Source organism: Cebidichthys violaceus, unplaced genomic scaffold (assembly GCF_023349555.1).
Source record: "Cebidichthys violaceus isolate CVI_PGR_0920_01 unplaced genomic scaffold, fCebVio1.0.p SCAF_7, whole genome shotgun sequence".
Lineage (NCBI taxonomy): Eukaryota > Metazoa > Chordata > Actinopteri > Perciformes > Stichaeidae > Cebidichthys > Cebidichthys violaceus.
This window is the reverse complement of record NW_027176927.1, coordinates 2,628,182-2,734,603: the sequence shown is the minus strand read 5'-3', so window position 1 is coordinate 2,734,603 and position 106,422 is coordinate 2,628,182. Positions and strand designations below refer to the sequence as shown.

Here is a 106,422-nt window from a genome sequence, read left to right as displayed (position 1 = left end):
GATAGTTTTTTGCTGTGACCCTTAGGGGTTGTGTACAGAATTGCTTATTTTAGAAAGTACTCAAAAAGTATATTGTATACACAATGAAATTGCACTAACGAGAGTTACTAGGCATTCTAGCACCTACCGAAACATCTGTTCTGCAAAAGAAAGTTCTAGTCTAAGGAGCACGGTCACCACCAGCACCGCCAGTGAGTTTAGAGGTCAGTCTCCGTGAATGGCAAGGGTAACCCTCAGCCTGGTAATGAAACAACAATAGCAGGAATGTTCAGAATGTCCCAAGAGAACACAGACCCAGCCTATGTTATAGACTATTGAATGCTATCTCTGCCTTTAGCAAATGTATTGAAGCAGGAGGGGTGGCGTAGCATTGGGTAAGGCTGGATACAAGGCTAATTAACTATGATGGATTAACTGCTGAAATATGTTTGCACTTACTCATTCTTTTTCTAGCTAAGACATTTAGCAAAGACAGTTTTGCACACATTTCCAACATGTCGTCAGTAGATTTTGGGTAACTTGTACAATTGCTGGTTCAGTTTTTCAGAGTTCAGAAAGCAACACTATTTTGGTTACTTCACCAGTGTCTCGACTCAGCTGGGTCAGAGGTCTCCTGCACCTGTAGGGGGCCCGTAGATTCATATAATTTACGATTGTTTTGTCTTTTGTTTCCTGTAGTGTGATTTAATCACATGTCACACTGGAAAAATGTGTGTGTAAGCACAGACTGAGAGGTAGGGAGAGATGGAGTGTGGGAGCGTTCCCAGTTTCTTTGTGTTTCTCTCTAGGGTGCTGGGAAAAAAGCCCACTGTTTAGTCTGAAACATATGAATTTAGACTGCCTCTCATCTCTTGAGTTGGGATGTCTTGATGCATTGTAAGCCGTGTAACATCCAAGGGTCTTGTATTTAAGCAAAGGACTGAATGTTGAGACTTGCAGCTTCATTGTATTGATGTTGAACTAGGCTAGAATTCAATGTGAAGTCCTAGGTTTGAATCTTGTAAAGTAACTCTCATCCCACTTCTGTCTCTCTCTGTTGTAGCTATCAGAGTAAATGAGTCAAAAACAATTGGTGGACTCCAGCAATTTTGTACTGCACCTCCAAAAAGCTGGTGGATTTAGCGAGAGAAAAATAATAGTCAAAACAGCAGTGGTTAAGATATCCTGATTTTAAATCCTTTGTATGGGTCAAGCCCCCAAAAACACTCAATCCTATATTTTCCATGATGCAACCATACTGACATCATCAAGGTTATAGTTCAAACTTTAAAGAGCTCCCCCCAGTGCCAAAAAAGACATTATACGTTTTTTTTCTATTGGGTAGAACTCCCAGTGACACATAAACTGACGTCCTTGTGTAAAAACAGAGGAGTTTCCCTTATAAAAAACACCAGTCTCTTCAGCGTTACATCAAATAAAGAATGAGCGGTGAAAACCTGGAGTGTTCTAAATCACCTAAACTGCCAACTCAACATTGACAAGCATTTGGTGTGTCCAAGGTCAACTAATAAATAACAACTTAGTCTTTGTTCATGGATTTGTCAAGTCTATTTTTAAGGTAAATTACTTCAAACTGTTCTCCATATGGCATTCAATGCGGACGGTAATTAACACAGCCCACCACTGCTCCTAAACGCCTCACACACTGATAACAGTTTTTCCCGGCCTCTCCAACAACAGGTGGCATTACCAGGGGCCTATTTTGCCGTCTTCCATGAGGAATGTGATTCCGCAGCAGTATGTCTCAAACAGCGGAGAGCAGGCCATGACGTAATGGCCTAAAACGTGCTATCAGTTAGAAGCGGGGCCAAAACACGTGGAGTTGGCTCCTCTCTCCGCTCACCCCCAGGGCCCCTCTCTATTCTCCTTTTCCTCGTCTCTCTCTCTCTCTCTCCCTCACCCCCAGCCCCTCCACCTCCCTTCTGCTCCACCGCACTCTCTGTTTATGAGTGCATGAATCGCTCCATTTCACTATACCCAACTCCCAGCCCACTACCAATCCCACAACTGCTTCAATAATAGAACCCCCCCCCCCCCCCTGTGCTTTCATTTCCATGACAACCCACAATGAGGAGAGAGAGAGAGAGACAGAGTTGGAGGAAAATAGCAGAGGCAGGAAAAAACGTGAATGAGAGGGTGGGAGTGCCTTCGCTTGACCCCTGGTCCCATTTGTATAGAGGGAAACCTACAACAGCCTGAGTTTCAGTGAGGTTAAACTGGCCAATGGAGAAAGCACCAACAGCAGCACTGCTCAGTCATCACACAAGGTGCATCTTGAGTAAGCAAGCTGACTTCATTTTGTATAGTAGAATATATCACAGAATATAAAGATATGCAGTACTTTTTACTTTCAAAACATAGGCACAAATTCATTCATTTCCTATGTTACCTTTGGAAAGGTCTCATTAATACTAAAAGGTCAAAAGGTCAGTCCTCCGTGATAGAAATCATTGATGCGGTGTCATATGGATGGGTGGCCTTCAGAGTGACACGACCACAACAGAGATAAACAAAGGGTGAAAGGTCTTGAGTTCAAGCACCAGTGAGCCTTTGTCACACACACGTATACACACACATCTTACACACACGTATGCACATACACATACGATTAGTTGTTTTAATTCAACTCCCTGGATTACAGCCAGGATTAATTCTATATGCCTCAGCACTGGTGAGAGAACATTTCTGTCTAGCTGTAACCATCATAGCTGTGTACACACTGTGTCTGGCCTGTTCTTATACTATTCTTTTCCAAAATGGGCCTAAGTGGAACATGACACCATCGGCTTCCAGTTGATTGCCTGTAAAATAATTCCTTCCTCCTCCTGAGGGTCATGAAGATAACAAAATCCCGATTAAACGCTCCCGAGGGACACAAATACCGCAGCAGCAATTAACAGTTGCATGCAGTGCATGTGTCAAAAACATTCCCTAAAACAAAATGACAATTGCTGCGTATGTAAACAAGCACCTACCAGTCTCAAGTTTCAGTGAGGTAATCCAGAACTGCATCATACTATTTATTGTCAGGTGAAAATTCCAACACAGTGTCATCAACACTCAGGGGAGTGACAGCAATGCAAAGAATGTGCTCATTATTTGCTGCCATGTGATCATGTTGCACACTTCTACTGCACTGTAAAAAACAATAACTGTATGGCAGGAAGAGAGGCGTTCCAATTTAACAAGGAAGAAATGAGGAGAATGGCTCTGACCTGACCTGTGTGCATGCAGTAAACGTATGTGAGCACCTGCAGGCATGTGAGCATGTGGAGTGCACACTTTATACAGACCTCAGTTATAGAATCACAGCAGCCAGCTTGTTAGTGAGCTCTACTGTTAATGATACGTTAAAAAACTAAATAATGAATTGGTAATTAACAAGCTCTTGAAGTGGTAGTGAACTCAAGGCCAGAGACACGATTTGCTCATCGGAGCAGAAGTAAAATTCTGATTCATTCTTACAACCCCGCTGCTGCATTTTTAATCAAGTCATGCAAGAAATGGTCAAATTTAGCTTTCCCTGTGCGTGTTGGCACAAGTTGAGTCCAGGACAGTGGGGTGACATGTCCTACGGGAGCTGGCAAGGAAGAGGGTGAGCTCAGTAATCCCAGAGGTTATGGGCCTCCCAGTGTGGCGTCCTCAATCCCCCCAAGGCCCCGCCAAAATCCCCTTGACAGCAGTCCTCATTATTTGCATATCAGTGGCTTAGCCTCACCCCCAGACAGAACAGAGATAAAGGGATTTACTGTAGACTAGAGGAGGAAGAACAGAGAAACAGTGAAGACAATACAAACACGATTTACTAATATCCCCCAAATCTTCTGGCACATGTGGAAAATTGGAGAATGCGACTAGAAATGAAAGATCTATCATGATGATGACGAGAGGATAAATGAGAGTTTAAGGATTAAACTAGGATTTTTCAGTGTGAACAATGAGGAGACACTGACCTTGACTTGTGTCATCTCCATTGAATATAGATCAGTTGACACTGACTAAATGCACCATTACGTCTGATCAAAGCTAACAGTGTGCATTCTATTAGCCGGACAATCCTAAAGCTATTATGTTAGAAAGCTTATTAGAATAAAGGAGACTCAGAGGGTTGCACTCACATTACATTGAATTATCTGAAATAGGAAATGATTTTGAAGTGACAGCTACTGCCTGCATTGTAGCTGTAAGGCACAGTGACTCACAGTTAACGTAGCACATTAGAATTTGCATGCTAAACATAACAGCAGCCATGTTATGGCTGTTTTTAATAGAAGAAACCTGCTTTATCTATTAACTTTCAAAAAATCTGCATTCATGCAGCTCTCAGTGACACAGGTATTGGGCAGAGATGGGTATTTTGTAAAAGCAAATGGATGAGCACATCACCTTGAGTATAACATGATCAATTTATTACATACATAACTGGGAGGCAGGGGAGTGGAATGGGGAAACAGGATGATTCCAAATTGAATTATGTTGATAAGATCTGAGTATTAATTTCCTTTCTGACACCATCCAAGGACAGAGGAGACAGATGCCTGGCTTGATTTATTGACCCTGCACCTTGTGATTTGTTCAGTATTCTGGATTATTGCAGAGGTAAATCCTCTTCACTGTGAGAGGCCCAATCAGTATTTTGGCCAAAGGGGATTGGACAGGTTTACTTTGAACCTTGTGATGCGGAATGAATAAATAAATCTATGAAGACAGGAAAGGGAAATGCCACCTTAAATTTCAGTAGGTGTTGGAGATGTAAATGGGCTGAACACACAGCAGCTGATTTGAATTACTTTCTTGACAGCATGTAGGTAGAGAGATATTGAACATATATAAAAAATACTTATATATCATATATCACTCAAAACAGGAACACCGAGTCACATGAGGCCTTGTAAAAGGAATATGAACACACCCTTTAAAATGACTGGCACAGCCAGTTGAACAGACAATTCTGAATAAGTCATTACTAATATCTTTAGTGAGTGCCGTGGTTATTAGGAGCCAAGCCCAGTCTCTCAATGGAGTCACATCCCTGCAGCAGGAACTGACATGCATATGTCATTTCACAAGCCTCTGTTGAGCTTATCAAAAGAATGAACATCCTGTGATCTCACACAGGACCACTGAGGTCACTAGGCAATGACGACACACTGGAGAATACAAATCAGATATGTGCACAAATGTGTTATTTATACGTTTGAAATATTTTTGCCTACTCTATCTACTAACACTCTGATTCTTACCATTCCCTCCCTGCTTATTTCCATTCTATAACTCAAGCCCAACTTCTAAAGTCTAAACACTTAACTTGTACCTTGAGAAAAGTGAGGATGAGACTAAAAGACTTATTAGAAGAAAAGTTTGAAACTTAAATAGCAGACCTATACACAGAAGCACACAAATAAACAAAACACAGACATACCATAGACACAGGCAGACGAGCAGAGCCCATGTCGGCGTTTCTAAGGAGATGTCAACATTGTGAAAACAGATGAGGGAACACGTGTGGAATTTTAAGACTGTTCACCACTTCAACACTTCTTCCAGCCTACATCACTCTGTTACAAACAAATGGCTGCATGCAGATAACAGGCCACTCTGACGGATTTAAAGTTCTTGTTTATTATCATATACAGTACAAATGATCCGTGTTTTCCCTCAGAATAATAATAAAAAAATAACTTAGGTCCTGTTTTCTGTAAAACAGCGTCATCAGAAGGCTACATACATTTATATTTACCAAATATGTATTTATCGTGTCTGCTTGCAGATAAATCAATACTCTATGGGCAGTTTTTTATTAAGCCATAGCAGTTGTCCCGCTTGCTAAAGCCCTGAGAGAATCTAAAAAAATAAAATAAAATAGGCCTGCAAGATCTGACTTTGCAAGATCTGACTTTTAAGTTAAGATTTTTTGTATTCTACCTGAAACCGGAAGAAATTGTCGATATCTTTTAAGAAAAATACATTCACCGTCCGACAAGGCAACTGGAATCTATCCTGCTTTACTTCAGGGCCCTGCAGACACAGCCCTGAGCACCACTTCCTCCAGAGGACACAGGACCAGCCTGTCAATAATTCTGTCCTTTGATGTACAACATCAGCAGCCGTTAAAGAAGAGTGTCCTCGCTGCCCTCATTGTGTGTGCTGAGCTGCCTCTTCCTGCAAGTTGTGATGGCTGCCCAGATCCTACAAAGCATGCCACCTCTGAAACAGCAATTTTGGATAGATTGAAATACAGTGTTACAAAACGAGCCATCTCAAAACACAACTGAGGCTTTTTGATAAAAGTCAAATCTTTACTACACCACCGCCTTTGAGGGCAATCCCCCTCTCACATGTCTGCATGGACAAATGGTGTGAGGGTGATGTGTGGAGGCAGCTCACCTTATTCCACAGTACATCAAGTCTTCCCTGGAGGCAATGTAGAAGAGACAGTCCAAGGTGAACTCATGAAAGAGCAACTAGAAAACAGGATCACACAGGTTTGGATTAACAGTGGGTAGATGCGTGATACCAATCAGCCACTGGAGTAAAAAACAAAAACAAAGAAAAAGGCCTATCTTAAGTTGAGTTTACCTTATTGATAGTGTCTTGATCTACAGGGACAGACTTGAGCCAGCGCACCAAAGCCTTCACTTCTGGTTTAGAGCCTTTCTGTGTGGCCAATCCAGCATCTAATAATGCACAGAGATTACAAACATTCAGACTGGATGGTTCAAATAACAGACAAACTGCATCTCATGGCATTAATGTTACACACAACCAAAATGCGTATCGTGGTTTCCGCAGGCAGACTGCATAATCATTATCCAAACTGAAAAGTCAAGTTTGAGCACGTTAGCTGATGATCTACGCCTCCAACAAAAAACAGTCAGGAAGAAGTCCAGAGCCTGAAGCTGAGGCGTGGTTGGGATTGACTGGTACAATTGTTAGGAAACAGTAAGAAGCACGACTGAGTATATTGATAATCCAAAGAGGACTTGATCCCTTGATGCAATACTGGTCGTGCTGCAGCTTGTGCAGTTCATCATCGGACATCAGGCTGGGCTCTTACTGACTCTTAGATAATGGCTCAATCCTCAACGGGTTGGCAAACAAAGGTAGATGCGTGAAAAAAAGATTGTCTATCAACTTGGGCTGAATGTCCTCCATTCATTTGGTATATTTTCTTAACCAAATATTATAAATGGAGGGAATCCTAACAAACACATTTACTTTACCTGGATTCAGAGGTTTGATGATGACGCCTGACCCAATTAAAATAGAATATCCAAAGATTAAATGTTAGTTTTAAGGGAGTACTTGATGGATCAAAATGTCAATGTGATTATCCTGGCTAATTAAAAGGTTAAATAAAAACTTGTGAATATAAAGTAACATATTACATTAAAGATTCAATATTTATTCCAGCACTTTTTGCACTCCGTACCGTTGCAATATTGTATTCTCGTTTACAATTTACAGAAACACTTATTACAGACATTGTATGTTGTCGTTAATTGCTTTTCATAATATTTATATACGCATCTATTAATTCACCTACTTGTATGTACACAAAAATGATATGCTTATGTTTACCTAACTTCATAAAAAAAACATTTTCTATCTTCCCAGAAATTGTTCTCAGAATTGTGTGTGAAAGTTGAGAGCAACGAAAAAAACAAGACATAAATGCTTTAAATGTATTAACATACTATGGCAATGAAACTGATATCGATACGTGATGTGAGACATTCCATGTGTTTATTCCAAAATTGCAGTCTTTTTAGTATAAAATGCCCTATTTGTGTTTGTGGACAGCGTTTCCTCACTGAATTACAATGGAGGTATACGTCCTATTATGATCATTGATCATCAAAACGAAGATGGCGACTGTTTTTTCCCACAGAAAGATGTCGATGCATATTTCCTACAATGTAGTTGCGCTACCTCCGCTCCTTGACCCATAACTCTCTCAACAAACAAGTTAAACCTACAGCTTTTTTTTTTTTTTTTTACATACTCAAACTCACCTGGCAGTAATATGAAAGTTATTGAGCCATCTATGGATGTAACAAAGTGTGTGGTTAAAAAAAACAAAACATTACCTTCAGTGACTGCATCTTTTCTCAGTGCATCTATCTGTTCCTGCTTCCTCTGGACAGAGTTCCTCAGTAGCTCCTGATACTCTCTCTCCTTCTCATTCAGCTGACTCAGCAGTCTGAAACACAAACACCCATCATTACTCAGCAGAAAGCAGTGCAACAACATGCAAAAACATTTAATTGAACATCCAAACGTCAGTTTATGTAGCTTTGAAAACTAAACAGACACGACAATACTGCTGTTCATCACAAAAGCTCTCAAATTCATCAAAAGTAAAAGCAGCATGTATCACGACCATGAAAGCTTTGCGATGAAGAAAACGACTCAATGCTACCTGCTGGTCTCTAGTCGCAGGTCCCTCAGTTTCTCACTGAGGGGGCAGCTGCTGTTGAGGACGAAGTCTGTAGGGGAGTTGGGGCTTGCCGTGGGCAGGATCTCATATATGGACGCTGTCTGCTGTGTGTCTTCTGGCACAAACAGCTGCTCAGGGACAGAGACAATGGCTACGGGAGTGTCTGGGTCAGCAGACTGGTCCTCGGCAGTGCTGTCCTCTGTCTCAAATGAGGACTGCAGCTGGAGTTTCAGCTCTGAGTGTGTGTGTGTGTGTGTGTGTGTGTGTGTGTGTGTGTGTGTGTGGGAGAAGAATGGAAGAAGCATAGACAATTAATAAATAAATAAAAGGAACTCCAAAGTACTGAACTTTGACTGAATGAGAAGAAGCTGTACCTGGTAGGAGCACAGTGATAGCGTCCTGTACTGCCCGTCTCAGCAGATTGTCCAGAGCAAACATCCAGTGAGGTTTCACTTGCTGCTGCCTCAACACCTTCTTTACCTGCATACAGAGCAGACAGTTTAACATGATGGAGATCTCACGAAGCCTGGTGTCATCACCAGGAAAAATCTGTGTGTCGACTCTGTCGCAACGTACTGCGTCTTGGAAGCTAAAGAGCACCGCCTGCAGGCTGTTCGGTGACACTGCGGCAGTGAGCAGCGTGGCTCGGAGCTCCAGCAGGCTGCTGGTCAGCCGCTTCCTGTCAGGGGAGCGGATGTTGTCTCGCAGGCAGCTAATGAGCTCTGTGATGTTGTCTGCAGTTAGCGTTGTTCCTCTGTCATGCTTTTAAGAGAGAAATTATTGGAAAAATTAGGAAACACTACTTCTACATGGCTTTAATAACTGAGATCCGGGAGCGTTTTCTGTAAATCACAGAAAAACGGCGTTATCATTAAAATTGCGTCATTGTTTGCAGACAAACCCATAGTGCATCAGGCAGCTTTTATGAAGGCAGTACAGTACAGCTCTCATTCTGGAAGTACTTAAAGACTTATTTAATTAGTGCTCTTAGCTTGGACAGGAACAGTCTTTTTTCCAGCTCATTAGGGTTAGACCAATTCAAACAATATTATCAGTAATATCAAATTTCAAATCATCTTTGTTCCTCTATATTTTTTATAGTTATATTTTACATAATTTCTATAACCTGCATCATTGCAGTCTGACTTATAGACATTGTATTTGTTGTTCCTTGTTGTATTGTTACATATATAGACTTTTAATATTCATCTACATGTTTATGTTAACTCTTGTTTAGCTACGTTGTCCTTGTGTTGAGCTGTATTTCTGTATCCGTGTCTGTACAATAAGAGCAACCAAAGAAATACAGTCAAATTCCTGGTATGTGTACTCACACCAGGCCAATAAAGTTAATTCCAATATTGAACCTCTGAAGTAACAGCTGTGGTGCTGTATTGAAAACAGCTTAGTTTAATGTTTTTATGCATTACTCTTTGCTCAAAGCACTTAAGAAATAAGTGCACAAAAATATAAACAAATGTTATGTTTTACATTTTCATACAATTGTTCATCACACAAAGAAATACAATTTATAATTTTAAGGATTCCTGTTATGCGACATCATTTGCTGCATTTGTTCTCGGCGGAAAAGGCTTCCATGCGCAAGACATAACAGCTTTTAAGTGAAAAACGAATGCAAAACCCAGCATAAAAAAAAAGTGGCAGAAATGCCCTTAAGCACAAGATTATTAACTCACAAGCCAACTTTAATATAAACTTTGCGCTCACTGCAGACAGTCATGCCATGTGCATCACACAGAGGTTCATATTGTAAGGCTTTTGGAAATGCCAACAGTGCAACAACATGTCTGGACAATTTGTGTAATATCAAACTAAGAGGGAATCCAAACACTCGGGGCTCATTATGCGTGCATTGTCATTTACACATAATGTCTATAAAGCCCAGTAGCTGCCGAAACAGCATCTGTGGAATCTAATAATCTATTCTACTCAATGAATTGTTCTGCTATTTGTATTCTGAATCGCTCTTTGGAAATTGTTTATTTAATTGTTTAACCTGAATTTAAAAGCCTAACCAGAGAGAGGGACTGCTATTTAGCTTTATTAGATGCACTACATTTTAGAAAAAAAAAAATCTATGTACTGTACACGTTGTGTATGAAGTCATGTAGTTAATAGATTTCACAATGCTGTGACCTTTGTTGTTGTGCGTTTTCTTCACCCACCTGAGGCACAGATTCCAGTATATTAAAGACGACAAGGCTTATGTAGTCGGTGAGGACTCGGTGCAGCGTGGCTCTCCTTTCACTGTCCTTTCTCAGCATAAAAAGACCAACGTTCTCCTCTGCTGAGGCTGGACTGCTCATGTCTGATGAGGAGTCCTCTGGTATTCTGGACAGTAGGGGGCAACAAAGAGATCAATTATACCAGATCAACAACTAAAAAAAAATCAGTATCTACTAAAATGGAAATCCTTGAAAAAGAAATAAAAAAGCAGACATCAATAACTTATTATGTATGGGATATTTAATGCTGCAGTTTATTATTATTACTATTATTATTATTCTGCGCAGTCTTTGAGCGGGAAAAAAAAAGAGGTGCTTGGGCTACCTGAAAAATCAAAATGTTTGCATAAACGCCTGACTCTGCGAAAACAGTGAAACATTGTTGTCTGTAGATTGTGGCATTTGATAAAATGGCATTATACCCCTTTCATGCCTACACAGGATGTAACCTCAAAACACTATCAGACTGAAACCACAGTGTGGTTTTTCACTGAACTGTGTAGAACTGTGGCTGATGCAGAGATTATAAGGTTTGTATCTTCTGTTGAGCAATAATCTAACTCACGACAGAAAGCTGCTGGTGCTAGGTGGGCTCTCAGAGCTTTCATCTGCTATGAGGGTGGACTGGTGCCTCCTGAGGTCCAGGGAACAGGACAGGTCGATCGAACCAGAGTATGAATCGGTGTCCTCCACAAGGATGGAGACAGGTACAGACAGGCTGCGTTGGAAGTCGGCTGCAAACCCCGGCAAGATTGTGGTTAGATATGAGTGAATGTTCATAATTCCTGACATTACGTTTCATAAAAACACTTGCAACACCTGCAATAACAACCATTTAAAAGAAATGCAATGGCTGCAGAAATTGAAATGAAAGAGATAGTAACAGTGAGAATGAGGTAACTAAACTATAGAAGCTCTTGTGATGGGAACAGGAAGCAATTTAGATAAACTGATAACATATGTGAGAAAAGAAGAGCAGTATGTGATTTTGAAGTGTAGTGAAGCTTCACCAGCAGAAAGGCATTCTTTAGGTTCTGATTCCTGCAGAGCTTTGGCCCTCTTCCTGGGAGACGACCTGATGAAGGTGTCACTCAGCAGCTTTGTGGCTGTGGATCTGTCGTCGGGGTCCGGCACGAAACAGTTCATGATGAAGGCCTTTGCCCCGTCCGACATGCACTCTGGAACCTTGGGGTGGATCTTGAACATGCCCACCTTGATGGGATTGTTGAAAGGAAATAGTTAATGTTCATCTAAACAACTTCACTTTGGGATTGTGCATTTTAAAAAGAAAAAAGATGGAATATTTGTTCAACAAGAGTCTACAGCCATGCCCGCAGTTCTGTAATGATTTACTAATGCTGTGTTCATGTTATGGTAAATATGACTTTCCGACTTGTAAATAGCGCTCACATCAACATCCAATTTGTGGTTATGACTGGGAAACTCTGATTTTAGAAACTTCCATGTTATTCAGTGCCAAGCTGGATATATTGGAGCTTTGATGAGAATCAAACAAATATTTATCAAATGTTACATGAGACAAAGACTGTCATGTAGTGTAGTCAAACCCAAATTCAATGGATATGTTGGCAAAAGTTGTTAACATGGGCATCTTTCTCATTTCTACCAGCCATCCCATATGACATGAACGCAGGTTTTAGTCACAGTAGTGCTTTGAGTTAAAAGCTAACCACCATAGTAACATTCTCACAATAACAATGCCTTGGTCTCTTAGTTTAATGTGTTAGCATGCTAACAATTATCACTGAACACAGTAAAGGTGATGCTTCAAAAGTTTTGGACAATTTTGGATTTTGACCTGATGATGGCACTAGATGAAAAGAACACATTTATTATAATTCATCCTCTGGGAGACAGGACCGTATGTTCCAAATCTAATGGCAACCCATTGATATTTCAGTCCAAACCCATAAAGGAGGGACTTTTATGATTTTTTACCCACTAAAATGTAGAACTATGCTTTTATGAAAACACCACTATCTGCATGTATTAACTTTCCCTTAGTTACCTTGAACATGGCTGCCTGAGGACTTCCCAGCTCATGGAAGGGTGGTTTGCCTGTCGCCATTTCTATAATAGTGCACCCTAGGGACCAGATATCAGCCGGCTTCCCATAACCCCGAGGCCCTTGGTCTATTATCTCTGGGGCCATGTACTGGAGAGTTCCTTTAGAAAAGTAATCATAAGGCGATTAAAATGCAACTATTGTAATCAGTTCACAGACAAAAAAGAGAGTATATCCTTCTAATGTAGTTAAATCTGTAAATGTCATAAATGTTTTAAAATACACAGCATCTTACCAGCAAATGTCTCAGTACAGGGGTTGATCCCTGCTAATCGTTTAGAGGTTCCAAAGTCAGAGATCTTCAACACCCCACTATACGTGTTGATCAATACATTGTCACCCTGCAGCAAAGACACAGATGAGATGTTTCACAAACACTACCATCTTATACCATAAAGCTAAGATTTTCCTTGAAGCCATTTTTCCCCCCCAGGTCCCAATGTGCCTCACTCACCTTAATGTCTCTGTGGACTATCTGATTGTCATGAAGGTACTTGAGTCCATCGAGGATCTGTTTGGTGTAGAAGATGATGGTGGCCTCGTTGTCTTTCAGGGGACCCCATTTGGAGCGCAGGAGAGATGACAAACTTCCTACAAGCAGAAAATTGTAAAATTATGCAAGCGGATATATTTTTAAGAAAAGGAATCCTGCACATGTCCATTAAAGGCAGAGATGAGAAGACAACACTGTTTCTACTGTTTGTGTCACACTGGAAAAATGCAATTCTCTGTTTTTATAGAAAAATAAGTAATTTTCTAGCTGCATGTGGCAATATCAAACCAAGATTTGTTCTAACCATGTACGGGTTTTTTTTTTAACAATCACACCATTCTCTGAAGAGATTTTTCTTCCAATGAGCAGGATGTTGAAACCGCCCACTTTCTAGTGACTGGCTTCCAGTATACGTTACGCAATCACACATACACTGTCAAATCACATAAACACGAGACAAGACGCTCACTTCCTTGATGCTTAATTAAGGCATCATCCTGTACCAAGTCACACAGTAACTTGGGAAATGCAGACTTGAAAGCAGGGGCAGGGCTTCCTTTATGTCAGCCCTTCATAGAAAGCCGGGAATGACTTCTCTGGAAGTCTGTTTTCATTCCAGAGAATCATTCAAAGAACATTATTTCATCTGGTGACCTTTTACTAATGGACCTAGTAGTGGGATCCATACCTCCAGGTACTTCCTCCATGAAGATCTTAATGAAGCCATCCTGACTGAGGGAGCCCAGGTACTGGACAATATTTCTGTGTTGTAGCCTCTTGTGCAGAGCTATCTCCTCGTGAAGGGGCTGGGAGTACCTGGGAAAGACAGAGAAATAAAAGTGTGACTGTGATATTATATAAGGTTAACAATACGACATCCCATATGAATAGTAAAGTTCATTGTTTTAAAACCATGTCGGAAGGACAAACAAACACACACACACACACACAGTTATGGACATACTGTATACACAAACAAAACCTACACACTGTTATTGCAGGATAAAACACAGTGTTGATCAGTTTGATATTGGTCAGAAAGCACAAGAAAAGGTCTGGGAGAGGCATAACTAAAAGTCAAAAAACCTCCATTAGTATATAGTTGGTGGAGAAGAATGTAGCAGGTTTGAACAATGATCAGGTTTGGACTTTAAGTAAATAAATGAAATGGTCAAGGGGAGTTGAAGCTTGAAAAACACGTCACATGACAGCTGCTATTGCACCACATTAGACGTGTCTTTCCTCTTCCCCCTGTCTCGAGTACAGCTCGAAATAAATACAACAATAAATACTGCGCTGTTTCTTGGATGCTTAAAATGCTTAAAAAGCGATTTAAACTTCACATTTCCTTCGATGGAATTCTTTATTTCCACATGACATGGCCGACGTTCTTTGTGCACATTATAGTGTAACAAGCAAAGAATGAAAAGTGTAAACACTCATTAATCTCCCCCAAGATTCCTAAACAGCACTGGGGATTCAGAGCCTGCCAGTGAGTGGTATCTCTGCCAGATCATTTCCCATTAAGGATATTATGGAAAACATACATTCTTGGTGGAAACAGTGCGTCTCCCAGTAAGGGATGAAGAAAGGAAAAACAGTGGGAGTGTTGGTTTCTCATACGTGCTGTCCTTCTCAGGGATTTCCTTGATGGCGATGCGTACGTGGTTGCTCAGGTCCCTCCCAGCGTACACCACACCGTACGTCCCTTTACCCAGAACTACCTTGTCGCCATTCTCATTGGTCTCATAGATAAACTGCAGGGAGAAATGAAAACAGCGTGAACCAGGAAGTATGAGCATCAAAGTAACTGTGAGGAATTTCACATGCAGAAGAGAGAAATATGAGGAGTGGAGAGAACAGATGTTTCATTCAGGGAATCAACAAAGACCAGACTTTGGAGAATGAATATAAAAGCAATATGGACGTATACAAATAGATATTACACACAATGCCAAATGACATGGAAAACATGACACCATGTTTTGGAAATGTTTTTATGTTGTTGAGAATTTGATTTCCACCCAGCAATTGCAGCTGTTTTGTACTTGTTGAGGCAAGTGAGACCTAAAATAGAGCACACACTGCGTCAGCGGAATGGAGGACTGAGACTGACCTCTAGTATTCCCTCAGCTAGATGGTTCAAGTCCGTGGCAGGCTGTTCAGCCAGCTGAAGCAGAGAGTTTACCAGCTCGCAGAAACTAGTGAGAGAACAGCGTGAGGAGGCATTATTGGAGGTGAGAATATGCTCTTAATCGATCATGTGGTTGAATAAAGTTTCAGTGAATTTCCGTAAAAATGAAGAGAATACAAAGAACATCAAACATGCCTGTAGACTTTTGCCAAAAAAAGTTACCCATAAAAGGCAAATGCCCATCATGTGGAAGAAAGCGTCACCTCTGTGCATAGAATCAACATAGTTCACTGTGGAGGTTTTAATCACAGTGCAATGTCTTCACGACTAGTTCCCCCTTTTGTTTATATTTAACAGACAGGAAGAAGTTCATGTACAAGTGCCAGCATGCGGCCGACAAGATGCACCGCCCCTTCATGGTTTCACAGTATTCCCCGATCAACAGTTGCCGGTTGTAATGCACAAAGAAACATTATGTCAATATTCTTTTTTTTTCCTTTCTTTTTTTTTTTTTTTTATAAAAGGTGGCTTTGCAAATGTTTCACGGGAAAGGAAATGCACTCGGCACGTTTGTTGGACCTCAAGGATACACACAATGCGTATTGGTGAGAAACACTGAATGCAAACTTAACTTTTGTTTGTTTACAGGAAAACTCCAAAGGGATCAGTTTCAACAACATTTCCCTACTTTCTCCAAGTAGTATGCAGCGATGCTGACCGCTTCAGTATTAATTCCAGTTATATGGTAGGAAGTGCCAAGAAAAACTCTATATTGTATTGTATCAGGATTTAATGGGCCTCTCAAAACTGAATCTGCCTGCAGTGGCAGACACCACAAGAGGGTAGAAGGAAAGGTCTTTTGTGATTTGGGTCAACTGACTCTTAAAGTTACAGTGAAAAAAAATCTGTCCTCGGGTGATTTTCTAAAGGACACTAAAAAAAAATATGACTCATACAATACGATTGCAACACTCATTTCAGCAAAGCTAGCCTATAACTGCCCGATCACTGATTATCTTCCTGCACTCTATAATGGTGGTCTGTTTTTCTAGGTACTCATTCAGGCTGCCTCACACACAAAACACACAAACACTTTGTCCTGCTGTATCTTTGCCAATCTATTAGTCACTCACCCTTTACAGTGAAGCTCAGAGGGGAAGCAGAGCTGGAAGTCATCCGAGTTGTAGTGGACATACAGGAAGCAACTCCGCTCATCGATCTTTGAAGCACTTTTGTGGGAAAAAAAAGGCAAATTTAACTATTGAAATAGTCCTAATCCTAAATGTATTCGTTATGAAAACACATGGGCAGTGTCAAAAGCTGTATATAGAACTCTGCTGAACATAAAGGATGTTGACACTGATTAAAACAGACAGTGTATCCATCAACCCCTTTTCTGTTCCAGGGAACCAACGGCTGATGTTTGCATTACAAAAGGTATCAGCTTTGGGATTGATTAATTCAGTAAATGCTGATGAGCAAGGCCCGGCACCAAACTCCATACAAGCTGATAAAGTTGTGTGCTTGCTGTTTTTCAGTAGCCCAGCAGCTGACTGTTTTGGGGCTGAAAATTGCCCAAGTGGCAAATCGTCAGACACGGCAAGGCTAAAGTACACAGCCACACTGATCATTATGCAGAATCAACAAAAGTCTATATAACAAAGACGCCTGAATCCATATTGACAAAACAAAAATCTGCCTGACAGGCAAGGTTTCCCAGTAACCTGTATGTTTTGGGTCCTTTGACTCAACTGCAGGCTTGAACACACCCCAGACCTCACAGATATTTGAGAGACGTTAGCACATGATGTACTTCACTTTACCTCACTCCCCGAATTGCAGAGGCTGGGAAAGTCCACTGGTGTAAGCCTTTCTATGGAATCAAAGTGGAAAGTTAAAAACCCGGGACTAAGACAGTTGGACTGCTGAATAAACAGTGTGTCACACATGACCGAGCAGCTTTCATTCGCATTCACAGAGACATGCAAAATAAAGGAAGCAAACAGTCCTGAGGCATGAAGTCATGTTTTTCCACACACAGTGACGATCAAAGAACACATCCACCTGATACAAATTCACTGGAACATAAATTATTGTGACATGAACATTCCTGTTATTATGCACTCTGTGTGTATGGCAAGCAGTCAAAAATATGTATTCAGGAAAGAAGGAGGCTCTGTGGGGGGACAGAGGGTCTACATACCTTTAAGGGTGTGACGTGTTTCAACTGGACAGTGCGACTTTCGTCCTCCTCGCTCACACACACAATAGCTGGTTGGAGGACTTTACTGGGCTCCAGAATGAGCACCTGAAAAGCAGAACATTCATTTATTTGTAATGGGAGGTGAAAGCTTTCTTGCTTTCTCCATCATTTCCTGACCATATCCCTCAATATTGTTAACATAATAATTAACAGAGAAGTTTAATGTTTTCTGTATATTGTTAGGGTTAGTGTCAACGTTATCAGTGACGTCTTACTGGGCAGTGGCCTGTGGAGTCAGTGGGTTTACAGGCCTGCAAAAGCAGCTCCATCCAGAAGTCCATGGTGTCCTGTTTTTCAGATTTCACCTCAGGTAGCTTTGAAAATTGCCGGTACAGGATGTACGTCTCCATGATGGATGCCACATACCTGAGAGAAACACTAAACTCATTAATCCATGTGAAATGAATAAGTAAATAAGACTAAAATCCCTCTCAATGCTTTCTAGTCCAAAAAAAAAAAAGGTTTCTCATTTTTCAATCATATCAATTAACCATCCGGATGATGATGAAATATGTTGGTCTGCATGATAATGAAGAACTGCCTCACCAGACAGGGGCCTTGAGCCTGTAGAGCTTTTCAGAGGCCAAGATGACTTTCCGATGTTCGTTGGCAAGGATGTTCGCTCCGAGGTAGAAGCCGACGTCCCAGTAGTCCTTCATCATCTCCAAACTGCCTTTTCTACCGAGCAGGGTGCTTAGAGTCACACCTGAACACCGACATAACACAGAGCAAAAACAATTACAAAATTACAGATACATTTCACAAACTAATAGGCTCATATGTGCATCAACAGATGGATGATGGCCCTGTGCACAACTACAAGCTCATTCATCTCCAGGACGCTGAGCAGCAGCAATGTAGTAATATAAGGCCATCATGTATGTGCATTGCTAGCACAGAATTTGCCACTGGGGATGTAACACTACATTCATTCTAATTGATAAATAAATAATATATACAATTCTATATGTAGAATAACATGTATAAATACACTCTCCTACATCAATTAGCTGTAAAACGATTGGTTTTCTGCATATTGCAATGCATGCAAAAACCTTTAAACTGTAACAAGAACTGTGGCTTTGCTAATTCAAAATATGGGTTGTATCATATCAAAACCTATGGATTATACCCCTTAAACGTAAAGTGTAATTCATAGGTAGTATGAACTTTGACACACTAAACCTGTGGACCATAAACATGTATTCTTGCCAAATTATCAAAGCAGGTATTTGTCACCAATTCTCTCTGATCAATAAAGCAGACAGTAGAACGCACCTATTTTGCGCAGCTCAATAGAAGTGTCAAATTCATGTCCAGCAACCATCAGGAGGACCACGTTGTTGATGCCCGAGTGAAGAGTTGGCTCCAACTCAAAAGCTTTTCCATACCTGTCGAATAACACAAAAATAGAGCTGATGGATAATACCAGCACACTGACAGATAGGAGACATCGGTAACACCAGAACAATGATGCAACATAAACTGCAAAACACATACAAAAATCATAAAAAGTACAATTAAATAGGATCTGTAGTGACAAACTGTAGTGTAAATACAAAAGACAGAAAAATGTCACTTCTCATTAGGTTAAGACCAGATCTCAGAACACTAAGTGGTTGTACCAATAGCAGGCCTGTTCTCTGCTGCTGTGATCAGTGAAGCCAGAGCTCATGAACATGTCTTTGTAGATCCGTCCACACAGGCAGTAGACGTCTGACACCACCTTGACCCCCGACTCCACAATAGGCAGAATGGCCTCCAAAGCCTTAGCGCGATCTCCGGGGTGATTTCTCCTGGTGTGGCAAAATTTGACTGTGTCAGCAGTGAGAAGCTTTAACAAAACCCTTTATATCTTGTATAACCAAATGATGATAAAGGGCTACCAGCTGATAATGGCACAGAAACACTAAACTGAAACCAGAGAAGAGATTAAAACAATTTAATTGTGCTGACTTGTAAAACAAAACGTGGATGCAGGAGGAGCCATCTAGGTACCTGTTTAGAGCAAATATGTAGTTAAATTTGATGTTCTGATGTTTTGCTACCAGACACATGGGCAGGTCGTTCAGAGTCTCCACCAGTTTGATCATGGCATCGTAGTCCTGAGAAAAGACGGTGTAGAATTCCAATGTATTATTTACTATGCTTGCATCTAATGTCATCTTATAATTACCAGCTGCGACGGCGTGTGGCTGGCATTGTTTTCACTTTGTGAGTTTGTGAGTCTGTGTGTGTGTGTGTGTGTGTGTGTGTGTGTGTGTGTGTGTGTGTGTCATCATGGCATAATCTGGTCGTAAAGTAGGGGGCCAATCCCACACCTACTTCTGGTGCCATTGCTCAGACCACACCGTTCAAACTCACACCTTCATTTTGATCTCAACCACACACACACACACACACACACACACACACACACACACACACACACACACACACACACACACACGCACACACACGCACACACACGCACACACACGCACGCGCGCTGCCGTGGCCGTTATCAACCACTGGTTGTAGCCCATGACCTTTTACAGAGGCATTTACTCACATGCACAGGTAAACACACACACCTGAATGTCCCTGTAGGACAGCAGCAGGTTCATGACAATATCAGGGGTGAGCAGCTCGACACTGTCCAGGCGTTTCTGGATGCGGCTTAACTCCTCACTCAGGGCTTGGCCGCTGAACCGCTCCCGTGCCATACGAATCTCATGCCTGATTGACTCCCGGAAGTACTCGCTGTCAGCACAAAGAGCAGAGGAATTATAACACTCCACACTCTCACAATCTGCAACAAATCAGCCAATGGGGGAAGGCTGTGAGTTATAGTATCAGCAAATGAATGTGTTATCTGAGATGATAATGTTTTTTGGCTAACCACCCGATGGTGAACAAAGCCCTGCAGTTAATGCCTGACCTGGACTGAATTTGTACATTGTTCAGCAGATGCACCAGTCTCTCCACCAGCGGGGTTAGCAGGGACTCCAGCTGGAAACTAGGCTGCATCAACTCTTTGATGCCCGTCATCATGATCGTAGCGTCACAGGCAAACACTTTGCCCTGAGGTGACACCACGTAAGGGATGAATGTGTAAGTGCCACACTGCTCCTGAAGGAAGATAATACACACATCACACAGGGACAAGTGCACAGCAGGAGACCTTGCGTGGCCTCAATGGAGCGGAGGCGTCATTTGCAAGCTTTTGCTTTTAATGCTTAATTAAATATTTAATGTTAAACTCTTTCATAAATGCAATTGATTTGCTCCCGATTTCAAAATGATCTTTGGCCTTTACTATATCGGCTTCATCAAATCTCTCTTATCCTGTATGAATTGCATTTTTTTCTTTCAGAGCTTTTCTCTGTTTTACATAATTGTAAATTGACTATCTTTGGATTTTGTGGCAAATCAAAGCATTTGATGATGTCATATTTACATCTGGAAAATAGTGATGGAATTGTCATGGCAAAAATCGACTGTGAGCCTCTATTGGCTCCAACATTCCACTCCCATTACAGTTTAATTATGACATTCATTCATAACAATGACACAACGTAAGTTACCTTGAGAGCCTGTAGATCACTATCTTGCTTGTGACAGTATAGGATGATGTTATTGGTCATGCTGAAACTTTCTCTCACTCCCAAGTGATAGTAAAGGGAAGGCTGGCAGAAAGAGTCACTCATCTCAACCACCGCTACATCTGTGGGGGAAATGGTTTAGGGCTGGTTAGTTTGCGTAATTGGCATAGCACTGCGCATATGTATCATCCAAATTACCCCGCAGTCAGCATGACTGCACTTGCCTGCGTTGTAGAAACTATCCAAAATGTCTGTGGTGCCCAGGGATATTCTCTCATATGAAATTGTTTTGAAAACCGCGTGTGCGTCCGCGCAGGCTTCCTTCAGGCATTTCAGGGTTAGGTTCTCTTCAGTCTGCGGCACCGACGCGTCCTCGTTCACAATGTATGCCACGGATACAGCTCTGGTCCGGCTCCGTGGAGAAACGATCGATTTACCCGAGCCGCCGGCGCTCGGATCTACAGCCGAAGAGTCCTGCCACAAACTTCCAGCTGACACCCGAACGGGATCTTTCCTCCTCTGCTCGTGCAGGCTCATTCGCCTGCGCTCTGTCGTGTACATGTTTCTGCCTTATTCCGCAGCTGAAGCTCAATGCATGTCCTTCGTAGGGACAACTTCCATAAAAAAAACGCAAACAACACGGTTGCGTGTTCTTGTAATTCCCCAGGTGTGTCGACGCCCCTGCTCACAGTACATATCCACTGTCATTCCCGGTACTCCTCTCCACTCGACCCGCCCTCCCCTGCTCCGCTCCGCTCCGCCCGCTGACATTTTGAGAGTGAAACTGAAGGCCACTCTGCCTCGACTCTCGCACGACACCTGCTGTGAATAACTTTTATTCAGCTACTGGTGTTTGCTGTGACTATCGCAATGCCACCTTTTAAATACACTTGATATTTGTTTCCCAATTATGTCTTCTTGCGTATAATTAATGAATAAGCCCCATTCTTTAAATAAATAAGTCAGTTCAGAGATGTAGAAAAACAGGTGGACAGGCTGGGGCGAGAGGGCGATGAATTGTGTTTTGTCTCTTGCTTTGCTTGTAGCCATGTCTAGTTTTTTCAACTTAAATGAAAAGGAAAAAAAACGTAAAAGACCGAGCATACAGTTCTGTTAGTGCGCACTTAGTGATTTAGCTCAACAAGGATGATACTCATATTATACCTTGCATTTTATATCCACTGGTCATACTGTTTATACTGTCAATATTGTTGTATTACTCATATTGTTATTTTTCTTTTCATAATGTATTTGTATCTATACTGTTATGTATCTATCTGTTATTTAGCACATTCCACTGCACCTTACTGCTTCTTTTTGCATCTCTGGTCAGATGCTAAACTGCTTTTCGTTGTACTAGTACCTGTACTCTGTACAATGACAATAAAGTTGAATCTGAATCTGAAATTGCCAGACACGGGTGTACACCACACAGCGAGGCTCTGGTGCAGCATTCATGTCAAATAGGATGGATGGTAGAGATGTTTACAACTTGCAAGTGCCCCAATATTGATCTGTCAAAGTCCCATAACTTTATGGAAGATGGTAATAAATGGCTGAAGGGCCCCTTGATAGAACACATTGTGTCATGTTGGCCACAAAAACTTGGAAACAGATCTAAATGTCATTGTTTTGGCCAATTCATCTGTGAAAAATGGTGCATCTTGTTGGCAGCTGATGTTAATTACCTGTGGTAATGTCATGCCATATTCCTCTGACTGATATTCGTGCACCTGTGATGGTGTTTCCCTCCTCATCTTTAACGATTCCTTTGATACCTCCATGGGCCTGAGGAACAACACAAGACAGATATTTTCTGGCTGATATATTCTGCTGTTTCCCAACCCGCTAATATTCCCTAACCTTTAACTGCTGCTTACTGTTATCCTGCGCATGTTCTGTTTTGCATGTTTGTCTTACTGCTTGTAGTATACTTCTCTTGTTCTGTGGTTGTACTGCCTGATGCTGTTGTCTGCCACTGCCCGATGCTTGTGTGCTAGTCTGCATGTCTTCATGTAACGCTTGTCGTGAATATGTCATTAAAATTCAGTGGTGACACCTTTAATCTGCTGCGTCTGGTCATTTTTTTTGCCAGCAGGTGTCATTCTGTAATTCAAAGTGCATTCTCACAGGACAAGTCCCATTGTTAGGAGCTGACATCACTACATAGTAGCTCATAGCCTCCACTTACGCTGTAGTTAAGAAGTGATGTGTTTAGAAGTTGGGGGGGAAATAGATCCAAAACATTGGTACTGGATCGGAGCATGTCGAAGCCAAAGATCACAATATCAACAAAAACAAGAAGACTGAAAAACTGAACCATAATCATGTTCTTACCGCTTCCATAAATGTAATTAAAGCCTTGTGGTTTTCTTCCCAGACGGTAAACAATTCCTCTTCAGCGGGGAATTTATCACAACCCAGCTCCACAGTCACCTCAAAACAGTTGCTGTGAAGATGGTTGAAGTCTTGCATGCGTGATAGAGAGACAAAAACAAAACTGCTTTACCCAGAAGTCTATGAGAAGCCGTGCTGATCTTTCACCCTCCACCTCTCAGAGGTTCCTCCTCACTGCTTCCCTGATTTTCTATCGTGACTGGCCTTACAGCGACCCCTAGTGGCTTCATCTGACATCTCATTTATATTTCAGAGTCAGAAATCAACACTGAGACACTGTTACTGAGGAATAATGTTCAATTATTAAACTCACCACCTGCAATGCTGGACCACTGTGCTCCATTAACAGTTCCTTTCTGACTGTATGACTGGGTATTTTCATTGGACATTGTCTCATGTGTATTTGCATATGTTCTTGAAAGAAGCTTGAATACTTGAGAAATTAAAAACCTGAGGGTTATTTCTCTCCTTGAAGGACAGACTAGTAACTGTATGTGTCAGGGGTGTTCAGAAATATCGGTACACTTTAGCATCGCAAGTTTACTTTTGTATATAGCTTAGTGATACTGGATTGATTCTCAAAAATACTATATTTTTAAATTAATAGTTGACATGCAAAGATTCATGGCAGACAGCAGCTCAAAAGTAAAAGGTCCTTTGGAAAAGTAGCCAGATGTGTAAATGTAAACACATCAAAGGAAGTGGCCCTGAAGATCTTAAAAACAGAGAATAGCTTAGCCAATGAAAGAGAGGTAGGATCATTTCTTTATTTTTTGGTAATTATCTTTTTTCGACTCATTTTCTTACTTAGATTTTATGAAATGAGCTGGTGATACCATGTTGTGTAATTCGTCTTCTTTTCTCCACAGATAACAATGCTCAAAGCAGTGGCCGCTCTTGACCCAGTCAAGACCAACGTGGCCCAGTTCCTTCAGAAGTTTGAAGTCAAAGGTCAAACCTGTCTGGCCTTTGAGATGCTAGACCGGAGTCTTCATGAACTGTTGACTGAGAGACGCGGCAAGCCACTGTCTCTCAGTGAGATACAGCCGATTGCACAGCAGGTAAAGGCTCTGATATCTGTTAACAAGTACTGGCAATATGCTCAGTCAGAATTAGGGTTGGGTACCGAAAACCGGTGCCAATACGGTTCCTATACAACCGGTGCCTACCGGACCGAAACGCAACGCAGATTTTGGTGCTTCCTTTCGGTGCCTGAGCCGACTGGAATACGTTTGGTGCTTCCTTTCGGTGACTGAGCCGACTGAAATACGTTCGGTGCTTCCTTTCGGTGCCTGAGCCGACTGGAATACGTTCGGTGCTTCCTTTCGGTGCCTGAGTCGATTGAAATACGTTTGGTGCTTCCTTTCGGTGACTGAGCCGACTGAAATACGTTCGGTGCTTCCTTTCGGTGCCTGAGCCGACTGGAATGCGTTCGGTGCTTCCTTTCGGTGCCTGAGCCGACTGAAATACGTTCGGTGCTTCCTTTCGGTGCCTGAGCCGACTGGAATACGTTCGGTGCTTCCTTTCGGTGCCTGAGCCGACTGGAATACGTTCGGTGCTTCCTTTCGGTGCCTGAGTCGATTGGAATACGTTCGGTGCTTCCTTTCGGTGACTGAGCCGACTGGAATAATGTTCGGTGCTTCCTTTCGGTGCCTGAGCCGACTGGAATACGTTCGGTGCTTCCTTTCGGTGCCTGAGTCGATTGAAATACGTTCGGTGCTTCCTTTCGGTGCCTGAGCCGACTGGAATACGTTCGGTGCTTCCTTTCGGTGCCTGAGCCGACTGAAATAGGTTCGATGCTTCCTTTCGGGGCCTGAGCCGACTGAAATAACGTTCGGTGCTTCCTTTCGGTGCCCGAGTCGATTGAAATACGTTCGGTGCTTCCTTTCGGCGCCAAGGTAAATATGCTCATATTTCTGCAAAAGAATTGCTGAAGTTTATTTATATTTATTTAAGTATACTGTAAACTGTTGTTAACAGTTAATATATTGTTCATAGTTTGAAGTTAAAAAGTTTGAAGCTGTAGTTTGAAGCCAAGTGTTTTGTATTTATTTATATTTATAGTATACTTCAAACAGTTAATATATTGTTCAATTTGAAGAAAACAAATTGCCTTGGCAATAAAAAAAAGCCTTTCTTTGATGTCGTCAATCGTCGCTTTGTGTGTTTGTTTTTTAAAGTATCGGTTCAGGCACAGTTTAGGCACCGGTATCGTTTTAAAAGTATCGTTTTAGCACCGGTATCGGAAAAAACCCAAACGATACCCATCCCTAGTCAGAATAGGAAGAAGTTAGATATTTAAAACTTATATATTTAAACAGCATGATGCCTGTGCTCATAAACGTGTTTCTTCCGCACAATCGTCCACATTCCCTCCTCGGTCTCTGCAGTTGCTGACGGCCTTAGACGCCCTGAAAGGCATCGGTGTGGTTCACTCAGACCTGAAGTCAGACAATATAATGCTGGAAGATCACCTTGGAGAGCCCTTCAGGTTGAAACTAATAGACTTCGGCGTGTCGTTCTCCACCCCCGAGAATTTACGTGGGTGTTTAGTCCAACCTCTGGGTTACAGGTAGGTTCGATCTACAGAGCTCCTCTTTGAACATGTCTGCAGTTGTGTGTGCTTAAGATCAAACATGATCGATCAGAGGTTGCTGCCTTTGTGTTTAACAGCTCTTGTGATTCTTGTGCGCAAAACACAGGGCCCCCGAAGTCACCCTGGGTCTCCCCGTCTCCGAGGCCATAGACATGTGGGGTCTCAGCTGCTTGCTCCTGTGGATGTATCTCGCCAACCACCCGCTTGCAATACACTGCGAGTAACAGTCTGTAAGTAGCCAAATGTATCTGGATTTAAATGCACAGCCTGTTACAAACTATCCCAGACACATGTGATGTAGGATGTCGGCTGATGCGATTCTTTATATCCTCTCTCCAGATAAGAGACATTGTTGACACACTGGGCCAGCCAGCTGACACTTACAGCTACAACTACTTTAAGGTGAAGCAGCGCTTTGGCAGCCCAACATGGTGCCTAAAGGTATGTTAACCTGTTGTCTACCTATTAGACTACAGCTCTTTGAAATGGTTAGCACACTGAGGAAGAAGTATCTGACTCATATATTTGGTTCCTGCAGACCCAGAGGGAATACCAGTGTGAAACCGGCATTGAGTCTCGAATAAGGAAGAGGTCTTTTGAAAGCCTGGATGACCTGATAACGGTAAGTGCTCCATTTCATGAGGAAATGATTCCCATTTCATGAGGAAATGATTCATTAATACAAATTTGCTGTGTCGCTAAGAGGAAGCAGATTAACAGAATACTTTGTTTCAAATCCAGCTCGACACAGAGATGCAGGAATCCATTGAGCTGGAGGACCAAAGAGCGTTTGTGAGACTCCTGAAATCCCTTCTCCATATGAACCCTGAGAAGAGGATCACTCCAGAGAAGGCTCTCCAGAGGCCCTTCATCACAATGGCTCATCTGGTGGACGATCTGGACACCAGCTTGTAGTAAGTTACGTGTCCGGTAGCGGCGTGGTTGAATAGATTTGCACTCTGATGGACTGACTCACCCATTGATTGTCCTCTGTTATTCAGTGTGAACGAGTGCTTCCATAAAATGCTGGTCTGCCCAACGGATGAATCAGAAAAGGAACTTCTTTCTGATGATGAGGCTTCAGCCCCACCGTGTAGAAATGGCGCACGCTCAGCTGCTTTTTGCTCCTGTGATGATATTACAAATACTCCTCGCTCAATTGATGGAGCAGCAGCTGCTGGAGTCATAGAGGCTTTTGGCTCAGCTGAACCCTCGGTCAGCCATGGTGCAGCCAGTCCTGCTGAGGAGACGCCGGCCACTGATGGGTCACCTGCTAAAGTTAAGAAGAGCTGGCTGAAGAGAATCCGCAAGTTCTTTGTCAGGGCAATAAGGACATGTTTAAAAAGAAGAAATGAATGTTTAATATATAGCTTTGTTTGCACTAAGATATATATATATATATATTTAAATGTGTTTAAAAAAATAAAAAAATAAACACAACCCTTGCAGGTATTTCAAGCGTTCTCTTCTTAATGTAGCATTTTCCAAAATCGATTTGGAAATACTTTTGTTTATAGGATTTGGGACTTCACTGGACCCTGGGTGTGGCAACGATCTAGCTCACTTTACTCTTATTTGTACTACTTTTCATTGAGGCGATCTTGTGTCCACTTGGCTTTGTTGAGGTGGTCAAACTTTTTCTCCGTTTTTGGGCTCACTGACACTGTGACATCGTATACCAGTTTTTGTGAGGACATGTGTGTGTGCCGACTAAAACCTTCTGCACATACAACAATAAACCCTGGTTTACTGCAGGACTCAGGCAGCTTCGTCAGGCTAAGGAGGAGGCCTACAGACATGGGGACAGGATCCGGTACAACCAGGCCAGGAACTATAAAGGTGGTTAACCTCACCTTGCCTCTGGCTCTGATGTTGTTTGAGCAACGAAGTCACGCCAAAAAGTCAGCTGGATCCGGTTTACAATAAAACAGTATTTAATAATTCACAGAAGCTAAAAGACAGTCACAAACTGAATTACACTATCAATAGTAAGGATTTGCGAAGCCGAGTTCAAACACTCTCCTCCAACAGGCCGACAAAACGCCAGTTAACTGTAGAAAAGGATCGCCAAGAACTAAATAACTTCTCTCCGAACAATGTTTTTATACCCGAAAGTCAGTGGTTTACTTTCAAAATCCAGTATCAGCTTCAGGGACTGGCTGAAATTCAATTGTCTCCTCCTGGCCTCAGACAATGCTCACTATTGGTCTAAGTGATGATCTGGATAATGTCTGAATAGTGTCCGCTGGTCCGAACTGTTCTCCTCTTTGTAAAACTGATGCACCCGACACCCTCTCTTGACCACGGTCCTGTCTCCACTTGATGCCGATTCCGCTCCGACTCATCTAAACTCCATATATGGTCGTGATAGATCTCTGAAACCCTCGCTTCTCCTTCTGACTCTAAACATTCAGTAACTATACTCCTAATCTAATGCATTCAATGATTATGATTTTATGGTTTAACACTTCTGTAAGTAACATATGGTACACATATACTATCCTCTACAAGTGAATATACTGTAAACATATAATACATTACTTAAGTGTATATTTTGTGACATTTTTATACTTTGTGATATTTTATACTTTCTTCAGGAGTGCTTTTAATCATCATTAGTAAGTACTCACGAACTACAGGAGACCCCCTCCCACTGAGGACAATCACCTACTGGCTGACGACCTGAATGTGTTCTACTGCAGATAAGCTTACTTCCTCTACACCCCCTGCCTCCTCACCTCTCCCAACGACCCCGTTCGTGGCTGGTGAGGCACTGACACTACATAAGTCAGGTTTACAAATATATGAACCCAATAGAGAAGCTTAAATCACCATTCAATTGGCAGCTTGCACATTGACTACTGGTTGTTTGTCATATTTCATATCAGCATTATTTACACACACATAGGTAAAGTACATATTTGATTCCACCGGGAGCGTTTCAGAAGCGGAGCGCTCGCGGGCGCCACACAAGAAAACCGTGAGATTCCGCGACAATCTGTGTAACAACCCCGGATGTATAAAGAGAACAACAAACACATAAAAGGTTACTTTACCTGTCCGACGTTGAATTGCTGTTGATTTGTTCATATTTCCTTGTTTTTTGAGACATTTTTAAGCTTGAATATAGAATCTTACATTGTTGTGGTCAAAGCAAAATATAAGAAGAAGAGAAGTGTAGAAGAAGAGCAACAACAGAACAAGCATGAACCGACCTGTGGGCTCTCGCACGCCCTCTTCTTTGAGGCAGAGGTACTGTTTGCCCATCTGTGCTTTTTCACTGCGGTTTAATGTCAGATCAGCAACACTAAATATGTTCTACACACACGTGAAATACATTACATATTCTATGTAAAGAAAGGACATATAATAAAAGTGTCTACAAATATTACAGTGGTGACAAACAATGAGAAAGCAAAAGGCACACGCTCAACCCAGTTAGTGAGGGATTCAGTCTGAGGTGAGGAACAGCTCGTCACTGCCTCACCTCACTGTCTCCTCTCTGTTTTAAACAGGATATGCGCTAATTCAGCAATTTTGATTATAGAAATGCTTGAAATGATTGGAATCATACAGAAATTACATTTATAGCACAGATCAGTAGAGAAATATTAATATTTATTTTAGCATTATTTATTTTTTACTTTTCATGATGACAGGTGAGGCTCTGTCTCACCTGCCTCCCCTGACCGCACGTCCCTGAGACTTTTGCACATTTAAGGCCAGATTCCTATAATATTCTCCAGTCCATTGCAGTATGAGGAAAGCTTATAGGCTTCCAGTTCCAAGCCCAGACCAAACTAAACCAAAAAAAACAAAAAGTAGATATGTAGCAAAGATCTGTGTCCAGTACATATTTATTTTGTTTATTAACCTGTAATAGAAAATTGTAAAATAAACACATGACATCATGTGCAAAGCTCCGATGAGGTGTCTACATTAAAACTCTCAACTCCAATCCAAATTTTCACTGTCTTTATTTACAGTACATGAATGAAAATTTACTATGAATGCTGTCGGCTTCAGAACAGAAAAATAAAAAAGGGTACGTCTGTAAATACACACAGCATTGGCGCAAGGAAACGCATAATACACCCATTTGTTCCCTGCACTACAAAAGCAAACAAAAAAAGGCAATATCATTACAAGCTGTATGTCTGTAATGTTTTACTCTGACAATATGCGATTCACATTCCACGTATCGTACATTGACATATACAGCTGGGACATAGACAAGAGATTAGTCTCCTGCTAAACTTTGTACTGAGTGCTGTGATCCAAAAATATATAATTAACTATTGTATTTAGCAAGGTATCTTTATCTGGCACCGAGCACTTTGTATTGTGAGCACTGTCAGATGTGAGATCAGTCACGCGTCACACAGACATGACACAATCAACCTGAGAATAGGAAGTCTTCTTTGAGACAGTTGTGGCAGGTTTAAGCAATAGTTCAGTAATTACAGAATATACAAACCAGCCTTGTTCCATTGTATTAAAGTCCCACATTTACCGGTTCCATTCCCTACCGAAACAGCTATTTTGTTTAACAGTGACGGTGATGTTGTGTAATCTGGAGGAACTTGGGAATTGTAGTTTATGGAAAACAATTTACTCATCGAGACCCTCATCATCTTCCTCCTCCCCCTCCGCCTTGGTGTCCACCTCGCTCGTATCTGAAAACTCATGCAGGAGGACGTACTCGCGGCTGCTGAAGCCAAACTTGATGACATCCTTCTCTTTGAGCTCGTAATAGCGCTGGGCTTCGATGCGCTGATTGTTCAGGTAGGTGCCGTTGCCGGAACCCAGGTCAATGATGTAAGGCCTTACCCTGCGGCCACTGGTGCCGTCTGCGCGTGTGAACGCCATCAGTCTACGGAAATACAGGCAGAAAGAGAGACAGAGAGAGTTACTAACACAGCAACAAAATCATCAAAGAGTAATGCAACATGGAGTGGAATTTTGTGCAAATCACACGGATTGAAGTTGTAAAGTAAAGCAAAGTAAAAGCTGATAATTGCTATTCTTACCGATACTGGAATACTGCATGTTGCTTGGAGCAGGATGGGTGGTCAATGGGGATATCAGCAATTTTTCGCTGACGCCCCAACAAATAGGCACTCTGTCTGTGAATGTACATGACGGGAAGGGGCTCGTCGTTCTTGAAGGGGTACAGCCGCCATCTGCGCTTTGGAATGCGGGCCTCGGGTGGCTCGTTGTACTTGATCACCACGCCCCGGAATGTGTTTGTGTCTTCTGTTAGAGCCCCCGACAGTTCAAAGTTGGGCTTCTCTTTCTCAACAGGTGGGTCACTCCCCCCTTCAGACTCTCCCATATCCGGTTCTTGGGTTTCTTCACGCCGCTGGCGGTTTTCTCTGCGCCGCTCATCGTTCTGCTGCCTCTCAGCTTGTTGAGAGCCAAGTGCGCCTCGCTCTCTCGGCCTGTCCCTGCCGCTGTCTCTCTCCCGCGGTCTGTCTGATTCCCACCTGCTCCGCCTCTCCTCTGGCTGGTCGTTCCTTCTCCGCCGCTCATCACCACTGGCCCGATGCTCCTCCCGCTCCTGAGAGGATTTTTTTGGTAAGAAGACGATTATTAGTCCAGGTCAAGCTTGCACAGTTAGTTGTTTACAGGCATTACCATATATTGTATTACCTTCAGTCGGAGGGACAAGATGGAGTGGCCATTGTTATGTCATTGTTGTATCTGGCATATGACACCGATGACAATGTTGTTCTGACGAATGCCACTTGTAAATGGTGAGTTATATTGTAATTACAGTAAGAGCTAAAACATCACCTTGACATACACCATTTAAGACCGTAATCATGAGACTATTACATATAATTACCACATGTAGGCAGTTATCATGTGCTAATGCCTTAAAAGTAGTAATGCTATCCGGCCCACTGTAGCCAAATATTGGCTCTGTTTGAACAACCATTGTTAAACACTGTTTTTGTGTATTGATTTTTTTCCGAAGTTGTGAATTAGCATATTATGGTACAGCCATGTGTCAAAATACCTGTATACTGATGAAAAGTGGTATCTGTCAATAGCAATGTGAGCATTTTTTTTTTTCCTAATTTAGAACCTAATCACCCGTTTTATTTTGACATCAGCACCACGATGTGGGGGAGAGCGACTTCTTCTGTTTCTGGGTGATCTGCTGCCTCGTCTGACGGGAGATGTCTCTCTTCTGGCTGGTGAGCGGTCCCTCGTCCTGGCGGGAGATGTCTCTCTTCTGGCTGGTGAGCGGTCCCTCGTCCTGGCGGGAGATGTCTCTCTTCTGGCTGGTGAGCGGTCCCTCGTCCTGGCGGGAGATGTCTCTCTTCGAACAGGTGAGCGGTCCCTCGTCCTGGCGGGAGATGTCTCTCTTCTGGCAGGTGAGCGGTCCCTCGTCCTGGCGGGTGATCTACACGAAGAATACAAAAAGAGGTTTAAATGTAGCTAACGCGTAAATAAAGACTAAGTTAGCGGAAAAACTCACTGAGGTGTCCGTCAAAGTAAAAACACACAGCAGAACTAAAAGTAAACACTAAGTGACATGGTGATCAAAAATACCTGCTCGCTCGTCTTCTCGGAGGACTTGAGTTTCCGCTGGATCTCGACCTCGAGCGGCGTGATGTCTGTGGCCTAACGGGGCTCACTTGCTCCTGCTTTACCTTAACTTTGGGCTCCCGCTCCGGTGATTCCCTTCTCTTATGTCGCTTTTCTTTGGTCATTCTAATAATATGTATAACAATCCAACCGTTATTTATCTAAACACACATCGCCGTCCAAATCAAAGGCGTGTGACAACAAAAGCTAACGATTACAAAACTTCGACTGTTGTGCTCAAATTACACACTTCCGCTTCCGGGGGTGCGCCGAGAATTTCTGTCAACAGGGACGCAACCAACTTTTGGTTCCGTATGAACGAGTCTCCCATTAACGGTGTTTCTGAATTAAACGGGTGTTGTTAAAAATTACGCAATTTTTTTTTTAATAAAAGAACATTTATTAAAACTCCCAAGGCACATTGTAAGCCGTAAAAGGGACGTGTCATTGAACTCACACCAAGTGGACAGCCAGCGGTCTTCGTTTGTTATGCTGATTATTATATATTTATAACAGGAGTCTCCAAAATGAGCGCGTTTGTGAACCAAACCACCGATTCCACTCGGACACATTAAAATGGTACCCTGGGACGCTGTTGCCATGACAATTTAAACAGTTAGCATAAACTTTTTGTTACCAACAACATCGATATTTCTGTAACTGAAGCTTCACAGCGAGACGCTTCTGGTTTTTAGTGTATAGTTTAATTCTTTTAACAGACGACACACAATGATTACACCAGGCGAGTCTCTCGTGAAATACGACAATCCCGTTCTGATCAAAAACACGGACAGAAAATCACCAAAGGTGAGTTTAACGTTACATAGTAAAGAGTAACGTTAACGTATAACGACTGTATATCATAAAAGGTAAAAAAAGAATGTACTTATAAAGCTTAAAGATGTCATGCGAGTCATTTATGTGTATTAAGGTAGAAATAGTAATTTACAAAACTGTAAACATGTTTTTACAGGAACAAGTTTGATTATATTCCCATTACTGAAAGGTGATATAAGTCTGTAAACTGAAAAAAAAAAAAAAAAAAAGGTGGAGGGACATATAAGCTGTAGCACTCACTGCCTGCATTGAAATTGCAGCAACTATTTGACTTTGTCTCTGTCTGGCAACATCGGCAAGACTGGACAACGGTAGCCTACTGTCCTACAGGTCTGTCAATGTATGAGTGACAAGGCAGTATATTAAAAGGTATCAGCTATTTAAAAAAAAAAATATTATTACAGGTAACATTTAGCATGCAATATATAATGTGTTACGTCAATTATGTTTCACTACAGGGACGGCCTTTGAGAGTGAGCCCTCAGCAGCCTGCTATCTCTAACCCTGTTCCGCCCCCTCCTAAACCAAAATCAGCAACTGCGGATCCCCTGAAGCAGGGAAACGAGGAGATCCTGAACAGCATCCTTCCACCCAGGTATAGCTCCATACCATCAACAATATAACGTTCTTCAACAAGTACAAACCACGCTCTCATTTATCTCAACTTCTGCGGTTGCAGGGAATGGATGGAGGGAAACCAACTGTGGATGCAGCATGTGTCGAGTGCACCTAGTACCAGAACAGACGTTATTCGCCTAGAGGAACTGCTGGACACAAAGCTGCAGCAGTGGCTGGCCAGAGAAACAGGAATCTGTCCCGTCCGCAGGAAGCTTTATTCTCAGTGCTTTGGTAGGAAGGAGGCTGAGATAGTGGCGATTTCACCCACATCAACTCAATTGTCCTATTCTCCTAATTTTCTATTTCTTTCAGATGAGCTGATCAGACAGGTGACCATCAACTGCGCTGAGAGGGGTCTGTTGCTCCTGAGGGTCAGAGATGAGATTCAGATGACTAGTGTTGCCTACCAGACACTCTATGAGAGCAGCGTGGCTTTTGGAATAAGGAAAGCACTGCAGGCTGAGCAGGGCAAGGCTGACATGGTGAAGACTGTAAGGACATTTAGTCATTTATTATGACTTACAACAAACAATTACACAAAGTGCTCAAAATCTGAAATGTTTGCAGCACGTCATAGATAAGAGATTACAGTTTGTTAGTCATCTGAAGCCATAGGAATATAGTTATGAACTGTTTTTCAGTACGGTATCCAGCAGAGAGCACCATTTCACTGTAAGAGTGTAAAATAAGGATGGCGGTAGTGCTCTTTGCATAACTGACGTACAAGTATATCTTTTCACATGCTTAGATTTCTGATCTGGAGGAGGAGAAAGAGGACCTCAAGAAGCAACTGGACGAGCAGAGAGCCATCTATGAAACTTTTAAAAAGAGAGAAAACGAAACGCGACAGTTGGAGGAAAAGAAGCTCACTGAAGAGATTCAGTTCCTGAAGAGAACCAACCAGCAGCTCAAGGTGACGTTTCTTTTTTATGTACCAAAGAAAAACCATCTTTTAGATTCAGAACCAATAGCAGCTTTGTTCTCTTGACTTAAGATTTTTACATTTGTCTTCCTATTCAGAACCAACTGGAAAAGATCCTTACACCAAAGAATTAACTTCGCCAAACAAGAACCGGGTCTCCATTTCCAAGTACAGAATGTTATATTTGTTCTTTGTCTCGTTTCTAAATGGTGAATGAATATAAACTTAACCGATTGTAATTAACAAGTATTTTATTACAGCATGGCATGACAAGTACAGTTCACAATAACTGTACCTTTACCTTGAACATCAAGAAAGCATTACACCTGTAAATGATGAATTAAATGTCATTCAAAAACAGTTGAAAGTCGAGAAGGAAAGATGCAAACAGTCATTTTCCCAGAGAGACGGTCATGATAAGGCATCAAGTGGCCACTTGATAAAGACCATTGAACAATTAGTCAGCATTCCACCTTCTATCAACGCTACACTATCAATAAAAGCGTGTTCTTTTGGGCTAGTTTAAATAAAGATTTATTACAAATGTTGAGTTTCACGACTCCAGTCTAGTGCTTTGGTCGTTTGGCCTTTTGGCCTTCTTTGGCCGATGCTGGGGCCTTTCTGTTCTTGTTCTTGTTTTTCACATTATGTGTTTCGTAATAGCGCACACCAACTTTCTTCGTCTTCTTAGCACGGTCCATTGCTCGTCTCTGTAGAGATGGATAAAGAGAACAGAGGGGAAAACATGAGCAACTTCATTCCCGTTACATCAGAAAGTTTATATTTATATATATATATACACAGTTGTGGTCAAAAGTTTACATACACTTGTAAAGAACATAATGTCATGGCTCTCTTGAGTTTCCAGTTATTTCTACAACTCAGATTTTTCTCTGATAGAGTGATTGGAACAGATACTTCTTTGTCACAAAAAACATTCATGAAGTTTGGTTCTTTCATGACTTTATTATGGGTTAACAGAAAAAGTGACAAAATCTGCTGGGTCAAAAATATACATACAGCAACATGAATTAGCAATTTTGGTGACTTAGAAAGTTGTGTCAATGAAATGAGCTTCATAGCATGGCCTCTTAACTTCTTGTGAGTGATTATGAGTGACTACAGCTGGTGACTTCTCTGAGGCCATTTAAATAGGGCTCATTGGATACAAACGCTACAATGGGAAAGTCAAAGGAGCTCAGCATGGATCTGAAAAAGCGAATCATTGACTTGAACAAGTCAGGAAAGTCACTTGGAGCCATTTCAAAGCAGCTGCAGGTCCCAAGAGCAACAGTGCAAACAATTGTTTGTAAGTATAAAGTGCATGGCACTGTTTTGTCACTGCCACGATCAGGAAGAAAACGCAAGCTATCACCTGCTGCTGAGAGAAAATTGGTCAGGAGGGTGAAGAGTCAACCGAGAACCACCAAAAAGCAGATCTGCCAAGAATTAGAAGCTGCTGGAACACAGGTGTCAGTGTCCACAGTCAAGCGTGTTTTGCATCTCCATGGACTGAGAGGCTGCCGTGCAAGAAGGAAGCCCTTGCTCCAAAAGCGGCACCTTAAGGCTCGACTGAAGTTTGCTGCTGATCACGTGGACAAAGATAAGACCTTCTGGAGGAAAGTTCTGTGGTCAGACAAAACAAAAATCGAGCTGTTTGGCCACAATGCCCAGCAATATGTTTGGAGGAGAAAAGGTGAGGCCTTTAACCCCAAGAACACCATGCCTACCATCAAGCACGGTGGTGGTGGTAGTATTATGCTGTGGGGCTGTTTTGCTGCCAATGGAACTGGTGCTTTACAGAGAGTAAATGGGATAATAAAGAAGGAGGATTACCTTCAAATTCTTCAAGATAACCTAAAATCATCAGCCCGAAGGTTGGGTCTTGGACGCAGTTGGGTGTTCCAACAGGACAATGACCCCAAACGCACATCAAAAGTGGTAATGGAATGGCTAAATCAGGCTAGAGTTAGGGTTTTAGAATGGCCTTCCCAAAGTCGTGACTTAAAATCCCATTGAGAACATGTGGACAATGCTGAAGAAACAAGTCCATGTCAGAAAGCCATCAAATTTAACTGAACTGCACCAATTCTGTCAAGAGGAGTGGTCAAAGATTCAACGAGAAGCTTGCCAGAAGCTTGTGGATGGCTACCAAAAGCGCCTAATTGAAGTGAAAATGGCCAAGGGACATGTAACCAAATATTAGCACTGCTGTATGTATATTTTTGACCCAGCAGATTTGATCACTTTTTCTGTTAACCCATAATAAAGTCATGAAAGAACCAAACTTCATGAATGTTTTTTGTGACAAAGAAGTATCTGTTCCAATCACTCTATCAGAGAAAAATCAGAGTTGTAGAAATAACTGGAAACTCAAGAGAGCCATGACATTATGTTCTTTACAAGTGTATGTAAACTTTTGACCGTGTGTGTGTGTGTGTGTGTGTGTGTGTGTGTGTGTGTGTGTGTGTGTGTGTGTGTGTGTGTGTGTGTGTGTGTGTGTGTGTGTGTGTGTGTGTGTGTGTGTGTGTGTGTGTGTGTGTGTGTGTGTGTGTGTGTGTGTGGTGCCAAATCACAACAGAGGTTATCTGATGACACTTTTCATATAGAGCAGGTCTACACTGTACTCTTGAATTTAAAGAGATCCAACATTCCAAAAGAGGAGTAGACATTGAGCAAACGCGTCGACACAGAGAGATCTGCTTGACATCAGAGAGGACAAACACTGCATACCTGTTTAGACGTCAGTCTGGGGGATTGGGTGGACTCCTTGTCCTCCTCGGCTTTCCTCTTCTTGCTCTGCTGGGTTGCATCTGAATTCAAACAAAGATAAATGTAAGTCAGTGCCTGGCTGGATCTCAAATGTCAACCTGACCAAAAACCTCAAGTCAGTATTCAAACTTGGGATAAAGCATACTCATACCAGTAAGATGGCATGCTTGTGGGCTTTTTATGTTGTTTCTGAGAAACTGTGAACGTTTTTTTGGGAAATCTGATCTTCCAAAAAAAGATTTAAAAAAATAAATCTACCTTCAGCACCATACAAAGTCATGACAAACACACTGATTGACTACCTTTCTTCGGTGCTTGCTTTGCTTGCTCTGCCGCCGCTTGTTTAGTCTTGATGTCCGTGAACGCTTTGTCAGACAGCGCCTTGGGTATCCTGTCCAAAGAAGAAAAAAAGTAAACACATTTCCAACAAAGGGAATGGTTGGGCTCGGTTGTAATGAACAGTGATTATCTATGCAGCCATTTCTGGACTTGTGTGGGCTGAAATTTAATGAGATTAAAGAACACAAAGACATGGAAAAGTCATAAAAACAGGCAACTGATCAGAGATGAATACTAATGACTGCTAGTCCTCGGGGGCTTAAAGGCTGGTTAGCACAGACCAACTCAAACGCATGGCATCTCTCTGCCTGACAACTTCATGTTACTTCACTGGACCAAAGAAATTAGGGCAAAACAAAGAAAATAGCTCAGTGAGGTTTGGTGGAGAGCGTACTGACCGGATTGCAGAGAAGCGTTTGGATTTGGCTCGGTTCAGGAAATGCTTATACTTCGAGATCTTCTCATCCAGCTCACGAATCACCTCCCGTGAACTCTTGTTGCTGTTTGCTTTGCCAGTCTGAGCGGTTGCGGGCTCGGCGTCCACAGTCTCTCCACTAACTGATTCAACATTGGCCCCGTCTTCCTCGCTGCCCTCCTCCTCCTCGTCTTCCTCGCCATCAGAGCCAGAGAAGTCAGACAGCTCCAGGTCAGGCATCTCCACAGGAACCAAGTCTTCCTCGTTGAACTCCGGTGCCACGTTGATTTTGCCAAAGTTCTGTCGCACATTAGACAGAATCTTCGTGACCTGCTCCTTCTTTCTCTGCTGCTGTGCCTCCGAGATGGCATCCGGATTGTCTGGCTGTTCCTCCTGCACAGTCTCAACGGCCGCTGAGGGTCCTTCAACCGGCCCCTTGCCCTAGAAAAACAACAGACCCAAAACACAGGTTGAAAACACAGGGCCCTGGTTGGTGAAGAGAAAAAGTAATTTACTGATAAAACAGAATAAAGTCTTACCTCTTGATCCCCCTCAGGCCCAGGGGGTTTCACAAAGAAGGGGATACGTCCTCTCTGCCAATCATTCAACACCATTTTGGAGACTGTGGAGAGATCTGGCTCACCACCCTGCAGAATGCCAAGAATAGGTTGCTCAAGTTAAGGATTTAAACTAGTGGTTCACATACACGTTGCTATTTAACTGGAAGCCAAAAATAAACCAGATGTATTACGTAAGGATTTGGTGTTGCACTTCACAAAATGGAATTCAAATTTGTACTTGTACATATACTGATATGATACTGTTATATTGTTACATTTTTATAATAATAAATAACTAGATTCCAACTTGAGGCAGAGCAGTTTGAAGTATGTATCTTGTTAATGTCCCGCAAGCAAGAAAATGAAAGAGGAAGCTTCAGACCTTCATAAGTTTCCCAGTGCGCATTGCCAGCTTCTCAAGGAATTCTTCAGGAGAGTTCCAAGTGGGGATGCGGTAAGTCTTCTGAATGTATTCTGGCTTGGCCCGCTCCAGCACTGCCCCAATGTGATCCTCTGGGTTCTTGATCTTCTCCACTTGAACCTTTGTGAGGACGGGGAAGAGGAAGGCGTGCAGTTTAAGATATGGACCTGCAACCTTTCAGTTACAGACGACATGGCCTAAATGTTAAACTTAGGAACTGGAAAAAGGACCTGGATGATCAGAATTGGAGCCAATTAAGACACTTTTTAACAGCCGGGTACTAGCAAAAAGAATCCACTCTCAATTCTTTGTTCATTAGGTTCCAGGTACTAGAGCTGTCAAAGATCCCACATCAACAGTCTCTGGGACAGTGCGTCTTTCTGCTGTTTATCTGAATGATTCACCTCCATTGTATTGGGATGCAGCAGAAGTATGCGAGGCACATATCACAAAACCTAAGTACATAAAGAAAAATAAAGAGACGTACCACTCCTTTCAGGACAATATCAGATTCACTGTCCTCTGAAGGGTAGACGACACCAGGACAGTCTATGAGGAAGATGCGCCTCATCAAAGTGATGTACTGCCACACCTACAAAAGGAAGGTGATTAGTGTTGTCTGAATGATGATCATTTCAGGTTCACATGAGATGTTAGATCTTGGCAAAATGCAGCCAGTATGTGGTGAGAATGAAAGGCAAGGTGAGAAACAAAGGAGGGCTGGAAGCAGGCCCTTCAGATTCACTGGCTGGGTGTGCAGAAGACCCCCCCCCCCCAAAAAAAACAGGATAAGCAGCCCCAGACAGAGGAAATTAAGGATGAAAATGGTTGTTGTTCTTTCTCTTGGCCCAGTCTCTCCATAGATTTTCAGTTATATAGTTAAGAACTCTGAGCCAACTACTTCTGTTGTTGCAGCCATCAGCAATTACCAAGTTAAGAAGAGGAACCTGAATCTTCTTACCGCACATCACCTTCCCACTGAATCAAAACTCCTCTTTCCTTCTCACTCTATACACAAAAATACCTTTCCCTTCTTTGCTCTTATCCTTTTTTTATTAGTAGAGTATAATACTGGTCGGATTTTTTTTTACATATTCTTAATTCTAGGCCTTAGCAGCGTCAATGTAGCGATTCTTTCTGGCAGGAAAGGTTGAAAGATTTTCAACAAGAGGCACTCATATGAACACTTAACCTTTAGAATTCAGGTCATAATTTTCCTTAAAAAAAAAAAAAAAAAAATGGATTTCAAAATTGTTTCCTGTATTCCTTTTTACAGAACTCTCCAGTGTAGTGGTAACTAAACACGCTTTCAATGTTGCTAGACTTCACATGTCTACATTTAGTTTGCATGGCCGAGATGAGACTGGAAACGTACCTTTGTTTCTCCGGCAAGGGGTGCCACATTGCAGACCTTCTTAGACCGCAGTGTGTTGATGACGGAGCTCTTTCCCACATTAGGGTAGCCAATGAAACCCACACTGATCTGTTTCTTGTCTGTGTGGAGCTGTGGGAGGCCAAAAATAAAGTCAGAATGTGGTGTTTCCTCAACAACAACAACCTCCGTCTGGTCCTCAGTTCAGGGAGGTAATTTAAGATGGGCCTCTGTTGCCATTAGCAATAAACCAAGTGAAGTTGTCATCACTCCAGAGCCACAATTTAGTTTGTTCAAAACACATACCAAAAGATATCTTTAAAAGGATTTCTTATGTAAACAAGAGAATCACGAAACCTTTTAAAACAAGAGATGTAGCTAACTTCTTTTTCTGTCCCCGGAGGTGGACTATGGAGGCTGTTTTGGAACAAGTTTTTCATCTCGTTACCTCCAGAATCTTTGGTGAACGCAGTCCAGAGAATAACTTTTACAAGGAAAACAAACCCATAGAAGTTTTCTCATAACTGCCTCTTTAAAATCCCAACATTCAATTGATTTGAATATCAAACTTTATCAGATCTTTTAAGTCCCACGCTTTCACAAACACGTTACATTCCACAGCCACTACGTCACATTGCATGTTGAGGTCTACTTTTAGAGTAGAGCTAATTTTATGTCAGGTTAGAGATATATGATATAATGTAACAAAAAGATGACGGAGAACCAACCTCCAAGCACTAGCATCCTAAATTATAGCTCATAGTTTTCGTTTTCATAAATCAATCTATGTAAATAGTACACTCATAAATCACAGGGCGTGAAATTTGAACATCCACGGCCAAAAGCAAATAAACAGTTTCCACTGAGTGGACAATAAGCTGAACGGTTATGGTATCTGGGACTGTTATTGGAGCAGTAAATGGTTTGAGCCATGTGCTTACCTTGCCAAACTGCCTGAGCAGCTGGATGAGGGAGCCCTTACCAAACGAGTTGGTCAGGCTGGCATGGAAAGCCAGAGTGGGGTACTCTTGGGATAAAAGAGCCACCCAACGTTTCTGGATCGAAATTGAGTGGCGACAAAGAGACATTCTTGTTAAAATCATATTATGAAAAAACAGACATGAAATGGAGACTGCAGATGAACATGTTGAAGATTTCTTACCGTGACCCAGGTGGGGATGAGGTCACACTTGTTTAGAACAAAGATCAGATGTTTCCAGGATTTCTCTTTCTTCATGTATTTCTCGATGCTCTGGGAGCGTGTTCCCATGGGATCACGGGCATCAAGCACTTGGATGATGACATCAGACGAGTCAATCACCTATTACAAGAAAACAGAGAGGAATGCAAAACGACCCCATCACGTGAACTCTACATTAGTGCTGAGAGGAGGATGGAAACAATACCTTGTAAAGTTCTCCCCAGATCCTCTTGGACTGACCCTTTTTGAAGATTTCCTCACGTACTTCCTCCCTGTTGCAACATGACAATAAAACTAGCATCAGTGCCTGAAATTGTCATAATTAGCAATTCATTATCAATTCTTGAGTTTTGGTTTAAAAGTGCATTTTGTGGGGTCACAGTGACCGTAAACTTTGACATCTAAATTCTAATCAGTTCATCCTCGAGTCCAAGTGGAAGTTTGAGCAAAATCTGGAGAAATTCCCCGAAGGCGTTCTTGAGAAACCGCATTCCGGAGAAGGGAGTGGACTGACATCCCAAAAACATATAAATGCATTTCTAGCTTTAAATATATAAAGTCAGCAACCACGCTTCTGGTCAGTTAAAGTAGCCAGTTGTGGATTGATTAGAATATCTTCTAACGGCTCTTACCGGACCCCCGTGTCCTCAGTCACCAGGTCTCTGTCCTTGTCTGCATCGTAGGTCAGCACTGAGGCCTCAGCCTTTTCTACGAGGTCCTTCACATCCTCCACCATGAGACTGGGCCTCTTCCTCTGAGCCTTACGGCCAAATGTGGTCTCAAAGCCCTCTGTGTCTAGAATGTGCACCTTGGAGTTCTGCAGGTGTAGAAACAAAAGTAAAAAGGATTAGACTTACAGCTCGGACTGTTGAACTTTTCCTACATAATACAACTGCTCAGTGCATATTCAAATGAGGAATAAGATTTAACAGCTAAATAGGTCTGCCATTCTGAATATATAGACTGCATCACAGGTTTATTTATTTATTTGTATATATATATTGTTGTGTCCTTGTGTGATATCTGTGGTAAGAACATTTTCAGAATGAATCTTTTGTGACACAAAGCAGGCGGAAAGGTTTGTGTCTGTGTTACAACCAAGGTTTGATAGAGTCAAAGTGATGCAGTCGTTCCAGAGGTTTCAGACAGAATCACAGAACAAATGCATACAGTAAACAGAACAACCAAATATGCAACAACCATGCCAATGAAACGGCTACGCCGGTGCCAGGACCGATTAAGTGTTCCAATGATATTTATCACAAGTCATGCCTCTATTATTTCAACACTGCCATGAGAGATGGGGGGGGCAGACATTTTACAGGGTTGTCAGAAACAATGATCTTTAAGGATTCAGGTTGCTATCTACCAAGATCTTCAACAGGGCTCTCCAGTTCTTTGATAATGCATTCCACCTATGGAACCACAAAATCTGGTTGAACTCATCTGCCTTTTTGGAATAACATCTGTCAACAGGTCAATCAACAGTCCGACATCCAGATTTAAGAGCAATGTTTTTCACATGAATTGGCTGTTAGCCGGTTGGTAAATGGGGAGGTCTTCACTGCTTGGGGAAAAATAATGCTCCGCATAAGCATGAACACTACAATGATCTGAGACGCTGCAGGTCACATATACCCAGAATGTTAATGGGAATAACACAACTGAAAGTAAAGGAAACTAATCAGTATCTTTAACTGCTTCACATTTAGAGAAAATGGCTCAATTCCATGAGGGACTATATATTTAAAAAAAGGTATGTTGGAAAAGAAGAACTGGATGTTATTCAGAATTGTGTTGGTTGTGGGGTGGAAAAGTTAAAGCCTGGCTGAGTGAAACTCTCCCAAGCCAGGTGCCAGTGCACTCAGGGTCACAGTGGGCAGAATGAGGATTAAAGTGAGGCTCCATGTTGCTGTCACCTCATAACATCCAAAGAAACAAGCCACTGAGGAAAACACGATTCTCTTCTGCACTAAATTACATCAGCCAGGTAAAAACGTCAACAGTTTTATACGCTAGTATACGCTTAATAAAATGTTTAAAAGGTGTTGATTCACAGAAACATTACATTACATTACATTAGAAACAATCACACATCACCTCTGGAGAGCCTTCTTGGGACAAATGGACCATTAGGTGGACAGCACAGGATTTAAAAAAAAAAAAAAAGAAGAAATAATTCTTCCTTTACAGTAAAAGGAGCTTTCTGCATGTTATACTCACATGAGCTTTGACTCTATCATGCAGGAGGGACATGGGGAGTTTGCTTGGTCTCATCACCACACGATACGGGTCCTTCTGTACGGCTCCCATCTCGTCTTGGAACTTCTGGAGGGAGGACTGCTTGATCACGCGGGTATTTGCTGAAATACAGAAAATACAACATGTGTACTTCAGTTTTCCTATTTTCTCAAAAAAATATATATTCATAACCCTTTATTTGATTATTTTTCAAATTTCAGGAGTACTGAAACGTGTTGATTAAAAGTCCACATATGAATTATGTTATCATGAGATGTCTCTCAATATCTGCCATCACATTGAGGAGAATGTCACCAGTAACCATTTAACAAGTGCATTTTTACACCAGAATAAGGTTTTATTAATCTTGTTCTGTTTCAATTAAAACTTCACACAGTGTATATATTTCTGCCATAGTGTCTGTCTAACACAGTGCATTCCCTATTGCTGTACACTCGGCTATTATTGCTGCTAACTAGTCATGTATTGGTCCAACGTTTTTAGTCCCGGTCCCTGGACTTTGGGTATCGGCCAATATCATAATAATTTGTATGCCTCACTGGGAACACTCTTCTATGTGCAAGACAACACCAGGCTTGACTTAAATATTGCTTTCTTAACTCTGTAAAGCAAAATATAACAAAATAGATATAAAATAATGATACCCAATCCATCTAATTGAGTCAGTATCGGTGCAGCTCTACTGCGAACACAAAAGGGAGAGAACTAGTAAGTTGTGCTGAACAGACAACCGTGACACCAAACCATATGAGAACATGAGTATGCATTTCTGAATTTGATGTCACAGATGAAAACGTTGTGGTGGAAGTTAAGGGGTATGCTGAACGTAAATTCTGCAACACATTTTATGATTTTTTTTAAGTGTGTTTGTTCTCATTTTTCAAACTTAAATTTTTGCAAAAGTGACAGCCCTTGATTCCATCATCAGACTCTTCCTCTTGTCATTCACTGTTCTTTATTTAAATAGCTTTTGTTGTTTTTTTGTAGACCCTAGAAGACATGCTACCACACTCTGGAAGCCAGAGAGAATCTGAATAAAGAATATTGTATCATCTTGCTAAAGTCAACAAAAAGTGCTAGTGGCAGTGGTACATTTAACACTGTGCTCTTGAAATACATTTTTTATATTGCCAACATGGTCAGGTTTTTAAAAAAGTGGCCCGGAACATTAATATAAATATATCCATGTGTTCAGTGTTGTCTTACTTATCACCGGACACAATCTATAAACCACAAAAAAAAAAGTATTTCACAAAGGATTTGCACCGTCCCCAACACTACTACCCTCTCAAAGTTGTTGTTGCTCCATTTCTAGCAAGTATGCAAAAGCCCCACATAAGTGCAACACTTTAAGTGTTTCCCCTCCAAAAAGGCAGACCAAATTGCTTTAACATACACAACATATACAAAAGGTAAGGAAGTGCACTTACTAAACCATTTGATGTTTGGTTCCACTCTGGCTACAGTCCCTGGAGCCACAGTGGACTGGAACTGGAGAGGTCTGACGACTTTCCCACGGTCATTACTGGGAGCAGAACATCAGTGTCAGTGTGACTATAGCACTTGTTGTTATATTTCTCTGCCACTTTGAAAACCAGCAGCCCATAAGAATAATGAGAATCTTTATCATCAATTACCATCTCTGCTTTTGTCTGTACATATTCAGACGTTTGATAGTGGATCGGTCCCTCATGTTTTGCCCTCCAGCACCTTTAGCTCGATCTGTGAAATAAATGGACAGTTTATTTAACAATCCAATTGCTCAACACACTTTTCAAGGAACATCAGCGCTGCTTCAGAAGACGTCACATTAATAACAGCAGCTGACAGCTTAACTTGACACAAGCCCTTCCCTACAAGTTTAATACTTTAGTGTCAAATTTAAATGTACAACTTATTACAGAAGTAGCTCAAGTAAGATTGAGTTAACTTAACTTAAATAGTGTGTTTCATTTGGAAACACTTGCACACATATTGTCAGTAACTAGATTAATCTCACAAATGTCTTTTCAAGAACATACTATGAACTGGCTAGCCACAATTAGCATTAGCTGTAAACAAACGGTGTTGCTAATGGGGGTTTAGCTCACCAGGGTTGCTGCTGGACGTCGATGTGTTTATCGAGCTTTTCCCCTTGAACAGTGGCTTCACCATTTTGGCGGCTTAGTCGGCAGAGCTTTCCCCGAAAAAATAAAACCAAGAGCCCACACGACGGTGTCTGAGAGCTGAGGTTTAGATGCTGTTATTCCCGTCTGCTCTAAATTGTACACCGTACACGTGCTGTTACGGTGAAGCAGGAAGGACGTCATCAAAGGAGCGACGGCGACGAGAACCAACCAGAGAGCTCCAGAAACTGTACAGAATGGATGCGCTGTACATACCTACTGTATAAAATACCGTGTGCAAAATTCTTAATAGTAAGTTATGTGAAATGGCTTCTTCTAAACTTTAAGCAATATGAGTATGTATTCTGAAATTAACTATAAATTATGTAGAGTTATTATTGATGTGTGAAAGTAAAGTTAAATATCATTGTATTAATTAGTTTTCTATGTTGGGGGGGACAATGACGCCACAGGATCGAGAGCTATACAACTGCTCTTTACGTTGTTAAAAAACGCATTGCTATGCTCTTTTTATTCCAGAAGAGGGTGCAATACAGTTTCTATTAGAGTATTGATGGCAACATGCCCTGCTGAATATCTATGGCCTCCCATGCTGACTTCAGACATCCATTTCCCGAGAGGCTGCTCTCTGCAGTTCGAAGTGAATCATGAGGGCCACAGGAGGCATACGACTTGTAAGAAAAATGTGTTTTGCTCGATGAAAGAAGCAAGGTGGTATGTGTTTTGGCTCAAATGTGGCAAGAAAAAATAATTAATGATGAGGGAAGTGGCAGGGATTTTTTAAAATATTGATATCATAAGTCCAAGTTTCCCCAGTTCACCTACAAAAGATTTTTCACATTTTATTTATTCAGTTAGCTATTCCAGTTTTCTGTATTTTTTCCCAGCTTGAAGATGTAAATGCTGATTCAATGCCTTAATCTGAGGCAATCTGAGAGGGTGATCGGCTGCAGTCTGCCGTCCCTCCAGGACTTGTTCGCTTCAAGGACCCTGAAGCGAACAAGTTTGTGTCCCTATCATCTGGCAGGAGGCGGAGGTCCATCAGGACCAAGACCTCATGCCACATGTACAGTTTCTTCCCATCGTCAGTCGGGCTCATAAACAAATATGACTCTTTCATCCCCAGGACAATTTTCTTCCAGACACTCCCCTGTTTCTTTATTTATTTATTTCACTTGTTTACAGTCCTGTTATCCTTTTGTTGTGCACTTTATCTTATATTCTTTCATTGTACATTTTAATATGTTCTATTTATTGCATTGTCTTGATTGTTTGATGTTATTGTGTGCATGTCATGCACCTTCCGCCATGACAAATTCCTTGTAGGTGCAAACTTTCTTGGCAATAAATGGTTCTGATTCTGATTCTGATCTCCACACATCAAATAATACAATTCTGGTGGAGGAATTCTGAATCTTTTATTTTTTGTTGTTTCTAAAGTACCAAGGACATGACATCAGCGTCCTCAGTGTAGCCTATGGCCTTGCTCATGAAATGCAAAAATAGCCAAATCAAAGATACAAATACATATTGCCAATATTAAACAGGTGCAGATAGTTTAATTGTGTTGCTTTTTATTTATTATGATATAAAAGTTACCCTGGCTGGGAGGCAATCTGCAAAAGAAAAAAAATACTTCCAGGACAATATGATTTTCATTATTGCAGAACTGATGCAGGCCGTCAGCAGGCCTATTTGACACCGAGATATATACGAAAGACCAAGCTTGTCTGGTAGTGATGACGCTGCCTTTACAGTGTGTACGATATGTTACACAAGTATGGCCCAGAGCCAAAGCCGGCAAGTTCGTAGAGACTCAGGTCTGGAGAGGCGCCATCCAGCATTCAGTTTATACAGCAGGGAGACCGAGGAATGTTCTCTGTTCATTTTCATACAGATGAAATTGGAACTGACTTCATCAGCAATCCACTGCAATAAATTATTTATTTTTATATTGAATTTTTTATTTCCATCTTTAAGCTGGAATCAGAGTGGGAAAAAACAAGAAAAAAGATGTTTGGATTCAATCTAAACATTCATCCTCCATTTCAAAATCCACATTTACAATAAAAACGTCCATCCAACAAATTATATGTATGCATTCAGAGGAGAAACAATGTCAAATCCCTTTTATTACAAGCCAACTTAATTTAAGCCCAAACTGTGACGGTTGTAGTTATAGACAGAGATTGTGCACTCTTCCAAATTCTTCTTATTTTTACCCTTAAATGTAACCATTCTTATGCCTAAACACAACCTTCTGGTTTGGCAAGACATTCACAGCACTCAAGTGGTATTCCTCTGTGAAGAGTGTTGTATTAAAAAGGTTCAAATGACACAGAAATTGCCTATCTGTGTCTCTTTGCATCTGATGCAGTTGAATGCCTTTAAAAAATAAATAAATTAGCATACTTACATGTAGTGCCTTCTAATCCAACACATTGTCATGAGAGTTTGTTTAAGACTTTTAGCACTGGTTGAATCAATTCAAATCAATCGATTTCTTTAATTCCATAAGGAAATTTAGTTTCAAGTCATAAAAAAGCAACCAGCTCTTCAATAAGAAGAGGCACTGAACAGTTAGTCTCAGTCACTCTGTCATCAAAATTACTATAGGGTATATTTTGTTTGTGCTCACGTCACGTCTGTATTCAGCGGTTGTGCATTTGTTTTTACAGGTGCTGAACCAACAGGTTGGCTGAACTTCATGTGATCTTGATTTGCACGAAAGCATGTAGTTATGCAAGGTGTTGCCGCCCTGAAAAAAACAACAAGAATTTCATTTGCATGCAAGAATGCAACAGGATAAAGATGGACAAGCCACACCATCTATGACAGAGTGACCACAATTCATGGTTGATGCCCTCAGCTGTATAGGAAAAACACTAGACAAGGCTTTCAAGCAATTCTATACCAATAAAAATCATAACAGGGTACATGTGGTGCGTTAATAAAAACAAAAAACTAACCAATCTGCTTGCCAGGAAGTAGAAAACAATATTAAATAGTACAAAAAATACCACTTCTGTACCACTCAAGCAGATTTATGCATCAGCATAAAAGGGATAGCCATAGTCTTCTCTGTTCTTTTACAGACATTAAAAAATACATAAAAGCATTAAGTGTTACAATGAATGGGATATTATTTGTATCACAACACACACTTCTGTTCAGCCTTAGATTTTATAGACCAATATAACAGAGAAAATGTTCAGAACAGAGAGCACCGTGTTCTTTGGCCTCCCATCAGGGTGCTGGAGTGAGAACACTTGACAGATGATGTGAAAATTCTCCCCAATGCCTCTGATCTTTGGTCCTCTAGCCGTGGAGCATGGCAGGTAGAGCTTGTTTGTTTCTGTCGGACTGTATGGAGAGCCAACCTCTGAAGTCAAAGCAGGCATCTTTCAGGCAGATATTCAGTCAGCTGATCAGTCTCCACCGGTTGTGAATGACAGCTCAAGAGTTGGGGAGTGGGGCATCGACAGCTAGCACTGATATTTGATAAGATTATGACAGAAGCTTGCACATATTGATACTTCAGGCCCAGGTGGTGCCTTACAGATTTACTGTATTCAGCTGACGAGGTTCATTCCAAAATGAAATAACTGATGTGAAGTCCACTGTTGGAAAAACTGACACATTCTTTCAAAGTGATTAATAGTATAAAGACATCAAAAGGGGATGAGATGCTTTGACTTTAAAAATGGGAATATATCTATTTTAGCTTGAACAGGTTGATATTAACTATATAATGACACTTTAGATTTACAAAATTATTGTTTATCCTAGGAATATCCATTACTTTAATCCTGATAAGTTGAAATAAAGCAAATCTTGCAAAAAGTTACATAAGAAGAAGGAATTAATACAAAAAAACAATAAACTGTGCTAAAATGTGATTTCTTTAATGGAAAACAGTAAAATATAACAAGCTTACAACAGCAACAAATGTACCGTGTGTTGTAAAACCACAACACCCAAAATGTACCCGGTTTCATCATAAATAATACAATTAAGCTAGTTCCCCACTGTTGCTTGGCGATGTTATAATATGCTGTGGCAAGATTTATAAACATTTGCTTTAAAAACATTTGCCCAAACCCCATCCCCCATTCACTTGGTGAGAAATACCAGATGTAGAGGATTTCAGTAGTAAAGGTACTCAAGTCTTTTTTAAAATCTACAATACACAGTGAGATGGAAATAAGCAAAATGGGGTTAGTGTGACGGATGCTGCTTCATAAATCAGTGGCAGTGTGTTAAAGCTCCCCATAACTGTTCATGTGAATGTGTGCATTTATGTGTGTGAATATAATATTTCAGTCTGGCTCACTTTCTGAGTCTCTGCTTTGTATCAAAACTGGAACACCAGCTAGATGATGAAGCGCAGCCTGCATCCACCAGTTTGACTAAAGAGAAAAATTGACGAAGGCCTGAAGGTCGCTTCTCCTAGCAGCCTCACTGTCGAAAAGGTTTGCAAAAGATAGCTTACATTTCTGCTGAGAGTGCTTCATGGCTCTAATGGTGGGCTACTGACATGCTGAAGGCTGATAGGCACTGTTGTGTCATGAGTCATGTCATCAAGTTCTTCTGTACTTAGACAGGGGTCACTGCTGCAACAAGGGTTTGATAACGCAGACACACGTTAGAGCTCAATTTTAGGTGGAAACAGTCTACGTTAGCAGCTCAGTCCGGGTCCGACACAACAGACCATTGGCCAATTTCGGGCCATCGGTTGTTGCTCTAGTTTTTGCAGTGTGTCCCACACAGTTGGCACTAGTCTGCCCTTATTCAATGATCTCATTTTTCATCTTCATCTCATCTGATCACTCCAATACACAAATATTTTCACAACAACATGGCCATCTAGAATTAAACTAAAGGGTGAGCGGGAGTGGTGTGAAAGGGGTAGGCAAACGCTGCTTTATTTCATGTATCTATCATGACAACAGTTTGTAGCTTATAACTTAGATTTTTGAATGACAAATTCAGACTACCACTACCTGCTGGTATGGAGAGTTATTTCCTATTACGCAGAACGTATGTGCTAATGGGCTGTTGGCTGTAGTCTTTAAGGTGTGGGTACTTTTTGGCCAAGACACAGGTGACGTGAGTCAAACCAATAGTCAGCCTTTGTCGCCGCTAGTCCTTTGTTGTTGATTTGTTGCGTCTGGGCCTAGGGTCTATGGGCGCAGCAGTGTTTTGAGCCAAATGCTAACATCAGTAAGCTAGCATGCTCAATACATCAGTGCTAACATGCAGCTGTTAAGCAAGTAGCCTATAATGTTTACCATGTTCAACATCTTAGTTTTGCATGTTAGCATGCTAACATTTGCTAACTAACACTAAACCTGATGATATGTCATTAGCTTTGAAAGTATTTTGTCAATATTGGACAAGCTGACATTTCTGTGTAAAATTTCATGGCAGTCAATCCAGTTGTCGTCAAGGCAAGGCTAAAACCCCGAAATATCAACCTCATGGTGGAACTAGAAGAAAAGTCAGGGAATCCCCAATGTCAGGATTCATCCTCTGGAGACCATGATTGTTTTTCTCTAAATTGACTGGCAAGCCATCTTATAGTTGTTTAGCTATTTCAGTCCGGACCAAATGTGGACTGACTATGGAGACTAAAAGAACAGTTTCTGTTGAATACTAGAAACTGTTTAGTTGACATAAACCCTTATTGTTGCAACATCCTTGTGTAACTTCCCAGACATTAAATATGCAAGTCTCTAAATTTAGGATCTGAAGACATTTCAAAATACTAAGGTCTTCATTACAAATATTGGAGCATTTTCTCCCATCACAAAGCACTAAAGAGAGAAAAGCACTCTTGCCAGGAGCTCCTGTCTTCAGATCGCAACCACACCTCATTTATACATAGAGATATTATGGCCAGTTTCAACGAGAGATTAGACAGATCTAAAATGACATAGATCAAAAAGAGGGAATGATGAGAAGAGAGAACCATGACTCATGTAACAAATGAAAACCAATCCCGGAAAAACCCAGCTGTAAATGAAGTGATGCAATATGTTGTTTTTCAACAGAAAATGTTTGATGAATGCGCAATATCCTCTGTGTTTATTTTCATCAAAACATAATTTTTTACTTGTTTAGTTCATGGCTTGTCGTGGCCACAAGTTTCACACCACATAAATCATAGCATAATCTGTTGGCAAGGACCTTTGGGAGGCCCTCTAATGAATGGTGTTTATGAGTGCTAATCTGTGGCATGTAAACCACCATTTTGGGTTGAGATAAGCCGCAATAAAGTGAAAATATATTTTAAAGTGCGTTCAGTTCACGTTGACCACTCACTTGGCTCACAGATCAGTTTCCATTGACCTTCAGTTTGAGTTGTAATATCAATGTGAAGCCAACATTTACTATTATCTAATGTCACTGAGAACCTCAACATAGACACAGTTAAAACACATTTGCAATTTCACTTTTCACTTGGTGGAAATTCATGCATAATTCGTTTATACCCAAGACTTGACAAGCAGCTGTGAGCCCCTTTGATGTTAGTAAGAATTTAAAAAAAATTGCTTAATGGGGTTTATGGAAAAATGTTATTTGGTTACCTGCAACTTTTTTTTCTCACTTTTGGTTAGTATTTTGCCTGATAAGATTGATATCTCTCAAGAAACATGTGGGAGCTATTACAGAGAAATAGGCCTGAAAGGTCTAAATAACCACGACTTGAAGGGATGTTAATGGTACAATGTTAAGGGCCTCTATAACGATAAACCCAAGTGCATGACTGACCTAACAGAGACAGGTTTGAGTCTTACAGTTTCCAAGGCAACAGAGCATGAACGAAGAGTTCTCCCACACGCTTAAAGACGGGGACAAGCAAAGTTGAAGCCTGTCTTTCTTCCTGGTGCCTAAAACAATCTTGTGGCCTGAAATGTTGAATAAATTGCACCAAGACAGCCAAGAATATAAGTAATCCCATGGTGTTTAGTGAAACAACAAAATGATTACCTTCCGATAAGAAAAAAATGTGTGTCAAGTGTTTCTCAGAAACTTAATACCAATCTTAAGTGAAATGCAAGAATGCTCCCTGCACGCAATCTTGATGTACCAAACGCGCTTGGTTGCTGCTCAAGCACTTGCTCAAAGAAGCTGGCAGCAGGTCCGTCTCTAGTTCATCCAAGACAAACACACTCCTCTCGCTTCTAAGGCCAGAGATGAGCTGCCATGGAGTTCAGGCCCCTCTTTGCACCATGTCTGTGCATCTGGTCCGCAGCACTAGTTTCACCTTGCCAACGCAGTGTGTTCGTGCAAACACGGTTTGGACCTCTACTACACTTTGAGTGTCAGTAACTGGACCGTGGTTAGGCCATGATGTAAACTTGTAGGGTCAGCTAAAAATAAGTGTTGCATGGTAAGTTTCAGGTGGGCTGTGTGCCATAGTGCTTCTCGCCAAAAATCTTCTCCACTTGAATCGAAATAGTGTTCACCGGAGGTGGGCACCACCACCCCTCTCTCCTCTCTCTGCTTGTTTTTCTGTTCCTCACTAAGGCAGCTTGTCTTTAACGTTTATCTGCTGCCCTTTCAATTTGATAGGGACAACAGAGAAGCCTATTTGGACAGAGGTCTGTGTCACCTCAACGCTATGGTTGCCACTGCTGAGGTCATGCCATGAAAGGGAAATGGAGCAGTACTGTTTCCTCTGAGCACTCTGAAACACAAGTGATTACATTGACTGATCTGTTCAAGGGACCCTGGTTGGTGAGGATCAAAGGCGGCCTGGAGACCACCTGGAACTTCTCTTGGCAGTAGACTTGGCCTGTAGAGGGATGAGAGGCTCTGGGAAAAGGCGCAGAAGCCCTGTGCCTCTCGTTCCCATCCTGATCTTCGTGAGAACACAGGCTCTTTGATTGAGGAACCTCCTTTGCTTCCAATGTGATTTTTTTCTCTCCAAGCATTCAGTGTCACATTCAAATATAATATATCCTTGGCTTTACTTTGATACAATCTAAGTAGTGGAGGACTGAATGGAGTAGGTCGCCATAGTTAAACAATTGGTCTCTGTGGTCTTAACATTCTGGTAGGTCTTCTTCGACCCCCCTGAACGCTGGATAAATGAGTTAGGACCGGGCACCATCATACCCACATATAACACCAATGTCGCAAAGCTCACAAATGTCTAATGTAATAATTGTAATAAAATTAGAAATAAATATTACAATTTGAATAGCCCATATAATCATTACAAAGATAACAATATTAAATAAGATTAAATTGCAATTCAGAAAGAATAATTTAATTTTCAATATCTCTGCATTCAACTTAATATTAAATGCTGTCAAAGTTGAGAAATATGGAAAAATATTGCAAATCACAGAGGGACATAAAAGTAAGTAAAATGTTGGACCATTTAGCTCCTAAATTCCTATCTATGGGCCAGTAGTGTGGTTTGGCAGACACATTACCCCTCTTTTCTAGCTTATGACAAACATACCCAAATGTGTACTCAGTGCAAGAGAAAAGACAGGATACATTTGGTGCTGAATCGCAGGGTGAGACATACAAGTTGAACACTGGAAAAAAATTAATGGGATACAAAGTGTTTGTAGTGGTCTGAAAATATGTGCAAAGTATTTGTGCATATAGATAACATGTTGTACATATGACAGTGGTATACATAGTGTTCACATGACATTTTATTACAGTCGGGTCTCCTAAAAATTCCGTACCCATATAACAAAACTGCACTTCCAATTTCGTTTTGAGTATTACAGTATGAGTATACATTTGTTTTTGACGAATCACAAATACGTTTTTTATCGTAGTCCATGGAAGTCAAACAAACAAAGGTTCAACAACTTTTACACTAGAGACTGCTGTTCATGTCCCATGTGAAATAGGAATGGGTGATACCAAACTTTTTAAATTCAATATGATACTGATACTTTATTTTTTTCTTTTCTTTTCTTTCAATTTTAACTATATAGATACCAATACTGATCACATGGGTATGTGATTTTTCTAAATAATTATAATTTTTAGAAAGAAGAAAGATCACTGCATGAAAGGTCATGTGACACGGGCCATCGTATACGTTTGGGCTGTTTTGGCACAAACATTATACAAAAGCACATAAAGTGTTTGAAAGTGATGCAGCCACCCATGTTTTGTATTTATATAATTACACAACATTTACTTATTTTAGCTTACGTCGAAGAAAATATGTTAAAAAACATAACATAGTATGCAGTTTAATTGTATGGGAAAGTCATTTTTTATGAGACAGGGTAGTTTATTAAGGCCATACCAAATTATTAAACAACATATTGATTGCATCTTATTGTGGTTCGGGGTGGCAGCGGTTAGAGCAGGATGTTCTTTATTAATCACGAGGTTAGCGGTTTGATCAACGGCTCCTCCTGTCTGCACGTCGGAGTGTCTTTGAGCAACACACTGAACCCCAAGTTGCTCCCCGGGCGTTTCACAGCAGATCACTGCTCCTAACAGACTTAGGATGGGTTAAAAGCAGAGTTCAGATTTCATGTGTGTATGACGATTGAAATAAAGTTTAAGTTTTGATGCTTACGTGGTCTGGTGCTATGCATGCAGGACAATTGTGATAAGCATTTGTGGAGCAAATACAGTAAAAAAGTAGTGACAAGTTTAATAATCTATAAATGTCTAAATGACACACTTGTATCCAGGAAAAAAAGTTAGTATACACAAACTCTAAAAGTGAGATTTCTCAGCTAATGGTTTTGTTTGTTTCTATTTCCATTACGTTTGTCCATGACACTGTTGCAGAACTAGGCTTGTGTTACTGCACACCAGCGGAAGTAAATGCTTAATATTGTGACGAGTTATGAGTTACCAATAGAAACAGATATGGAATGTTTATTTCCACCAGCTCAGGATTTTAATGCTCCGTGTCCCACGATCTTACTAGATACGATTGCTTCCCAACCATGTGTCCTTTGCAAACAATACAGTGTCACTATGGTTCGAATGTTACCTTTAAAGGAGGCAGCAGCTTAGATTGATCATCAGGGTAATCTAACCTGCAGCAACCAGACAAGACAAGAAAAAGCAACAGGGCTTTATTGGCGCCCCTTTACATAGCTCTCAGACATGTTTATCAAAGAGCTTTCTTGGTTCTGCTAACCATGATGCTGTTGTTCTGGCTTCAAAAGGTGATCATAACAAACAAGATCGTCCACTCAACCAGCACCATGTTTGCGAGAAGTGCTTCCTTTTTTCTGCACCGAAGCAACCCTCTCTCTAGTGGCTTTTCTTCCAGCTGATCAAATAATAGGATTCATTGTGAAGAGAGGGATTTATTTGTCTTTCAGTGCTGCAAAAGTACTACATAGGGGAGAGCGGGGTCAATGGGACACTTCTGCATCAACACCAAATAAACTTCCATTACTCACAGACTACTTGAACAGCAATGCAAATAATATGATCCCATAGATGTCTTGCAACAATGTGTTCATATTTTTTAGAGACAAATTTAAACATAAAAGGCACAATGTTGTTAAATAGGAGTGACACTTGGGAGGGGGGGCAAAAAGGGCAACAGGAAATGCACCCAAATGCAGAGAGACATGGGGGGGGGGGGGGGGGGGGGGGATTTTTAATAAACAAAAAAATGTCCAAAACAAAACTTGCAGATCAGGGGTGTCCAAATATGTGAAACCAAAAAAATACAAGGCAATCCAGAACGGGCAAAGCACAAAAAAGGATATGGTCATTTAGAAAAAAATGCCGGGAAGCGAAGCAGGGCAGGGCAGACAAACCGACCCTGAGACAGGGAACACACAGGGTTTAAATACACTGGGGAGGTGCAGGTGATTCGATACAGGAGGATTCAATCAGGGATGGGGCAGACAATCCCAAAGGCGGGAAAACAAACAAAAGGCAGGAAGTGAAGTGAACATGGGACACAAGAGGCAGGGAAATTCAAAATAAAACAGGAAACACACTAAACAAAAACCATATATATATATATATATATATATATATATATATATATATATATATATATATATATATATATATATATATATATATATACTCAAAATGAAAGAAATGCAGTCTAAATTTGAACACCCTAAATTTGCAATGTCACTTGTTCACAGATGTCTTGATTTCTGTGAATAGAAAACATTTGTAAAATGTAAAATGAAATATCAAATTTGGAAAAAAGGGTTTCTGACCAGCTGGCACTAGACACTCACTCAGTGACTTCACAGTGGGTCTTATTCAACAAGGAAAAGGCTTTATCTTGTTTTTTTGTCTGCTTTTTGTTGATTTGTAACAAGGTAGGAACTATGAACAATGCTTTCCCAAACTTCTCTGGGTAACTGTACTAAATGTCCGAGGGAGAGCAGACACGCTTTGGACTCATGTGCTAGCTACCAACAACAATTCAGACAGCTAACACTAGTATCAATCAATAGACCAGAAAATAAGCTTTCAATCAATATGTTGTTTGTATGTGGCATGACTAGAAACAGTTATAGAAGAAAAACAACAAAAGAGCCAAAATGAGGAAATGTTGACCAAGTAGAGATACATAATTGAGTGTACTGTTTTCTGAATCCACCAGGAATAACTGAATCATTGTTTTAAATTGAATTTGCAGTTAGTTGCAGAGGAGTATGACTGTAGAGCTGCTAGAGTTTATTCTTCAGAGGCCACAACTTCACAGAATAAGTCAATAAGGACATGCAATCTAAAACATCATAAACACATTCTTATCATGCTTGGTCGGAGCTTGGAGTATTATATCCACAAATATGCAAAAACAAAGATTTATACCGCCAAGGCCTCCATACCTAAGGCCAGAAAGAATATTTGGCACCCAGACAGATTAGCAAGACAGTCTTTTAAAAGAATGTTCTTAAGGGAGGCTTAATTCTCGCCTTACATATGGCCCTCAAATTTTAATGGAATCCTTTGGTCACCTTATTGAACTCCTTATAAAAGTGGTCCAAAATTGTTCTGCAAATGATGACCGCCGCCCCCCTGCCATGAGCTATATGAGATCTGAAATATTGGCTTCGACAGGGGAGTTTGGATAAAGAGCCAACCTGCGTCTGTCTCCAGGAGGAACTAAACCTGAGTCTGAAGGAATGTTCCAGACCATAGAGAGTTTCTGTGGTGCAGATCCGAACCCAGACGCGCAGACTATTGTGAAGGGATTATTAGTTCCCATGTAGTCCTTATGCCCTGTAACCCCCCTTTCACTTCTCCACACTCGTCTTTGTGCCTGACTCTGCTCCCTGGGTCCATTGAGCAGAGAAAATTAGGTTCTGCTTTTAAAGGATTCATGTCCGTTAACTATATGATTCAGCATTTGTAGTGTTGGTTTGATGTTTCAGTAGGATAAAACAAAATGTTTCCATGATGTTGGCCTGCTGATGCTCGTTAGTGCCATATTTCTCAAGAACACTTTTCACCTCAGTTCTTTTACTTACTTGCCCTTCCTCTCTAATGGTTTCAGTTTGACCTGAAGAGAAAGGAACAATTTGACATTGGCTACAGTTTTGGCGCTGAGGCATCCCCAGCCAACCGCAACACTCTCTCCATGGAGGGCCTGAGGACCTGTAAATTAGACAAGCTACCCCAAATCCCGTTTTTGTGATGAATTGACTGAAGCAATCTAATGGTGTTTTCTAACTGGGCAGGCAAAAATGCCGGATTTGGCATCGCCCTGACTGTCTCGCTGTGCAGGGTCCCATAAATTTTGCGCTGAGTTTTGGTGTTACTGAGGTCGATCTGCCTTTCCCCTCACTCTGTCTGTCCGGAGGATGAGGAGGGATGAAGACACTCAGCTTGCTCCTGTGTTGTTTTGCACTGGGGTAAAGTTGCATTGAACCTCTCCCAAACCCTGGGCCTGGTAGCCTATTTATGGGCTCTTTCATGCCTCACCTACTTTCAAAAACATTCCATCATTTATGCACCATTAAGTTTGGTGTAGATGGATGTGAGATTCCTTAGATCACTCTTTCCAGTCTCCCAATCTTGGATGCAATTTTGACACGTTTGTGACAGAATTTCTTCTTTGTCAAACAAACAGAATGTTCGCAGGCAAACATAAGATCAACAATAATATAAAAAAAAATGTTTATAGACAGTAACTGGCCAATATAGCTGTCCATCAGCTACTGCGTTTATAGTGCATGTTTAAGGAATACCAGGACAAAGACGATGGTGTTTTCAGGAGAGAGGTAGGGTATAGTTGAAAGGCCGTCAGTCACATATACGATACAATGTTGTACCAACTATGTCCTGATGTGTGGGGACAAACACTGGACCTGCTAAATTAACAAGTCAAGCTTTATAGTACAATTTACAACACTGATTATTCTGCCCGCATGTTACCATCTTTTGACATGAGGAAATACTAAGTCATGCTGTAAACATTATGCAGTTGATTACTGGTTGAATTATGTTTTTTAGCAAAAAATCTAGGGTTTTAGAATTATGATTACTGCACCCTGAGGGGATTTAAATGGCCGTATTGTTGATTTATTTGCCCATTCTAACAAATAATGAACACTAACTCTAATAAGCCAACATATCTTTTATAAGGTGGGATTTATTTCTGTTATTTGATTTATTTCTTACCCTCCAGGTAATTCAGTGCAGTCAATACAATGTGAAAATCAGCTTAAAGAAACTTGATATTGGTAATGAATCACAAAATGTGTCACTTTTTTGCGGGGTAACACTCTTGGTAGGTTCAAATGGTGATGCATTTTCAAGAAGACAAAAAAGAAGCTTTTGTGTTCAGCGAGCCCTGACAGCTGAGACTACGAGGTGGCAGCTGAAAAAGCAAAATGGGAGTTGGAGAAAGGATCAACAAAGGATCATCTGAAGCTACACCTAAAATCTTGCATTATAAACTTTTACATATCAGCTGACTCTCTAATCTTGTAGTCACTCACCAAGCATGTTTTTTCTTTCTAAAAAGTAGACCAGACATTGTGTGACGAAAGAAACGGAAGCTGTCTGGAATAAATTAACTATATCAGTTGATTTTCACTGAAATAAATTAGAAGTAAATGGTGTTAATTCACAAAAAATATATAATATAAATTTTTTAGTGAGAGAGGGCATTTCCTCGTGTTTGTGACTATGTGGCTGTTAGCTCCTCTGCAACATTTTGGAGTTGGTCATCCCACCATCCGTTTGTTTGAAACAGAATGTTTTTTAACCCCAAAGCGAATGAGCCTGGAGCTTTTCTGTACTTCATCAAGATATGGCATGTCTGCATTCAGTGATTGGCCCATGCGGCAGAGTTTGTGGTTAGTCGATTGTTGCAGGGATTCATTTTCCCTCCTCCGTTTTTGTGAATTTTCTTAAAGCAAGTTCATCTGTTATTCCCACATAATTTGGGGAAAACATTGGACGAGACTCCCATGCCTTTGCGTATGTGTATCCTTTTTGGTTGTATCTTTCTGACCTGCAATGGAGAGATAAAGAAAAGGGTGAAGCTGGATAACATGAGCATAGAAAAGGGTGACTTTTAGAGAGTGTGTGGGTGCCCATATGTGTGTATAGGGCAGAGGGTCTTTGCCCTTGCTTCCTTTCTCACCTCCCACTTGAACCACATCTGGAAGGGATCAGCTGAAAGGGCTGAAAGCCGTGAAAAATTAAGAAGCACTTAAAACTGAGCAAAATATTTAAATTGAGCCAGCAGATAGGATGTGTGAACTACACCTCCTTGCACAGCAGGAATGTGGAACTGGAGAATCTGTGGAACATGCATCTCTCGTTTCCTCTCTCTCTCTGCTCCTTGTGCTCCTTTATGGTTTTGTTCTAATACACACAATCAATGTTACGACTTTTTTAAAAATGCCATGAAATGAAAAATGCCTTTTACCCCCAGCTTACCTTGTTTCCCTGTGTTCACCACTTTCCTTTCCTGTGAAGTTCCAAGTTTATGTCTAAATTCAATCTAATGAAATATGTACACAGATTTTGTGTACATATGATTTTGTACATTATTTAAAACTTTTAGGTTGATCTGTGTCTTAAGCTAATTAGCTCAACATATAGCAGCAACGTATAAATATTTTTGACAAAAACCCCCCACAATTTTTCTATTATATTGTAATCATAAGATGGAAAATATAAATATGGCAATATCAGAAAACATCAGTCCGCGTGTAAAGCAAAGGGAGCACAGGGTCAAAGGTCTGTGAAGTAAGAAAGCTTTTGCAGTCTATCAAACCCACGTTACAGGATATTGAATATTATCTTTAACAACATAATGTGTTCCATTTGAGACAGCTGGGAGGGATTTTAGAGAAATTGAGATCAGTGTCTTATTTGTTGTCCATTAGTGTGAAAGTTTGGGATTTCATTGACGTCCCAGTCTCTTTGTATTGTTTGCATCTGTTCAGTCATATCTGCAAAACAAAAAGTGCACTTTGAGAATTCTTACCAAATACATCTACGCTTGTTGTTTTTATAGAAATACTTTTAGTCCCTCTTACCTCCACTGAGGACATTATGTTTTCGTTTTGGCTTGTTTGTCCATTTGTCAACAGGGTTATGGAAAAGCTACTGGCCTGAAGGTTAAAGCATTGGCCAAGGAAGAACACATCACATTTTCGAGCTGATCGACATCACAGGGCGGATAGACGCATTATTTTTCACTTATTGAAATGGCCTTGGTGGAAGCCTGCGTTCTTTTATATATAAAAATTTTGCAATTCTGCAACCACTCCTTTAATCTATACATCATGTTGCACAGTTGAATCTGTGAACAATATTCTGAGGTTAACCGCTTATTACAGGGTTGCATGTTGTCAAGACCATCTCTCTGGCGGTTTGCAATGGCCTAATAAGCATTTGACAGAAGTTGTGTAACTAAATGTGCAACCACAGCGATGGCATCCTTCCTGCGTTCTTCTCCAAAACTTTCATCTCATACACACAAGATTTGATTGAAAAGGAATTTCCAGTCCGTGCCATATCTTTTGTTACACAAACTGATTGTTTGGGTCCTCAACAAATCCTCACTGGCACCGTCACTTTCTTTTCCTAAGTAATCAGTTATTTGATCCTCCATAGGGTCTGACTCCTACTGCAGCACTTGTGCTCAATTATTGGGCTGTGAGCAATTTGTAGACAGTTAAACTGACTGTCAAGCCCTTTGGGAGAAACCGAATCTTGTTGAGATTTTCCTCTTTTCTTTCTCTTCCTCGTACCTACAAACTCACAATTAAATCAAAGTCATTCTTTGAGGGTCAATTAGGAGATGTTAGGACAAATGTGGCAGTTTATTTAAGGGCCATTGGGAGTGCATATGTCAGCAGCAGATGTGTGATCAGTTCTAATTTCTCAGCAGTAGGGGGGCATATGGGGTTTTGAATCACGGTGTTTACTGCAGAGTGACATACAAAATCACTAGCACATTCAGATATTCAACACTCAGCTCCTCTAGTGTTTTACTTGTACAGATGGGGAACAAGTCCCATTAATAACTTCTGCTACTAAACATCTTTTGAGTGGGAGACACGTGCATTTTCAAAGAGTGAGTCTGCAGCAGAGCATAATAACACTTTCAAATGTACAGCTGGTAATAATTGCTTTCAAAATAAATTAAATCATGCTGCCACCTGTAGCACTTGACCCATCGTCTTTATTAAGACGGTCTTCTTCTATGCTGGTAATTAGAAAAGATGGCCTACGCAGTCAAACTTTTACACATGTAGTAATTCTTCTTTGAATGTACAGAGAAGCTGTCAAGTGTCTGGTCTGATTGCGCTGGCTCTCAAAACATTGTGTTTAAGCCAGAGAAGCAGAATATACATTGTGAACAAAAATGCCTGTTTGACATGCCTGACAGACACAGCAAAGAGAATGCACAAGTCAACAGCTCAGTAGGGGAAGAGCCAAGAAACAACAGAAAAGAGTTCCCTTCTCTTTCCAGTGCCGGAGGAGACACTACTACCTCTCTCAAAATCCTGTTCTTGTTTAACAGCTGGCAAGAAAACATTGTAATCCTGTAAACAGGCTATTGCAAGCATGTTTTCTGTAATTGTGTCATTGTAGATCTTCATAAATGTTTTTCCCTGTTATGAAAAGATAAACTTCTATTGAGTTAGGTGAAAGCTTGAAGAGATATATACAGAATTAATACTAATTGGCAAGCTACTCCATAATAACTCTGCAGGTTACAGGTACAGGCTACCACAAAAGCCTGTATTGTGAATCCACATGTTTTTTCCCGTAAATGTGTTGTAAGGTATATTTATTGAACTAAAGCTAAAAGAGTTGTTTCAGATGGTTCCGATTCATCAGCCAGATTGGACATCTGTTCCTGGCTCAACCAAGATAAAGGACTTAAATGTGTTTATTTTGGAGTGTGTTTTCAATGGCCTTTCCAATCCTAACAAGTTGTCAAGTATATGCAACAGGCAGGTAAATTGCACAGTGCTGCCTTCAGACCTGTTCAAAGACCTGATTGCCATCTCAGGCTTATAATAAGAAACATGTTTTCACTTGGATTGCAAACTAAGATAAAAAAATAAAATAAAAATACATTCTATGTAAATTTGAGCTCCTAAAATGCATAACGTAGCCTCAGGAAGAAAACATTTCAACACTGAATGACAGGGCACTTACTGCATTATGTTAATTCAAAAAAGAACAACAAAGGGTGGTTGGATATAATGTGTGCAGGCATATGGACTATTTGGTATAAAAAATTTGAATTGTGTAATTGCCAAGACTTGAGGGCAGGTGAAGGACCCAAACGCAGACAAAAGCAGGCCGACTGGTGCAGTCAAATTATTTATTAAACAAAAGGATTACAAAATGAGATTCCAAGGTAACAGGTACCGAAAACGCCATGCAGCAATGAAAGATGTGACGACAAAGAGGAAAGGAACTGGGCTCTTATAAGTAGTGAGTGACTAATGGCGAAGTGGGAACAAGTGAGCAAGAGGTCTGGCGACTGCAGGGCTAACAAGGGACAGGTGAAACTAATCAGGACGGGCAGAAAATCATAACTGGCAGGAAAACACAAGGGCAGGATGTGAAAATATCTGAAACAATAAGGGAGGTGAGTAACAAAATAAAACTGGAATCACTAAACACAAATGAATTGCATTAAATAAACAAAAGATAACCTCAGAGCGGGAGTTATTTTGAGATTTCTTTATGTTCGGCTCAACAAAGCATGCTGGAATGTCACATGTTATTAATTGTGCATGTTTGAACGCGGAGCTCTGCATGCTATCAGTGAGGATCAGTGGGCACAGAAAACAAAGGAATAGACAGGAAGAGTGAAATTACCCCACATTCGAGGAGCGATTTAACCAAAATTTAGGTATCTGAGAAAAGAATTAGTGTGAGTCACAGCTTCCCTCAAGTGCAGAGCGCTTTGCTGGCCATGAGCAGGGCCGTTTCCACATCTCTATTATTCATTCCTTATCACTACATTACCAACAAAGCGTGAATATGGGAAGTGTTTCCTGTGATTAACAGCTGAGTTTAGAAATGAAGAAATATTGTTCTGAGTCCTTCTGCCCAAAACCTGTTTCAGAGGATCTAGAGGCTGGACACACATTACAAAGACATAAAAAAGGTTACATTTTTCATGATGCTTTCTACGAGATAGATATTTCTACATTATTTTATAAAAGACAGACAGTGAGTCTGATTTTTTTATTGTGTAATTAAGTGATTACAGAACAAGTGCAGACAAGTACATGGACACGCACACAGCCAAACACCCACCTGCTGATGAAGCTAGATGAGAATGTTTGTCCCGCAAGTTGTTTAGTACCAGATGATGTTGGAACACATTTGGCTCTAGCAATAACCACCCAGTCACCAATCATCTCATGTCAGCTTCAATAAACAACTTAAAAGATGATATTACCCTTGTTTTATGGTGTGGTTATTTCTGATATTGTGTGGCCTTTGAGATTGAATTAGGCAGGCTTTTTTCTTTTTTTACACACATCTGAGCATCAAAAAAATCCAAGGATGTTAGAATTAGCTAATAATATCCAGACGCTGTTGTAAATTGCAGAAGACAGAACTGGCAAGATCATCCCATTAACTGGTGCTGAAGAGAGAACTCAAGGATGAAATATTTCTCGTTCAAAGATAACAATAAGATTCCAATCCAGTGGGTAACACCAACACTGTTCCTGCCAAAGCTGAAATGAGCTCAAGACCGTTGTCGCAAGTGACTTTCTATTATCATGATGCTGCTCCCTCTCCAGTTCCTCATTTCGAGGGGGATTGTGTGGGATGATTCCCAGTCTGTCTAAAAAAACAGGGTCATTTTGGAAATGGAGGGCATAGGAGGATACAGCCGAGTGAACGGTTGCTACACAATTCCACTGAGTAAGTCAGTAATTGCTGTCACAGCAGCTGCATTCTAAAGTTATTGAATAAATGCATTTAAAGGGACCCTGCACGTTCTCTTAGCAGGTGCTATTAGACCTATTTGATCACAATAAAGATATTGACAACATGCGACAAGTTAAAGCCTTTAAATAACTTCAGATGAATTTGTTCCATCTGAATGTTCTTCCATTAAAGAGTTATTGAGTGTCAGCGGTTTTTACAGTTTGATGATGGACCGAAATGTGCATGCACCACAACTACAAACAGATGCGTGTCGTTCTGATTTATCTTGGGGGCAATAAACAGCAGTAATAGCTGAGAAATAGCACAATCAATTTCCACTTCCAGCAAAAGTGTTGAATAAAACCTGAGTATGTCTAGACTCGGATTAGGTAAAGCCAGCTTTGGAGAAACCAGCAAGCTATTTTATAAGGATCCGACCAAAAAATCCCAGCGCCTCCCTTCAGGCCTCCCCCAAAGCCACTCCCCCAAAACATGTGAACGTGCATATCCCGAGACTGCTGGATGACGAGTTCACGAGAAAGCGTTGAAGAGAGGAGCGCAGGGCAGCGTTGTCATCACTGATATCCAGCTACCTCAATGAGTGCGTGGTTTAGAGTACATGTATGCAGGTAGGTAGGCCATTCAAATATTTTATGCAGGATGACTGAAATTATTGGACATCATTATTACAGGCCTACGGCAGCCATTGATTGCTGTCGGGATGTACGAGGATTTCAACAAATATAAAGAAATGCTTCTAAAATAAATATCCTAACCTTTAACAAAAAGTGCATAGCAAAGGTAAAAATGTATGTGTGCCCCTCGCTGCAGCTGGTACATCTTTTGGTATCATCTTAATCTCAGTGTCGACCTAAATGCTATATTTTGTCTTGAAGCAAGTATAATCACAGCTGTAATGTACCCTGATCCCTTCAACATGTTGTCCCTTTTCTACTTCAAATAAATGTTTCTGGAAGCATCTATTGAACTAACTGTTGGAAAGGACTTGATTTTAGAGGAGTGTATTTTAAACGACATGTCTCTGCAGATCCATTTAGCCTTCTGTTGGCCCTACAGTACGGGGGTCTTACCACATTTCCAACAGCCACGTCAGCCCTCAATGCTCCCTGAATCCCAATTCAAACCTAATGAGAACAGCTTTGCAGGCATGGCTCAGAGAAGGGGTGAGCGCCAGACCTGTGGCTTCTAACTGTAGTTCAAGGAGGAGTGGAGGTTACATAATTGATGGCAATTTTGTAAAGTCACACGAGGCAATCCAATGTCTTTGTGCTGACATAAGGCCACGCCGTTAGGGATTTCAAATAAAAAAAAATTACTGCACTTTTGTTTTTTGTGTGTTGCTGACGTTGGGATCTGGCAGGAGTGCATTTAGTTATAAATTATTCTTATTCTTCCAAAGCTTGGGATTTGTTGCTGAATCTGAGTGAAACATTCAATTGTTTCAAGTCATCATATGGCTGCACCCTTACATCAAAGGGAAATATTTCAATTGTTCACTATATGCGCATTGTTCCTTAATTAAGGTGAACAAAACATGGGGATCTTGACTAGAATTTGAAGTTAATTTAATTTTGTTTGACCAGAGCGTGTCTGTGTATCGTGTGCCTGTAATGATGGAGCCGTCAGTCCAGTGGCACTGATGAGGTCAACCAATACTCTGAAATTCAATTTGCTTATTTATTTCATTAATTATTTTTAAGAGGAGAGACGTAGAGCAATTGTTGTTCAGAGTTTCTCGATGGAATGCATTGTTTTTACTTTAATTTGTAACTAGCAGTATGTCAAAGAGACTACAGGAAAGTGACAACTCATGTTAAATAATACAGTTTTACATAATCCATTTCTAAATAGAGTCAATGTGAGTTGGAGCTTGTCTGCATACATTTTAATATTTCTTTAATGGGCAATGGCAAGACCGTGGCATTGATAAATGAAATCCAGACAAATATAATATTGCCTATTAAATGTCAGCTAATTTCAGCAATAGATAAGGCATAACACAAACACTTTTATCATTATCAAGACATTTGAAAGGAAAGTGGAAATAAAAATCCCAGGAATGTGTTCTGGCAAGTCTTACTTTTTCGCACCTAAAATATTGCAAAAAATACGGTATGTTATACAGTAGTGAGTAATGCCAGTACTTAAAGTCTTTTGTCTAGTACGTTTAGACACTTTAGGGGGCCCCTTTCAGTTTCAAGTGCTAATGAACTCATTAGCCTCTGGATGAGAAAAACACACCAGCCTTATGGAGACGTTCGGGGAAGGTTGAAATGACGCCAGGATCCTTTACACCACGGAGGACGTTACTTGTGATTAACACCCTGGACAGTTCCAGAACATCTGTGGGAGGCGAATCATGGTTGAGTGAAACATAAACAATATCGTTCAGAGAGAAGAAGCATGACTGGAGCTGTGTAATCCATGCACCATGCAGGGAAAGGGGATGAGAGAGAGCAGCAGAGAGAGGGAAGGAGCTGAAAAAGTGAAGAGAAGTTTTGCAAAAACTGAGATTTATAATCTTATTATCTTCTAATGTACCCCTAAATGGCCATGAAATGGTTTGTTTCTTATGCACCACTTAACAAAATACAGGCCGTGTCAAACATAATAATTATTTACATGTTATTAAGTGGAACCATTATGTTCTTGCGTAGCATCTGGCATGTACAGAAAGTAAATTGACATATTTTTTCATTACAAATCCATCTCAACTGCAGGGCTCATATTCACCCAGACTAGACTTTGTACGTTTGTGTGAATCTGCCAACTTATTTATTTTTATCTAGGGAAAATATTAGGGAATATTTAATAGAGGATTTATTTTTTTTTTGGTATGACCCGTTTCCAACAATTACTATGCGATACGCCAATGGGTCTGGATTAGCACAGACATATTTTGTAGTATTTTTTATGAAAACCAGTTACAGTGAGTTATCATGATTGAAAAAAAACTCTCTCTCTCTCTCCTAGATCAATAGATTAAAAATGCACATAGGTAAAATCACCCATTTGATACAAAAAATGAATCATTCACCGTGCTGCTTATGTGTCACCATTGCAAGGAATTACTATCAAATATAAAACGACACAGTACATAGTAGTATCTGCTGTCAAAGAAGTTTGTCACGAAAACAGAGAACTTCAAAGTATGTGCAGAAAGATCATTTTGATCAAATTGCATATTTTAAGTTGTTTGTGCTTTGTATTTCTTACATTGAAATGTGGACAACTATCAAACTTAAGAATTGTGTTCTTTTGGCTTAGGGAAATGCAATCAAAAAGCACATACAGAGAGAATGACAATTAACAGCATTCACTGCTCCAAATCCTAAAACATCAAATGAATGGTCTGAAAATCGTCATTTCCACCCTTAGTTCTCTTATCTATTTTTGTATTGATCTGTAGCACTTTTTTTATTTTATTTTATTTATCTATAAGGAAAAAACTATTTCTGGTTCTGTCTGCAACCAAATTGCAACATCTATCTAAAGATTATTGGGTCAATATAGTCTTTCTTATGACAGCCATAACAAATGTTGCAAAAATATTAAAAAACATTCCAATATGGCTATTAATAAAGACTCACAATTCATCTTACATATTTGTTTCAAGGTTAAGTAGGATTGCAATGAAATATTGACCAAATGTCTGATTTTATTTGAGGCAGTCCTCTGTCACATGCAGAGCTTTTATAAAATTGAATTTGACTTAATCAAATCTACCATCAGCCACAACTGATGCCACTATTTTAAGAACCTGGTATGGATGGTCTAGTTCAGATGAGCAGTGTTTTAGTCATACCACAGTGAGGTTGACCATAAAGCAAAGAGTTTTCTTTTTATGATCAATGAAGTCAGTGTTAACCGACGACCAGCTGAGCTAACTGACGACCAGCTGAGCTCTCATCAATCCCTGAGAGCTCTTGTTTTATGTTCCACTGGCCAATATACAGTATATCAACTTCTAGTGCACCTGCCAAAGCAAAACTGCAGGTTTATGGCATTGACCTCCATGACAATGCTCACCTTAAAATACCTTTGCCTTTGATTTGGATGTTCCAGTCAAATAAAGGCAGTTCTAGCTCATAATACTCTACCCTGTACTTCTCTACTTTAAATGCAAGTGGATGAATGTTTAATTGTTTTGAGCTAATGGTAATGCCGAAGCAGACATGACATTCCTTAGGGTGAATTACGCAAAAATGTCAAATGTTAAAAGATTGGACCAGAAGTAAGAAAGCCAAAACCTCTATACAGGCTGTGAACATGTTGTAATTTTCTTTTTAGCTGTAGTTTGGTCTTGACACCAACTCCTGAGAAAAATAAACTGCAGAGATAAATATCCTTCTCTTTGACAAATGCTCTTGCTACGTTTACCACTAAGTCGCTAAATCGTCTGACTACCGCTTAGTGTAGCGCAGTAGTTGAAATAAATGAGAAAGAAATCATAACAGGACGAAAATCATAACGTGGGTTTTTAAGAGCTTATAAAAGCTGAAAGACTATAAAGCTCCATAGAGCGGAGGGAAACTGCAGATAAATCTTTGTGGGTTTGTCACTACAAGCAGCCCTTTTATACATTTGCATTACTCCTTTGATTAATGCAGCTTTAAAGTTATAATCCTTAATATTTCAGTCCAGATTGATTTGGCGGCACCTGCGGTTACTGGTGGTGATACCAAGTATGTTTTAATAATACAGGTCCCAAAGTTCCGTATAAAGAGACACTTGTACATTGACCATTAGGTTCAGCGAACACCTTAAAAAGTAACTTTACATGCCCTGAAAAATCTTGTTTTTGCTGTTTTTGCTCCAATGGTTAAACTTCATACCCTGCTGCAGTGACAGAGAAGTATATCCAGGGTGGGACCAGTACATTGTGACATCACTGTTAGGTATGTACTCTTCTGACCACATAAGAAGAATATCTGTTTACAGTGCACCCACACAAACTGTGGGCTTTGGATTCATCGCTTCACAAAAAGGAAGACTGAAGAAGAAAAACAGCACAGAACGGGAAAACGTTGCGGCTAACAATGAAAAGTAAAAAAGCAGTTACAAAATGCAAATACCTTATTTGGCTACTACAGAAAACAGGATAACATGAAAATCTTTTAGAACTGCAAGCCTATAAGTTCCCAACTATAGTTTTCTTAAGTTTAATAGCTTGAGAGTGTATGTCTATATTTCACATCTGGATTGTTCAAACATCTGTTGCAGTCAAGCTATTTGCCTCGAACATTTGCAGGCCTCTTTCACTCGCTGGCTCAATGATGTTATGTCTAAAATCTTCATGACATGAGACTCATTCACCTGGTCTGAGCTAACATTGGCTGATACCCATGTCTTTACCGTAATGTAAATCGTACGGACCAAGATCAAATTGCAGATGAGTATTTAGAATCCTTTGTAGTGAGTAATTTAAATTGGTTTACTTTGGGCCTTTTCACTCAGTTGAAGTATCAGTGCATGGAGCTAACCTGGTTCAAATTCTCTAAAAATAACACAAAATGTTTACGTGTCATCTGAGAAGAAGTTCCAAAGGGGAATGTAAAATATTTATCTTCTCAAATATCGAGCTGTTACTTCCTAGACTTGTCCTGAATAAAAATACATCTATTGCATTTTGCATGCTAACATTGAGTCTGCCCACTCTGTCAAAGAGTGGAAAAACATGTCAGAACTGTGATAGCAACTCTTCTTACTCAAAATAGCAGCCTATGAATTTGACATTTCTTCACTGGTACAGATTAAATTAGCTAGATTTAATCATTTAAGATTAATTTACTTTTTTTGTGATTTTGTTGCACTTTGTGCAACAACAATAATGGAATTCTTTGTGCAAGGAGTGATTGGCATTGCATATCCTTTCAAAGGAACCACATGCCGTGCGTGTGCAAAAATAGTTATATTCTGGTTGTGCATTTGAGCACCAATATGGCAAACACATGTTGGAAGCAACCACCTTTCTGGGCATGTTGTTTCAAATGTGATTGATCTTCATTTTCAAGTAATGGGAAGAGTTTCAAAGAAAAAGCTTCCCATAACATTTGAGCACCACATACATCTTTTTTTCACTTGACAGGATGGCTTATATTTAAGTGTTCTCAATCATAATGTTGATGTTTAATGCATTGGTGTGATAAATTGCAGGGCAGTTTGCGGTATGATTAATTAAACAAAAACCCGAACCATGCACAAAATATTACATTTTACAAAAATGTATTCATTTTTGACTGGGGCAGTCATCAGGTTAATTAAAGAAATGGTATTTTGTCTCAAAACCAATGATGCAGTCATCCACTGAGCCAATCACAATTAAACAACATTTACGGCCCAACACCACCGCTACTTCCGGAGAACCCAGAGAGAACCCAAGCTGACACGGGGAGAGCAAACTCAACGCAGAAGACCCGTTGAGACCGGGAATTGAACCCCCACCCTCCACCATGCAGCTACAGCGAGAATGCAATGAGAGGCTTTTTCCAATAGGATTCATGAACAAATGCGGGACACCGGCTGTTTCTGCATCCTTAAGAAAGGACAATCACTTCTCTACATTCTTTGCAGGTGCTGGGTAACTCTTCAGGACAATGTGTGAAACACAAATGTTCTTCCTCTGGTAAAGACGAACATTTTTACTTTGTCTGTAACATATTGTCCTCCTCACATGTGTGTTATCAGTTATCCACTTCACAGATGGTGCTGTGACAGCAAAGCTCATCTATAAATATGGCTGTGCTCAGCCTCACCGTTACCTGAGAAAGAGGGGCTGGAAACGTCATGTCCAGGCAAAATAAAGGAACTGGTAACCAGATCACATCATGTGGGTATTTTTCATCTTTGTTCTTGAGAAAATCAGAGACATGATGTTGTCAGATGCTAACTGAAAGCATGCATTGTACACATTCTCTAGGTGTATTTAGTTGATCTTAAATCGTTAGAGTCCTGGTAGCAATCTCCAGCTGTTTCATAGATCTGGGATACAACATGTATCCATTCTATCAACACCATGGTGGTAGTGGTGGTTCTCCCAGGGTGGATTATTGTGTCTGCACTTCACCAGGATGGAGTCGACAAGAAGACTGGTGACGATTCAGGATACCATTCCTTGTTTACTTATAAAGTTACAATAGGGTTGCATGGCAGTAATTATCCTTCTTCTGCTTCTATTTGTTTGTCAAACACAGTGAATTCTGAACTCTGTGATTATTTTTGTACATCTGACAATCCAATAGAGTGGCCATACTCGCCTGGAGACGTATAGAAAGAGAGACAGATAACAGGTCCTAAGGTCCTTGCACTACTTTTTTGTCAAGCTGTAAGCTTTTGTTTTGAATCCCATTGTTGTTTTCTTGGCTCTTTACGTCCCCTTCAATGATGAAACTCATCTATTGGATTAATCATATTAGTCAGTTATGACTATGTTTTTACTTTTTGGATTTTGTGCTTTTATGCTTTGCAAAGAATAACCAACAGAGTAAGAACTATCAGTCCTATGCACAGCAGTAACAACAAGTTAGATATTCATCAAAACAGTAAGCATAGGCTACGGTGTGACTGTTTGCTGAAGAAAATTTGGATTTTGTTGGAGTTAAAAGTATGACAAGTCCAGTAACACACAAGAGTCATTAAATAGCCAAGAGAACCAGTTTCAGTTTTCTGGGAGTTTGTTCCAGATATATGGTGCAAATATGAATGCTGCTTCTCCATGTTCAGTTTTTAGTTCAGAGGAAAGAAAGTATACTATTGCCAGACTACCTGGATGGTTCACAATGGAGCAGAAAATCAGTATTTTGGCCTTTAGTGAGGAAGAGACTAATGTGAATGAATGAAAACTGATGAATAATAATCTATGCCAGAGAATTACGCAAGTTCACGCCAGAGGGGTGAATTATTATGTATTATTTCCTGAGTATTAAAAGTGAAATAAAAGTAATTAACATACAAATTGAAGTGCACTAATTATTTAGCTATTTTCATTCTTTAAAAGTCACCAAATCAAGTATTCCCTGTTGTTTGAGGTCTCATGGTTATGTTAATTTGTGTGTCATCTGCATAATTATGGTAACTTATTTATTTGCTTCCCATGATCTGAGCCAGTGGAAGCCTGAAGATGCTATACAAAAGAGGCCCCAGAATACAACCTTAGGGAACTATCTGTGCTGTGGTGTGGTTGAAAACCTGAGTGGAAGACATGAAACGAGTCATTTAGTGCAAAGAAGTTGTTCTTAAGCCGTTTAAAAAAACAGCTTTTTCAGTGATTTTACTTTGAATTAGTAATAAAGTAATAAAGTCAAGCAATGCTCACAAACTGCCAGAAATGCACACATGAACGCTCTGTGTGACTCAAGGGCTGAAACTGCCCAGTATAACCAAACAGCATGGGTAGAATCCAAAGTGTTTCTTATTGATCTGTCAGTGCTAGTGCTTGGTTTCTGCTGTCCTTGCCACTACCATGCTTCTGATACTGTTCAAGATTCGGAGCCGTGCTCGCTGCCACTTTCCAATTGAGCTCAGGTGGTTGGAGGAACAAGACATATTCTGTACTTGATATTGAGGCACTGACTGCTAGTCTGGTTTTCTGAATTTTGTCAGTGAAGAAGGAGGGAAATTCATTACAGGCACTGTTGGAAAAAAGTAAAGTAAAACTTTATGGTCAAAGGCTGGGTGCTTGGGCCTGTCTTTCCTCCATGAGTTTTATTCCATTGCCAACAGACGCCAGTAAAAATTCATGCCCAAATTGTTGCTTTTTGTTTTTTTTCCTTTTCAAATAGGACACGCGACTCTAGTGAGATTTCAGTTTCACTTTGATAAATGATATGGGTACTGGTTGTTCTTTGTACAAAAACATCACATTTGCTTTAGATTTTTAAGATGTCAAAAGGATGAAACGGGCACGAAGGGCTGACTTTAATAATAAATAAGACACACAGTACTTCCCTCATATTCCCACATGGAAGTTCCCTTTCATTCCGTTTTTACTTTGGTTTTTCTTTGTGGATTATTGCTAAAGTTTTATTGTGATGGTTAAATTCATTATTATTAGTACCTTTTTCAAACTATTTCTACCAGTTTCTTATCTTACCGTAAAGTAATCTCTATAAACAGATTCTGAATTCATAGAATCTATAGGAAATGGGGAAAGATTTTGGCATTGGAAGATTTCTTGTTTCTGTTTGTAGTCTGTGTAGTATTGCTCAATCTCGTTCAAGCAGGCTTTTGTTGATTGCAGGTAAAAGTGTGTGTGGAGAACAAAAGAGGTGGAACGCACTGGCCGAAATACAATCTCGGAACCTATCGGCTATTGTTGGACGAAGATTTCGCTTGTTATTGGTTTAAAATTAGCTTGTAAAACAACCCAGTCGTACACGTCGATTCTCAACTGCAAATCCAGTCTTGCGTCTCAAGTTGCAAATCAGACTGTAAACCTTGAGCAGCACACGGAAAAGGAAGTCTTGGCCCGGATATCCGCTGGCCACACTGCATCCCCAAACATATAGCCTCTTGCCCCCAAAGGTCTGCGCGCCATCAGACCAACAGCCAACAGGTTCCAGGGTTGATCTAAAGCATCTGACGACGGTCCATTTCAGCCCTGTGAAACATGCATAATTGTATCTGAGTTACAATTTGTGTGTACTCTTGACATAATAGGCCGGGAGTCATGGGGATTTCTGCAGATAATGGACTTTGAAGCAAGCCTCTGCTGTGGTTTTGTCAGGCATTAGGAAGGAACTAAACATGGTAAAGAGCTGTTAGATGAGACGTTTGTGACATGTTACAGAACAGTGTGGCACACACACTAAATATGCAAAACCCTGTTTAACACGTCCCGCAAGAATGGCCTGGTCTGGAATGGTTTTCATGGGGTATGTGTTGGAAGAAATGAAGGCCTTGAAAACGAAGCCAAACATACCACAACATGAACAACAAAAAGCATAAAAAAAAAGAAAATTGGTTGAGAATGTTTTTTTGGAGGAATGGTTTTGTTCGTGGTTTTTTGTAGCATAGATTTTATGGGCACTTAATTCCTAATACCAATACGATTATAATAACTTATTGTCGTATTGTCTTTACAGTTAATTATCAATTGTACCCCACAATTATCTATAACCCATGAATTAGCTGTATGCAATATGAATGTTTTGACATGAAGCATGTCTCTTAAAGAAACAGTATAAATGTTGCTGAAAACGTTTGTGGAAAGCAAGAGGGATCAAGATGAAAGACCTGACATCCTGAGTGTTTCAGGAAGATATAAGTCCCTTTATTGAAGGAATATCCTCTTAGATAATCAGTATTTCAGAAGTAAATGAATGTCTTATATGAAATATGACATCTTTCATCTTCCTGTTACATCTAAAAAAGACAGATGATCTTCACCGATCCCATTGGAGATTTAATTTCACATATCTAGACAGTGAATTAAAATCCAAACCTGTCATGAACATCAATGTATTGTATGTTTTTTTTTGTTTTTATTTGATTCATAATTCTTTTTGGGACAGTGCTATCATTTTCATTTTTGGATGATGGATATGAAGAACATCTGTATATCTTTTTCTGACATTCTCACTGTTCTGCACAGTCACGATGTTGGAGTCATAAACCTATCATTAATCCTCAGGTCTCTCTTAAAACTGGCTGCCCCGCAGTCTACCCTAGAGGTATTACATTGCCCATAACTACCCTTGGCTTTTAGGCTATGACAGGAATTATGACCTTAATAAAGTTGGCTTTGCAATATTTGCATGCATAAGCATCTTACAACTGATACAAAAAGACTGTCTGGCTCTGTTTTAGGGCTCCTCTGGGCCGTCTCTTGGCAGGCGGTGGATGTCTTCATGACTTAACGGGCTGTCTAAGTGACTCAAAAATACTTTGAGTATAAAGTCCAAGTGGCCAGTTCAGAAGTGCCACTTGCTATTTCACTACTCATGTATGGTGAGATTCCTTTACTCCAGTTAGAGTCTTTGCATTCATCACATCAAAAAATTTGACAAAGGCACCAAAGAGTTATCAAAAAATAAATAATGAGCAAATAAAACATACATCCAACTCAAACTGCCTGCATGCTCGACTAAGTCTGTTGACATTTAAACTACAGTGTCATCTCTGTTCTTCCATGTTGGTAGAAGATGTCCAACTGCATCACAGGCTGTCCTAAAGATTAAGTGACGATGTAACAGAGCCAGAGCCCCGAAAATGTTTATTTCTTGGCGACTCTGCAAAAAAAACAAACAGCCCGCACTGTAACTTAATTCTCAGGATAAATCCTTTAGCAGGACAAGTGTAACTGAATGTGGCTAGTGTTTATCCAGTAGTCCTTCTCATCGTAACACTGTTTTGAGACTGTGACATTTATCAACAAAGAATGCTGGTCTCCAAGATTTGTTGTTTATGGCCCCCTGTTGGATATTGAGGAAATGGTGAAATTTCAGAAATTTGGAAATATATACTGATTATTATTCCTAATGATTAACTGCCCTAAAGGATTGTGATATTTTGTGTATTTGATTCAGATTTCATTTTTTCTAGAGGCACATGGACCTAAATTAGCTGCAGCACCATTATATTTTCCTCCAGATTTCCATATGATCGTATTTACATGTGTGAATCAAACGCATTTCTTGGTTGGCTTGATTTCTCTTTCAATCTCATTAATTAATTTCATGCTGAGAGAAACCTACAGTTATCTAATACAATATTTGATACTATGTAGAATAACTATATGGTTAATAAAATATTGGTTAAACCCTGAAGTGGATTTTAAAAACTAATTTCTGAACCACTGATTGAATAACCTTAATAATTAGGTGTATGTGGAAAAACTGTCTTTTACTATATTGTATTTTATACTTTGTAATATTTTTAATGACTAACATGTTTTTTTTTGTTGTAATATTCTGTGCTGCATCTTTCCTGCTCAATGGGACTAAAGGTTGTACAAATAAATAAATGTGGCGGGCGCTCTGGGTTTTGCTTTGTTGTTAAATCAAATCAGAAGTCAGAAACCTCAAGCTGCATGCAGAACAAACTGAAACTGATCACACTAAATCATTTACAGGTGGTGAAGGTCCCTTCTGTGTTTGTTTTCTATCCAGGATGAAGGCCCATGAGAAAAGAAATATCTTTAAAAATCCCATTAAAGAATCAATGTGAATTTGAATACATTATTAGTTGTTTAACGGCAACACTTACACAAGTCCACCGCAGGTTTTTCATCTCTCAGTGAGGATTGGAGGGGTGGGGCCTGTAATGCCCGCTGGCAGTGCTGCAGTTTGGATGCAAATATCACGGCTTTCTAAGTACTTCTGAGTTGGATGCGGTTCGACGCTCCAAAGTGGACTTAAAAGGCGCAACTCGCAGGAGCTTCAGTGCAAACATTCTGACTTAAAAAGTCTGAGTGACTAAGTTCATCGGAATAGCCTGTATGTTTTTGTTATGCATATCATCTTTTACTGGAGGAATTTATTTTTAATCCATTGCACATTTTCTATCTTGTGCATCCACTTCACAGCCTGCCAGGAAGTTGCTTCGAAATTGTGACAAATGTGAAAGAAATGAAATAATATGTCTTTTTAAATGATGACAGAGAAAAGTTGCATGGGGGTATCCTGGAGGAGGAGTTATTTGCGACCAAACAACTAACGGATTTTCCCTTATAAAAAAGGAAATTGAAACCCGACTGCTCAATGAACAGCATTATTCGGAGACCTCGCTGCACAGGTGGGTTGATTCTTATTTCACATTTTACTATTTGTATTAACTGAGTCAAAGCTTTGTTTCGCGTTTTTTTTATGAATAAATTAATATCCTAATTTGGAGGTTTCACTAGAAAACCTAGAATGTTGTTTGTGCTACTTTATTGTACCCTAAATGTATAGCAAAGATTCTCGTTTTGACATGATAATTAAGCATTATTGTCGTCATTATTATAACGATTACAATTATTGAATGTATGCCGGTGGCGACCCTAATAGGGTTTATGTTGCAATCAATACATTATCCCTGTGAGATGATTTCAATTTAAGATTTTTAAGTGCCTAATTTTTAGCCGTCGTGAGTGCTGATGTGACTTTTGCCTCAAATATATTTCCAAACTCACCCAATATTTAGCCAAAATTGTGTATTAATACGGAGAATTAATTTTGGCACACAGATCCTTTCACTGACTAATCTGAATTTTAGAGTGTGACAGATACCGTTTACTTTTTAGGATTACATTCTGCAGCATATCCATACACATGCGCACACACCCAGACCCAGACCCACACACACACACACACACACACACACACACACACACACACACACACACACACACACACACACACACACACACACACACACACACACACACACACACACACACACACACACCACTAGCTGGAGATATATACATGTCGGCCTCCCCAGCTTCAAAGCGACAGGCAGGGAGAGATTCAGAAAAACAACAGGAAAGTGAGGTGATGGCGGAGGTGTTGGACTGGAGACAGGTGGGGATCTGCACTTGATTTTCCTTCTCCCTGAGGAGCAGTGCAATGCAAACAGCTGTAATCCAGCATGGAGCCTCAGAGGCAAAGCCTTGCTCAACTGAGCTGTACAAGATCAACCCTCTGACTGCTGGAACTGTGTGGGCTTAAGTATTACATGGAAACTCTAAAAGAGAGAGCCTTTTGGTGGTTTGATTGGAGGCAGAGTATGGTGATGTTCTCCTCTGCGTGTGAGCATTGAGTGTTTTTCAACTGCTGCACATTTGACCTCTCACTGCCTGAACTCTCTAAACTGCAGAGCCAAGGAACTGGAAGTGATTACCAAAATGGTCGAGGCTTCTGTTGGTGCTCGTAGCGCAGCCAGGTGTTTCTCAACACTCTGCCAAGAGATAGCTGAGGTGGGCAGGCTACTTATCATCAACAGATTTAGATTAAAAGGTGTTGAGAGCATACAGGTGATGATGTCTCCGTTTTCTCTGACAATAGCTTCAGTCAACACTTCATGTCCTTATTCCCTCTTTTCTGTTACATCATCTCTTCGTGTTCTTCTTCTCTTTCTGGTTTTCATTGTGGGCTAGGCTGGCGAGCATGCGCTAAAGTTTATGACTTGGATGTACAAATCAGGGATTATATGATGATCAAAAGAAACTGAAAATGAATGGTCACGATTACTGGGTGAAATCAAATTAAAATTGGGGAGGAAAATTTGCTTATTTAAAAGCCAGAATTTACCGCTTTTTTATTTCTGGAGAATAGCTGATGTAGTTTTGAAAAAAGGTGAGGTTCGTGTTGTGAGGTAGGTGTAGGGCCACATGTTGCAGGGAACAGGGAAATGTTGGCCCCAACCTGTGATCATTCCTATGTGAGGAGAAACGACTCATGAACTCACAATGACATGTCTGAAATTTGTGCCTTTTTAAAAATCCTTTCTTTGCCGTCTGTGTCTCTCGTTGCACATTGCAAAATCAGGCGTTACCCTGTTTGTGTGTAATTGAGGCATTGTAGTACAGGTTTTAATGCGTTGGTGATCTTTGTACAGTTCTGAAATACGTGTCAAAAAGGCAGTAGGTTCAGCTACAGGCAGAAAGTTCATCGACAGGTTGCATTTGTAACTCTGAGCTCAGAGTTGTGGCACCTTCTCGAGTTCAATAAATTCCCAGTGTGGGAGCTCCCTTTCAGCTCTTGAATAATTGATAGATCAAACTTAGGACTTACAAAAGGAGGCAATTTCATCTCCTGACTATTTGATGAGCGGGGCTTAGTTTCAATGAGCTCAGCTGAATGTGGCTGATGGTGAGGAAAGGCACACAGTTTAATGGATGAGGGAGCAGAGACAGAGCACTTTTTTGAAACAGATGGGCTAAGAGTACACAACAATCAGTTTTCTCAGTGAGTTTACAGTCAGACCCTGTTTCTTATCTGCATGGCGTGTGAGAGCAGATATGGATGGGCTGAGGTGTGCTTCTGGCAGTTTGTGGGAGTGCTGGCTTGTGAAAGAGTCTCTGGCACATGTCTTGAGTTACTCAGTGCTGGAAAGGTTATGTTCTGAGTGATCCAGAGACTTAGCATGTCCCATTCTCCAATCATCACTCTCTCAAGTAACAGGTGCTGCAGAAGACTGGCTGCTTGCACCACTCTTTTGGCTCATGCCTGTAAATATGACTTTAGCCGAGAGGTGTCAATGACATTGTTAGTCATTAAGTGTTAAGAAGAAAATCAGCCTACTGGTGGGGAAGAGAGTCTGCAGTGTTTCCCAATTAGGAGAGGATACATGTGCCTCTGTCCTCTGTTTTTGTTTGAGATATATATATATATATACACACACACACACACACACACACACACACACACACACACACACACACACACACACACACACACACACACACACACACACACACACACACACACACACACACACACACACACACACACACACACAGTATATAATGTGACAAGCTGTACTTTTCAAAGATTGTATGATGTGATATGATATGTCAAATTGTTTTGGGTCAGTCCAATGAAAAGGAGAATGGTGAAATCTGAAATTATTTTTTTCCCTTTAGATTTATACTTTAAATAATAATGTAATGTTGCTTGCTGGAATGTTCCGACGCACCAAATGGCATTGTCCTTTGTGTGATTCAGAGCCATAACCAACTCAACAGCCAAATATGGTTCTATTTTTCTTTATTGAGCTGCGAGGGAGGACCTCCCATTGCTCAGATCCTAACATGTTCTGTGTGTCCTCTTCACACAAGAGCTGTAAATACAGGCAGCGTATGACACTATCTAAAAACGATCTCAGTACCAAATATGACAACGGCTTTCAGTCCGAGTGTGTGTTGCATTTCTCAGCGAGTGTTGACTCCACTGTATTTTCAAAGGACAAACATGCTCAATTCATCATCCAAGTCCAACTACAGCCTAAAATGCTATGACCATGAAGTTTATTGTGGTTTTTCGGCTGAAACTTGAATGAATGTAGTTTAGGGAAAACAATATATCCTTGTCGCACTGGGTAACAAATTAATGTTGCTTGTTTGAGTATGTAAATGTGTTAATAGTACACTGATATTATTCTATCACTATTGGAAAAACATATTGAAGGAATATTTGGGAAATATGCTTATTCTTGTTCTTGCTGAGAGTTAGATGAGAAGATTGATACTTAGCTCATATTTGTACAACAGATATGAAGCTACAACAGCTGGTTAGCTTAGCTTAGCTTAGCACAAAGACTGGAAAAAGGGGGTAACAGCTAGTCTGCCTCTGGTAATGGAAATTCAAAGCTAAGTTTGTGCAAAAAACTAAGGATGCAAACTACAAGTTGTAGTTATTTCTTGGATTACTTCTTAGCCGGGTGCAGCAGGCCGATCATTATGAATTATGGACAGGGGGCTGAATATCAGATGACAAGTTGAAATGGGTTGTAATAATAACAATACATTAATTTATCATGTAAATACACTTGTATTGTCAGTGATATAAGTCAGCAAGTAAATCGTTGTACTTGATCCCATTTAAGGGTCAACCATAGACCTGCATGGGCCCCCCCATTTTTGTCTTTGGCGGGGGTCATGTGTACCCTTTGACCCCCCCCTTGCGGGGTTGAGGTGCAGTGACTTTTGAAGTCTTGTCATAGCTATGTGAATGCTAGGCTTCAGGAAGTCAGCGCGCCTGGCCCAGAAATAGTTTGACACATAACCCCTAGTAAAACTGCGACTTGTTGTTTTTACACCTTAGTTTTTTTCTGATCAAACAAACAAAATAAAATCTATTCATCTTTGAATCTTTCATCAAAGTATTTCTTTTATGTAATCTACCTGTAACAACCCTTCTCCGAAACCTGTTCCCCATCTGTCTGTGTTCTCCTACTTTTTTTATTCAGCAGGTCCTGGTACAAGCAGATGTGGTGTCACACATAGTCAAGAACCTGCATCTGTCTTATTTCAATCTGCAAGCCTGCATTTTAGTGCTTCACACATACTTGTGAGCACAGGCACTCACTGAGAGGAAACCATCTTCCAACAGCGGGTTCCCTGCTTTCCTGACAGCCCACCCCAAGCTTCATGGGTTGACCCACCAGAAGTTCAACAATCTCCTCTCCGGTCTTTCTTCCTCTTTATCCTCCGTGCAACCCCTCAACCCCCCTCTCCATCCTACAACCCAGCGCTGTCTACTCCCTTTGCCAGTACTACCCCCAGCATGATGGCTTGTTGCGCCTCGGGCCTGTTTGGACTTGCAACCGCAGCATCACCCTCCACTACACAGACTTGTCGACGCAGCAGCCACTAGAGTGAAAGATATAGAGAGACAGAGGGGAGGAAAGGGAGAGACAGACAGGGAAAGACAGCAGCACCACAGGAGAGAAGAGGGATCATCTGTCCCAGCAGCAGAGGGATCCACCTGTCCCACAAAGGAAGGGGGCCCCCCCACCTGATCCATCTGGTCGCAGGGGGGGACCCTGCGTGGCCAGGAAGGCAACAGGGACTATGCAGCTGGGACTGGTGGCGCTGGCAATGGTCTTCCTCAGCTCCATGGGTCACAGCGATGCTCTCAAGCTCTCCAAGGCGAGAAGGCAGAGACGGGGTGAGTTCTCTCTTTCTCAGTTTGTTGTGATCTCTTTTTTTCTTCCTCTTCAGCACTGCTGCCTTTTGTTTCTGCGGCCAAAGTGGTGGATGTCTCGTAAACATTTAACAAGCAAAGTAAAGGTAACATTTTGTTTATCTTCCCGTCATTCTTATTTGTTTTTCCTACAAGGGTTATGCTAGGTTCAGTGTTTCCCCTGAATGGCTCGTCTTTCTTCCTCTTTTTAAGATCATGCCTCTCTCAGTTTATGTAAAACTTTTATGCGTATTAGGATTGTTTATAGAGGGGGTTTTGATAGATTTGCCTTCAAAGCCATCACTCTTTTTGTGTCCGGCTCTGTGGGCATATAACGGAATGAGTACCGGACAGTTCTAAGCTCTGAATTGGACCGTGCTGCCTGTGTTGTTGAAAGCATTTTTCTGACCTCATGCAACCACAGAGATGGTGCTCAGCCCGACTTGCAGTATATCTCTGGCCTTAGAGCCTCAGTGCTGGTGTTACTGTCAGCTTTGAAATAATTCTTCCTTTACACACAAGGAGCTTTCAGCCAATGCCAAGCTCAGCCCAACCTCTGCGAACCAGAATTCATATAATACCATGCCTGGCCACATGTAACAGATGTGGTTTTATTAAAATCACACACGCTGGGAAGGAAGAACTGTCGTTTCGGTAATAGAAATAAAATATTTTTTAAGTAGACGCACATGTATATGCAATGCCTCAATGCTATCACAGTTTGTCATGTGCCATTGTAATGAGGACAGAAGGATTTGGGTCATTCACCATATATAAGCGCCCTCTACAGCGTCAGTCGGTTGAGGATTTCCCCCCCAGATAAGGAAGTGGTCTGAAATTTACACCTCTGATATACAGCCTTTACATCTTTAATGTCATCAGATTCCTCTCTCTGAATGAGTTCAGTGTCATGCAGAGATCGGTGAGTAGCTTCAGACACCACAAACTTTCTTTTTCAAAGCACCGCGTCTCACAAACAGTTTACAACACCACATCATCTGATTCATGCACTCCCCTCTGCTGCGGTTAAAGATTACTCCCCATGACCAATATCAGTTTTTCTTCATTGGTGATGGTGAGCAACAAGACCTGGCTGTAATTGCTGCATTTGAGGTTACCGCAACTCACGCATGATGTAATCTGTTCATGTGAGAACCCTGTTAACGCTTTTGCCATCCGACTTCTCTCTGGGAGGCGGGTGCGACAGATGGATTGCTTTGTGACAGTATGTATATTTAGAGCTGATACAGACCAGGAATGTAAATCATCTCCGACGACTGTGGTTTTGTCTCTGAATGGCTCCTAGAAAAATTATGGGCACTTTGACACGCTTTTCCTAGAAATGATTTAGATTAGTGGTTGCGTGTATCGGAACTGGTGAAACAGTCTGGGATTAAAAGGACGTGAAGTAAATGCATCTGCAGTGCATTTTCAGACTTAGGACAGGGAGATACTTGGTACTACTGTTAAAAAAACAAAAACAACACTGGCAGTATTTGATTCTTGGACATGTCCATCATTATTGCAGTTTTTTGATGTCCAGATCATTTCTGATTCACCCCAGTAGAGGCCTTTTCTGAAGTACATTGCCTTATTTTGACCGGCTCTTGCGAGGCTGTCAGCCATAATTACCCTGGTTTCTCCAAATCAAAATCTGTTAAGGATCTCCGGCTAGCATTTGAAGTAAACACTGAGTAACTGTTCAAACAAAGATGTTTGGCCTGGGCCCCGGTAAGATAAAACTGCAAGCATTAACTCGAGCTTGTTGGAGCGATAAAGCAGTGGCAGGTTTATGGCTGGACCTGTGGAGATGCCAGCAAAATATTAAAGTTCTCCAATGTTGTTCTCATAGGCAGAATGTTGACAAATGCCCTTTTTATTATCTTATTAAAAATCATATTTGGCTGGAAACAATTGATCTTTTTATGGGATAGTACAACATGCAGTTCTGATGCCTACTTTAAAAAGGAATACTTCACCCCCACTGGGACCATTTGTTCGATCAATTAATCACCCTGTGTTACCTTGAATTCTTGAAGAAAGCTTGGTCTTTCTTCCATGCCTCCATGGTGAATGTAGAATCCCAAAAAGTCTCCAAGTCTCATTTATCCAGCCGTATGCTCTTAAACTGCCTAAACACTTGCATTTTGTTACGATATACAAAAGTATTCCTTTAAACTGACTGTTCCTTTCTCTCTGTTTGTTATGTTTATGTTTCCACAGTTAGTACTGAGGGGCCACCATCTTGCCCCAAAGGCTGTGACCGATGCTCTGAGTATAACGGCTGCATTAAATGTAGGCCGAAGCTCTTCATCTTCCTGGAGCGCAATGATATCCGTCAGATAGGTGTGTGCCTCGCCTCCTGCCCCATGGGATACTTTGGTATGAGGAACCCAGAAGGCAACAACAGATGCACCCGTGAGTTTTGCTTTGTGTTGTAGACTTTAGAGCAAGCGATGTAGATACACATCTGTGAACATCCAAATACATGCAGGCTCGAGCTCACCCGCTGGCAACAGCCTGCTCTATAAAAATCCCCACAGCTGATGTCAAATCAAGCAGAAGTGTAAACGATCTGTTTGTCTTTGGCTCATCATCTCCTGTTTATGTACAATATTTGGAGAAGTAGAGGGATACCCTACTAGTTTCTTTGTTTTATTTGTGTATTTTCACTTTGCTGCACCACTTTTATGGGTTTAACAAATACCTAAAATTTGCATGCAGAGAATAATGATCTACCAATTGTCCACACTCTTTATTCTCTGTGCTACTATTTGTCAATAACTATGAGTGAATACGAATGACCAATTGATGAAATCCTTCTGTTGCTGCTACTCATCCTGGTGCAGAAGGGAGAAGAAACCCACCAAATCCAGCAAAGTATTTGCTGAACTGGAGGAATGTCAGTTACATTTTTAATTGCGGTGATCTTCATTATTATCTTTATAAGCACATTTGGCTTATTTGGAAGGTGTGTGAAGGATGACTACACTCACAGGAATTACCAAAGTTACTTAGTTGGTTCTGGTGGCACTGGTCCCGTATTGTTGTGCCAGCACCTCAGTCTGTTTCCCATTGCATGTGGGCAGAAAACACGATCGGAACAAAATCCCAACAAAAACATCTCAATTGCATTGTTGTTTGTCTGTTTTCGAGAGGATGTTTGTGTTTTTTATTTGACCCTCATGTGCAAAGTTCATGCCAGATCTCAACCAGTTTATTATGCCTTCACTTTTATACATATTTCATTATGTTACACCCTTACTAACTGTATCATAAGCTGTATGAAGTAACTATGGAAAAGATTGTTTTTATGTGAGCGGGTCTAAAATGATCATCCTTTGCAAAGTAAAACATTTATTACCTCAATAATTAACTAAAATGTTCAAAGTTAGTTAACTTCAAGTTAGTTGTAGGTGTAGGTGTTTGGTGGGCAGCGACTGTGCGCAGCAGCCTGTTGTGATTTTCTGCTACGGGAAGAAAAATGCATGCCATTCTTGTCTGTAGATATTTTTCGTGACTGGCCATTTCTGCATCAAATAATACCTGTCAGATGTGCTAAATCATATTTTCTCTAAACCCAAAGCAGAGATGCTCACATCATTATTTCAAGTCCAAGTCGAGTCTCAAAGCATGTAGCTTTTATCCAAAGCAACTTACAATTCAGTACATTGCGTCTACACACCAGGAGCAATTGTTTTGGGGTTAAGTCTGGCTCAAGGACACAATGACATGACACTCATAGAGCAGGAGATCGAACCGCCGACCCTCTGATGAAAGGCAGCCCTGCTCTCCACTTAGCCATGGTCACCCTTAGGCTACAGCGTTTTAGTCAAGACCACCTCAACTGAGACCAAGACCGAAACAAGACCAAGACTTTGAAGGGGTTGAGACAGAGTCAAGACCAGACAGTGGGAGTCCCACACTGCATGACACACTTAAGATATAATGTGGAGCATGCAAACCATAGGCACTCGTCAAACTGATCTGAAAAAATTAGGATTCCTCTACATTCACGTCTTTTATTGCTATATATACAGTGTGCCTATAAGTGTGCATGTACAAGTGCACCAAAAGAAATGTCTTGATAAAATAACCAAAAAGCATTAGTGAATTCTGTGTGGGAATTTTACTTTTTTTCGATGAGCAAACAAATACAAACAAACTCAAATCAACTTACCCATCTTTATTCAAGAGTCTCACTCAACATTTTATAAAAATGTAATATTGATATCATGTTAATAATACATATATGATAATATAGTGTAAATAATCCAGTGCCTCTTAAATAGTTACAGACTCTCTCCCTCTACCCCATACAGTTTTTTTTAAGAATAATTAATTTTCCAAAAACAAACACAAAAATGCAAAATGAACAAAGTGAAAGATGAATTTGACTGATGTTCAAATTTTCTTTAGATATTGCAATAATGTTGTTATTATTGATATGATAATAAGAGAGGTAATGACATTCAGCTCAGACATTTTCATTATTTGTTAATGTGCCAAAAACAATTAAAGTAAATGAAATATAGATTGTTTACGAGTCCCAAATCTTGAGTCCAGGTCAAGTCTCAAGACTTTTGAGGACGAGTTTCAACTCAAGTTTCAAGTCACTATGTGGCAAACTTAGAGCGGAGACATTTTTTCACTGTCATCAAAATATTGGATCATTTACAACAAATTCAACCCCGTCTTGGTTTGTTGCAGAGAGGTCGGAATTTCCTCAGCAAATTCTTTTTGGAGGCCCTCAGTGGCTAACCGTGGTTATTATCCAATCATCTGACTTCATACATATCCCAGAATGTCTTTTTCTCAACATTTGACTTACATTATAGGGCTGCAAACATCAGTACTGTCAAATTTAGTTGTCAACAGTTTAAAAATAGTAATTGGGAGCAGGAGGAAAGAACCCAGTGAGGATTAAGTGTTAGGTCATTTCTGACCTTGGCATCAGACCAGCTGCAGAGTAGACATACTGACTAAGTTTAGTGCACATCAATAAAGTGAGTCTAGATCTGAATACATTTCCATAAATAGAAATATTGACAGGAACCCACAGATTCCCATCTTTCTCGGCTGTTTGACATGAGAATAAAGATGTGCCTTTCAAGATGAGGCCAGAGCTTTTTGGGGTCTTTTAAGTTGTCTGCTTTTTATCCTCCTGTGCTTGTAATTATCCAAATTTCAAGTTTTTTTTTTTTTTGAGACATTTTAATGAGTCTGTGGCGTGCAGAAACTCTTGAGAAACCCACTGAAGCGATACACTCCTGGCTGCACTCGTTCACACCAGCTTTAATAAAAAACAAGGCCTGTGGTGCATGTGTTTTTAAGAGAAGAAGAGTGGACTTCCCTTTAAATAGACAATGTGTTGTTTAATCGCTAATAAATCTCTCAGAGAAAATAAAATCCAAGCTCCTCTTGTTCTCTCTCCGGAGAACCATTTGCTTTTTCAGCCAACAATGCAATGAATAATTCATTCAAAGAGATTTCTGTTTCCTGTAGAAATTTCTCGAGAACAAGATAAAGGATCTAAAACTAACAAAATGAACACAGACACAATGTGATTAAAACTGATTTGATCCTTTCATTTGATCCTCTCTTTTTGTCTTTCAGAATGTAAAATAGACAATTGTGAAGCGTGTTTCAATCGCAATTTTTGCACAAAATGTAAGGAGGGCTTGTATTCACACAGTGGGCGATGTTATGTCAGCTGCCCTCCAGGCCAGCGCACCGCCAATGAGTCTATGGAGTGTGTTGGTGAGTGACCTTTGACCTTAACTGTTTACTCATTTCAAAACTTTAGCCATAGCATCTCTCAATGTTCCTATAATGAACCAGCATTTATTATTTCTTCTCTTCATCTCTCCTTGCTGTTCTTTTCTTTTTGTTGTTGTTCTAAATTCGTAGAAGATCACAAGTTAGAAGATATATCAACGTAACCCCTAAAACCTAGCTTTTGTTGGGAGCGCAGTATACTTAATAGACATATGCTTTGGTACATTTTAATTTTCATACCTCTCAAGTAAAAAAGATAAAATTGTATTCAGATTTGGGAATATCTCAAAGTCATTATTCTGAAGTAAAACTGCTGAGCTGTAAAAAGCAGATGTGAAGGCTGTGAAACAAATGTGTGATGTTGGAGCTGTGGAACATTCACTCACTACCTCAGTCCCCTTTTTGATCCAGGTCAGCGTCCTGAAGAGTGTGAACTGGGCGAGTGGAGCGAATGGGGTTCCTGTATGAAGAAGAACAAAACATGTGGATTTAAGAAAGGCTCGCAGTCTCGAGTCCGCGTGCCCCTTCTGCAGGTCCACAGCCCAGACACCTCCCCGGCCTTTGTACCCTCACAGACCTGTGCTCCGCAGACAGAGAGGAGGAAGTGCATTGTGACCAAGACGCCATGTGTGCGAGGTAAACACAAATACTCATACTGCCGAAAACAGATCCATTGAAGAGAAAATGACATGAAGTAAGGACTTCTAATTAAACAGTACAAGTTAATCATGAATAAATCAGGTGACGGCACTCAGATTACTGATGATCAAGCAATAAAGCCCATGTGCTTCATGAAACGCCTCCACCAGTTAATACGATGACTGATGGAACCATTACTCAACATCCAAAGACCTGCATTCCCGCCAGTGTGTCTGTGACCTGCCGTATGTTGATTGGGTTTGGTTTGGCTGAGCTCACAGAAGGATACAGAATCTCTTGACTTTGCAGCATGTAAACAATAAACACTATCTACGAGCCAAGCAGATGAAGGGCGGGCATTACGCACTGCAAAGCTGGACAAGGATCAGAGCTAGAAAGAGCTATTTGTTCTGACGACCATTGAAGCGTGAGGTTTACACGACCATGACATGTTTGCTTGGGCTCTTATCATCCACACAGCAGCTTGCTCTCCAGCAGGTTAACAGTCAATGACCATCATCAACTTTCACAACAGCTTATTCGTCACTCTTGGCCTCGATCGCAGCTAATAAATGACAGATCTGGCCAATAGGTCTGGAGTTTATTGGAAGAAAAGTACAACAAAAACAACAATGATCCTGGTTATTTGGTTTTAAACAATTTGTCCTTAGTAGTGAGGACATATTTACAGGCAGATGTGTTCCAATGTTAAACCTTATGTTACACAGAAATAAGAAGTAGTTGTTGTTGTTCTATGAACCTACATTCATTTACAAGGACTGAGAGAATTGTAAACGAGTTGTATTTAAAGCCTTTATGGGACGGTGGCACACTTTGGGGAATTCGGGCGCAGCAGCCATATTGCGCAACTATATTTGCATAGTGTTGGCAACTGTACAGATGTTGCAACATGTAACAGATTGCCTGATTTGCCTGCATATATGTGAATAAACATGTAGGAGGCTTGCATATTCAAGCGCCATTCTCTACTCTGGAACAGTTCCTATAGGGATCTGAGTCGAAAGAACAGAACATGATCTGACATCGTCCCATATAGATCTGTGGTCATGTCTGGAGGGAAGGAGGCTGGCGTGGCTTGTAATTGCTCAGCGAGGAGCGGGATCTTCGTTGGACAGGCTGTGACAGCACAAATTGAGAAATGAGAAGCAAATTTACTCGGTCTATTGCCTGCATCCTGGAAAGACTGTTTTCCATGGGTTCAGAAGAATAATTATCAGTGAAATATTATAAACTGCCCTATGAAAACTGCTACGCAGACTGCCAAATTTCTAAACTTGGAGCAAAGGTAGTTCATATCAGAAAGGCAAGGATGTTATGTGAGGTGTCACCTGACGAGTGATGAGTCATGGAAGCTTTTTGGATTGTTACAAAGTTGACTGCTGTTGTCGAGGAGATTTTTAATCGTGTTTTTCCTCTATTCTGCCGCTAAATACCTTTGTATGAAAATAAGACATACTACTGCCAAAATGCACAGGAATGAATTTTCCTCAGTGAGGTAATTCATGGGTGATGGTACAATGACTCCGGTGAACCAGTTCATGTGGGTAAACTCACTCTGTAAAAAATAAAATAAAAAAAAAAATAAATAAAAAAGAGCGCAGTTGTGGATTCATCTGTGGGAGTTGGCTGGCAGGCTGGCTATATAAAAACACAGGGGGCAGACATTGTATAACATTAGTGATTTAGTGGTCTGCAGAACTCACGCTTTGTGTTGATTTGGCTGCAAATTTTTCCCCCTTTTCCTGAAGCTCTACAAAAGGGTCTCACGCGAAAACAGAATTTTCTGGATGTGTTATTGCATTTGTCAGGCAAAATTGTTTAGCTTGGATGGAGAGGAGGTACAATCAGAGCTGTCATAAACTGATGGAGTCCCCCACTCTTGGCTCCTTTTGTGATTTGTTAGAGGAGTAATTAAGTCCTTACACAGTGAGCACATCAGCTCAGATGCGTGAGTGTGTGTGAGGACTCTTCACTCATGCTTCACTCTCGGTCATTGTGTCTCATTGATAGAAATTGAAACTATTACGGCTCAGTAAGAAGTGCTTGTTTGAATGGTGGCCATAAAAACCTCAGCAATATGTCTATTAATTCAAGACAACATATAACTGATAAACATGCTGGACATAATATCTTCTGATACGATTTGAGTCCAACTCACCAAGTTACATCACCAGTGTTGTTTTCATGCTTTTGGCACTAATGGCTCTTGGAAAAGGTGAGTTATTCCTGTTTGCGCACTACTGTGTGGGACTGAACCTTCACGTTTTCGGTCGGAAGTGAAGCACTCGTATTAAGTCTGTCCACATTCATTCATTCATCCATCCATCACCGTGTAATGATTTTCACTGGCTATGTTGAAACACGATTGGGTGAAATTTGAGAAACATTGTGGACTTTTTGTTTTTCTACTTTGCGCTTAAACCAAAGAATCATAACTGTTTGTACAACAAGTTTAAAAATGCTGGTAGAGAAATAAACACAGACCTTCAGTTATTACTGCACAGCAGTATACAAACATGGTGGCGCCATAAGCCCAGCGCTTGTCAATTGCGTAGTGAACACTGTCCAGCCCTTGGCATGTGTTCACTCAGTTTCCAGGATGTGCAGAGACTCAACGCACAAGTTCATAACAAACATCCTCCAGCGTAACTACACTCCCTCAGCTATACAAATACTTTTGAGTGCAGCCTAAACAATAACCATCTGACACTAGACGCAATGTCCATTTCCACTTTCTGACTGCTCTCCACGTCCTTATGGGCCATTATTGGGCCCTCGACAATGTTTAAGTCATTATACCAGAAGTGATTTTAAAGTGATTTATGTGACAGAAAATTGTGTCACTTGACTGTCGTGAGTGCTCTTACAGTCTGTATTTTAAAAATCAGCAGCACAACTAAGCTCTTTACTCTCTTTGAGGGGTTACGTGTGGAAGATAACCACACTGTGATGGATGTTTGTGTTTAGAGAGCAATTACACTCTTAAATGTATGACAGGTGTGGATCCTAATGTGCAAAAGAACCAGCAGAGAGCAGATGGGGGGAGTCCTCTGTGTGTGTTAAGTGGAACAAGAAGGGAGTAGCTGTTGAAATAGAAATTAAGAGTCTGCAGTCACGAGAGCGGCTCTCTTAGGCTGCACTTAGGCCCAGTGGTGCTTTCAGCTAAACGCTAATGTCAGTATGCGCACTGTGGACAATGACCCCTTCCCCACTTCCTACCCCCCTACTTCAGGTGTCCTTGCTTTCACCGCACCCATCTGACCTCGGCCTTCATTTTGATCTTAACTACACACCTGTTAAGGTGACTGCATCTCGTACGGTTATGATGCTATTGCTGTGAAAAAATATGTCTATAGACATACAGAAATTTTAACACCTAGCAAAGTACAAAAAAAACGATTCTGTGGTAGTTCCCGATACAGTAGGTTTCTCCAGGACCCCATTTTTCTATGATGACACAAACACAGACTCACAAGTTAAAAAGCATTACCAGCGTCGCTGTCGCGGCTGGTAATCAGCACTAAACACAAAGTACAGCTGTGGCTGATGGGAATGTCATTAGTGTTTCAGGTACTTGGTCATAAACTAAAGTAAGTGTGATCTGATGGTGGCACGAGAGATAAAGGCATCACCAGCGTTATAACAATTCTTCCTGAGGAGAACAGTAATAGTTGCCAAGATATTTCCCTCAAAAACACAATGTGGACGTTAGAGGAAAAGTCAGGGGATTATCAAAGTGATTAGGATTTAGCCTCTGGGAACCATGAATGTCGGTGCAAAACTTCATGGCAATTGATCCAACAGTTTTGAGATATGGTGGACAGATTGACCAACTAATGTGGCTAAAAACCACTGGCTTCCAAATGTTTAGATATATTGTATTATTTTATCCTGTTAGGTTTGTTTATCATGTGTTGATTGCTTGTGGCACACGGGTTGCTGCTGTACTAAACATAGCATTATGTTGCCATTTAATAATAATTTTGGACTAGATGTGCATGGTTCACACACATGGTTGTTTTGCCTGTATTAGAAATCACATAATCACAACCACAAGCCCAGATCCAACACACATCCCTTATTATCCACTCTCATCCCTCTGGAATCCATGTTTTTAATTTTGTTTAGCCAAGCGGAGGCACTTCTACATACAACATCTGGTGATGACAGATATCCTACAGGAATTTATTTGAGAAATGGTATGAAATGTAAACAATATTTTCTATGCATTGTCATTTCAGACAGGAAGAGTAAGGCAGACCGACAAGATGATACAAACAGGAGAGAGAGGGAGAATGCACACGGGCGAGGACGAGAAGGCAAAGATGGCAGTAGAGGAGGAGGAGGAGGAGGAGGAGGAGGAGGAGGAGGAGGAGGAGGAGGAGGAGGAGGGAAGAGGCGAAAAGGGCAGAGCAGGACCACCACTGCTCCCAGCATCACAACCAGCTCTGTCAGCTAAACTCCATCGCCTGCTGGATGGGGCTGAGAGCAAAACAGAGACAATGCCTCATCCAGCAGCACCAGCCATAGACAAAGATCAAAGTGATGAAGGAATGGATTAATGCTGCTATGCATTGTAGAAGATGCAAAGAGAACTGGAGAATTGCTGCAACACAAAAGGCTTCACTGAGCTTTTTGAATAGATGAACATTATCTGGAACATACTAGTGTCTTAGTGTTGTTCAGAAAGACTTGATGATTTTCACTCCACCGTGAGGGATCACTGTTGGACTGCAAAGCCACGTTGAAGATTGCGGTTTGATGCGGTTCGTGTCATGAACGCAACCGATGTCACGTCTTGAACTAAGAACCGATTCCTGTGCAGCATTCAAGCTGGAAGTCTGATAAGGAATGAAGGGTCTCTTTCGTCTCCTCTGGTCTATGATGTATTATGTTCCAGTCTGATTTCAATCACAGTCTGTTCTTCATTTGTTTTTATGTGTGTGAGAAGTAGCAGATGGATTTTCTCAACAGCCGTTTTACATGGTGTAAAGATAATGAATACTATTAAGTCTTTGTACCTTTATGTCCTGTTGTGAGATGAAACAAAAAAAAAAGAAAGGCACTGGAAATCATTTGTGGTTGTTGAGGACAAAAGGTCTTCTATACAGTGTATTATTTCGAAGAAGACATTTGTAAGAAAAGAAGCCGAAGAGAAGATTTAGGAGAATTACTGGCTCATTTTCCTCTCCGCTGTCTTAACACAAACGTTTGCCATTCGATAGCTTAGTTGTTTGTTCCGAATTAAATGTTGCTATTTGTATCAGAAAATAACTGACCATGAAACAAAGAATAAAAACATGAGTATTTGCATGTGTACAAGGTTGCATGTGCGTGCCTTTGTGCATGCAAACGTGTGTGTGTGTGTGTGTGTGTGTGTGTGTGTGTGTGTGTGTGTGTGTGTGTGTGTGTGTGTGTGTGTGTGTGTGTGTGTGTGTGTGTGTGTGTGTGTGTGTGTGTCTCTACCTAAAGTCTGGGTGTTTGTGTACTTTGTATGCATTTCTGCACAGAATCAAGTTTGTCCACGGAACTTAGCTGTTTGTACATGTGTGTTTACGTTTGCACATATGTTTGGTCTCATAGATTGAAGGAATTGGTTCTGGAAAACACGAGGAGGGAAATGTAAATGCACAGTGATATATCAAATATGCAGTAACTACAAGCCACTTATCATATAAGCCATCAAATCATCAGCCGCTCAGTAATCATGTCTGTTTGCAACAGGGTCTGAAGATTTTGCACTATGTTTCCTACTGCAGTTTCAGAACAATCATATTTTACACATTTGTACTCCAAAAGCTTCATGACGTTACAGATACAGAGAAAAGTTGTTGTTTTTTTCCTAAAACTTTTTTCATTGGGTCTGTTTGCTTTACACACGATATTAGTTTCAGGAGAAGTTACACGCTACATTATTCATTCGTACTATGGATTGTGATACTGAATATTTCAAACTGTGTTTATCATACAATTATTAGAATCATCATGTATAGCTTATTCTGTGAACGCCTAAATAAAGATCAGATGAAGCTGATTGGAACTTCAGTCATACACTGATTTTGCCATTAGTTTGTTTGATTTCAGTTGGAATGATTTTGTCTGCAACTGATCCAACGTTTATTCATCCAGAGTTGACTCCTAAAATACTCTCAGTCTATATAGTGCCACATATACACTTGTATGTATTGTAATGTAGAGACATTTTACACATAAGGACAAATTCTAATCAAGACTATACTGTGTTGTGGATCATTGTGTTTTTACAATTTGGGTTATATTTTTGTCAATTATTTCTATTGGTTGTCGTAACAAGTTAAATGCCCCATATTGTAGAAAGTGAGATTTCCAGCTTGCTGTATATTATCCCGCTTATTACACATTACTTACTAAAGAAAGCAATAATTCGACAGAAACAAATTCTTTAAAAGTTATTTTATTAAATTAAAAATTTGCTGCATACAGAGATCCGAACTGTGTGCATAGCAACGTAAAATAACGGATGTAAAATGCCGTAATTGACCAATCAGAATCAAGTATTCAACAAAGCTGTTAATAAATACTGAGAAAGTATCAAAACGCTCAATCCATGGAAAAATGCACACAGCTCGTTTTCAGAAAATGTGCCTTTTAAACAAGCCGTCAGGACTAACATAAGGTTATGATGTCTCAACTAGTCACCGGTAGAAGTGCCGCTAAAGTCCGTGTTGTTGATGAACCCAGTGAGTCCCTGACTGCAGGGACGACGGCAACAACACAGATACAGAAGAGCAGAAAACGCTGACCAGTCAGAGCAGACTGGGCTTTTTCAAGAGAAGAGACGGGAACTAAAACTGAGCATTTCAGACAGAGAGTGAATACAGGTATATTCAGACAGACAGTATAAGAAAAATAAAGAACATATTTGAACATTAAAGCATGTAAACATTTTCTACTAGGAACCCAAAATACAAATATGAACCTGAAAATGAGCATAAAATGTCTGAGATCAGGTTTTCTAATCCAATGGTGCAAGAAACACAAGGACACAAGCACACAGGTTTTACCCTCAGACTTTTTGAAAGAAAAGAAAAACAAAACAACGGCAAATAAACACTAGCTAGTGACTAAGTCGTTTAGTTGTCATGGGCTTCACCACATACCATTGAAATCAATATAAGAGAAGGATGACAAAAGGCTCACAGCGTCAGCAAACTTCAATTCTCCATGATATAAAATACTGATATACAGTAAAAATAAAAAAAAAATAAAAGTACAATACATACAAAAAATGTTTGTACTTAGTCTGTGCATATACAGCTTTCTTGTGCAATTCTTTGTTCTACCGCCTAATGAAATGGCTCAAATAATCTGGATTAACTTGTTTACAGCATGTCTGACCACTGCAATAAATTCAAGCAATTATTATTAACAGTACACTTGCGTAACCAATAGAATTATGGCCCAAACTATTAAATTTAGACCCAAGTGGCACTTAACAGGAATTATCCTGCATGGGGATAGTTTAATCATCAATCTGGTATTGATGAAACAATAAATCAGGACAATTTTGATAGTTTTGTGACAGACTTTTTCCTCTAGCCCTGCCGTCATAATCTTATGGGGAAAGGTAATGGCTACTCATCTCTTATTTTCTGACCTGAACTCAATCAAAACCTCAATGAAGAACGATAAACAAAGCTGGGAGAACGATGCTATCTATCAGCCAAGAGCACTCAGTAGTTATGCTATGGTCTTCCTCAGGCTACAGGAGGCCATCTTGGGAAGTGGAGGAGCTTAGATGGTGCGAGGGTCCCGATCACCGGCCAAATGCTGGCGCCTGGGCAGGGGTCGTAAAAGCAGAGACAGAAATAAAAACTAATGGTGTGTCATAGCCAGAAGGGAGGGGGTATACCATGCCTTGGCCTGACAACAAAACAGCCGTTTCTCATTACCAAAAGGGAGGGCAGGGGGAATGGTAGAGTATGCACCGTAAATTACACATTCATCGCTCTTCCTGACCATAAATTCTTACCCTGGCTCCATTGGACGGAGCTCTCCCTCACCTCCCACTCTCTTTTTCACTCTGTTCCCCATTCCCATGTTTTCCAAGAGAAATGAATGGTAAATCTTTGGAGTATATGGGTACCCTTGATTTGCCAAAATCCTTAACACTGAATGATTTCATTACTTTAGTTTGGCCTTTAAGCCAGACCCCAGGGAGCACATCACGTCAGTAGGGAACACCCAGGACATGTCTGCATGACTTAAACGTGCAATCCCTGATCCAAATGTAAACAAAAGGGTACCACCACTGTGCCACAACTCATAATCAGAGCCCAGTATCACTCTCAAAAGGGACTTACAGGTCTTTAAGTACCATTAGGCTACCACTAAATCTAATTCATTAACGTTCTCTAATCTCGTTTATGGTTTGTGAGACAAAATAATGTCAACGATGTTATGCTAGCTTTTGCAGAATTCTCATTTGCATCCGATAGGCTTCATCATGGATCTGGCTCTGGTGTTATGTTAGTGTGTAACATGGACTAAAAGATGCAGTTAAAAGCTCCAGAAATAGTAAGTGGGCATGCGAGTTGAGTGTCAAGGTTGCTTTTATTGTCTCCCAAAAGAGAATATTGTCCAGGAATAAAGGAATTGCTGCTTTTTTAATTTTGCAGAAATGATAAGGTAAAATAAAATAATCCTTTATTAGTCCCGCAGTGGGGACATTTACAGGATTACAGCAGCATACAGTATAGTGCAAACAAGAGACAGTAAAAAAACAAGATCAAAACAAGTATTATAAATAAGTAAATAAGTAATAAAACAGTGAAGAATATTAACTAAGTAAAAAAGTAAAAAATCCACAATAACTAAAATATTATGTACATGTATTGCTTCCTCAGAATAATCCATAGAGAGGTCCTGTGAAGGATCTTAAAGAAGGATTTGTTTTTTGGAAAGACCTATTGCTGTTGAAACATTGATATGTAACTGTATCATACAAAGTGAGGACCATGAATAGAATATCTAATTATAATAAATAATAATTCCATTTACCTCAAGTGACCTGTATTGAGACAGCAGTAGATATGTCAAAATATTAATACATGTGTAAAGACTGTGAAAACTCTGCTACATAGCAGCAACATTTCCTTTGCCATGTTTTTTAAATTCCATTATAATCCACAGCTTCAATGACACAATAATTTGCATAAATCTCCCAATGGTGTTCTGTCATCAGCCGGGGGAATAAGAGGTTTGGGGTACATGAGGGCACTGGAGTCTCCTACTGAGTCACCAGTGACTGCCAACAGCATCTACTGGACCCTTCCCTCCCAGTAGTGGGGTCCAGCTCTTTAAAGATTAGCCTTTAGTGATGTCCTGTCAGCAAGCCTACTGATCCATGATCATTTCCATCTCTGAAGCTCCACAACCATCCTCTCTCTATGGCTCGAGATCTGAGCAGTTGAATCTGGACATCTACAAAGAGAAAATGAATTGTACATCAACACTGACAGCCAGATATGTTTGATCAGCAGCAGTTATCTATAAAAGTGGGGCTGCTAAATCAAAATAAAAAAAAACTATTTAAATGTTTTGGGGAAGCCAAGACTATTTGCAAGAGAGATAAATCTAAATCTGATGATAGTTGAAAGACATAAGTCACTTGAAATGGAAATCAAAGCTGAAGCAGGGTGCTGTAGTGAGCACAACTCTGGCAAACTAGGGTTCAGTGCTCAGTGTCAATGCCAGAGAAATTCACTGAACTTCAGCAGTATCATCTGTAGCTGACCCTTGCTGCAGAAGAAAGAAAGGAAAGGTAGGAATTCCCTGGAAGAAACAGTGTATTAAGCATTTTTTATTTTAATATCAAGTGGAAAACCTGAGGAATGCATGAGACAAGCAGCATCCTTAATGAGATTTAGTTCTATTTAGCTTGATTTAACCCAAATGTGTCTGAGGCTCAGGAAAAGGTCAACAACTCCTGATGCAGGAGAGGAAAAGTTTAGAAGATGCTTGTAGAATTGTAGATATGATACTTGATATGTACTGCCGCCTTTTGGAAGTAATCAGTACTACCTGGGGGGGGACATCAAACACACCTGTATTTAAGTGTGTGTGTGTGTGTGTGTGTGTGTGTGTGTGTGTGTGTGTGTGTGTGTGTGTGTGTGTGTGTGTGTGTGTGTGTGTGTGTGTACACATGCATATTCAGAGGGGGGGCAAAAGAGAAAGAAGACTATCATAACAATTCACTGTGAATGGTTTGATATTTTACACAAATCAACAATAATTACTTACTTTTCAGTTGAATATTTGCATTAACTGGGATTGTAAAATGCACTTTAATTTCAACAGAGCTGCAACAATTACTTTTGTACTTATTTTCCAAAAATGTATGAAATTCATTTTATTTTCACAATAACATCTTGTAGATTGTAGCCATGTGGTGAAACCTATGGTGGTTTGTAATTGCAATGAAAGAAATGACCACAAGAGGGGGCCATGAAAACATAAAACACTTCACATCATCCTACAAATAAGCCATCAGTAACTATAATATGTTACATTATCATCATCATCATCATCATCATCATCATCATCATCAGAATTAGTTTGCTGTGCTATGAGGTCAAAGTAGAGGTTGAGTATATTTGGTAATTCAAATAAGTAAAAGCTTTCTTTGTCAAAAGAGTTTTTAAATTTTTGGACTGGGAGAGAATCAAAAGAAGTTCAATCGGAACAATCTTCCATCACTGTATTGAAGAACTTACCTGTATTTTGTTCCAGAGACTATTTTTTTTCTCTCTTTTCCAGAATATCAAGAAGCTAGATTTAGGCCTACATGCTTTTGCTTCTACTGGTGTCCTTGTTTAACTTTTCATGATAGACGTGTGACTTTCTGCCCTGAACATCATTCTACATTTAAAAGCTTTGTGAGAGTGTTTTATATGAGCAAAGATATTCTGTCAGGCAGTTGTTTGCTATTCATGACGTTTATGAGGAGGATGAAGAAATGTATGAAATATATTTATGTAGATCTATCTATTCATGTCAAAATATTTACATCTATAAACTGTCCTCTTGACATCTCGCACATCTTGATAATCTGCCTGTCCAAGTAAATCCCTTCAAATGACGGACGCACTTTTCTCTTTCACTCCATCAAAATTCATCTCTTATACTATTTCTCTTTTTTAAACAGGAATCATATCTCTCCTTATACACAAAGCTGGAGCGCTTATCGGGTTCTTTTTCAATGCTAAATCTTTTTGACGTTTTGAATTACAGTCAATCACGGTCAGTCCACTCCTCCAAACTTTTTGCATTCCAAACATCTCATCTCCAAACAACTGTTCCTATAGAGCTGCCAACAGCATGGGACTGTAGTTATCCAGGGCTGCTCCAAGGAATATTAAAGTGAGACTGAAAGCATACACGCTCATCAGACTGCCATTTATCCTTAACTCACCACTGTTTCATAAACCCATGCAGATTCAAACACAGCATACATGTTTTCATTGACAACCTTTAATCCCACTGAAGCAGAAACGTAATCTAGAGGTTTCTCATTCCCCGTCATCAGCTTTGGCTCATTTGTTATGTCTTTCATCGTCCTCACTGACCTCACTGCTGACCTGGATTGACACTGCTGTATTCTTTCCCAACAATCACTTGTTTTGACTCAAAACTTCCCATTACCTCCTCTTCCCCTACCGACAGGTGGAGTCTTTGAACACCTGCACCGATCAACCTCAAAGTCTGGCGAAAGGCCAAAAAAATACACCCTGAACATTTTTTTTTTGTCAAGGACATATATCTCTATTTGTCTTACTCCTTGAATATAACCTTAACTGCTGCCAATATTTTGTTCAAACATTTCAAGTAAACAAAAAATACATCTAGCTCTCAAACTAAGCTGAAAGAGCAAGAAGAAGATGTAATAATCCGGAGACACAAATTGCTCTCCTCTCCAGGAACAAAGAAACTTTTACTGCATACTGTACATTTCAGGCTTTATATTCTTTATTGTTTAGGCCAGAGCAACTACCGAGAAGAGCAGAGCTCAAAACCACAGTCGGACAATAGTGGATGTGACTAATATTGTTGTGTCCTAAGGATGTTCAAGCCTGAATTGCTTTATAAGAATGTATCACATTCCTACACTCCCACATTAATAGACTGCTTTAGTTCCAAAGCCACATCAAACCTTTGAAAGTTTAAAAATGTACGAGGGAGAAAATGGCAGCAGAACATTTTGCACTGTAGAATGTGTGAAATGACGTGTGGGTGTAAAATCCAAATACAATGCATATATTGTCTGAAGGGAACATTTACTGCACACTTAACATGAGATGGTTTTTAACACAAACTTTTCTTCTAGTTGTGGTGTTTTTTAAATTCACATTCAAGGTTATAATTTTGGTCAGTTATTATAACTAAGGTGTCACGTATGCTTTATGAGAATAGTAAACAGTACACCAGCTAAGATGTTGTCCGGAGTTGCAGTTGACATCATTAATCCCCAGGAAAGAAGGGATTTTAGCAGAGGTTGGATCAGAGCGGTGGACGCATCCGACCCTGAACTCTGGAAAAACAAGGCCTTGTTTTCCTGCTGAGAGCGCTCATTACAAGACGGTATAAGAGCTTCCCACAAGCAAGCACAACTCCTTGACCTCAGATGGGAGTGAATGGAGAGGACGAAAGCTCGGGCCAAGCCACAGAGGCAGACTCCGAGCCTCGCCAACGAGCACCAGCCCCGTGAGTGTCGGCTTGGGACACAGATGTATGTTGTCGTTTTGTTTTTTTCTTTCTTCATGCACAGCTCATAGGCCTTCGGTGCACAGTGAGCCACTACAGCTGCTCTGTTGTGCTACGGTACATCAGGAACTGAACAAATTTAGACAAAAAAAATATATATAACTAGAAGATGAAGAGTCTCTCTTGGTGGTCTCTGGGAATTAGAAAAGATAAACAGGAATAAGAGTCTTCCATCCATATGATGTTTAACATGTTCATCATCTTAGTTTAGTGTGTTAGTGTTTAAATATTTCCAAATTGGCCCCAAACACAAAGTACAGTTGAGGCCGATGGTAGAGTCAACGCTCGTCAAATATCAACGCATATTCAGACGCCAAAGGAGCACTGACCAACCGTCGGTATATGACGAGTTGGGAATGAGACTGGGTTGGTTGAGTCATTAGTCTTGCAGGTATTCGGTCCTAAACCAAAGAAGTAGACACATTGAAATTTAAACATGTTGATGTTAGAGGAGAAGTCAAGGGATCAACGAAGTCATAGAGATTCATCCTCTGGGGAACATGAATGTCTTTGTCACTGAGCAGGGAAAGAGGACACAACCAGGTCTTATTATAGGACACATATAAATAATAAAGCCACTTTTGGGACTTTCACCCAAAGAATACATTGATTCAGTGCACTTTGTACAAATGTACAAAAGGTGTGATTGTGTGCCGTTTGGAGATCTTTACCTCTGAAAATGTCATGTGATTTATTCACACAGCGGTGTGTTATCTATCAGTGAACAGATACATCAAAACTGGTCTTTGCGACACATTTTTGCCATGTCTTTTGCCATCTTATCGAATGGAAAATGTTCAATATTTGAGTATAACTGTAAACTGACATTCTTTGTAACTTGATTTCATTCATCACCATCCTCCAGCTTCTCCAGTAGCCAACATGCAGTCAAGTAGTCACTGAGGTATGCTGAAGTACCAATGAGAGTTTAATCCCTCAAACATTTGGGGTTAACCCACGTCTGCTGAGGTTACATACTAGAGACATGAGTGCGGTGGACCAGTGCACTTTGTCAAGTGGACACCTAACGCTAAACTGAGTAGTGACACAGGCCAGGGGAGAGCAGGAAGAAAGCAGAGGGTTCAACTTTCTGTCTCTTGACAGCTGTGGCAGCCTCCATGTTCCACTATGGAAAATATTCATAAATGCATCTTTCTGTTAAAAGTCAGCCTCTTTTGTCTCTCAAATTGCATAGAGTAAACATTTCATACTGTATATTGTACGTCTAAATAGCAGCTCATGTTGCTCCGTCAGAGACTCTTTGTGGCTACTGTTTCTGGTTGCCTCCATTGCTTGTTGAATAAATAACAGCTCCTGCCCTTTATTATCACAAAATGTTTTTTTTAAGTCAAATCCTTGTATAAATATTTGATTGTTGGAATAAAAGTGGTCCCTTTAAGTACACAGCATACAACATTAAATTAGAACAATTTTTTTGATTCCCACAAATAAAACTTGTCTCTACAATGATTATAGATATATATTATTTATGTTTCACGTTTAGAGTGACTCACTCACAAAACAGAAACCCAGAGACACGTCTGGTGTGAAAGGAGAGATCTGAGAGAGCTGATAACTGGCCTGTAGGCTCCCACATTTCCAGTCACACTCCTTGTGGTTGGAATATTAAAGAGCTTATATGAAACACTATCTGATGGATCCCTAATTTATGGGAGTTAGAATGACAAGTAAGGTTCTTCTTGTTCATCATCACATTGTCTTAGGAATGCTTTCTTGCTCAACTATCGGCAGCAACACAGCATCTAATGTATTCTAGCTTCATTCAAGTCACAAACAAAAGCTTGAACTCTGGTAGGGTCAGGAAAAGAAGCAGTTAAATCTTAATCCAACATTTATCGTTTGAGTAAAATTACATACTGATTAGATACTTGGACATTGGTAGGTTTTTAGCACTGATTTTACAGTCAAATTATGTCTGATTCAAATTTCCAATGTTGACCACAATTTGTCAACACGGCCCAGACAACCATTCAACAGCACACCACACTTTGAGGTGTTGATTGTTGGAGGAAATACCCAAAACTGCTCAGTCAAAACCCCCATAGAATAGGAGCCGAATGTAATTTGCTCACAGCGGTGTTCTGATTCTGCTGAACTTCCTCAAGCAGCCAAACGTGCAAAATGACACACCTCACTATATATACAAGCCAGATCACTTGCCACAAGTGTGTTTCCCAATCAGTAATCAACAGGCGAGACACTCTTGACACAATTATTCCCACCAGGTGTGTCAGTTGCTACCAATGCAGCCTGAAGACTGAAATCAATGCTGGGAATAAAAACGAGTCTGTGTAATGAACAAATAGTATTTCAATTGCTTAACGTTGCCATGTATAAAGATTGAAGATCATTGGCTACAGCAGCATGTAGAAAGTAACATTGTTTAACTGACTCATACTTTTATTTTCTTGTCTAGACATCGTACATGACGTGACCTCAGCTTGTTGCAACACTCACCGCTGCTGGTTCAAGCTTGATCAAGTTCTGTGATTACGTCTAACTTGATGTTTGGCAAATGAAAAACAGGAAGATGGTCATTCATTCATTGTTTAATTCATGAACTCCTGCAGTGTCTTTAAAGTTTTTACTCTCAATTCATGGTCACACAGGGGGATTGTCATTTTGACAACAGTTACAGAGATAAACTGGTATGAGAGGTTTTATTTTAAACCCAGAGCTCACTAACCTTCTCATCTCGCTCATATACCAAAGTATAAACTGAAGCAGTGGCTCGCAACCTGGGGGTCTCGACGCCCAAGGGGGTCGTAGATCATTTCTGGGGGTAGACAGATGATTGTGTGAAAAACCAAAAACGTATTAAAAATGAAATAACATATTTTAGACTGGACAATGTTTTTACATTACATCATTTGTACCACAAGTGTGAAACCTCTCTACAGAGCTATCAGCATCCAAAATTTGGGGGACCAGAAATCGTGGAGCAACATCCTCACCACCACGCTAAGCAACACACCTAACAAAAAAAGGCAAGTCTAGTAGAAGCAGTTATTAAAGTCATCCTACTGATGCCGGACAGTTTTCCAGTGGTTGCACAATAAATGGCAATAAACAATAATGTAAATAAAGAGCCAATAAAGAGCTTCCTGTTGGGCTGAACAACGAGTCTTAACTGTTATATAATCACAACATACCATGGCCTGTGCTGGGCTATTAGAATTAGAGATTCCCCAAAACCAATACTGATATTGTATATCGGTCCTATACTGACTAGCTTGGTGACAATAGGCTGATCTGGTATCGGATATCATTATACCTCACACATGAAACAATGATCCTTGTCTCTGCCACACAGTGAGGCATACGTGTTATTGATCAATCACTGATATCGGATCGGTACTCAGTATCGGCCAATACCCAAAGTCCAGGTAGTGGTATCGACAGCGCCGAACCTATGCACTCACACCCTAATTTAGCCATACTGATTTCACCATTTCACAGCACAAACGCCCACATGCTTAGCTGCATGGG

At 40.5% G+C, this 106,422-nt stretch overlaps 5 protein-coding genes across 5 annotated transcripts; 2 read left to right on the top strand and 3 right to left on the bottom strand.

Moving 5' to 3' along the window:
* Positions 1 to 4,441: 4,441 nt before the first annotated feature.
* si:ch211-1i11.3 (mitogen-activated protein kinase kinase kinase 5) lies at positions 4,442 to 21,918 on the bottom strand. The gene is made up of 28 exons (XM_068735879.1): positions 21,471 to 21,918; positions 21,229 to 21,368; positions 20,583 to 20,773; positions 20,236 to 20,404; positions 19,661 to 19,767; positions 19,288 to 19,458; positions 18,941 to 19,053; positions 18,209 to 18,368; positions 17,878 to 18,028; positions 17,603 to 17,707; positions 17,223 to 17,272; positions 16,533 to 16,628; positions 15,382 to 15,466; positions 14,889 to 15,022; positions 13,954 to 14,081; positions 13,227 to 13,363; positions 13,008 to 13,113; positions 12,716 to 12,873; positions 11,697 to 11,898; positions 11,252 to 11,420; positions 10,627 to 10,792; positions 9,017 to 9,202; positions 8,815 to 8,920; positions 8,423 to 8,675; positions 8,091 to 8,203; positions 6,580 to 6,677; positions 6,388 to 6,464; positions 4,442 to 6,207 (listed from the first exon to the last, which is right to left on the bottom strand). Exons 1-28 carry the CDS (start codon positions 21,805 to 21,807, stop codon positions 6,111 to 6,113), a joined length of 4,005 nt encoding a protein of 1,334 aa, XP_068591980.1. The 5' UTR covers positions 21,808 to 21,918; the 3' UTR covers positions 4,442 to 6,110.
* An 8,281-nt stretch (positions 21,919 to 30,199) lies between these two features.
* snip1 (Smad nuclear interacting protein) lies at positions 30,200 to 33,085 on the bottom strand. Its single transcript, XM_068736143.1, has 4 exons — positions 32,801 to 33,085; positions 32,339 to 32,651; positions 31,270 to 31,799; positions 30,200 to 31,112 (listed from the first exon to the last, which is right to left on the bottom strand). The coding sequence occupies exons 1-4, from the start codon at positions 32,959 to 32,961 to the stop codon at positions 30,851 to 30,853; spliced, it is 1,266 nt and encodes a 421-aa protein (XP_068592244.1). The 5' UTR covers positions 32,962 to 33,085; the 3' UTR covers positions 30,200 to 30,850.
* A 329-nt stretch (positions 33,086 to 33,414) lies between these two features.
* dnali1 (dynein, axonemal, light intermediate chain 1) lies at positions 33,415 to 35,410 on the top strand. Its single transcript, XM_068735991.1, has 6 exons — positions 33,415 to 33,643; positions 34,132 to 34,268; positions 34,353 to 34,522; positions 34,604 to 34,782; positions 35,040 to 35,204; positions 35,312 to 35,410. The coding sequence occupies exons 1-6, from the start codon at positions 33,566 to 33,568 to the stop codon at positions 35,345 to 35,347; spliced, it is 765 nt and encodes a 254-aa protein (XP_068592092.1). The 5' UTR covers positions 33,415 to 33,565; the 3' UTR covers positions 35,348 to 35,410.
* Positions 35,411 to 35,446: 36 nt separating this feature from the next.
* Positions 35,447 to 46,843, bottom strand: gnl2 (G protein nucleolar 2). Its single transcript, XM_068735990.1, has 16 exons — positions 46,646 to 46,843; positions 46,193 to 46,277; positions 45,986 to 46,080; positions 44,517 to 44,656; positions 42,926 to 43,110; positions 42,499 to 42,565; positions 42,255 to 42,413; positions 42,034 to 42,147; positions 41,096 to 41,224; positions 40,208 to 40,312; positions 39,682 to 39,840; positions 39,279 to 39,386; positions 38,723 to 39,180; positions 38,288 to 38,376; positions 37,947 to 38,026; positions 35,447 to 35,923 (listed from the first exon to the last, which is right to left on the bottom strand). The coding sequence occupies exons 1-16, from the start codon at positions 46,707 to 46,709 to the stop codon at positions 35,780 to 35,782; spliced, it is 2,181 nt and encodes a 726-aa protein (XP_068592091.1). The 5' UTR covers positions 46,710 to 46,843; the 3' UTR covers positions 35,447 to 35,779.
* Positions 46,844 to 78,404: 31,561 nt separating this feature from the next.
* Positions 78,405 to 96,162, top strand: rspo1 (R-spondin 1). The gene is made up of 6 exons (XM_068736054.1): positions 78,405 to 78,799; positions 82,961 to 83,658; positions 85,897 to 86,091; positions 89,290 to 89,433; positions 89,863 to 90,087; positions 94,353 to 96,162. The coding sequence occupies exons 2-6, from the start codon at positions 83,562 to 83,564 to the stop codon at positions 94,568 to 94,570; spliced, it is 879 nt and encodes a 292-aa protein (XP_068592155.1). The 5' UTR covers positions 78,405 to 78,799; positions 82,961 to 83,561; the 3' UTR covers positions 94,571 to 96,162.
* The last annotated feature ends 10,260 nt before the right edge of the window (positions 96,163 to 106,422 follow it).

Coding starts and splice junctions, on each gene's coding strand:
- dnali1 (XM_068735991.1), top strand. CDS start 33,566: ATGATTACACCAGGCGAGTCTCTCGTGAAATACGACAATCCCGTTCTG. Junction 33,644..34,131: donor CGGACAGAAAATCACCAAAG/GTGAGTTTAACG, acceptor GTTTCACTACAG/GGACGGCCTTTGAGAGTGAG. Junction 35,205..35,311: donor GAACCAACCAGCAGCTCAAG/GTGACGTTTCTT, acceptor CTTCCTATTCAG/AACCAACTGGAAAAGATCCT.
- rspo1 (XM_068736054.1), top strand. CDS start 83,562: ATGCAGCTGGGACTGGTGGCGCTGGCAATGGTCTTCCTCAGCTCCATG. Junction 86,092..89,289: donor AGGCAACAACAGATGCACCC/GTGAGTTTTGCT, acceptor TTTGTCTTTCAG/AATGTAAAATAGACAATTGT. Junction 89,434..89,862: donor TGAGTCTATGGAGTGTGTTG/GTGAGTGACCTT, acceptor TTTTTGATCCAG/GTCAGCGTCCTGAAGAGTGT.
- gnl2 (XM_068735990.1), bottom strand. CDS start 46,709: ATGGTGAAGCCACTGTTCAAGGGGAAAAGCTCGATAAACACATCGACG. Junction 39,841..40,207: donor ATATTGTCCTGAAAGGAGTG/GTACGTCTCTTT, acceptor GTCCTCACAAAG/GTTCAAGTGGAGAAGATCAA. Junction 38,027..38,287: donor AAAGCAAGCACCGAAGAAAG/GTAGTCAATCAG, acceptor GTTTGAATTCAG/ATGCAACCCAGCAGAGCAAG.
- snip1 (XM_068736143.1), bottom strand. CDS start 32,961: ATGACCAAAGAAAAGCGACATAAGAGAAGGGAATCACCGGAGCGGGAG. Junction 32,652..32,800: donor CCGAGAAGACGAGCGAGCAG/GTATTTTTGATC, acceptor TTCTTCGTGTAG/ATCACCCGCCAGGACGAGGG. Junction 31,800..32,338: donor CTGATGTCAAAATAAAACGG/GTGATTAGGTTC, acceptor AAATCCTCTCAG/GAGCGGGAGGAGCATCGGGC.
- si:ch211-1i11.3 (XM_068735879.1), bottom strand. CDS start 21,807: ATGTACACGACAGAGCGCAGGCGAATGAGCCTGCACGAGCAGAGGAGG. Junction 13,364..13,953: donor CATGGAGGAAGTACCTGGAG/GTATGGATCCCA, acceptor TTCTGCTTGTAG/GAAGTTTGTCATCTCTCCTG. Junction 8,921..9,016: donor TCTTTAGCTTCCAAGACGCA/GTACGTTGCGAC, acceptor CTCTGTATGCAG/GTAAAGAAGGTGTTGAGGCA.